The 121896-nt window shown below is 42.2% G+C and overlaps 2 protein-coding genes and 1 pseudogene across 6 annotated transcripts; 1 reads left to right on the top strand and 2 right to left on the bottom strand.

The window, feature by feature from the left end:
- Nucleotides 1–521: 521 nt before the first annotated feature.
- On the top strand, nt 522–14641 carry Plekhb1 (pleckstrin homology domain containing B1). 4 transcript variants are annotated; one of them, XM_041676486.1, is made up of 8 exons: nt 522–668; nt 1902–1977; nt 3284–3436; nt 4069–4171; nt 5802–5841; nt 8743–8847; nt 12995–13094; nt 13589–14641. In XM_041676486.1, exons 2-8 carry the CDS (start codon nt 1941–1943, stop codon nt 13723–13725), a joined length of 675 nt encoding a protein of 224 aa, XP_041532420.1. In that variant the 5' UTR covers nt 522–668; nt 1902–1940; the 3' UTR covers nt 13726–14641. The 4 variants fall into 4 exon arrangements, with proteins under 4 accessions (XP_041532420.1, XP_041532423.1, XP_041532422.1 ...); XM_041676488.1 differs by having other exon boundaries at nt 543–592; XM_041676487.1 differs by having other exon boundaries at nt 543–658.
- A 3419-nt stretch (nt 14642–18060) lies between these two features.
- Rab6a (RAB6A, member RAS oncogene family) lies at nt 18061–58821 on the bottom strand. Of its 2 annotated transcripts, none has more exons than XM_041675984.1 (8): nt 58367–58821; nt 34683–34741; nt 33100–33153; nt 31814–31919; nt 29315–29426; nt 24814–24907; nt 22055–22121; nt 18061–20258 (listed from the first exon to the last, which is right to left on the bottom strand). In XM_041675984.1, exons 1-8 carry the CDS (start codon nt 58434–58436, stop codon nt 20194–20196), a joined length of 627 nt encoding a protein of 208 aa, XP_041531918.1. In that variant the 5' UTR covers nt 58437–58821; the 3' UTR covers nt 18061–20193. The 2 variants fall into 2 exon arrangements, with proteins under 2 accessions (XP_041531918.1, XP_041531917.1); XM_041675983.1 differs by lacking the exon at nt 31814–31919 and adding an exon at nt 31645–31750 and having other exon boundaries at nt 58367–58813.
- On the bottom strand, nt 45552–47461 carry LOC121463967 (annotated as a pseudogene).
- Nucleotides 58822–121896: the final 63075 nt, after the last annotated feature.

Here is a 121896-nt window from a genome sequence, read left to right as displayed (position 1 = left end):
TTGTCCTGGAACTCACTCTGTAGACCAGGCTGGCCTCAGACTCAGAGATCTGCATGCCTCTACCTCCTGAGTGCTGGATTAAGGGCTGCGCCATCACTGCCCGGCCACCCACACATTCTTAAGAGAAAGTACTTTATGTCAAGGACAGAGTGTAGGTCAGTACTTAGCAAGTCCTGGAATACATCTCTAGTACCAAAAGGGGAAACAAATTTTATGAAAAGTAAGCAAATAAATGTGTTAATAGAAAATTAAGTTGGGTGTGGTGGTACACACCTGTAGTCCCAGCTGCCCAGGCAGACCATTTGAAGGGCAGGCCTGGAAATACGGGCAGATCCTTGTTTCAAAACAGAAAAGAAGAAAATAAAAGTATATGTGTAGCCTCTTACCCCTGCTGGGTACTCTAGCCTGTACTGCTCTGCGGAGGACTGCAGACTACAAATCCCAGTTTGTCTAGGTCACTGAATTTTTCCATGCCACGCCCCCTCCCTGGGACTGAGTTGGGGACTAGAGGGCGGGGCCTGAGGGTAGCTGGGCCCCCGGCACAGCCTGGGGAGTGCAAAGCCGCACGCTCTCCGGGGTACGCAAAGCGCAGGTGCGACTGGCTAGGGGAGCAGCTTCATTCAGTAGCGGGCTTTTGTGGCAGCAGTTTCGGCAACAGGTGTGCAGAGGTGGGTGCATCCGGGGAACTTGAGAGGGAGTGTGCTCCTGACTGTAAGGTCTGTGTCAGACCTTGGAGAGGGGAATAAGCTAGAGGAGAAACACAAGAGGCTAAGGCTTCCACTCTCGGTGTGCCAGCCCTAGTTACGCAGCTAGAGGAGAAACACAAGAGGCTACGGTTTCCACTCTCGGTGTGCCAGCCCTAGTTGCGCAGGTGGGGGAAGGGCAGAGGCGCCTCTTTAAAAGGCACCTGGACTCCATCCAATCTAAGCTCCATCACATACAAGGGTGTGCCACTTGCCCTTCCCACTTCAATTCGACCACCTGTAAAATAAAGGTCTCCACTTAACAGGGCTGTCTTGGGAGGTTTGCAGTGGCAGGCAAACCCTTTTGGAATCACCTGCGTGCGCGAGGGCAGGGGTTGTCTTTAAAGACTAAACGTGCATGACCCCTCCCCACACAGTATTGATTCTGAGTAGGCCTGATCCTGCATACAGTGCGGTGGTTTTTTATTTGGTTGGTTTTGGCTTTTTGAGACAGAGTAACTTTGGCTGGCATGGAACTCATTATGTAGACCAAGTTAGCTTATAATTCGCAGAGCTCTGCCTGCCTTTGTCTCCCAGTTGCTAGGATTAAAGGCTATGCCACAACACCTTATTGGCACTGCATCTTCTAAAAGCTCTTGAAGAGAAGCTGAAATGGCTGGGTGTGGATCCTGGCTCCACTGCCAGTCAAGGAGGTCTATGTAGGCTGGACTTCTGCGAGCCCCAGTTTCTCTGTTTCTAAAACAGGAATGAAGGCAGGGATGGTTGGGAAGCTGGATGAAGGCAGAGAAGTGCTCAATGGCACAGCCCCTGTGGGGTTCCAGTGTGAAGGAGGCTCTTCTATCATGGAAATTCATTGCCCTAACTCGGACACTTTGTGCTGGTCCCATTTTCTAACACTTTATGAGCTTTTAGAATTCCTCACTCCATCCTTACTTGTCTCTTTCATAGAGCAGGGACTTAGCAGGGTCTGGCTCTCACCCCCGCCCTGTCCTATTGGGTGGCTGCCCGCTGACCCCAGTGGGACAGTGTGCCCATTCTCTACAGGAGCAGAGCCTTGTGGGGTGGGCGGAAGGTGCCTGGCCTATGTTTGTTGACAAAGACAAGCTTGCATGGTTCTAGGGAGGGTAGGGCTGGGGGGCTTCATTCTCAGGAGCTGCACTGAATCGTGAGGTTTGTGTGTCCTGGCTTTTCTGACAGGTCCCACCCGACTCCACCCTGGAAAGTCCTTTTGAAGAAATGGCCCTGGTGAGGGGCGGCTGGCTGTGGAGACAGAGTGAGTGTTACTGGGTTAAGTCCTTGTCTGCCTTGTGCCTGATTCTGGGGCGCGGTGGGAAGGAGAGACACTGCTCTACACATCATGGCAGACCTTTCTCCCTACACCAAAACCTTCTGGTCTTCTCTTCCCATTCCTGGCTGTCGTTTGAGGAACGCTCTCCGCCCCTGCATCACTAAAGCTGGGTTAGAGGCTCCCTGCATCAGCGCCCACACTGGTAGTACCGCTGTTCCCACCTCCCTGCTCAGTACCCACACTGACTGATAGTACAACTGTTCTCACCTGTCTTATTCCCACCTCCCTTCCCCAGCCCAGACTGGCCTTAGACTCTAAGCTGTGTATTCCTTGGGGTACAAACTAAGCCTTGTGTGTCCATAGCACCCCAACCCAGGTGGGACACAGACCAAGGCCCAGACAAAGTTAGACACACCTCGTTTTCAGAGCCTTAGCTCTAAGAAGCCCTCTTTTGGGGGCGTTGTGAAGCATTGAGGGAATACAAAGTTTCGTGTAGCCCTAGTTGGCCTCAAACTCACTATGTGGTCAAATATACCCTTGACCTCCTGTCTCCACTACCTGAGTGCTGGGATTACAGGCATATATCACCATGCCTAATTCTATTTATCTTCTCTGAGATGGGTCTTACTCAGTAGTCCAGACTAGCCTTGAATTCCCTTCAGTTATCAAGTGCTGGAACTATAGGTGTGAGTCTCCACACCTGGCTAAGAAGCCCTCTAATGTTTTGTACATCCTGTTACCATTTTCGTTGTAAAATGTCTAGAGTCACAGTAGCCCCCCAAGTCACCCCCTCCCCCATTATCCAACCAAAGCTGTAAACTGAAGAAGAGCTGTCTTGGAGATCTTTGGGCTAGGAGCCCCCATGGTCCTTTTTCTTGTCCATTTTTAGTTCATTTGGTTTGGCAGACACCAGTCCTGTTGGGTTTTAGGACCCATGGGGAGATGCAGATCCCCCATGTGGTGCAGGAGATAGAGACAAATGACTGTAACTCAAACCAGAGATGAGAAGCAAAACAGAGGCTTCCAGCAGGGAGAGGATTTTGCCCTTGAAGAGCCTCGGGCTTTTCTTGGAAGCTCTCACAAGTTGGTGTGAGTAGCCTGTCACAGCTGAGCCTCTACTGTGTGTCGGGGCAGTGGCTGGCAGGGATGAGAATACACGAGAGGCCTTGTCCTCATTTTAGAAGTGGTGGTGATGGGGGCAGAGCTGAGGGGATTTGGGAAGCCTATCTGGGAATCTTGCCCCAGTAAGGTCAGAGTTCAGCTTCCCCAGTGGGCCTGGAATATCCTGCAGGCTCCATCCTCCGCCGTTGGAAGAGGAATTGGTTTGCTCTGTGGTTGGACGGCACGCTGGGTTACTACCATGATGAGACGGCACAGGACGAGGAGGATCGTGTGCTTATCCACTTCAATGTCCGAGACATAAAGGTCGGCCAAGAGTGTCATGGTGAGCAGAAACAGTTCTCTGGTGGAACTCTGTCCATGGTCATGGTTTTCCTGTATCTGAGGACTACAATTGGGAGGTTTTTGGTTGCTTCCAGAGAGCTCCCACAAACACCACTTCTGGGCCTTTGCCAACAGCAGGTCAGTTAGCTATGAGTTAAGAAACTGGTCCTTGGTTGAGTTCCTACTTCCAGAGAGCTCCCACAAACACTACTTCTGGGCCTTTGCCAACAGCAGGTCAGTTAGCTATGAGTTAAGAAACTGGTCCTTGGTTGAGTTCCTACCTGGTTAGTCCAGATAAAATACCTGCAGGTACTAGAGAGTGGACGAAGATGAATTAAGGGAGCTCAGAGAAGTGATGTAACTGACCTAGAGTTACACAGTGAATCTAATGCTTTAACCAAGACTGAAGCCATAGTAAAATACAGTAACTGAGAGACGCTCTAGGAAGCCAGTGATGCGAAAAGGTTGGAAGTGTCTGGAGGGTGCAGCAGAGTCGCAAAAAAGTGGGATCAGAAGTTAGCAATGACCAGCAAACAGGACCTCAAGAAGTGAGCCCCTATCACTGGGTGTGGTTTCCTGAGGAGGGACAGCTAGGGCCTATTTCTGGAATCTTCATGTCTATGTGTCTTCCAGATGTGCAGCCCCCAGAGGGCAGGAGCCGAGACGGTCTGCTGACAGTCAACCTACGGGAGGGTTCACGCCTGCACCTGTGTGCAGAGACCCGGGATGATGCCATGTGAGTGGGTTCACAGGATGTGTGGAGTGGGATCTTTGACCTGAAAGGGGATTAAGGCCAGGTAGCAAGGTTTTATCATATGGGCTGAGCAGAGGACAGAGATATAACTCCTGGTAATTGGCACATACACAGAGAACTCAGAAACACAGGCACACCTGTTTCCAGTGCTGGGCCCCTGACCTGATTTTTGGCAGCCTGTGAAGTGATCCCTTACCTGGGCTGACTGAAAGGAGCAGGCATACCCAGTGGCATCTCAAAAGAGCCTCTTCGAAGAGATGCCATGGAACTCTGAGCTGAGGGCTAGGACTAGTCCTACCGTCAGAAAGCAACCGGCAGTGTGCAAGCAAGGCCACCTATCCTCTGGACCATCCATCCTCAGGGTCATCCATCCTCAGGACCATCTATCCTCAGGACCATCCATCCTCAGGGCCATCTATCCTCAGGGCCATCCATCCTCAGGATCATCCATCCTCAGGACCATTCATCCTCAGGATCATCCATCCTCAGGACCATTCATCCTCAGGACCATCCATCCTCAGGACCATCTATCCTCAGGGCCATCTATCCTCAGGGCCATCTATCTTCAGGATCATCTATCCTCAGGACCATCCATCCTCAGGGCCATCTATCCTCAGGGCCATCCATCCTTAGGACCATCCATCCTCAGGACCATCCATCCTTAGGACCATCTATCGTCAGGACCATCCATCCTCAGGGCCATCTATCCTCAGGGCCATCTATCCTCAGGGCCATCTATCCTCAGGGCCATCTATCCTCAGGGCCATCTATCCTCAGGACCATCCATCCTCAGGACCACCTATCCTCAGGACCATCTATCCTCAGGATCATCTATCCTCAGGGCCGTCTATCCTCAGGGCCATCTATCCTCAGGGCCATCTCCATCCCCTTACATTCTTTCTCTTCCCACCCTCAGTCTGAACAGCAGGGCCTCTGCCTAGAGAAGAAGGAAAGAGATGGGTGTGTGTTTGGGGGACAATCAAGATCTGGGCAGATAGCATAGAGCTGCCTTGTCCACCCCAGCCAGATGCCATGACAATCAACAAAGGCCCAATTGTCCGGTATTCACTGGGCATTCTGGAGGCTTGGGTCATGATTTGGGAAACTGTGCAAGTCAGAATGTGGAGATGGGCTGCAGGCAGAGCATCACTCAGACATGCAAGACTCAGAAGGCCACTAAGATGCCCCCCCAGCTCAACTGGGACAAATGAGGGGAAGAGGCTGGACTAAGAGTTATTAGCTCGCCAGGTAGTTGTGGTACACATCTGTAATCCTAGCACTCGGGAAGCAGAGGCAGGCAGATCTATGCACTTGAGGTCAGCATGGTCTACAGAGAGAGTTCCAGGACAGTCAAAGATACAGAGAGAAACCCTGTCTCATAAAAACAAAAACAACAGAAAACAAACAAAAAACCAAACTCAACCAATAACAGTTGTTAGCTTACCTCAGGGCCCATCCATGTGACCAGGGCAGTAGAGCAATTGCTTTTGTCTCCCTGAGAGTTGGGAGAGGTGGGGGCCGGCCGGGTTGGGGGTGAGCATCTACAAGGTGGGAGCCCCATATGTCTACCCTGCAAATCTTTCCTCATGATTCGGTGGGTTTTGCTTTGCAGAGCATGGAAGACAGCACTGCTGGAGGCGAATTCCACCCCGGTGAGCCCCTCTCTTCTCCTCTCCATCCCACATGCCATGGAATCATGGGTCAGTCTCTGCCTGTCAGTTCAGTCTAGGACAGAGAGATTCCTGCAGACTCAGCCCTCTGGAGTACCCTGTGGAGAAGGGAGGAGTCAGCAGGAGGGAGGGAGAGAAGCCTCCAGGAGGACTCACTGGAGGGTTGCATAGAAGCTAGAAAAGAGGGATGCATGTGTTATCATACCTCTCAGAACGGTCCTGTGAGGAGAGAGGAGTTAGTGTTCCCTCTCTGCAGATGGTTAAGGTTGAGGCTCATTCATCTACAACAGATATGCATCTTACGGTGTGTTGGGCACCATGCCAGGGGTCAGGGACTGGAAGTAAACCAAGGGATGTAGGCTCTACCTTCCTGCACTCAGTCTAGAAGGAGCCAGATATAAAACAACTAATTAATTAATGATTCCATTGTGATATTAGCTACCGTTCTGGCAGAGGCATTCAGTATGTGACCCTTTTGGTGGTCTGATCCAGATGTGAATTCATTTGAAGATGAGACTTGAAGGATAAATATAAATCGGGTGAAAGGTGGGGCTATGGTGAAGGAAACAGCTTTCCAAGGGGACCAGTATGTGCAAAGGCCTGAAAGAGTTAATTGTCAGATTGGCTGACGCCCAGAGAATGGTGTGAGGGGGAGGAGAAGGACAGCTGGGGATTCAGGCCTGTGCCTTGTGTTAAGAATATTGGTGGTTATTATTATTATTTTTTTACTTAGAGTATCACTTTGAATCTCAGGCTGGCCTTGAACTCATGCAGCCCAGACTGACCTCAAATTTGTAGTGATTCTTCCGTCTCAGCTTTCCAAGTGCTAGAATTACAGGCATAAATAGCCATGCCTTGTCCTAAGAATACTGGTGTCTCCTAAGAGCACCAGCAAACCATTGACAGTCTTTAAGCAAAAGGAAAGAATGGGCTGACCAGATCACATCTGTCTTTTTGCTAATTTACTTATATGTGTGGTGTGCCCATGTATTTGTGGGTGTGTGCACAGGTGTGTAGAGGCCAGAGGGCAACCTTCCTCAACGCCATCCCTTTATTTTCTTGGTTTTTCATTTTTGGAGACAGGGTTTCTCTGTGTAACAGCCCTAGCTGTCCTGGGACTCCCTCTGTAGACCAGGCTGGCCTTGAACTACATAGATTCACCTGCCTCTGCCTCCCTCAGCCATCACCTTATTTTGTGACAGGGCTTGCTGGGACCTGGGGTTCACCAGTTTACTTAGGCTGGCTAGTCAACAAGCCCCAGGGATCCTCCTGTGTTTGCCATCACATGCCACCATGCCTGCTTTTTACATGGATTCTAGGGGTGAAAGTCAGGTTCTTTGCTAACTTAGCCTTCGCTGCAGTGCCAGATTTGTATTTTCAAAAAGCCGTCCCGGAACTGGTGGAACAGTGTGTGCTTGTGATCCAGCACTTTGGAGGCAGAGACAAGACAACTCCAAAGTTGGGGTCAGCCTGGACCAGAGAGCCAGACTCTGTCTCAAAAACAATCACAAAAAGGCAGGCTGCTAGGGAGGGAGTGAACAGTAGGAGGGGAGAGTAAATACCCAGGGACCAGTTAGCTGGAGCCAGTCTCCCTGCAACAGGCTGCAGATCTGGGTTAAGTCTTGCTGGCTGACAGACTGAGGAATGCAGGTATTTAGGAGAAGCAGGTGAGAGTGCTTAGTGATTGGTGAGAGTTTGAAGGATTGCCCGAGGCTCCCCGTGGGCTTTCTCACCTGGAGGGTGTCCACTGGGAAGTAGCAGAGGAGACAGATAGTTGGAAACCCTCTTGAGTATATCCACCTGCTGAAGCCCTGGCAGGGCTATGCCATTTCATCCTCCAACAAGGACTGGGGTTGGCAGCAGTTGGTATATTAACCCACTTTACAGACAGGGAAACCAAGGTTTAGAAAGGGGAAATGGCTCTTTCAGAGTCTCACAATCTTAAGTCACTGGAGACTTGGTAGGGAAGACAGGTGCATGAGTGCATGTTTGCAAACGTGCATCTAAGGGCTGGAATCTGGCCTGGTTGGAAGGTTTACCATGGAGGGAGTGGCATTACAGAGACGACCTCTGAGCCCATCAGGGTCAGGTTGTGAAGGGTTTGGAAGTCTAGTTGGAGGAATAGCCTTTTCCTGACACTGAGGTCAGCCATTGGGGGCTGCCTTGGGTTTTCAAGTGGGAGGTGGTTGTGAGAAGCTAGAAGGAAGACCAAGAATCATCAGAGGGAAGGAGCCAGGTTGGCTAACCACCCTCTGAGGTCCAAAGTCCCCCCCCCCCCCCCCAAGCAGGGCCAGTCAGTGATACTGAAGACAGCAGGAGGGAGATGAGGCTGACCGCTCTGCATCTTGTGATTCTATGATGCTGTCCTGCTCCTCCTCTGCCTGTCCACCTGCCTGCTGTACCTCCCCCTCACCTCACCTCGTCTTCCATGTCCCCTCTCTTTGCTTCCTGGCTTTTTTAGGGTTGGTGCTTGTGTTTGTTTTTGTATTTCTGTCTGTCTGTATGTTCACATCTGTGTCTGTGGGCTTCTCTGTCCCTGAGGCTATGCAGGAGTAGCCTGTGTTATGTGCCTCCCTCCCCTATTCTTGGAAAAGGCTCAAAAGGATATACTCACAGATGAAGCTAGAACTGTGGGGTAAAGAGACTGGGATCCCATGTGCTTGAAACCAGGTGGTGGGGGAGGGGGAGCTAGAAGGAGGCCATTGCTCCTTTTTTCCTGAGTAACTGATACCCCTTACTCCATCTCTGACCCACTCCCAGCACATGAACAGCTGGCTCAGGACTCCCACAAGGGGCCTGGTAACATCTCCTAGTCTCTTACGATGTAAAGGGCATCTGACATCTCCCTCCCTCTCCCTTCTTGGGTTTCTGTGGCTGGAGCAGGCCCCAGCTGGAGCCACCGTCCCACCCAGGAGCCGTCGGGTTTGTCCTAAGGTCAGGTGTACGACCCTCTCCTGGAACCCCTGTAAGGTTGAGAGGCGGATCTGGGTAAGTGCAAGCTCAGTCATTCTGCCTCCTTTCTGGCCATCAGGATGAGCCTCCAAAGTTACCTGTCTCATCCCTTTCCTGTCCATGGACATCAATGGCTCCCCTTTCCTCACTGGACCACAGCTGCCTTTCAAGGCCTAAGGCATCCTCCCAGCTTTGCTCGCCACACTTCTTCTCCGCTGTGTTTGCTCTGCCCTCTGCTGCAGCTGCTGTAATTCTCACCTCCTACTGATACTCACACTGTCCTCTGTTGCCCAAACCCTTAGCTTCTTCTCATCATTAAAGAACTGCCTCAAAGGCTGCCACCTTCCCAGAGCTTCAGGCACTCAGGGCATAGTCCACTGTCACTGGTTCTTAGCACTGGCTTCATTTTACCTGGCCTCAGAGTCACTTTATTCCTGTTTGTTTCGACCCTCTGAAACGGGAACTTCCTCTAAGAAAAGGACTAAATGGTTCTGCCCAGTGAAACCCAGCACAGGGCTGGGTGTACAGCATGTGCTTACTCAGTGGTCAGTGATGGGAACAGTCTTACGAAGGGAGTGGATCTGTTCTTGGCCTGGAGGTTTCTTGGAATCAGGATGTAGTAGTTTTCTTCCTCCTGCTCCTCTTCCCTCCCCTCCTCTCTCTAAGATTTTATTATGTATGCAGTGTTCTACCTGCACGTCTGCCTGCAGGCCAGAAGAGGGCACCAGATCTCATTACAGATGGTTGTGAGCCACCATGTGGTTGCTGGGAGTTGAACTCAGGACCTCTGGAAGAGCAGCCATTGCTCTTAACTGCTGAGTCATCTCTCCAGCCCATATTTACTTTTCTTATCATGACCAAACACCTCCCAAGAAGCAATTTAAGCAATGAGGGATTTATGCTGGTTCATAGTTTGAGATTACACTCCTTCACCTGTGAATGAGGCTGCTTGCTCACATTCAGCCAGAGAAAGGGAAATAAATACTAGTGTCCAGCTCTTTCATTTCCCTTCTGTTTAGCCTGAAACGCAAACCCATCTTTAATGGGGGGGGGGGTCCCCTCTCGTCCTTAGTTAGGTCTCTGGAAACAGCACAGACACGCCCAGAGGTGTGTCTCCTGAGTTCAGTCAGGCCGGCAATGAAGACCAGCTCACAGGTTCTGGGCCTCAACTCTTTCCGTCCCCAGGGCTTAGCAGAGCACCTGGTCTAGTGCTATGTGACATGGGAGCTTGTGGAAGTATATGGTCAGCTGTACTCTTTTCACTTGGTCTAGTGCTATGTGACATGAAGTATATGGTCAGCTGCACTCTTTTCTTGCTCACTGATGCTGTGTTTTAGAATTGCTTAGGGACTTACATGACAGCAACAAATGTTGGTTTCCTGTATGTGCCTCCTAAGTCTGGGGTGGGGCCTAGGAACTATAATATAAATATAAATGCATATAAATATTTCGTGGTGCCAGGAATTGAACTTGGAGCCTAACACGTTAGGTAAATACTGCTTTTTTGTTTTTTGTTTTTCAAGACAGTAGCTTTGGAGCCTGTCCGGGAACTTGTTCTTTAGACCAGGCTGGTCTCGAACTCACAGAGATCCACCTGTCTCTGCCTCCCAAGTGCTGGAATTAAAGGTGTGCGCCACCTCCATCCAGTGTAAACACTGTTTGTAACACTGAACTATATATACTCCTAGAGTCAGGTTTGTGTCTCAGTGGTGGAGTACATGCTTAGCATGTGTGAGGCTCTGGGTTGGTCCCCAGCTCTGGGGATTGGGTGAGGCTTCTGGTGATTGTGGCATGCGGAACTGAGCCCTGAAGTACCTGACCAATAGATGTAGTTTTTCTGGAGTTTCCCAGGATAATGAGAAACATGCTCCAAGAGGTTACTTAGCTTCATCAATGTTGCTCAGTTTACCAGAGAGGCCCGGAACCGCAAGTACAAGGCCTAAAAACTGGACTGAAAGACCACAAAACTAAGAACACAACAGTTTTAGATGAGGCCAGGAGGTTGTTTACATGTCACTCACTGGTTGGGCAGCACCGTCTCTGCCCACAGAGGTTGTTTCTGGGGTGACCTGCCTGTTGCCAGGTGCTGTTTTCTTTTGGGCATCCCAGAGCTGGAGGGTAGGGACAGGGGCCCTGGAGAGGCATGAGGTTGTATTTTCCACCCACTCTGGATCCTTATAGAGGCCAGCTTACTGAAGCTTCAGGGCAGGCACATGTAATAATGTTGATTGCCCGTCCGTCCACTTTAAGAATCTTTCAGTCTTCTGGAGTCTGACTTTTCTCCCCAACAATTCCTTTGAAAAACACCCCTCCCCACCAAGATCACTCTAGTGTCCAGGTTGTTAAAGCCAATGGCTTACTCTCCCGGCATTGGCCCGCAGGTTGTCAGAAGAGCTATTGAGAAGGTAAAACTCTGAGACCTGGTGTGAAAGGCTAGTATGCAACATCCCGGGAGAGAAAATTCTGTGTTTGGTGGTATATGCCTATAATCCCAATACCCAGGAACCAAAGCAGGAATATTGTGAGTTCAAAGGTAGCTTGGGCTGTGTATCAAACACCCACTCTTCCCAAAGGGCAAAGGTTCTATAGCCAGGCTTAGTGGTGTCTTCCTGTAACTCCAGTACCCGGGAAGTAGAGGTAGGAAGTTCAGAAGGTCATTGTCACCCTCATCTATACAGTGAGTTCAAGGCCAAACTAGGTTGCATTCAAAATCCTGTTTCAAAAATGGAGTGACGCCTCCGTCAGGAAAGTTGTTGCCATGAAAGCATGAGAACCTGAGTTAGATCCCAGCACCCATGTGGAAACAGCAACAGCAATGCTATGTACAATCTCAGTGCCAGGGAGGTTGAGATAGGAGAATGCTGGCCTGGCAGTTCGGTTCGGGTTAACCAGCAAGTTCCAAGTTCCTATCTCAACAATAAAGTGGAAAGTAAGTAAGAAAGGCATCTTGCATCAACCTTTGACTACAGGCACACATGCATCCCCACACACAAAAGGGTAAAAAGGAGAAGGAACCCCTTAATCAAGGTGCCCACATGACTTCTTGGCTCGAGTGCACGGTGCTGGCATTTAGACAAGGGCATTTCCACCAAGAACAGGGCTGTGAGGTGGGGAATAGCACAGTCCATATGTGTTAGTAAAGTTGGACACATACAAACCTTTTCTTCTGTTTTTGTTTTTTGAGACAGGGTTTTTTTGGGTAGCCTTGGCTATCCTCTGGCCTCAAACTCACCTGTTTCTGCCTCCCGTGTGCTGGGATTAAAGGCGTGCACCACCACCACCACCACAGGCTGGAACTTCTAAAGAGAGTTGCCATCCTGGTGTAAAGCCTTCTTGTGTGAGCGACACAAGGGGGCTAAAAGGGAAGGTCCCAGGAGACAAGGCGGCCGTGATCCCCTTCAGGTCTGCTACCCCATAGGTCAGGCTTGGCAGTTACTGCTAATCATGAATATATTTACTGACTCCTGTCAGGCACTATTCCCTGCTGGTGATATAAGCTGAGGGCTTTGTCCTGAAGTGGTACACATCTGAGGAGCAGGCTGGAAAGGCGAAGACAAAGGATAAGGAGGGAACTATCATGACACAGAGAGCCCAGGAAGAAGTACTTCCGAGACCAGGAGGGCTTCCTGGAGAGGGTGACTTTTGAGCTAGGCTCTGGAAGGTTGGTAGAAACCTGAAGGGGCAGGCAGCACTCCCAGCTTCTCTGTGCCTCAGCCCACAGCGCTGGGTACTATGTAGACAGCACTGGCTGTCTCTAAGGACATCTCCCTTGGGACCCACTCTGTAGTAGAAACTGGATGTTACTTCAATTCCTTCTTCTCCCTACTCTTCCTTTCCTTTGCCCCAGTCCTCCTTTAATTCTTGCCTACGGCTTGGGCATAGTTCTCTTCCTGTGACTAGGAGAGTAATCAGGCTTCTCCAAGTGAGAGGAACTGTAGAGTTGTTGGACCTATAAAGGAGATTTGGGAGCCATGGAAAATTTGAGCCATGTAGGAAGCCAGAGTACGTGAAAAGGCGTCACTGGGAGCGAGATGTAAAGGCTGAGTTTAGAGAAGGGTCATGGATTCTATGGGGGAGGTAGTACCTTTTCCTTTAGCTTCCTGGTGCCTGGGGAGGAGGGTGGCTACAGGACCAAACCCAGACCAGGAAGTTCCTGGGCATTTGACCTGACTGGACTTCCCAGGTACGCGTCTACAGCCCGTATCAAGACTACTATGAGGTGGTGCCCCCCAACGCGCATGAGACAACATATGTCCGCAGCTACTATGGGCCTTCTTATGCAGGTAAGTGCTCATTACAGTCCTGCACCAAACCTTGTCCATGACCCACCAGAGAAGACTAAGCTTCACTAGGCTCTTAGGGCACACGTATCTTCCAAATCCCACCAGCAGGACTCTGGATCCCTATTCCCTCTCATCTCCCAGCCTCCCAGGGCCTGCCCCACCCAGCCAGACTTCTCAGCAATGACATTCCTGTGCTGCTGGCGACCCCAGGTGGCTATTGCAGGAATGGCAATAACCTCCTTCCTATTCCCAAGGTCTTGGTTACTAGTGTCCATCCCCAGATACTGCATATAACCCCAGGCGCCTAGGGATCCTGAGGTTTCCTGGAGCACAGCCCCCAGCCCCAGGGTCATTAAACATCAGTGGCGAGTGCACTCAAAGTCTCAGCTCCTCTGACTGGGGAGCAGAATGAGTTTACAGTTCCATACCTTAATGTGGGGTTGGATTAGGGACACAGGGGTTGAACCTAACTAACCCTTTGGCTCTTCTTACAGGCCCTGGTGTGGCACACGTGATAGTGAGGGAGGATCCTTGCTACAGCGCGGGCGCCCCTTTGGCCATGGGCATGCTTGCTGGGGCCGCCACAGGTGCTGCTCTTGGTTCTCTCATGTGGTCGCCTTGCTGGTTCTGAGCCCTGGGGCTCCGACTTCCGGACCTGAACATAGAACACAAAAGATGCTTTTCTTCGTGGACTACCCATTTAAACCCTCATTCTGACCTTTCCCTCTCTGTTAAGCTCTCTACGCCTGGCCCACTCCACCACTTATCCTCCTTCCCTCTCTGAGAAAGCTAACATCTCAGGCAGACTTGGCCGAAATCCTCACCTCTATTACCAGACACCCCCATAAATCACAAACAGATCTATTTCTTCTAGATACAGCAAACATGACTTCATTTAGCTACAAGTGTCTGAGGGATGGCTATCACAAGAAAAAACAACAAAGCTACAGTTATCAGTCTGACTAGGACACATGCAAGGAGCAAGGCTGGGTGCTGCTGGCAGCAAGAAAAAGTAGAGAACATCCTTACGTCCAAAGAATCAACACAGTTGGCTTGGTATTGAGGCAGGATTTGGACTGTAGTGTCCTCCAGGCTAAGGAGCTTGCTTGATAAAGGTGATAGAGCTCTTTATGGAGGAAAGTTTTATGATTTCAACTATCATGAATATCTTGCCTGTTTTGTTAGTACTAGCACATATCCTTACTCCATACACCAAGTTGTTTTCATATTAGGAAATGCCTTTCTGATCCCATGAGCTCAGTTCTATTGCTGTGACTGTTACCATTTGCAGCTTTTTCTCTTCCTTTACTCTGGCCCACTTTGGCACCAGCATGGGGAACTCATGTGCCTGCCTTGTAGGTGGCAAGCCATCTCTCCATTTGTTCCTGGTTCCAGACTCTTCCACTACCCTGTCCCAGTTGCCAATAGAAAAGCTAAATAAAATCCCTGGCCCCAGTGGGCAGAGTATCCACTAAAGTTCCCTGTAGATGAGAAGGGCTCCGTTGGCCCTGCTGCAGATACTAATAAAGACGTGACTGGTCCCAGAACTGGCTCTGCTTGCTTTGTTCCTCCAGGGGAGGTTTCATCAGGACATTTCTGTGACCCACTGATAAAATGGGTCTGATAAAATGTATTATGAAGTTAGATGGAATTGGTAACAGCATGTGAGCTGAACAATTTTGGACAACTCATTTCTAGACCTTGCTTTCCATACCCATAACATGGCAGATGGAAGCTGGCCTTATCTGAAGACTCAAAGGAGAGGCTATGCCAGGGTTTCTGTTCTATGCTCTGAGTTAATGGATAATCCAGAGATGGCACTGAGACCTCTGATGTTAGAATATTTGTGTGTACACACCAGGTCAGAGGTCAACAGCCAGAGAGTCTTTATCAATCTTCACCTTATTTTTGAGATTTCTCATGGGTTTGGCTAAACTGACTGGCCCGTAATCCTCAGGGATCCCCTTGCCTCTGCCTTCCCATGGCTGAGATTAAAGGTTCATGCTGTGGCACTCAGCTTTTTACTTGAGTGCTGGATCCTGATGCTTGTGTGACAAGGACTCTGCTGACTGGGATATCTTCTTAGTTACCAAGCATTAGAACTGTTTCCACAGTAGCTTCCCCACCTAAGTAGAACCAATTAATTCTTGTCATAGAAACCTGGTGGCCACAGACACATAGAACCTGCATTAGGCTTCTGGAAGCTGACAAATAGCAGAAATAGTTGCAAGAACTGATTTAAAGCCATAGAAAGGAAAACACAGGGCAGCCAGGGCTGGATGCTAGATTCCAGAATTGAGAATGATTCTATGTTGTGGGATATCTGTACACTGTATCAAAGTGTATTGTTGTGACCGTTGTAATAAAAACCTGAATGGCTAAAAGTTAGGCAGTTAGTATAGGTGGGCCTTCAGGGCAGAGAGAGAACTCTGGAAAAAAGGCAGAGTTGTCATGACTAAGAGGAGACATGGAAGAAGCAGGATGGGTGGTATGAGACAGAACTAGGTTAATTTAAGTTGTTAAAGCTAGTGGGACAAGCCTAAGCCACGGCCAAGCTTTCATAAGTCTTTGTGTTGTTATTTGGGAGCTGGTGGCCCAAAGAAAAATCCAACTACAACCATCTATCAGGTTGAGAAGAGGGGGCAACTCTTGCCCTGAAGAGTTCCATAAACCACAGGACCTTTCATTGCAGTTCCTTACCTGTGTTCATCCACTCCTCTTTCTCACGGCAACTGTAGTGCACTAATACTAGCTTTGAAGACAGCAGCACTAAGTTCTCTGGCCTGTGGCTTCTATATTTTTGTTAACGGGACAGGAGAGTTAGATGTGGCTGGCCAAAGACAGGGATTTCCTTTGTTCTATAAATGGCCAGAGAGTAAATACTTCAGACTTTGAGGTCCTAAGAAGTGTTTTAGTGTTGTCATCCAGGCAGTGGTAGAATTGGGAGGCAGAGGCAGGCAGATTCTCTGTGAGTTAAAGGCCAGCCTGGTCTACAGAGTGAGTTCCAGGACTGGTTTCATAGCTACTGGGAAACCCTGTCTTGAAAAACAAAAAAGAACTATTTTAAGTGTTCAATTGTATCTTAATGGTTTCAAAGTATTCCTGAGTTCCAGTAAAGCTTATTTATTTTTAGCCCTTTGAGACAGGGTTTCTCTGTGACTCTAGCTGTGCTGAACTCTGTAGACCAGGCTGTCCCTTCAACTCAGGATCAACTTGCTTCTGCCTCCTGAATGCTGAGGTTAAAGGCATGTGCCACCATACCTGGCTAAAGTTTAAATTAAAGTTTAAGCAGTGGGCAGGGCAGTGGTGGCGCACGCCTTTAATCCCAGCACTTGGGAAGCAGAGACCAGAGAATCTCTTTGAGTTCAAGGCCAGGTTGGTCTAGAGAGCAAGTTCCAGGAAAAGCTCCAAAGCTTTGAGAAACCCTGTCCCAAACAAAACAAACTACCGGCTAGATGCAGTTAGAAGCCTTGCTTGCAAGGTTATGTGCCACCCCTGCCCCCAACCTAAGACAAAAGTTTTGCTTTGTAACCCTGCCAGACTTGAACTCCCAACCCTACTGCCCCAGGCTCTAAGTACTGCATCTTGTCAGCTAAAACTACCTTAAAAATAAAAAGTCAGTCCTCACCATGTCAACATTATAAAGGATAAATGACATGACACAAAGCAAGGCTATATAAAGTCTGTGTGTGATACAGTATTCTCCTTGCTGGTAACAGAACACCACAAGCTTAAACACAAAAGAGTATTATGGACATAGTAACCACATATGTATAAGGGTCTGGCTGGTGTAATATTTTGTAATCTTTTTTGATAAGCAGAACTACACTTAAAAATAACAGTTAAATAGCAATATAGGCATTTATTACTACCATCACGAATTATACATAATTGTATGTACTTTTATGTGACTGAAAACACAACAGATTATACTAACATTACCAGACAAGAGATGTTTTCTGCTATCATCTGACATCATATTTTTGCTCAGTTGTAACTGTATCAGACCTTGTTTGATATATGGTCCATCAGTAAGGGCTGTCTCTCAAATTGCAACCCCTCTTTTACACTTTTGAAAAGATTTCCAACTCCCTGTTTCCAACCAACCCATCTGGTCTTGCTCTTCACCTACACACTTATTTTACTTCAAGTGCATTTTTGTAGCTCTAGGAGGGAAGAAGCACGAGTCTTCAGCACACTGGCAGGAATGGGAAACCAAGTCAATAACTGTTTTCTTTTGTGTCTTATTTATATATTTAGCAGCAAAATTGCATTTAAAAAAAAAATCTAGAGGATGAACACACTTTACTGCTTCAGCTCAAGAATCCCAAGCCAAATGAAAAACAGTAATATGAAAAAACAGCACACTGGTTACTTTCAAAGATAACAAAAAGAATCTGGGGGCTGGAGAGATGGCTCAGTGGTTAAGAGCATTGCCTGCTCTTCCAAAGGTCCTGAGTTCAATTCCCAGCAACCACATGGTGGCTCACAACCATCTGTAAAGAGGTCTGGCGCCCTCTTCTGGCCTTCAGGCATACAGACAGAATATTGTATACATAATAAATAAATTAAAAAAAAAAAAGAATCAAATGCAACAGTGTATGAAGACAATCGTGCCCTGTTGGGCCAAAATTACCTCTGGGCCTCGAGGCCTAAAGGACAGAAAAAAACATCTGGCTCGAGTTTGAGTGAGGACGACAGAGCAAAAATTAGGTAGATGTCCCTCCAGCCAGAGGACCCCACATCATACGATGTCACTTAAGCTATATAAGCTGATGTTCACAGTAATAAACTGAGTTTCTGCTTGACTCCCTATCACGGCTGATTGTCTTCCATCGTGGGGCTGCAGAAGGGGAGGTTAGTGCACTCACCCTAGCAACTCCTAGGAGAATATGGAGGTTCAAGAAGCCAGCACCCTCCTTTTCAGGAATCACAGTTCCTTCAAATAAAGAATGTGAACCATCTGTCATATTGAACTGATATTTATTTCAGGACATGCCATGTCAAAATAAAACAGAAGAGTCAATCCTTGCTTTTAACAATAACATGTATTATAAAAGCACTTTACAACTCCATCCCATATTTGAATATACGTTACAGGGTATGTGGGCTAATGATTATCTCAAGGTATTTCTCTATTCAGATCCATAATCCAAGTGCTCTCCAAGTACTACAAGGTGGCAGTAATTGAGAGGAAGAGGAGGAAAGGAAGAGAAGGAGTCAGGTTTTCCAAGTTAAGGATTTTGTTGCAATGAGGAGGTGAGGAAGTATGAAGTTATTTTTGTTGTCTTTCATCTTTATACTGTGTTAAGTAATGCTTACAATATAAACTCAGTAGGCTTCTTTTGAGCTAGAACTCAAAATGTTTTCCCTGCAAACAATGTATTTACAAATGTGTTTATTAACTTACACAGCAATCTCACAATAACTAGTAAAGATTAAAAGGGTGCACTCCTAGTATTATTTGTTTGCAATGTTTCAAGGGAAATGCATATTGGCCATGGTGATGAAGCTCTAAATACTCAACAAAACACCTACAAATTCAAAGTTTAAAAAAAGGCAAAGAAATAAATATCACCAAAGAAAAAAAGATTAATTGTAGCTTAAATACAAAACTAAACTGCTAGTTAACTTATTTATATAGATCTAATAAAAAGCAAAAACAGCTCTAAAGACCCAACATTTTAAAAATCCTAAAAAATAAGGCATCGATTTGCATTACAGTGGCTTTTGTTTTCAGTCTCTCCTTTCCCTCTCACTGCATGCTTTCTCTGGTCTGCCTCTAGAGGCTTGCAGGAGGACCACTTCCATAATCAAATGTGACCTCAAACGTCCAGAGAGGGGTATTTGCTATTCTGTGAGGGTTCTTTTGTTGTTAAACTTTCTACTAGATACAGCAATTTTCCTCAAGTTTTCAATTTATATTTTTCTGTTGGTTCTTAAAGGAAACTGGTTTTTACAATGCCTTGTCTTCATAGCATTTTTATGAAAAGAAACCCAAGTGCTTTAAGAGTTTACCAACAAAAGAACTTTTAAAGAATAGCAAATACCCCTCTCTGGATGTTTGAGGTCACATTTGATGATTATGGAAGTGGTCCTCCTGCAAGCCTCTAGAGGCAGACCAGAGAAAGCATGCAGTGAGAGGGAAAGGAGAGACTGAAAACAAGTCACTATAATGTAAATTTATGCTTTTTTAAGTATTTTTAAAATGTTGGGTCTTTAGAGCTGTTATTGCTTTAAAAGGTGTTGATTTTTTAAGACAATATTTTGACAATTCAAAAATTTGGGGAGAACTGTTTGAACTTTTGTAAATTCTCCATGATGAAATAAATATTGAAAAACAGTTCTGAAGTATTTGGCTACTTTTCTCTCCCAGAGTCTAGTAAAGTTTATGTGAAAGGATCACCTGCTCTGGTCATAAATGTTTTATGCTCCTTTACCTGTAAACACTCAGTAAATTCATTAGAACTCATTCTGAAGACACAACAGAACTCTTCCCTCATTTAAGCACTGCTCATCGTGATAGTAATAGCTGAGTTGTGACCTCAAAGAAGGTCTAAGTACTTTATATCAGTGCTCAAGAATAATTTTGTACATTGTGGCTCATGGCCTGGAGCTAACGGTATCTGTAAAACTAAGGATAATTCCAAAGGGCTTGGCTGGACTGTTGTTTGCCACCTCTCTTGTTTGTTTGGGGAGGGTATGAACAGGGGGTGGGAGAAGGAAGGCAAATTCTGCTGTGAACACACTGCTTCTTCACAAGCCGCACTCACGCTGCTGAGTCTCATCATTTTAAAGCACATTGTCATAACATTAAAAAGGGAAAAAATGTTAAGAAAATGTATCTAATCCTCAGAGTTATCACGAATATGCTGAATTGTTTGGCTTTTAAAAAATATAAATAATGAAGACACTGACTTTTTTTTGTGCTTGTGAAGCTAATAATAGATCATCTCCATGAAACAGGCAGCAATGATGAATTGCAACGTTATTACTGAAGGGAAAAGGTTCAAGCCAATATTCACACCGTAGTCAATGAAAGAATATGGGGGCCAAAGCAGTGAGCTTCCGCAGAAGGGTTGAAGATGCCAGGGGAAGATTAGCAGGAACAGCCTCCTTCACTAACTGGTTGCTCCTGAGGCTTTTCCAGTTTAATGTCAATCACTAAAGCAAAAGTTAAGGAGTCATATACAAGGAAAGTACAATTCTAACTCTGCTGAACACTGACATCCCTGGCAAGCCCCTCATACATCTATTTGACTTCAAAACCTAGTCAATCATTATTTTCTAGATATATGCATCTCTTATATATAACAAGACTCAATGAAACATAAGCCTTATTCATGGGAATCTACTCTAAGAAAATTATTCTATATGAACGAGAAAACTATTATATTGTGTCTGACCATATCCTACAAAATAATTCAAATTAAGGGGAAAATATGTTATTCCAACTTGGTAGAATTTATTAATTACTAAAAGTAATAGAGACTTAAAAAATAGTAAGCATTTAGAAATGAAAATCACTGAATACAGTGTCATGAAGTCTTCAGCTTAATAAACTTGTCTTCATGTAAAAACATCTAATCAAAACTCTTAGAAATAACTGGTGATTAGACGTATTTTGTTATGTCCTGTACCTAAAATAAGAGGCCACAACACAGCTCCCCTCTGAGTTATTTCCTATGCCAACTCTGGAAAAACCCAAAGTCAAAGGGATTCAAAATACAACATCACAAGACTGGGGGTGCTCAGGTTTTTTGCTTATAAAAAGCAAGTGAAAAAGTCTGGAGATATGTTCCAGTAGTTAGGGGTGCTTGATACTCTGAGTTCAGTTCTAAGCACTCACAATGGATGGCTCATAACTATATGTAACTCCAGCTCCAGGAGAATCTGTAGACCTCTTCTGGCAAGCAATCTTTAAAAAAAAAGAGAGAGAGAGAGAGAGAGCAGGAAGCCCTGGTAAAACCCCCAGGACTACATAAAGATATACTTAGCCAGTGCATGCCTATAAACTTTATACTCAAGGGGTTGGAAAAATGGCTCAGAGGTTAAGAATACTGACCATTCTTCCTGCTTTCAATTCCCAGCAAGCACAGCTCACAAAAAATTTAAAAAACTGTTAAAAAAAAACACTCAAAAACTTTATACTCAAAAGGTGAAGGGTCAGATGTTTAGGGCTGGCCTGAAATCAAGACTGTCTTAAGACAAAAAGCAAAAACAAAACCAACAAACAAAAAAACCCAACCAAACAAACCCCAACCAAACAACACTAAACCCACTCCATCCCATCCCCACAGGACAGAAAAAAAGAGCAAGTGAGCAAGCAACAAAATCTGAATTACAGTAAGAAGCCAGGGCCATTTGGATAACCAGGCCTAATTTGCAAAAGAAATCCTCTGAGTTTCTGTGCACCTAAGAAACCAATATGTACACTCAAGGTAACAGCCAACTGCGACAGTTAATCTTGATTGGCAACTTGACCAAATCCTTAACATCCAGAAGATAAACGAGGTCTGAGGGAGAAAGATCCTACTGGCCATGGATGGTATCATTTCACAGGCTGGGGTCCTGAACTAAATAAAGAGGAAAAAGAGCAGAACACCAGCTTTCCCCTCAGCTTCCTGACTGCCTCCCAATCTTGAAAGACTCTGCTGCTGTATCTTCCCCACAACCCTCCATTATCCTTCCTACTTTTGTCAGGTGGCTTGTCCCAGCAACAAGTAAATAATAAACCACCCAAGTGTGGCTCCAAAGAGTAGTAGTAACAGTAAAATTTTTTTTTTTTTGAGAAAGAGTATCTCTATATAAACCTGGTTGTCTTGGAATTCACTGTACAGACCAGGCTGGCCTCAAACTCAGAGACCTACCTGCCTCTGCTTCCCAAGTGCTGGGGTTAAAGGTGTGAGCCACCATGCTCAGCTAGACAGTAGACTGTCTGTAAGAAACAAAAAGGATACTGTCTTCTCTGCTTCTGTCCTGTGTGCTTTCCATCCCAGGCAAAGCTGCAGCAACGCGTCGGAAAAGCTGTAGAAGAAAAGCAAGATGACGGTAGGACGGCAAGTAGAGCACAGAGCTTAGGTTACTCCTTAGACGACAGCAGTAAGAAGGCAAATTAAGACCTTGAGGATAATTACTGTCATATTACAGACACTATACAGTAAAAAAAAGTCAAATTCATCAAGAAAATTTATAAATACATACATACCCAACATTAATACACCAAAATGTTAAATGCTGAATAGATCTGAAACAATGTATACTGACACAGTAATAGGACAAGGGAGACCACGCACCAGGTCTGTAGGACCAGAAGAGGTTCATGTAGGGATGTGAGGGAACTATTTTATTCCCACCTCATTTTTTTTGTTTGTTTTGCTTTTTCAAGACAGGGTTTCTCTGTGTAACAGCTCTGGCTGTCCTTGAACTCACAGAGACCTGCTTGCCTCTGCCTCCCAGGTGCTGGGATTAAAGGCATGAGCCACTACTGCCCTGGCCCATCTCAATTTTTACCCCCAACCCCAAATTGATCTAATATGTAATCCTTATCATTACTCACCCTTTGTCTCTCCCAATCTTACTAACTAAAATCAAAGTCTACGCCATACTACCTGTTAATCCTCAACAGTTACTGACGCCAGTAACTACAAACCATGAACTGGAGAGTGAGACTTCTGCACAGCGCTGTGATCAAACAGCTACAGTTTCTAAGTCAAACTCCTACTTAGGGAAAAAATAGAATTTTTACACCAGGCACCCTGAGCTTGTGAGTTATATACTCTATTCTAGCATATCCAAGTCCATAGGAATAGGGGAGTTTAACTGAAAGAATATAGAAAACAAACAAAGCCAAGAAACAAAATAACACTATTTGTAAAACCCCTAATGAGGTTAAGACTAAAAAATCCTGACAATAGAACTCCTCCAAAAATTATTAACCCTATAATAATGGCATTTAGTAAAATTAGATGAAACCCCAGTGAACTCAGTGTAAGAATACGTTCAACATGAAAACACCCAAACAAAATAGATGAAGCGATGGGTGATATAAAGGAGGGTTTCAACAGAAAGAAATATTGAAGAAAAATCAATCTGAAATGTTAGAAAAATATAGTAAAAGTCAAATAAAAAGCTTTGCGGAAAGTCTCAGTAATAGAACGGATCAAGGAGGGGACAGAATACCCGAGCTTGAAGAAAAGAGCAATAGAAACCATAGAATACACACAAAGTCATGGAGATCAAACAACACAACCGAACAATGAAGAATTCAAACAATAAACAAAAAACATTTCTAGAATCAAATGAAAACACAACACACCAAACCCTTGAGATACAGTAAACGAAGTTCTAAGAAGAAAGTTTATAGCTCTAAGTGCCTACATTAAGAAACCAGAGAGACTCAAATAACTTAATGATGCACCCCTAAGGCTCCAGAGAAAGAACAAGAAAGCCAAACTCTAAATCAGTAGAGGAAAAAAAATCATTAAGATCAGGGCAGAAATTAATGAAATGGGACCAACAACAAACAATCCAAAGAATCAACAAAATAAAAAGTTGGTTTTTTGAAGACACAACAAATGTGTAAGCAACTCTGAATCGACTCAGCAAACTTTATTACGTATTTAGTTGTTTTTATGTGTGATGGTTTGAATGAGAATGCCCATAGGCTCATATATTTGGATGCTTGGTCTGCAGTTGGCAGAACTGTTTGGAAAGAATTAAGGATTATGGCCTTATCCCTTGGTGTGGGCTGTGAGGTTTCAAAAGTCCAGCCATTCCCAATTAGCTATTTCTTTCTGTCTCTGCCTCCTGCTCAAGGATCAGATAAGTAAACTCTGAGCTTCTGCTCCGGCACCATGCCTGCCTGGCTGCTACCATCATGATGGTCATGGGATTAAGGGTGTGTGCCACCATGTCCAGCCTAAATAGTTATATTTAGGTTTCTATCCATACGTTATTTATGCTGCTCTGAGTTTTAGTCACAAAATCTTTTCTGCAATGGCTGATAATACAGAGACTAATAACTGGTCAAACTGCTGCGAATAATTGTGTGAGTGCTCACTAACACACCTCCAGCCTGAAGACCTGGTGAACATCTCAGAAAAGGAACTGAAGGATTATGAGTGCTGGAGAATGGGAGGAGTGCTGTGAAATGCTGTCTTCTTGGCGTGGTATGGCCTTTGCATACATGAACTAGCATCAGCTGTGTTACCTAGACTTGCACAATCTCAGCTCCCACTGAGAGTTGCAGGGATAGAGAACCCCTCAGTTCCCCTGAACCCCATGCTTTGGGGATGTCACCAGTGGCACATTGTTATGCCTCTGCCTCCAGAGTGCTGGGATTAAAGGCATGCACCACCACTACCCAGTTTCCTTTTGTAAAATATAAATACCAGCAATTTATAAAGAATAAAGTAATCAGAATGTACTTTTATAGCAAGTAAATACTAGTTTTCAAATTCTTAAATAAGGAAAGTCTATATTTAAGACAACAGGGATGTAGTGAGACTATGGGAAGTTCAAAACTTTATATTCAGAAATATTCCAACAGTTTGGTATTTTCTCATTTTACAAAAATTATGCAAGTTATTTTTTTTATTACTTTCTGAATTCTAGTTGCTGTTGCTAAGTGAACTAAAACCTTAAAGATTAGCATAATCACAATTATTTCACACTTTCTTGATTTAGGAGCAAACATTCATACTCAGAGAAAACTTACCTGTTTCACATTGTATCCTGCTTTTGCACTGGTTTCAATAAACATAACGTTCAACTCTTTGGCTTTCCTCTCTCCCTCTTCAATTGACACTTGCCTATAGAAAAAAAATTAAAAGACAAATTATTTGTTTTTTTGAGACAGGGTTTCTCTTTGTAGTCCTGGAACTCCCTCAACTTGAACACAAACTCACAGAGACTTGCCTGCCTCTGCCTCCCAAGTGCTAGGATCAAAGGTGTGCATCACCATACATGGCAACAAATTCTTTTTTTTGAAAGAGGAAATCATAAGATTATAAACAAAGTTCTATTGATGTTGGGTCATTAGTTTGAAAACTTAACTGTCTGTAGCACTTAAGAGTTGTACGTGTTTGTGTTTGTATATCTCACCCTGATGTAGGATCCCCCTCTGTATGCTGTGAATACCATTGGTTAATAAAGAAACTCGCTTGGCTTGATAGTGTAAAACAGAGCTATGGGGTGGGGGTGGGGGGAGAAGAACTAAACTGAATGCTGTGAGAAAGAAGGACGGAGTCAGGGAGAAATCATGTAGCCCTGCTGGAGACAGATGCCGGAACTTACTGGGTAAGCCACAGCCTTATGGAGATACACAGAAATGGGTTAAATTAAGATGTAAGAGTTAGCCAACAAGAAGCTAGAGCTAATGGGCCAAGCAGTGATTTAAATAACAGAGTTTCTGTGTGGTTTTCTGGGGCTGGGCAGCAGAAACAAACAAGCGTCTTTCTACAACATCACCCCATACTGGGAACGGAGTCTTAAACACGATAGACAAGAGCCCTACCAATGACTATATACAGCTTAATGGATTTTTCTTTTTTTTAAAAACTGTGTTTCATGTGTTTAGGTGTTCTGCCTATGACTACTCACCACATGCATGATCAGTACCTAATGAAGGTGTTCAGAAGAGAGCAACGGAGCCCTTGGTGCTATAGCTAAAGATGTCATGGGAGTCCTGGGAGTTGAACCCAGGTCCTCTGGAAAGAACAGCCAGTACTTTCAACCTCAGCCATTTCTTCAGCCTCTTAATGACTTAAACCAAACCAAACCAAAACCAAAGACAGAGTTTCAGACCAGGCGTGGTGGCATATGCCTTAATTCCAGAACCTTGTTTTTTTTTTTTTTTGGTTTTTCAAGACAGGGTTTCTCTGTAGCTCTGGAGCCTGTCCTGGAACTAGCTCTTGTAGCCCAGGCTGGTCTCGAATTCACTGAGTGCTGGGATCAAAGGTGTGCTGCAGCACCACCCGGCTTTTTTTTTTTTTTTTTTAAATTACAGCACTTGGGGAATCAAAAGTAGGAGGATCTCTGACATTGAGACCAACCTGGTCTACAGAGTTCCAGGACACCCAAGGCTACAAGTAGAAACCCTATCTCAAAAACAAACAAAAAACTAAAACAAGACAGGGGCTCCTGTAGCCCAGGATGACCTTTGGCTTCTGATCCTCTTGCCTCAACTGGAAACAAGACATTAAGTGGGAATGCCGCCACGCCATTCATTATGCACGGCCTCTGCCAGAGCCAGAGCTTTGTGCATGTCCTAGCTAAGCTGCAGGCCCATATTTCTGTATGGCACAAGAGCCATAAACCCGGTCTGAGGGTCTGAGCTGATCACGTAACTCTGCAGACAAGCTGTCTCTGTTTAACAATAGCCAGGATGTGCTGCTTCTAGTTTCTTTTGTTAGAATGTAGATCACCTGAGAAGAGGTGTTGGCTGAAGCTGATGACTTAAAAGAGTTAAGAGGTTTGGTGCATCCTTCCTTTGTAATTTGGAGGATGTCTTATAGAGATGCTAATTCATGGCTGCTAGCGTGCAGGTAAATGTGGATGTGACTTGAGCCCATTCCTCTGGTTGCCTAGAAGACAGCCTAATGCGTTTTCCCGCTCAATTGATGTGATGATATATAAGGTGTTTGGATCTTCGAGAGATCATGCCCTTCCATGATGACCGTGTAAGCTGTGTCTGATTATTCCTCGCGACTGCGTTCCAGTCCAGTTAGGGAATCTGTGTTGGACCCACATGGGCCCCAACACTAAGTCCCCAGTTTAACAACCCGTGTGTGCAGGTGCTGTGACTACCTAGGTGAACAGGTATGCATCCCTATCCCTTGAACAGGTCTCTCCCTACAGGGCTGGCAGTCCCAGCAATCCTTCTGTCTCTGTGCACCCAGCTCTGGATTAATGAGAAGGTCTGACCACAGATGACTTCTTAAGTGCTAGGAACTGAATTCAGGTCTTCATGCTTGCATAGCATGTGTTCTTTTAAAAAAATATTAATTTTATACCTTGACTACAGTCTCCCCTCCTCTGTATTTGCTCAGAAAGGGGAAGGACTCCCGTGGCATATCAAGCTGCCATAAGACAAAGCACCTCCCCTGACATAGGAAGTCCTGTGTATGTGCTGCCTTTATTGGTTAATGATATGTTAGCCATAAATACACTTAAGCTATTGGTCAAACAGTATTGCAAATAATAGTTTCTGTGTGGTATTTCAGTTCTGGGCAGGTGAGAATGAACAAGCGGCCTAATACAATACCCCCCTTGTACTGAGGCTGGGCAAGCATGAGGAAGATGTTCCCAAGAGCCAAAGTACCAGGGGTAGCCCCTGCTCCATTGTTAGTTATCCTACAAATAGAGCAAGCTACACAACTGTCACATATATGCAGAGGGCCCAAGTTGGTCCCATGCAGGTTCCCTGGTTGATGGTTCAGACACTTCAGTTCCTGTGAACCAGGCTAGCCGTTTCTATGGGTTTTCCTCTGATGTTCCTGATCCTCTCTGGCTCCTACAATCCTTCTTCTCCCTCTTCAGCAGGACTCCCCGAGCTTGGGCCAATGTTTGGCTGTGGGTCTCTGAACCTGTCTCCATCAGTCAATGGATAAAGGCTCTCTGCTGACGACCAGGGTAGTCACCAACCCGACCCCAGCCCGTTCAGGCTATGCATCCACTGCTGCCAGGAGACTTAGATGGGGCCATCAGTGTAGACTAGTGGAAGTTTCCCTATTGCAAGTGCTACAGAACCATCTCCCCAGCTGTATAAAACTAAGATTTATTTTACTGATTTGTTTTTTTTTTTTTTTAAGTTTTTCGAGACAGGGTTTCTCTGTGGTTTTGGAGCCTGTCCTGGAACTAGCTCTTGTAGACCATATGGCTGAACTCATTGGATACTTTTGTTTGGCGGTAGAATCTCATGTATCCTTCCTTGGCTGGCCTAGAATTTACTAGCCCAAGATGTTTTAAATTTCTGATCTTCCTGCCTTCACCTTTCAAATTCTGGAATTACAGGCATAATGAATTAGTCTGATGCCATCTTTTGGTCTGAGTGGGCACCTGAACACATGCAGTGCATATACAGACAAGGAGGCATACACATGGTACACATATACACATAAATAAAAAACACTAAAAATATTAAAACCATATGCATTTAGCCTTGTGACTCTAAGTTTTATGTAAAAACTTTCATGCTAATTTGCTGCTATAATTTTTTTTTTGCTATAATTTTTGTAATGATTTACCAATTATTAAAAATGTAAACCAAAGCAGGTGGTAGTGGCTAATGTCTTTAATCACAGCACTCAGGAGGCAGAAGCAAGCAGATACTTCTAAGTTTGGAGCTAGCCTGGTGGTCTACAAGAGTAAGTTCTAAGACAGCCAAAGCTACACAGAGAAACCCTATCTCAAAAACATTTTCTTTCCAATTATACTACCAATTCTATTTCTGCTACTGGATAGAAGTAGGCTTAACATCAAAATTCTTTATACACAGATTACACTGCAATATTTTAGTTTAATAGCACAAGTTCATCACCCGAATTTCAATATCCAACTCATGAACGAGTAAGTAGTAAACAGTAAAAGTCATAGTAAGTAGTAAATAGTAATAAACAGTAAATAGTAATAAACAGTAAAAGCTTCACTAACTAAAGACTGTGCTCAAGACTAAGCAGAGAGAATGTACAACGGAGCACTGACCAGTGCTGAGGCCACTCACACGGGCTCTGTAGCCAAGGTCAATACACTTGGCCCCTTGTGCCTGGAATGAGCTTTGCTCCTTTGACTAAGGTGCTACAATCAAGCTGTTCATACGCCTGGTACGACCACACAATCAGAACCCCACAAACACATACAGACCACATCACTCAATTATAATAAAATTCTATGTTTATAAGAAGACAAGTACATGCGTGTCTAATTATTATGAATACTTTTTAAAGATAAGTTACTTGGTGTTACTTTTTAACAAATCATTGCTCCACTTACTAAACCTTAAAAAATAGAAAATATTTGCTGTCTTCATGTTTAACAATTCTGTAAAAGTGCTGTTTATGGGTTTAGACAAAACAAATGTAATTTAATCTTTATACTTATATTCAGATTATCTCCCTAAAAAGGAGTAACAAAGTGAAATGTCTCCTTTTCTGGAAAATTTTTTTTAGTAAACAAACATGGTGTTTAACATAGAAACCAAGCATTCAGTAATTTCATACCTTTTATCAGCAAGATCTGTCTTATTTCCTACTAGCATGATGATGACATCACTTCCTCTTTCTGTTCTGACATCATCAATCCATTTTGTAGTTTGCTGGAATGAGTTAACATCTAGCATTGAGAGTGGACAGAAGGATTAGTTACTGAAAATGCCACCCCCAGTGAAGGACAACACTTCCCACAAACACCCTGAAAGAGGGAAGAGGGACAGCACATTAAGACCCCATCTTTAATGTGCCTACAGTGTAACTCCATTTTATCTGATTACAGCTGTCAGTGATGTAAATGAGTCTGAAGAAGAAAAAAAATCCTCAAAGTTCATTTTAGAGAAAAGCTCTTTTGACAATAACCAAACTCCTGCAAAGCACTATATAATTATAAAAACCAGTGTTCTGACATCAAGACAGCTCAGCAGATAATATGGTGTCACACTGCCACAATGCTCTTCTGGATCACTTATTCTAATACATACCACATGACAAAGAAAGCATTTCAGAAGTATGTGAGCCAGAAGTCCCGACACATCCCAGAGAACTCATAAAGGCTTTCAATCCCACTGTGCTTGCATTGCTTACTCAGTTTGTGATCACTTTAACCGTGTTTTTAAAAATCCTTTCCCTTGCCTCTATCTCCCTTCTCCTGGAATTGAAGGTGTGAATCATGGAGCCTGGAGCTTGCACTTTGTTTTGTATTAGAGTCGATGTGAAGTGACCTTAAGTTAATTAGTTTGATGGATCAGGCTCACTTCTAACTGAATTCATTCTTTAAGTATTGGATTCTTGCCAGAATACTTCAATATGTTTTTTAGCAGCTAAAGTAACAAATTTACTACTATTTAAACACATTCGTGGAATTTTAGAAGAAAGGTATAACAAGCTTCGGTTAAAGTAAACACAAATACTTTAAAGCTACAAAACGAGCAAACGCATTATGATGAACATTAACTAGTTTTTAAAAAAACCAGTTACAATCTAAAGTAAAACTTGAAGAGAAGACTACATACAGTACATATCCAAAAGTTAAAAAAAAAAAAAAGGAGAAAGAAGCCGGGCGATGGTGGCGCACGCCTTAAATCCCAGCACTTGGGAGGCAGAGGCAGGTGGATCTCTGTGAATTTGAGGCCAGCCTGGTCTACAGAGCTAGTTCCAGGAGGCTCCAAAACCACAGAGAAACCCTGTCTCGAAAAACCAAAAAAAAAAAAAAAAAAAAAAAGAGAGAGAAAGAAAAATACATTGTGGAATATAGTCTTTTTAATATTGCCACTGTAGTTACTGTTTAGTAACTATGACTTCTGAGTGAATATACAGAAATTTCTAGTAATATGACTAACTCAAATCAGCTCTTAGACATATTTTTACCTAAGTCCAAGATGCTGTAAATAATCTTTTTTTTCCCTATAAATTATGGACTAGTCTATGGAATGATGTTGAATATTGCCTTACATGTATAATAAAACACTTTACAAGGATAGTTTCAACCAGACAGCTGTCGCCAATGCTCCAGGGAAATTTTGTAGTCACTTAAAGACCAAAACACTTCAGGTTTTGAAGAAAAGAAAGGAAAAAAAAAATACTATGGGGCTGGAGAGATGGTTCAGCGGTTAAGAGCAGTAGCAGTGGCTTCTCTTCTAGAGGTCCTAGTTCAATTCCCAGAACCCATATGGTGGCTCACAAGCACCTATAATGAGATCTGGTGCCTTCTTCTGGAGCGCAGAATGTTGTATACATAATAAATAGATCTTTAAAAAATACTGTTTCATTTCCCATTTAAATTTTTTCTTGGAGAGAAATGAAAGCGTAATTTGTTAGCAACAAAGAAAACCAGCCACAGAATCCACATATTCAAACAAAAATGACTAACAGAAAAATATACATTGTGCTTCTCTGTTTTTCTCTATTTAAGAAATTGACTGCAAGAGGGAAGCAGAGAAAACACTAGCAGGCAGACTCTTTTAAAAGGCTCAAAAGAAGCCATACAGAATCTAGAATATTTGGCAAGAGGTTTAAATATAGATTATCTTTGAAATCTGAGATAAATTAATGAGTAATACCTTTAAAGTACAATTACGGGATACTTTATGGATAGGAGGATACCACAGAAACCTTGAAAAAGATTTATAAATAGAGTCAAAAGGCAGTTTCTGAAGGTGGAAACGCTGGCACAGAGACATAAAGCATACTGGCACAAACATGGAGGCAAGTATTTCTGACTTGGCTAGTCTGTGATAAAACACTTTACATGCCAGTAAGGAAAACAAGCACAAGACAAACATGCATGCAGCTAAGCTAAGGGTTGAAGGAGATCAGAAATGCGCAATCCCCCCACTCACTTGTGATATCATAAACAACAACTGCCACAGTGGAGTCTCGAATGTAGCTAGGAATCAAGCTCCTGAACCGCTCTTGACCTGCTGTGTCCCACAATTGCAATCGCACCTAACAACAGAATCAGTCAACAAGCGAGAACAGTAAGAAAGGTCAGCACTGCAGTACACCTACTTGTGATGTCGTAAACTACCACGGCTGCAGCAGAGTCTCGGATGTAGCTGGGAATGAGGCTGCGGAAACGTTCCTGACCCGCAGTATCCCACAGCTGCAGCCTGATCTGTGGGATGGGAAAAAAAATAAAAACAAAAACAAAACAGAACTAAACTAAAAAACTGATACTTAAAAAAACAGGAATGATTTTTGAAACATGAGTGGTAGACAACTCATGTGGAGGTTTAATGCAGAGGAATGAAAACAACGTAAACTCATTTCTGAAAAGTGAGCAGCAGCACAAAGCTGCTTGTTCTGAAGGTACGCTGTGAGAGACTTTACAGGATCAGAAACAGGGCTCCCCCTCCATGAAATTTTGAATCCCGGTATCTTCTAAATGATAAAAAGTAAACTGCTGATGTTCAAATACTGAGAATAAAGAGAGAATGAAGGAACCCCAAGCTACCAGATGACAGAGTAAAGAAAGCAATGCTCATCTGATAGCCTCTCTAAAGCCACGCAATGTTTCCTGGGTCTGTGACTATGTGTGTTTCTTCTATACATTTCTGCCCAGAACACTGTGGATAATAGGGGAGGAGAAAAAAAAAAGAAAATAAAAGGAAAAAAAAAATTTCTGCAATCTATATAAAAAAATAAGTTTTCTTACCCATACAAAGCAGTTTAAGCTCTCAAGTTTTAATAGTTTCATATTATATATAAAAAAATCCAAAAGAAAAAAAAACATAATTCAGAAATAAGAAAAAATATCAGAGATAATGTAATATTTTGGGAACATTAAGTTATTCAATGTTTAAATGATAAGAATCTCTTCAAGGAGTAGGTCAAAACATAAATTTTTAAAAGAACATTTAACAACAAGGAAGATACAAAACCTGATAAATATATATTTTCCTCTATTTAACCCTGTTACATGTTCTAGTCTGACAAAGTCTTTAAGTTCACAATTATGAAACCTTCCCGAATGACCTGAGGGGTGCTCAGAGTCTTTAGTAGCTCTAATTTCTCATGAAAATTCTTTTAGTTCTCTTATAAATCTACGTGTTGTCCTTCTTTCTAAATCAAGATAGCAAAGTAAGTCTAAGGACACCAGAATTTTACAAACAAATTTTGACTTTGGATGTGAAACGGAAATAAGAAATCAGAGTGCCAAAAACAACTTTGTAATAAATTTTTCTCAAGATCCAATTTTGATGATTTTGTTAAGCACTTCTGATGGCGACCACAGCTGTGATCCTGGTTTCCAGCCTGCAGCGTGCGGAAAATTGCACACTGAAAATATTACTCACTGTTCGATCCTCCAAGTACATTGTCTTTGATAAGAAGTCAATGCCAATTGTCGCCTATAAACAAAACAAAAGAGTTAGTAAGGAATAGCAGTCTGGTGGTGGTCAACAGTTTAGGGTAAGATAGGGTTTATGAATTTAAAAGAATAATGAATATACACATAACCACACTTTATTCAAGTGGTGACAAACATGTCCAATGTTAACCTGCTTCCATGTACTAAGCACTCACTCTGTGTTGGAGACTAATTCAGGCCCTTTATGTGATCAACTCTCATCCTCATTCATGAAAGATAATTCATTCTCACACTAATTTTTCTCATTTTAGAGAACAAGGCAATAGGGATTTTTTTTTATGTACCAGAATATTCAAATATCTGAATACAAAGTTTTGTCTGAATATCTTAATGTTCTCAATCAGGATGACTATTATTTACCCCAAAGCAATTTTATGAAATACTGTTGATGTAAAGATAACCATGACTAAACTTCCTATATAATGGCTTGTTCTTATGCCACAGAGACTCAGAAGTATGATTTTCAAAGGGACATGACTCTTCCAATATGTAAGTAATGTATTAAAGTAAGGGAAATAAAATTTTCTCTTTATCATTCAATGCTAAGTATCTCCTGTGGTTCAAACACAGTACACTGTGTACCTGGTTAAATAATCAAGAATTTTAAAAGGCAAAAACTAGAAAAAAAAGTGAACAAGTTAAGAAGTCTAAAATTAAATAGGAAGATAAATTAAAAATAATTGGGACATGGAGTTGAAGTTGACAGCTCAGCAGTTAAGAACAGTTCTCTTGCAGGAAAGCAAGCTCACTTCCCAGCACTCACATAGTGGTTCATGACCATCCATAATGCCAGTTCCAGGGGATCCAATGCTCTCTTCTGATCCCATGGGCACAAAGCATGCTCGTGGTATGCATACATACATGCAGGTAAAACACTCACACATAAAATAAAATGAGCAAATCCAATTTTAAAAGAAAAAGAGGAAAAAGGCATCTGCATGCTGGCATGTCCCTCCCTGCTTCTGATGCACTGACAAGTGAACTGATTAATCCACTGTGACTTTCATGTCAGGATGGCCTGAATCCTCTGACATCATAAACTGAAATCAATTCCTAAAAAGGAACCTCAGACTTGTGATTTCTCTACCAAATAAATAAATAAATAAATAAATAAATATTAGTATCACTTCTAATTCCCTCCAAGATGACATTAAAAATAATTTTTCAATAGGCTGTGGAAGAAGCAAACTGAGTAAGGCTAGGACTACGGACAAGATTTATATAATAATTTACACATTGTGTTGTTTATATAATAGTTTACACATTATTGAAAGCACTTTTCCTTTTTTTTTTTTATTTTTCAAGACAGGGTTTCTCTGTGTAGCTTTTGGTCGTGCTATAATGGAACTCGAGATCCACCTGCTGTGATTAAAGTCGTAAACCACCACTGCCCATGGAAAGCACTTTTATATCTATGACTGCATGTAAATAAAAGAACTTAAAAAAATACCATAACCATTCCTCTTAATATTAAGAAATAAATTTAATAATCTGGAAAAACAAAAATACCTGATAGGTGTTGTCAAAACTGTCATACATGAATCTGGTGATTAAGGATGTCTTTCCAACTGAAATAAAAAAAGATAGAGATTTCCTTAGTAAGTAATATATTAAATACACTAGGTTCCCAGGCACTGCTCAAAGAACTGTAATCAAATGGAAAATACATTAAAAGGTTTTATCAAAAGTTTGCTGACAGGGCTTTCTCAATAACAGATTCCATGACAAAACTAGATTTAAACAATGCCTATTCACAAATCCAGCCCTACAGAAAATATTAGAAGCAAAACCCCAACCCAAGGAAGCTAAGTGCACCCACAGGAACACAGGCAACAGATAACCTCATACCAACAAAACCCCAAGAAGAGAAACACACTACCACTGAAAAAAATAACAGGAATTAACAATCACTGGCCATTAATATCTCTTAATATCAATGGACTCAATTCACCCATAAAAAGACATAGATTAAAAGAACAGATATGAAAGCAGGATCCAGCCTTCTGCTGCATATAAGAAACACACCTCAACCTCAAAGATGGACATTACCTCAGAGTAAAGTGTCGGGAAAAGATTTTCCAATCAAACGGACAAAGTAAGAAATAAGTGGGTGTAGCTGTCTCAATATCTAAAAAAGACTTCAAACTAAAATCAATCAAAAGAGATGGAGAAGAACAATTTATACTCACAGCAGGAACAATCAGGATGTAGTCTCAATCCTGAACATCTATGCCCCAAATACAAGAACACCCCCATATGTAAAAGAAGCACTACTAAAGCTTAAATCGCACATCAAACCCCACACACTAATAGTGGGAGACTTCAACTCTCACCAATGGACAGGTCAACCAGACAGAAACCTAACAGAGAAATAAGAGAACAGATATCATGACTCAAATGGAATTAACAGACATCTACAGAACATTCCACCCAATACAAAAGAATATACCTTCTTCTCAGCACCAAATGGAACCTTCTCTAAAATTGACCACATACTCGGTAACAAGGCAAACCTCATCAGATAGAAAAAATTTGAAGTAATCCTCTGTATTTTATTGGATCACCATGGTTTAAAATTAGAATACAACAGCAACACTAATTTCAGAAAACCCACAAACACATGGAAATTAAACAGTGCTCTATTGAACCACCCCTGGGTCAAAGAAGAAATAAGGAAATAAAAAAGCACACCTGAAAGCTCTAGAACAAAAACAAGCAGACTCACCCAGGAGGAGTAGAAGACAGGAAATAATCAAATTGAGGGCAGAAATCAACAAAAAAGAAACAAAGGAAACAATATAAAGAATCAATGAAACAGAGCTGGTTCTTTGAGAAAAATCAACAAGATAGACAAACCCTTATCCAAACTAATCAAAAGGCAGAGAGAGAGAGAGAGAGAGAGAGAGAGAGAGAGAGAATATCTAAATTAACAAAATAAGAAATGAAAAGGGGGACATAACAACAGACACTGAGGAAATCCAGAGAATCATTAGGTCATACTACAAAAACCCGTACTCCACAAAATTGGAAAACTGAAAAGAAATGGACAATTTTCTGGATAGGCACCACATACCAAAATTAAATCAAGACCAGGAGAGCAATTTAAATAGACCATAACCTGCAAGGAAATAGAAGCTGTCATCAAATGCCTACCAAACAAAAAACAGAGCCCAGGGCTAGATGGTTTCAGTGGAGAATTCTGCCAGAACTTCAAAGAGCTAATACCTATACTCAAAGTGTTCCACAAAATAGAAAGAGAAGGAACATTGCCAAACTCTTTATAAGGCTACAGTTACCCTGATACCAAACCACACAAAGACTCAACCAAGAAAGAGAATTACAGACCAATCTCTCATGAACAAGGATGCAAAAATAATAAAATACTGGCAAACCAAATCCAAGAACACACTAAAAAAAAAAATCATCCACCATGATCAAGTCGGCTTCTTCCCAGAGATGCAGGGACAATTCAACATCTGAAAATCTATCAATGTAATTCACCACATAAATAAACTGAAACAAACAAACAAACAAACCCATAAGGTCATCTCATTAGATGCTGAAAAGCATTTGACAAAATCCAACACCTCTTTATGATAAAGGCCTTGAAGAGATCAGGGACACAAGGAACATAGCATCTACACATAATAAAAACAATAAACAGCAAGCCAACAACCAACATACAAATTAAATGAAGAGAAACTCAAAGTGATCCCACTAAAATCAGGAACAAGAGAAGGTTGTCCACTTTCTCCACATCTATTCAACATAGTTCTTGAAGTTCTGGCTAGAGCAATAAGAGAACAAAAGGAGATCAAGGGGATTCAAATTGGAAAGGAAGAAGTCAAACTTTCATTATTTGCAGATGATATGATAATATACATAAGTGACCCCAAAACCTCCACTAGGGAACTTCTACATTTGATAAATACATTCAGTAATGTGGCAGGTCACAAGAGCAACTAAAAAAAAAAAAATCAGCAGCACTCTTATATACAAAGGATAAAGAAGCTGTTAAGGAAATCAGAGAAACATCACCTTTCACAATAGCCACAAATAACATAAAATATCTTGTGGTAACCCTAACCAAAGAAGTGAAAGACCTGTTCGACAAAAACTTTAAAGTCTTTGAAGAAAAAAATTGAAGATACCAGAAAATGAAAAGATCTCCCTTGCTCTTGGATAGGTAGGATCAACATAATAAAAATGGCAATCCTACCAAAAGCAACCTATAGATCCAATGCAATCCCCATCAAAATCCCAACACAATTCTTCACAGACTCTGAAAGAACAATACTCAATTTCATATGGAAAAACAAAAAACCCAGGACAGTCAAAATAATCCTGTACAATAAAGGAACTTCCGGAGGCTGACTGAGTTCTATTATAGAGCTACAGTAATGAAAACAGCTTGGCATAAAAACAGAGAGGTCGACCAAGGGAATTGAATCGAAGACCCAGATATTAATCCACACACCTATAAACACCTGATTTTTGATAAAGAAGCTAAAATTATACAATAAAAAGAAAGCATCTTCAACAAATGGTGCTGGCATAACTGGATGTCAACATGTAGAAGAATGAAAACAAATCCTTATTTATCCCCATGCACAAATCTCAAGTCCAAATGGATTAAAGACCTCCATATAAATCCGACCATACTGAACCTGATAGAAGAGAAAGTGGGAAGGAGTCTTCAATGCATGGGCACAGGAGACCACTTCCTAAACTATAGCAACAGCAGCACAGACACTGAGAGCAACAATAAATAAATGGGACCTCCTGAAACGGAGAAGCTTCTGTAAAGCAAAGGACATGGTCAGTAAGACAAAGGCAGCCTACTGAATGGGAAAAGATCTTCACCAACTCCACATTAGACAGAGGACTGATCTCCAAAATATATAAAGAACTCAAGAAATTAGACATCAAATTTCCAAATAACTCAATTTAAAAATGGGGAACAGAACTAAACAATGTTCAACAGAAGAATCTCAAATGGCCGAAAGACACTTCAGGAAATGTTCAACATCCTTAGCCATCAGGGAATTGCAAATCAAAACAACTCTGAGAGATACCATCTTACACCAGTCAGAATGGCTAAGATCAAAACCACCAATGATAGCTTATGCTGGAGAGGATGTGGAGTAAGGGTTTTGCTGGTGGGAATGTAAACTTGTACAACCACTTCAGAAATCAGTATGGTGGTTTCTCAGAAAATTGGGAATCAGCCTACTTCAGGACCCAGCAGTATCACTCTTGGGCATATACCCAAAAGATGCTCAATCATACTATAAGGACACTTATTGAACTACGTACATAGCAGCATTATTTGTAATAGTCAAAACCTGGAAACAACCTAGTTGCTCCTCAGCCCAGGAACGGATAAAGAAAATGTTGCATATTTACACATAAGAGTACCACTCAGTGGTTAAAAAAAAAAAAAAGACATCTTGAATTTTGCATGCAAATGAATGGAACTAGAAAACACCATCCTGAGTAAGGTAACCCAGACCCAGAAAGATGAACATGGTATATACTCACTCATAAATGAATACTAGCTGTAAAGCAAAGGATACTGAGCATATAGTTCATGATCCTAGAGAAGTTAAGTAACAAGTTGAACCCTAAGAAAAACATATAGACCCACCTGTAAAGGGGACACGGACAACATCGCCTGACAAAATTGGGAGCGTGGGGGAAGGAGGGAGGATAGAAGGGGAAGATGAGGGGAGGAGGGGGAAAGGGGAGAACTTGAGGGTATGGGATAGTTGAGATGGAGGAAGGACAGAAATGAGAACAAGAAAAGAGGTATTTTGATTGAGGGAGCCATTATGGGGCTAGTAAGTGGCACTAGAGAAATTCCCAGGAATTCACAAGGATGACCCTAGCTAACTCCCTAAGCAATAGAGGAAAGGGGGCCCAAACTGGCCTTGCCCTGTAGTCAGACTGATGATTATCTTAAATATCACCATAGAACTTTCATCCAGCAACTGATGGAAACAGAGGCAGAGACCTGCATTGCAGCACTGGACTGAGCTCCCAAAGTCCAGCTGAAGGGTAGGTAGGAGGAGTGAGAATATGAGCAAAGAGGTCAAGACATGATGGGGACACTCACTGAAACAGTTTACCTGAGTTCACCAACTCCAGCTGGACAGGGAAGGAAACAGCATAGGTCCAAACTAGTCCCTCTGAATGTGGGTGACAGCTGTATGGCTGGGGCAGACTGAGGGGTCACTGGCAGTGGCACCAGGATTTATTCCTATTGCTTGTACTGGATTTTTTGGGAACCCATTCTCTTTGGATGAATAACCTGCTCAGCCTAGATACAGCAGAGAGGACCTTGGACCTTCACCAAAATAATGTGCCTTATACCCTCTCTGAGGAGTGCATGGGGTGTGGGGTGTGTCTGTGGGTTAGGTGGAGGGAAAGGGACCTGGAGAGGAGGGAGTGTGAACTGGGAGTGGTGTGTAAAATGAAAGATTGTTTTCTTTTCAGAACAAATAAACTAAAACAAAAAGGGGTCTTTTCACATTAAGGGCACATGCAAAAAGTATTTAGCTAAAAGTTGAGGAAAATGAGGAGACGATAAGAAAAAACAATCACTGATATTCCAAATTCACAAAAACAAAATCAAGTATTACTTAGACATAATGGGAGGAAGAAACAAACAAAACAAAAACTCATAGCAGCCCATGTTCAAGTTTTTTTTTTTTTTTTTTAAACTTTTTATTTATTTAACTTTATTATGTTCGTTGGTGTGAAGGTGTCAGATCTCATGGAACTGCATTTTCAGACAGTTGTGAGCTGCCATGTGGGTGCTGGGAATCGAACCCGGGTCCTCTGGAAGAGCAGTCAGTGCTCTTAACCGCTGAGCCATCTCTCCAGCCCCCCCATGTTCAAGTTTTATGAATAAAATGTGACCCACAGGAGTGAAAGTGAAAAGCACTGAAGGACAAAGAGTCCTGAGACGTCATCAGGGCCTCAGAGTTAAGACTGTTAAAATGGCCCGTGAAGCTGTTTTGAAACTCATCTCAAGCTCAGATCAGCTATGGTCTGGCATATCCTGTTTCACTGGTATGGAAATTACAAACACATGTAATTTTAAATTTTGCTATTAGCCCAGGCTGACACTGTATTGGCCTCACATTTGTTGTCAGTCTCTGGATTACAAGCGTGTGCCACCGTGTCCTGGGAGTTCCCTTACTAATGAGCGTGTGCTCCAAGAAAAGAATCTCATCACTTTCTATGTCCTCAGTCACTTCACAGACTCTAATATAAAACAAATACAAAAGTCAGGCTCAGCGGCACACACCTTTAATCCCAGGAAGAGGCAGGTAGACCTGTGAGTTCAAGGCCAGTTTAGTCTACAATGTGAATTCCAGACTAGCCAGGCCAGGGCTAGTAGGCTAAGACCCTGTCTCAAAAAAATAACAAAACAAATGTAATAAATTCTGTAAGTTAGAAAGGAACCAGGTAAATAAACTACTCAGATGTTCCCCAAAATGTAAATATTTTTGGCAAGGATTAAAAACCAGTGTCAGTGACATTTTGGTATGATTTTAAATAAGTTTTGTTGTTTTAAAAAAAATACTTATTTTTACCTTAAATCATGTGTGCATGGGTGGGGGGATATACACACAGGTGTGGCTGCCTATAAAGCTCAGAGGTAACAAATCTACCAGGAACTGGAGTTAATGGTAGATGTGAGCGGTCTGTAAAAACAACATGTAATCTTAATCTGAGACAGCTTTCCAGCCCCAAGTTTTTATTTCAATACATTTTTTTGAGACTAGATCTTGACTTATTTATTTAGTTATTTTGGTTTTTAGAGACAGGGTTTCTCTGTTTAATATTCTGTCCATCCTTGAACTTACTCTGTGAACCAGATGGCCTCAAACTCACCAAGATCCACCAGCCCCTGCAGCCTCCTGAGTTTGGGGAGTAAATGCGCGCACGCGCCACCACTGCCCAACCCTTTTTTGGATCTCTCTCTATAGCTCTGGCTGTCTTGGAACGTTCTCTGTAAAACAGGATGGCCTAGAACTCAAAGATGTGCTTGCCTCTGCCTTCTAAGTGCTGGGATTAAAGGCGTGCATCACCATGCCAAGCCAAATAAAGAATCCTTAACAACACTCAATACAACAGAACACTCAGAGAAAAACAAACAAAAATAATCAAGAATATCTAAATAAATGGAAGGATATATGATACAGCGGGTAGGAAGAATCGACTCAATCAAGAGATTGCTGCCCTTGAAGAGGAGGTTCAATTTCCAGCACCTACATGGTTGACTCCAGTCCCAGGGTTCCATTTTTCTCCTCTGGACTCTGTGAGCACCAGTCACATATTTGGTGCACAGATATACGCACAAGCAAAACATATGCACATAATAATAAATAAATAAGACTAAATGCTAAAATGACCCCCCAAATCACATACAAGCCCAATTATAACAGTCTTTTGAAAAGAGTACCAAATCAATGCTAAAGTTTACTTAGAAATACAAATAATTTAGAATAGTTAAAGCAATCCTGGTAGCAATGAACAACTTTAAATCTGACTATAATAAACTATCAAGAGTCCAAACAGTATGATAGCAGATACTGGTTTAAAGACAGAAAAATACAGTAACGGAACACAACCAGGTCCAGAAAATAGATAAAAATCTTTAGGCAGTTGAATAAACATCACTATCCCTCTGAGACCAATTTTATTTTATTTTTTTGGGGGCCAGGCATGTTGGCACATGCCTTCATTCCCAGCACTCCAGGGGCAGAGATAGGTGGATATCTTTGAGTTTGAGGCCACACTGATCTACAGAATAAGTTTTAGGGCGTCAGGGCTATGTAGAGAGACCCTGTCTCAACCCCTCACTCATAACAGTATTTAATTTACAACTATGATAATATTGCACATATTAGATGTTTTAATATTATAAACTTTTATTCTTATTCTTGCTCTACAGAATTAGTGAGGAAAAATTATTTTTTTTTACCAACTTCTATTTAGGGAAAACCTTTGGTCTGTATGGGTGGTGCACATCTGTAACCCTAGAACTCAGAAGGCAGCGGCAAGAGGATTATTGCAAATTCAAAGCCACTATGGTCTTCATAGTAAGTTCTAGGGCTATAGCAAGACGCTGTCTCCATGCATATCCCCCTCCTCCATCTTTCTTTGTCCTCAAAGGAAATTAACAAATGGGCTAGAGAGATAGCTTAGCAGTTAGAACACTTTTGTTCTCACAGAAGGTCTACGTTTAGTTTTCACCACTCACATTGTGGTTCACACTATCCCTAACTCCAAATTCTAAGGGATCCAATAATGAATGCCCTCTTCTAACCACTGCAGGCAGCAGGCATACATGTGATACACATACATACATAATACATGCAGACAGAAACATTCATACACATAAGTATTTTTTAAATTTAAAAAATTAGCAAGTAATTTTATAAGTAAAAGAATAGACAATCTCAAATGTTGAGAAATAAGGTAATATACATCTTTGCCCAAGCTTAGCTTGTACTTCTTATTCACGCGTATAGTGGGTCCATGGAAAGAAGGCACTCTAAGGATGAATCTTACTTAGCCTTTCCAGTTGCAGGGGCATCAGGACAAAGAACTTTTTTTAAATTGTTACCCAATTTACACCTTTAGCAAGTTAATTTTTGTATTCCAAACTCTTTTTATCTAAGCTCCCCAAAGGGACAATGACAAATCGAAATTCTCAGTTAAAGGGCACCCCAGTTTGCCCCAACCAAGCTCTGCATAGGCTTTGAACCCCTAGGAAACTCTGAGACAAGACTTCAAATAGGAGGTACTGGAGACAGGGTAGCAATCGGAAACACAGATCAAAGCCAGGTGCTGTCACTCCAGAATCAAACCAGCTGCAGAAACCTGCACAGAGTCCCCCAACAAATACGCATACAGAATAGAGGTGGTGTCTTCCTCAATCACTTTCTACCTTATTTTCATTTGTTTAATTTAAAGATTATTTATAAGTATATGTGTGTTCTAGAGCAAGCAAGAGGAAGGGAGGAAAAGAAAGAAGTCAAGGGACTTTTCAGAGCCAGTTCTTTCCTGGCTCTTGTGTCTCAGGCTGGGTCTCTCCTGTTATTTCTGTTGCTGCATTATTTAGGTCAGTTTCCTACTGTTCCTCTTCTCTCCATGTCCCACCTGACTGCAGGAACAGGGTGTGTTCATACCATCCAACTTTTATATACATTCTGGAACAATTTCATGGCTAGTGCTTTTATCTGCTAAGCCCCATCACCTTATTTTCTGAGGCAGGATCTACTTTTCATTGACCCTGGAATTTGCTTTTTTGGTTATGTTGGCTAGCCATTAAGGTCCCGGGATCCTCCCATCTCTTCCTCTACCTCCTCAGTGCTGGGACTACATGTGTGCATTACATCCAGATTTTTTTTAACTTAAAAAAAATTAGATTTATTTTATTGTATGAATATGGGTGTTTGAACGCCTGGTGCCAACAGAGGTCAGAACGGATGTTGGCTCCTCTGGAACTGGAGTTACAGATGGCTGTGAACCTTCATGTGGATTCTGCAAACTGAACCCACATCTTCTGCAAGAGTAGCAAATGCTCTTAGCTTGCCCCTGATCCCCAGTCCAGTTTTTATGTGCATCTAGAAACTGAACTCAGATTCTCATATTTGAGCCCTTTAATAGCCGAGCCATCTACCTAGCTGCAGAAAAAATCTGACAAAGTTAAACATGCTTCCATGATGAAATCCTTAAGAAATTAGGAATGAATAGAGAATATTACAAAACAATAATGCATTACAAACCTATAGCAAGTATTATATTGAATGAGAAAAAACAGCAATTCTTCTGAAAATCTCAGGCCAGTCAGGGCTACACAGTAAGACTGTCTCAAAAACAGACCCTGGGCAGGAGAAATGGCTCATCAATTAAGAGCATATACTGCTCTTCCATAGGATCTGAGTTTAATTCCTAGTAACCATATCAGATGGCTCATAACTGCTTGTAAGTCTAGCTCCAGGGAGATCCAACTCCAGTGGCCCGTGTGGGTGCCTGTACTCATATACAATTAAAAACAATTAAAAAAAACTTTAAAAAACTAGACAGCTGGGTGATGATGGCTCACACCTTTAATCCCAGCACTGGGTGGCAGAGGCAGGTGGATCTCTTTGAGTTCGAGGCCAGACAGACCCATATAGAAAAATCCTGTCTTGAAAATCCAAAAACAACCCAAACAAACCCATCCTAGAGCAGTAAGAGAAAAAAGGGATAAAAATAGGAAAGGTAGAAGTTCTCTAACTGATGACACAATTCTATACTTAAAAGACGCTGGACTTTTTGTTTTGTTTTTTGGGGGGACAGGGTTTCCCTGTGGAGTTCTGGTTGTTCTGGAACTCACTATGTAGTGGGATTGAAGGCCTGTGCCAGCACACGTGACTCTTAGACCTGACACTTCCTGTAAAAGTGTAAGATACTAATAACACAGAGATGTGTAGCTTTTCTTCATACCAATAACAAACTTATTGAGAAAGAAACTAGGAAAAATACCTTATATAAATTATTTTTAATTTCTTTAGATTTATTTTAAAAAATTAAAAGAACAAACTTTATGTATACACACACATATATGTACTTATGTATGTATGTATATTTGGGCATTTTAACTGAATATATGAATGTATAACACTTGCATGCCTGGTACCCAGGGAGGCAGGAAGAGGGTGCTGCACCTGTGCTATCACTGGGTAGCTGCTGGGTTGAACCCAGGTTCTCTGGAAGAGCAGTGAATAATCTTACCCCACCCAAAATTTCAAGTACCTAGTAATCAACCTCAGGAAGAAAAGTGAGAGACCATCAATGAAAACTTTATGACACTGAAAAAAAAAATTCAAGGCACCAAAGACTTCTATAGTCCTAGATTAGCAGAATACTGTGAAAATGGACAAATTATCAAAAGCAACCTATAGAACTCAATGCAATCCCAATCAAAATTTAAATGACATTCTTCACAGAATTAGAAAAGACAAAATATCCATTAGAAAACTATCCACAAGGCAAAACAAAAGACCATGAATGGTCAGGCAACTCTAGAGTTATCGTATTACAATCTCAGATTTCTAAAAACAATTATTTATTTTGAGACAGTGTTTTTTGGTGCATAGACCTGGAACCCTCTATACTAAGCTAGTACTGGGATTAAAGGCACACACTACCACACCTGACACAAAATATTGACTGACTGTTTTTTTGAGGCAGGGTTTCTCTATGTAAAAGTTTATTTTCTTCCCATACAAACTGGTCATTTATTAACATGAACCACTGGACACAGCAGTTTCCAGCATACCAACTGAGGGGAGGGAGCTGGCAAACAGCAGGGTCTCACTTCTTCCACTTGTTCTTGTTGTAGTCCCACTTGTCAGAGAAGTCCTGAATGGGGTTGATTTTCATGTCCATCATCTGCTTGGTCTACAAGGCCATCCAGTCTCCATCAGAGGCAGGAGGGATGGGGCCTTACACAATGTTTTCTCCACATCAGAATAAGAGCAATGAAGCTGATGAAGAACATGGCCAAGACCACAACTGTCTTCTACTTGTTTATACTTCTGTTCATCTCCGCAAAGCTCTAGGTAAAACTGGATGTGGTTTAATTGGACTTTGTCATTATCCCTGAACAGGCTGCTCCAATCAGTCTTCTCCTTCAGGGCTTCCTGGCTGGCAGATAGCAGCCTAACACGGGCCATAGCAGGCAAGGAGGGGCAGTCACACTGATCAACAAAAATAGGGAGAGCATAGTCTTCACTCTTCACAATACCCTCATGTGCTCAAACACACACTAAGGTGGAAATGGTTCTCTTACCAATTAGGTTAAGTGCCCTGGTAGTCACCAACACTCTGCCACTGTCAGTCTGGTGACCATCCTCTACACCATGGCTGCTTGTGACTCAGAGATTTTAGATTTTTTTAAAAAATTATCTATTTTATTAGCATTGGTGTTTTGCCTGTATGTATTTCTGTGTGAGGGTGTAAGATCTTGGAGTTACAGACAGTTGTTAGCTGCCAGTCTTAAGAGTTACGGATAGTAATTCCCAACTGAACTTCCTTTGGAAGAACAATTAGTGCTCATAATCACTAAACCATCTCTCCAGCCTGGAGATGTCAGATGTTTAAAATCCCCTATTTGATGTATGTGGGTGTTTTGCCTGTTGAGAACAGAGAATCTGGATGCTCTTAACTGTTGAGCTATCCAGCCCTAGCATTTATGTTCTAAAAACACTCTGGATAGGAATCTAATGCAGTCAGCTTCATCAATGGTATTTGAGAACCATTGCCTTTCATAATAAATCCCAAGTGACCGATCAATTACCTTTAGCTTAAACACTTCTTCCTATGTGAACAAGATGCACATTTAACATGAAATTCTGTAGTATTTTTCTTCCTATCCCACCCCCTACCAATATCATTATAGTAGCTATTGTACCACTGAATCAAGTAAAAATGTGTACTTAAGATATTCTAATAAAAAGGTTATACTGAAGCAAAGAATACCAACTAAAACTAATAAATAGTGAATATTTAACTATAAATGGTGATTCTACTGAGCATTATCTGTTTAATTCTCGTCTACAAAGGGATATTCCTGAATCTGTAGAATCAGCTCTTGAAAAAAGAATTTGTCAAGTTGTGTGATGGTGGTACACGCCTTTAATCCTAACACTCGGGAGGTAGAAGCAGGTGGAGTTTGAGAACAGTCTGGTCTACAGAGTGACTTCCAAGACAGCTAAGGCTACACAGGGAAACCCTGTCTTGAAAAATCCCCTCCCCCAAAGAACTTGTCACCTTGGGAAAATAAAGCCTCCTTTAGATGCTCTCAAACTCAATCTAACGTCTCTACAACTTCAGTCATCGAAGTCTTCCATATATGATGTACTGCAGTGGTTAAATTTATGTAAACATTCTGTTCTCAGACTTCTGTCCACTAATTTTATCTTTCATCAAAGGAACCTTTTCTATAGCCACTACTACTGCAACATTCCAATGGAAATTCTTCTGTTTATTTCTAACTCTACTTATTAATTAAAATTCTTTTTAAATTTTCGTTTACTTTTACGTGTATGGATGTTTTACCTGCAAGTATGCCAGTATACAAAATACACGCAACAACCTCAGAGACCAGAAGAGGGTGTTTAATCTCTGGGACTGGAATTACAGATTGTTGAACCACAGTGTAGGTACTGGGAATCAAACCTTGGTCCTTTGGAAGGGCAGTCAGTACTTTTGACCCGAGTCATCTTGACAGCCCTTAATTAGAAGTCTTTTTTACAAGAATAAAACTTTCCTTTTCCCTTTACTTAAAAATCTGCAATAATATGGACTCATAAATTTTTAATTCTGTAGGTTCAGACCAATATTGTGTCAATATTTTGTTGCCAAAAGCTTTTTCTATTGGAAACTTTTTCAGAATGGCTCTAGTTTTGCTTTGTGATGCTCAGATCAAACCCAAAGCCTTGCACATATTCAGTAAATACTCGATCACTACTCTTCAGCCCTCTCAACATGCTCCCTTCCTCTTTTAAGCATCTCCTTACATTTTGCCATCACCAGAAACTACATGCATATCTTACAATTTCCTTGCTTCAGTCCAAAATCCAATCACTCGGAAAAGCTCTTAGAATTCATTTTAAGGATTAAATGAATTAAAACCATTAGGCATTCATGATAGGACAGATATGAGTAAATAATCAAATGTTAATAGTATTACATATGAAGACAAATACCAACACCTGTAAATAAGAACAAAACTGAATTTTTAAAAAAGGAGGAGTACTTTTGACTACTCAAAAAAAAAAAATGTTAGTAGTGAAGTTGGAGAGATGGCTTAGTGGCTAAGAGCACTGGTTGCTCTTCTAGAGGACCCTGGTTTAATTAGAAGCATCCACATGGTGGCTCAGAATTGACTCTAGTTTGATTTTCAGCCACCCACATGACAACTCATGACTGTAATAACTGCAACCCTATACCCTCTTTCGATTTCCACAAGCACCAGAGACATATATGGTGCACAGACATACATGTAGGCAAAACATCCATACACATAATTTTTTTTAAATGTTAGTAGTTTTATAGTAAATGAAGATAAATATCTACTGTTAGATTTGTAAGTGTTAGATGGATTTTAGGTTTGTTGCAAAATATTACACATTGTAATTTGCTAGAGATGCCATAATGAAGTACAAGTAGCTTAAACAGAAATTCGCAAGTTCTGGAGACTGAAAACCTGAGGTTAAAGTATTAGCAGTGTTGATTCCTTTTGAGGGTGAACCTGCTCTAATCCTTTTCCAGACCTTCTCCTGTTTTTGTTTTTTTTGCCAATCCTTGGCATTCCTTGGTGTACAGAAGCTTCAACATGATCACGACTGTCTATTTTCCCCCTCAGAACAAAGGTGGTTAAATTTCCCCAATATTATCTTAGCTTAACCATTTCTCCAATACTCCTTACATGTTAAGATACTGCAAATTATAACCTTAACATGAATTTAGGGATGCAAAATAATTTTTTTTTTAAAAAGTGTGTTTTGGTCCACTTAGGAGTTCAAGGTATATAGCTTGTAAATCCCTTGTGTTTTCCTTGTGATAGAAGTAATAAAACGGAATGGATCATCTTTTATCATTTGTAATAAACCCTTAAGACCTATCTTAACGCTAATATAACCTGTGGGGCTATGGGTATAGAGTTCAGTAGTATGCTATGTGTTTAGCATGAGCCAGGCCCCAGGGTTCACCCCAAAGCACTAAAATTCAAAGGGGTAGAAAACACACACACACACACACACACACACACACACACACACACCTATAAACTGGCAGAGCTAAGATTTAGCTTCCATTTTTGTTTTTTTTTTTTCTTTTTCTTTTTTTTTTTTGAGACAAGGTCTCTTTATGTAGCTCTGGCTGACCCATCTCTACCTCCCTAGTGCTGAGATTAAAGACATGAGCTATCATGCCTGGCAGAGTTTAGTTTTCTTAAATACAATGATGCTCTGTAGTCTTTGTTTTCTTGTTGCTTTTTGTGGTACTAGAAAACAAAAACAGATCAAGAATTCTATTCTGGGGGCTGGAGAGATGGCTCAGAGGTTAAGAGCACCTGTTGTTCTTCAAGGGGACCTGGGTTTAATTCCCAGCACCCACATGGCAGCTCATGACTGTCTGTAACTCTAGTTTCAGGGGATCTGACACCTTCACACAGACGTATATGCAGGTGAAACACCAACGCACATAAGATAAAAATAACTTATTTAAAAAAAAAGGACTCCAGGGGCTGGAGAGATGGCTCAGCGGTTAAGAGCATTGCCTGCTCTTCCAAAGGTCCTGAGTTCAATTCCCAGCAACCACATGGTGGCTCACAACCATCTGTAATGGTGCCCTCTTCTGGCCTTCAGGCATACACACAGAAAGAATATTGCATAAATAAATAAATAAATATTAAAAAAAAAAAAGGACTCGATTCTGAACTACATCCTTAGCTTCCGGATGTCAGGGTCTGACTGTACATATATCCCAGGCTGACCAGAAATTTGGGGTTTACTCAGGTGATATTTTTGACTTAGTCTCTGAAATGTTGGGATCACATGGGTGTGACACCATTCTCTGCACTTCTGTTACAAAAAAAAAAAAAAAAAAAGAGACAAAGACCAATTTCTCCAGTTTCTTTTTTTTTATTTTTTTTATTTAAATTTATTTATTCCAGTTTCTTAATGATTCGATAGATTCAATAGTTTATATTCAATAGTTTGCATGGTCATTACACTAACACCAAGAATTATTTTTATTTTGTGATTGTTGTTATAGACTTAACTGCTACAGGTCAAACTGTCTTTAAAGAGGAGGTGGCTTAAAAGCCTATCTGAATTTGAATATTCCCCTTTCTTAACTTTGTTCAATTAATCCATCTTGAGTATGAGTTTTCTGTTATTGTTAACGATTTTGGAAAAGCTCACTATGCAGCCAAAGCTGGCACTGAACTTGAAATTCTCATGCCTCAGCCAGAAATGCTGTGGAATTATAAGTGTTATATATGTTGCAAACATTTTAAATATCTATTTATTCACTTATTATTTTATGTGACTGTACTTGTGCCCTCAGAGGCCAGAAGAGGTGTAATATCTCATGGAACCAGAATTAAAGATGGTTGTGAACCACTGTGTGGGCAATGAGAATGAAGCCCAGGCCCTCTGGAAGAGCAACCAGTGCTTGTAACCACTTAGCCACCTCTCAGGCCCCAGAGGAAAATATCTTAAGAATGCAAAAACATATGGCTAAATCACAAATTAACTTTAAAAAAAACAACAACTTAGATTTCACACTGTAGACCAGGCTGGCCTCAAGCTTGTGAATTCAGAAATTAGAGGTATGGGCAGCCAAACCTGCCATAACTTTTCTTTTTTAAAGAAGAAAATATTATTTTATGTGTATTGGTGTGTTGCCTACATATATGTCTGTATACCTGGTGTCGGAAGAATCCAGAGGAGGATGCTGAATCCCCTGGAAAATGGAAATGCCTGTTAGAGGTGGCTGTGAGCTGGTGTGGGTGCTGGACTAAAACCAGGGTATTCTGGAGAACAGTGCTCCTAACCCTGGACCGTCTCTCCAACCTCTGGCTTTAACTTTTCACTGAGTAGGCCTTCATTTTGTTTTTCACTACTTAAAAAAAAGTAATTTGCTTATTAAAGATTTTTGAGTGCTATTCTCTACACAATAAGCTAAAAAGTATGGTTATGAACAAGAAATTCATAACCCAGGTATGGTAGCTCACACTTGCAGTCTAAGGCAAAAATATCCCAAGTTAAAGACCAGCCTGTGCTATATAAAGAGAAAGGGGGATGTGTACATGGGGAGACAGATAAAAACACAGAGACAGATCCATTACTGGGCCAAGAATATAGCACAGAAAAGTGTTTGCTCCAGCTTACCTACCCAAACTGACAAAAACAAATAATAATAGTGGACTGGGGAGAGAGCTCAGTCAGTAAAATGCTTGCACAGGCAAGCAAGAAGATCTGAGTTTAATCCCCAAAAACAAGGTTTAAAGGGGAAGAGGGGTTGGCCATGTAAGCATCTTCTTATAATCTCAGCACTGGGGAAGAAGAGGCAGGTGGTTTCCTGGGGCTCCCTGGCCTGTCAGCCAGACACACACACACACACACACACACACACACACACACACAGTCAACCAGGAGAGAGAGAGAGAACCAGGAGAGAGAGAGATAGAAAGTCAACCAGGATTATTCTGTCCAGAAAGGTAGCAAGTAATTCTAAAGGAAATATGGCCAAGAAGAACTAAATACTAAATACCTAACATTAGAATCTGTACTGAAAAAAAAAAAAAACCTCAAATGGACCTAGAAGTCAAATCTATTATTAAGGTAAAAAAATTAAAATTTTAGTGCTTATTTCTTAAACAGAAGCAGACAGATAAATATCAGTAATTTGTTGTTGTTGTTTCAAGGACTTCAGACAGGACGGAGACAAAGTAAAAGAGAAACGAATTCACAAACCTAAATGCTGGACAGAAGGCTCAGTGTGGTTAAGAGCACTTGCTGCTTTTCTAGAGGATGAAGGTTTGGTCCCTCCTACCCACATGGCAGTTCCCAACTTAGTGCCAGGAGAGCCACACCCTCTTCTGGATTCAGAAGGCACCAGGCGTGCCCATGGTTTACAGGTATACATGCAGACAAAATATTTATACACATAAAAATAAAAGCATGCCTTAAATCTCAGCATTGAAAATGCAGAGGCAGGCAGATCTCTGTAAATTTAAGGACAGCCCAGCATACATAGTAAGTTCTAGCTCAAACAGTGCTATGCAGTCTCAATACTATAGAGGTAACTGCTGCAACCTAAATTTATTATGTAGACAAGGCTGGCCTGGTCCACCTGCCTCAACCTCTTAGATTCTGGGATTATAATAGCATATGCACGCCTGGTTTCTCTGTTCCTGCTTATTTTTTCAAAGAAAATTAGGGACTGAAAAGAACAGCAAGTGTGCTTAATTGTTGAGTCAGCCTCTAATTTTTTTTTTTTTAGGTCATCCAGGTCTACTTGAGTCCTTGGAGAGAGGGAGAGGGAGAGAGAGATTGTAAACTAGGGAGATAGTTCCATTAATAAGGTGCTTGGCATATAAGTTTAGGGATCTGAATTCAGTTTCCAGACTAATGGAAATGGGTAGGTATAGTTCAGGTACCACTCACAAGGTAGCTCAGAACTGTCTCTTAACCTCAGTTCTAAGGGGGGCCCAATGCCCTCTTTGACCTCGGTGGGCCATGCACGCACATGGTACACACATAGATACATACCTTTAATAAAAAAGAATTAAAACAAGTAGAAAGCAATTTCTAAAAACTGTTGTTTTTTTTTTGTTGTTGTTGTTTTTGTCATTCCCTCAAAGGCGCTTGAGAAAAAGTTTAAGTCCCAAGTCATCCCACATGCTAGGCAAGAGCTCTATCAATGAAATGTATCCCCCCCCCCTTTTTTTTCAAAATTTTTTCAGATAGGGTTTTTCTGTAGCTTTGGAGACTTTCCTGGAACTAGCTCTTGTAGACCAGGCTGGCCTCAAACGCACAGAGATCCATCTGCCTCTGCTTCCCGAGTGCTGGGATTAAAGGAGTGCCCCACCACCAAAGGGCTTGTTTTGTTTTTTTGAGATAAGAGTTTTAATATGTAGCCCTGGTTGGCCTAAAACTCTAGACAATACTGGTCTCAAATTCACCAAAATCCACTTGCCCCTGCCTCTTTAAGTGACAGGATTAAAGGAACACACCACCACACCCAGTCCTTTTGGTACCATTTTTAAAAGTAACAATTTTTTAGATATATTTTATGTGTTTCACCATGTGCATGCCTAGTGCCCAGGGGTCAGAGGGCACTGGTTCCCCTGAAACTTCCGTTTATGGATGGTTGTGACCCAGGATAGGAATCAAGCCCAGGTCCTCTGCAAGACAAATGCTCTTAAGTGACATCTCTCCAGGGCCTACCCCCTTTTTGAGACAGTCTCACTATATAGTCCATAACAGCCCTGAATTCATTATATAATCCATGTTTTCCTCAAACTTGCAGCAATCTTGTCTCAGTCTCCCATGCTGGAATTACAGGCATTCATCATTGTTCCTAATTCCAGGAAGTAGCAATCTAGGGACAAGGAAAATGGCTTAGTAAAGCACTTGCGCATTAAGTACCTGAGTTGGACATTAAAAAAAAAAAAAGGCAGGTACATTGGTGTATGCCTGTAATACCAGCACTGTAAATGCATAGACAGCAAGATTCCTGGACCTTGCTGGCCATCCAGTCTAGAGAAATTGGGAAACTTTAGGTTCAGTGGGAAACCTTGACATAAATAAGGTAGGGGCAGCAAGATGGTTCTGTCGATAAAACCTGGAATTCTTGATCCTCTTGCCTCTACCTCCTAAATACTGAGATTATAGGCAAGTACTACCATTTGTGGCTGGATTGGTAGTTCTTAAAAATTGCTGAGGACACTGAAGAATTCTGTTTATGTAGATTGCATTAGTATTTACTGAAATCTAACTATGAAAAATTAAAAGGACTTAGTAAATCTAAAAATAGTAATAAATCTTATTGCATGTTAACATAAATTTTATGAAAACAATCATTTTACAAACAAAAATTTAGTGAGGGTGGCACTGTTTTACACTATTTGCAAAACTCTTTAATGTTTTACCGAAGAGAAGTACAGTTGCTGCTGACACATATCAGGTAGGCGCGCAGAAACCACACTATACACTTAAGGTAATAAGAGTAGAAAAGCACATAATATCTTAATATTCTGGACCCCTATGGGGCTTATAGATTCTCCCCTTGCAGACTCTTGTGAGATCTCTGGGGTCAGTAGATCAGTTTGAGAGCTACTGCATTTGTCATTTTGTCCTTCTTGCAGCTTCATTTTGCAAATTACGAGTCCTAATGGAAATATTTTCTGTATCTTATTTTTAAACCTTAAAACTTGATAGTAGTAATTGAGAGCACAAAGTACAAGTTTCCTATGTTGGTACCGGCCACTGATCTTTGGCAAATTACTCAACATCTTTTTATGTTTCAGTTTCCTTATCTATAGAATAAAAATAGACAGGACTTATTGTATATAGTGTTATTATGAAGATTAATTAAATGTTAACGTTTTTCTGAAAGTCTGGAAAATGCAGTGCTTGGTAAACACTTATGTACTTTACTGAAAAACTTTAAGTGGTTTAACAGATCTTATCCAAAAGGAATTTTCAGAGAAGAATACATAATACCCAACACAACAGGGTGACCTCTATTGTACTATTACAGTGTTCAATGTTACTAGCCTCTGACACTTTTTCCCTATCTAATACATTGTAGTTCAAAAAGATGATGGGGGGGGGGGAGGTGATACAAAGTGAAAAAAAGCAGTATTAGGTATACAAGTCTCCTTGTCATCATTTCCTAATAATCATAACAATTACGTTTGCAGTAAAATCCATCATAAACCACTTACTAAGAATTCTAGAAGTCCATCTGAACCTACAGACAATAGCCTCATAATAAGGAAAGAGTCTCCTGAAGGAAACTTTAGGAATTCTGTAGTTTAACATTCCTTTATCATATACTACTAAGATGAAGAGAAAATTGCCATTAACTAGATCTGTCAAGTACTGAAACAACTCATCTTCATTATTGAGCAGAGTATCTTTCATTTGAAAAGCTAAATAAAAATTACACGACTATAGCATCTGCATATTTGACATACTTCTATATATTATACAAATAGCCAATAAATTAATAGCTTTAACAAAAAAATCCTTTTAACTCAAAAAGAAAAAAAGGTGTAATATGCAGATAGGTGCTTTTTTCAGGGAAATGGTTAAGCCTTTAAATTACTAGTTCCTCTATCCAAACTCCAGCATCTGTAGTATATACTTGTAAATAATCAAATAATGTAAGTATGCAATGTAATTACTAAACTATTAATTTTATGAGGGGAAAATGTAGATTTTTTATCATAACAAAAAATATAGGCAATTAGCTTTGACTGTTATTACATTTAATTATTATTCTGTCACCAAATATTTCTGAGCAGCTACTATGAGACTGGTTCTACACTAAGCAACAGTTCAATGAGCATAAAAAGATAACAATTTGTATCTTACGGAACCTGCATTCTGTTCCGCTTTGGAAAACAGCCAAAACAAACAAAATATTCTAAATGTGGTGAATACTATTACGGAAACAAAGAAGGCTATGCCTCAGAGTATAATCTTTTGTGAATTCTAGCAGACTGAAAAATAAATAATTCACAGCAACACGCCTTTAATCCCAGCACTCGGGAGGCAGAGGCAGGCGGATCTCTGTGAGTTCGAGACCAGCCTGGTCTACAAGAGCTAGTTCCAGGACATTACTTAGCGACATGATGACCTCAAAAGGTCATTAACCTCAGTTCTAAACAGAAAAAAGTATGCAAACATAATCTTAAAGCAAGCAGGTTAAATCTAAGGAGATATAACAATCGAATGTAATGTTGTATCTTGAAAGTTAAAGCAGAAAAGAATATTGAGTTTTTTAAAACTATGGAAACCCAAGTAATTAATGAATTTTAGATAATAATAAAAAAATCAATATTGAGCCAATAATTTTCACAAATGTATTCTGGACATGATGAGGATGCACAGGTATCTTCTGTACTATTTTACCAATTTCCTGTACATCTAAAACTGTGTTGATTATAGAAACACATACACACATAGCTAAATCTAAAAAGGCATTATTTAGTAGTCACCTGGGAAGGCTGGGAATGCATAAAACAGAATAGTTGATAAGTTTATCTAAAGTAAAAAATGACAGAACCTGACTGACAGGCTGATTCAAGAAGATCTCATACCCTCAATGCCAACTTGGGCTACACAGTAAGACTTATCTCTCTCTGTACACACACACACACACACACACACACACACACAAGAATATGAAAAAGCTGTATTGAAACACATTACTTTGCTTGCCAACTTAAAAAAAAATTAATTTACTAATAGCTGAGGATATAGCTCAGTATAGTGCTCATCTGACACCACATAAAACCAACCATGGTGGCAAACACCTACAATTCCAGCCCTTGGGTGGAGGCTGGAGCATCAGATATTCAAGGCAAATCTTGTTACATAGTTTATAGCTAGCGTTATTACATGAGACCGCCTCAAAAAGAAATTAATTTCAAAATAGGAAAAAAAGAAATGAAAATAAAAATGGGTGCAGTAGCTCACCACTGAAATCCCAGCACTCAGAAGCTGAGGCAGGAGGATTCCAAGTTTGAAGATAGTCTGGGCTGCCAGAATATAACTTTACCTTAAAAAGAAAAAGTAATGAAAAAGAAACTACTAGAAGTCATAAAACTAATATTTACAACATAAACACTCAAGAAATTCAAAGGAAACCTATATATAGTTATAAGGTAAGCTCTCTCCTCATGCTAAAAACTTCAATAGAAAGATTAATAGATTTCGTGAAAACTAAGTAGTCCTATACACCATATGAGGCAGTCAACATCTCCCTAGACTGCACAAGAAGTACATTCAAACCTATTTATTAATAATAACCAATGAACTTTTTATGTATTTTCTGTACGGCACTGTCCTGAAACTGCCTTATAACAGTAGCTGATCAGGATCAACTTCACAGACTTCATCAAGTTACTCATCTAAGAAAACATATTTTATTTTAAAGGTTTCACTTTTATATTTATGGGTTTTTTTTATTGTAGGTGGATGCTAATGAAGATCAGAGGACAACTTTTGGGAGTTGGTTCTTCTTTGAATTTAGGTTGTTAAGTGTGGTGAGAACCTGTTTTACTCACTGAGCCATTTTGCTGGCCTGGAAATGTCTACACTTAAATATCCATAAGCAAACAGGAGGGAGACATAACCATTCCACCCTACAAGGTTGTAAGGAAGATAAATCTAAACATGCAACAAGAAAAATTATTTCTCAGGTTCAGCTGAAGACAAAATTACAACCAGTGTTAACTTCCCAATAGGAATAAATAGTTCATGCTAACAATAAAACCTAAGAATATTTTTTCAGTTTCTACTCGAAATAATGTTTTCCATAACCTCATCTAAGATACCTAGGAGGTATTCAATGCTTGATAACTTGGAACTAATCCCACAGTGTCTGAATTTTAATAGTTGTCATGAAAAAATGTGGAGGGAAAAAAAGATTATGCTCTCTGAATTATTGTCCAGGTAAATCTTAATGACAACCATCACAAAATTAGGACCTTGAATCTAATGGGGAGTACAGCGACCGCAGAACCTCGACCAAGTAAATGACATTACAATTTCACTCACAAGACCCTACGAAATAATAGGTATAAAACAATCAGCTCAAGTGGTATTCCAATCTAATTTAGAGAGCTAGATGATGGGTCTTTACTACTACCCTACAAAACAAAGATGGTCATGATTTTAAGTCTTTCTCATATGCATCATAAACACGTAGTTGGAAAATACTGAAGAAAAATAAATAATTAACATTTCACCCGTTAATTCTTGCTTGTATCATATGAAGATACTCAAATGTTGTTTCATGTTGAAACGAGAAAAAAATGGAAGTGAGGGGAGAAAAAATCGAAGTAAACTGATCATGACATAGCATTTGGCAGAGACTGGAAAGGCATCAATAGTGCCAGAAGAATTGTCAATGATGAAAACCAAAAGAAAATTTAGGTTTTCCAACTAGTCCCAACCAAGGGACAAAACCTGTCACTGACAAGGCCACCTCTTTTCAAGTCGCCTCAAGTTGAATATATTAACTCTCTAACCCTAACAAATTCCTCATTTAGGGAAAATTGGGAGGAAATTGCTTATTTTGTACGGCCACCACTTCCCACCTTCCGGGAGACCCGCACGAGCCTCAGGGGAAAACAACGCCCAGATCCCACTCTCTTCCAGCCAAGCTTGAAGAGGGGCCCATTCCCAGAGTGGGGGGCTTCCCGGAGTGGGACCCGGAAAAGGAGCAAGGAAGAAGGGTGGGGCACCAGAAAGCCGGGGAAGAAAGGGACGTCGGACCGGAGGCTGGGCGGGTGAGGGCCGGGTAGGCCGGCGGGGAGCCTCCGTGCTGCGGGGCCGCACCGGGGCGGGGCGGGGCGGTGCGGGGAGCCGCGCACTCACCGCTCTGCTCTCCCAGGAACACCAGCTTGAATTTCCTCAGCGGATTCCCGAAGTCTCCGCCCGCGGACATAATGGAGCCGGAGGAGGAGCCGCCGCCGCCGCGGCACACAGACCTCTCCCAGAGGGTCGAGCGGAAGGGCAGCCGCCGAGTCCTCTCGGCCCCCGCAGGGCCGGGCGGAGGCTGCCGGGGTCCGGCGCCGAGGCCGAGAGGAGGAAGGCGGCGAGCGGGCGCCGCAAACGCGGCGGGGAGTGTAGCGCAGCGCACAGACTCCCACGGCAGCCGCCGCCGCCGCAGCCGAACCCGAGTGCCCGAGCCTCTGGCGCGGCGCGGCGCGGGGCGGGGCGAGACGGGCGCGCGCCTGCCGTCCGCCGGCCGGGCTGCGTGCGTACGTGCGCGCGCGCGCCGCCGCCAGTGTCTTCCTGGTTTCCCAGCTCTCCCGGCTCCTCCCGTGCGGCTTCCACGGGCGTCTGGAGCAGCCAGGAGGAGGCGGACCGAGTTCCGGGTGGGTGACAGGGAGGGGGAGGAGCACGTAAGGAAGGCTTACGTCACTGCCAAGCTGAGCCAATCAGAAGAAGCGGCGAGCAGGCGGACGCTGAGTGAGGTGGCAGCGCGGGAGCGCGCCCGACCTTCGCGCTGGCGGGGGTGGGGAGGGTGGGGGTGGGGACCCAGGCCCGGGCGGCCGCCGGAGGGAGGAGGGGGAAGGACGGTGGGACGGAGGTGGAGCCGGAACCGAGGTGGAAGGGCCGAGCAGGCGTGGGTGGGGTTGGGTTGTGCAAAGGTTTAGCTAGGTACACCTTGGTAGCCCCTAACGTTACTGCGCCTTCCTTAGTTCTGCTCTATCTTTGAGCGCAATTCCTTGCTCGGCATCTTCCTATATACATTCCACTCCATTGCTCCGTGGAGTTTCATAACTACCAGAAACAGGTCTTCTCCATTTTGTGGGTGAGGAAACTGGAGCCCAATCGGAGGAAATGACTTGCAAAATCCACATAGTATGAAATGAATTCCTGGCTTTTTTATTTGAACCCCTGTTACTTCCCTTCTAATTCCCTGGTGCCCAATGGCCCTTGATCTTCTGTTGAGTGCCCTTGTTCTTAGGTGTCCAAACGTTAGGTGACCATTTTCTATGTGATAGAAATGGATTTAGATGTTATATAAACCAAACCCTCATATTACAGATAAGTAACGACTGCTCACATTGCCCCTTTGGAAGATGTCACACACTAGAGTGGAGCCTCAACAAGATTTTAAATCTGCGGAAGGAATCTTTAAAAGATCCATTCGCTTTTAAAAAGCAGGACCTCTGGGTATGCTTGAGTGAACCTCCCTTAAACTAGACATTCTAAGCATTTCCATTTTTCTGCAAATTGCCAACCTGATTCATGGTCCAATAAGAATGTGAATGCCACAAGAAAATATGAACTAAGGATAATGTGGACACAAATGTAAGTTTTCATCTAAATGGGATTTCTGAAAACAAAGATTATCAGACAGAAACATAATAAATTGAGTAAAGCATGAAATTTAGTTAATAATAGTATTTTGATACAGATCCATTTATTTTAACAAGTATATCCTATTAATGTTAGCTGCTAATAGAGGATCCTGCATCTCTAGTAAATCCAGTTATTCTCCTCTAGTGCCTCACAGCTGTAAAATCCCAGTCCTCAGGAAGTCAAGGCAGGAGACTTCTGGCAGGTCCTAGCATGAGCTGCAGCGTGAATTCCAGCTAAGATACAGAGTGAGATCCTGCCTCAAAACAAAGCAAGAGGTGGGGATATGGGTTGACAGTAGAAAGATTTTTCTAGCATACATGTTTCCCTAAATTTTCTCTTTAGGTTCCCTAGAAACTCCTAGGGCCATGCACAGTGGTACACTCCCATTATCGTAGCACTTGGAAGGTAGAGGTAGAAGGATCTAAGTTCAAGGCCAGCTGGAGCTACAAATCAAAGTTAGCCTGCTTATGAAACCTTGTATCAAAGGAGGGACGAGAGTTCTAAATAAAGTCTACTCAGGTGATGAAAGAGTTAAGAACCATTGAATTAGAGAATTTGGCATCTGCATGAATTCAGCCATTCTTCAACATCCTGTGGGAGAAGATCTAAAAAAGATATTTCTGTTCTGCAATAAAGACATCAACCACATTTGTGATTCTACCTGGTGAAAGCGGAAGCAGGAGCTTAAGATCATAGTCAGCTACATAGGTGGGTTTGAGGCCAGCCTGAGCTACATAAGTTCATGTTCAAAACACTTTGAAAAGATTGAAAAGAATTAAGAAAAAACATATCAAAATCTTCTAAGGTTAATAAAAAAAGGTCTATGTATAGTATCTTATACACGTTTAATGACAAGGCCAAACAAGAACTTTTTCAAATACAGGATGACCAAAAATAAATTTGGAGAGAAAAGAAGTTTTGAAAGTGTCATCTATTCTGACCTACCAAGGACACGATTGTATCTTAGAACCTTCTCTACCAAAATGTACTCTTTGGGGTCAGGAATAGCTCAGGGCTATAGAAAGCACTTTAAAAAAAAAAAAAAAAAAAAAAAAAGCATGCTTAAAGTCTTGGGTTCAACCCTAGCACCAAATCAATAATAAAGAAATACAAAATAAAAAATAAGAATTACTTCCCTGCAGTTCCTCTCAACCAAGTGACAGGATTTTTTGTTTTGTTTTTGTTTTTGCTTTTTAGAGACAGGGTTTTTCTTTGTAGCCTCGACTGTCTTGGAACTCACTCTGTAGACCAGGTTGACCTCCAACTCACAGAGATCTGCCTGCCTCTGCCTCTGGAATGCTGGGATTAAAGGCATATGCCACATCACAAGACAAGTGGCAGGATTTTTAATGTATACCTAAAATGAAAAGGTAAATACTGAGTCATAACGTAGATATTTGAGTTTTAAAAATGTTTTGAATCACATGAATGGCCCACGTCTCCAATCCCACCACTCCAGTGGCTGATACTGGATGATGGAGAGTTTGAGACCAGCCTGGACTACCTGGCAAATCCTTATATAAAACAAAACCAGCCAAGTCTGATGGTTCTTACACAATTATTTCAGTTGGGGCTACATTTCATCAGAAGACACTGTCTCTAAAGAAGAGGAAGAGGGAGAAGGAGAAGAAGAGGAGGAAGAGGAACAAGAAGAGGAGGAGGAGTAGGAAGAAGAAAAGGGAGAAATTGAAGTTGTTTTGAAGGAGCTTGTCAGGTTAGATAGAATTCCCCTAAAGTAACCCAGAGTCCTACCACACAAAAACAGTAACAAGAAACTATTTCTCAAATGCTTTTGCAAACAAAAGTGAGAGTGGCTCTTTTTTTTTTCTTTCCTGAAATAGCCTTCAGAGTAACATCTGAGGATTCTAACTACTTTGTATTTCCTCCAGAACTTTATGAATAAATTTCTCCCTGGTGCTTCACCTAGACAGCTGGACTATTAGGAAGAGGGCTAGTATAATATAATTCTGACCTCAGATGTTTTAAAGTTTGGTGCCTCCCCTTTTGCCCCCTTTCTCCTTTCTTCTTCTCTATCTTCCTGGCCAAAGAGAAAGGACTCAGATGTATCCAGTGAAGCTTTCGTTCTACATCAATGTGTGCCTGGCTTCATTCTTCTCTGAAGCTTCTTTCTTATTGATCAAGTTCTTGCGTCATATGTTTGCCTTCAGAGATTCCACTCCCCCAAACATGGGGAATTGAACCTACACTTAAAAGTATTCTCAACTCATTTGCAAAAATCTTTCTTTAAATTTAATTTCCCTTCCTTCTTTTCTTTTTGTTTATGGGACAGGGTCTATCTACGAAGCCCTGGCTGCCCAGGTACTCACAGAGATCTACCTACCTCTGCCTCCTGAGTGCTGAGATTAAGGTATGTGTTGCTATGCCCAGCTAAAAAATTTTCATGAAAGAGGACTGTGATTTCTCTTTTTGAGACAGGGTCCTTCTGTATAGCCCAGGCAAGTCTGGAACTTATGATCCCCTTGCCTCAGCCTACTAAATGCTGGGATTCTCTAATTTACCTCCACAGCCAGTGATCTTGTATTATTCTTTGTGGTAGACACTATTAATTGCCCACCTAAGAATAAACAAAACTTGCACACTTTTCTTCAGCTATGGTACAGGCACATGATACAATCTGAAGCAATCAGAAATGAAGGAGGGAACCTAGAGAGTTTTGAGGAAGCATTTATTCCTCAGTGAGAAGGTGCAGTTGAAGAAAACCTGCTGTTTTTCTGCCTTTGGATGTGACTGTTCAAGAACAGAATTGTTTTATAGGTAATACAGCTGTTGTGGACATTCATATGTAACTCTGAATGTAAACTATCAACCCATTGATGACAGCTAGTCAGGAAGGCCAGAGGCATCGTGAGCCTGAATATCAACTCTGGAGCTTGTCTTTATCTGGATTCCTTTTTAGTAAAATAATAAATGACCTTATATTTAACATTGTCTTTATGATGTATAAATACTTTACATTTCTTTGCATTATGAGAGATGAAATTGCCAACTTTAGATTCTCAAAGTCCTAACACAGTTTCTTGAATATTATGCCCGTGATATTGTATATGTATCTATACCATAGTAGTAGTTATCAAGGTGGAACTGCCTTTTCCTGTTAACTACTCCCTAAAAAGATTTATTGCTCTTATAGAGGCAGGAAATCAATAGAAAGGGAGAACATGGCCTGGTAAAAGGACTGAAACCATATTGCTCATATTTGAAACAAATAATAGCTTTGACAGGAATTCAAATTCCATCAAATGTAATGGCCTTTCAACCCAGTCTGCAGGTTATTATAATCATTCCTGAAAGTAGTAGTGGTTCAATAAACAGCGTAAAAATGAAGGATGCTCAAGGAGGCCGATTAAAAAAGTACAATTAATATATAAAGTGTGTTTAAGTTATCTCATTTCAAAAGGATCATACAAAAAAAAAACCCCAAAGTACATCATATTAAAACCTTTTGTCAGTAATTAGCATGCATGATTTCCTGGGTTCAACCCCAGCATCAAAACAAACAAACAGAGCCCCACGGAGGGAGAACAAACAAACTCCTTTTCAAATATATTGACCTGTAGAGTAACCTATGATTATGGTCCATATATATATATATATATATATATATGGACCATATATATATATATATATATATGCAGGCAAAATGCCTGTAGACATAAAGAAGTTTTTTGTTTTGTTTTTGTCTTTTTTTTTAGATTTTATTTATTTATTGTGTACATAGTGTTCTGCTTGCATGTTTGCCTGCATGCCAGAAGAGGCACCAGATCTCATTACAAATGGTTGTGAGCCACCATGTGGTTGCTGGGAATTGAACTCAGGACCTCTAGAAGAACAGTCAGTGCTCTTAACCTCTGAGCCATCTCTCCAGCCCCCGACATAAAGAAGTTTTAAAAGCATTTTTAAAAGATTGTTTAGTCAAAGTGGAGGACTCAAATGGAATAGCCTTTCCTATAATTATAGCCAACTCACAGCTAAGAAGATATTTTTTGCTACAGATTGATCTACAGAATCTATTTTTGATACTTCTATTTGTTCTGTTCGTGTGAATCACGGCCATGTTATGAATAATGTGGTTTTTCAAGCCTGAGAAGTGGGGTGTTGCTTTCAAGTTTTGCCATTTTGGCAGGAAAAGAAATTGCTCCTCATTATACTCGGGCCAGAATGTGTACAACCTGACACATTGCTAGAGCATTCCTCTCCCTGCACTCTCCTCACAAATAAAATCCTCTAAGACATTCAGGAGGATGAATCAGTCCACCTGCTACCAGGAGATAATCACCTTCACAGTGGAAGAAAACAACTGTTTTCACTGCTGTTTATAGAACGAGCACAGCATCTGAGGACAGGAAAGTAAGAACAGCACTGTTGCATAAGTACCAGCGGTCAAGCTACAGCTTGCTAAGGAGCTGAAAGAACCTGTCTTCTCTGTGCACACTTGAACAGCACAAATTAACTGGGATACTATTATGTTACATAAAAATCGAAAGATAGGCCATGAATGATGTCAGGGACCAGCCCAGATATAAACTGTTTCTCGTGCAGAGTGGAGGTGTGAAAATGAAAACACAACTCACAGGACTGTTTGAGAGGGAGTTTTCAGGGATCCTTCATGAAATCCTGACTCCACAACCTGAAAAATCACCCACGTTTGTTCTCCAAACAGCTTTTATATCAAAGTGTAAACTGAGGGGAAGTTCATTAGCATTCTGTTTGCTAGGTAGCAGGGGAATGACTTGGGTCATGTGCATGCCCTGCTTATTGTGCTACAGAGACCAAAAAACACCTCTTCCCTAGGCGACCGCCTAAATTGCAATAGAAGAAGCAGATCTTGACCACTTGCTTAGGATGACATCAGGTTGTTTGACTATCAAAGGCTAGGTGACCACCTTCTTGTGCAGGTGCAAACTGTGCCTTGCAGGTCTTAGAATTCTGACTGCCATACAGTGTGGGAATATGGGCCTGTATAATCCAGCCCCTAAAGAATGATGGTCAGGCTTTTACAGATCTGTATGAATTAAAGACCACCCTGGTATTTATATAGTGAGATCTAGCTAGGGCTAGACAATGAGACCCTATCATGAAACTAACTAAATAAACAAATAAGGCATCATAATCATATCTCAAACCATCCAACGAGGTAATAAGCAACATCATCTTGAAGAAAAATCTGAACAAAGTTCTAAGTTCTAAGATGAATTAAAAATATTTCCACCTCATTCCTTTTCTGAAACTATTCCAATTTTTTTTTAAAAAAATTCAATTGCAAACTTAGACTCTGACATTTCTATTCAAGGGCCATACTATTTTACACTGAGAAAAAAGACTATTCAGAAGAAACCAACTAGAGAGAGTGTAGAAAGTGTTTACTGAAGGGAAAAATAACAAAATCAGGCCAGTTGGATAAGAGAGCCCCAGAAAGGATCAGGAGTGTGAAACACCAGGTACCACAGTAGAGAATTCTCACTTCAGGCTGAAAATGCAGTCAAAATAAAGTATTTTCATACTCTCTGTCTTACTGACTTCACTTGACTTACTAGCTGCTATTTCTATTGTCCTAATTTGAGACTATCAAAGTCAGTATGAGGCTGGATGTGGTGACACACACCTTTAATCACAGCATCCAGGAAGCAGAGGCAGGTGTATCTCTGTGAGTTTGAGGCCAACCTAGTCTAAATAGCAAGTTCTGAGGACAGCCTGGTCTATATAGGAAGATCTTTTCTCAATGATAATAAAATAATAGTAATTAATAGTAGGTACTATAAAAATGGAGTTTGAGAAATCAAAAGAGAAAATAATTGCTAAGTAAATTTAAATAGCATGGTTATTTGCTTTGTATGCAGCACTGTCTGAGTCCCCACGTGTTCTGGGTGTGTTTGGTTGTCACTTGTGTCCTGTCAGAAAACAGAGAGCTTGCATGGGCTTTTCCATAGACAGAAAGAGGCCTTCTTCTCCTTACACATCATACAGCTCCTCCCTCCCTCCCTCCCTCCCTTTCTTTTTTGAGACAGGGTCTCATTACATAGTCCTGGCTGGCATGGAACTTGCTATTTAGACCAGGTTGGTTTCAAACTTAGAGATCCACCTACCTCTACCTCCTGAGAGCTGGGATTAAGTGTGTGTGTACTATGCCTGACATCCACAGGCTTTTCATGAAGGAAAAAGAACACAGTTCCCCTCTCCCCATACACACATAAAATCCATTCATGAACCTCCTGCTGGGAGCTTTTCATCTTGAAGGATCAGAACATTTTAACTCTGAATGGTCAATCACAAGTCCCTAGCCAGGACAACTCCAGGGGTAGTTAACGAACTGTTAGCCATGTTGATAAGGATCAAGATCTTCTATCTTTCTGTTTTTCTGCTTGCCTTCCTCAGAATTCTGACTTTGATGTTAGGTTCTAGGTAAGATGATTGGCATAGCTCAAGTTGAAACAATAAAGTATTATATAGTTCAGAGAAAGGAGAAGTCTTGATATTTCTAAGTAACATTTTCCCCTAGGAAACTCCCTGTTACATCTGGCTAGATTAGGTCATATATCTATTGATGGAGGAAGGTCATTGGTTAATTAAATAAAGAAACTGCTTGCCCTGATAGGTTAGAACATAGGTGGGTGGAGTAAACAGAACAGAATGCTGGGAGGAAGAGGAAGTGAGCTCAGAGACGCCATGCTCCTCTCTCCCGGGCAGACGCGATAGCTCTGCTCTCTGAGGCAGACGCACGTGATGAAGCAAGCCGCCAGGTCAGACATGCTGAATCTTTCCCGGTAAGACCGGTGCTACACAATTTATTAGAGATGGGTTGATCGGGATATCAGAATTAGCCAGGAAGGGCCAAGCAGTGTTTAAATGAATACAATTTGTGTGTTGTTATTTCGGAGCATAAGCTAGCCAGGCGGCCTGGGTGCTGGGGACGCAGCCCCGCCACTCCTATTACTACAGAATGGCGCCCAATGTGGGGCGCCAAGTGAAGGCATAAGTAGCAAACAATGCCACACCAGTTTGGAATTATGATTAATAGGGTGATATTTATTTAAAAGGGAAAAAACTTACAGATAACCATCCCAGACAACAGCCCTCTGCGCAATTAGGAAGGAGGCTAATCGCCGGAAATGGAGCAGGAAGTGAAAAGGGGCGAGAAGGGAAGTAGCCGCTTTTTTAAAGGGAGAGAGACCACGCCCCAATGGGCTGGTATCTCAGTGGCTATAGGCTGGAGGAGCCGAAGGATCTCCCGCAACAATCTATCCTACAAATGCCACTTCAAGAGAAATGTGTGGAGACTGGAGAAAGATCGGCCGTTGCCACTAACCTGGGACTATGTCATGAGGAAAAGAGAAGAAAAGACCTCTGGGAGCCCAGAACCGGTGTTCACTCTGCTAAATGTATCAGCCTGGTTTGCAACATGATGCTGGGCCCTAAAATATGTAGTCATTTACTTAGTTATTCTACAAACACTTTGATCACTGTCTACTAATGTCATTGGAGGCCATTAATCATTCCCAGCTGCCCAGACCATGAAATAGTCACATAGAAATAATATTATTTGCAATACTCCTTGGCCAATAGCTTAAGCGTATTTCTGGCTTACTCTTATATCCTAAACTAACCAATCTCCATTAATCTGTGCACCACCATGAGGTCATGGCCTACCTGCGAAATTTCTGCAGGCTCCAGTGCATACCGGGACCAGCTCAAAAGGTCCATGGCCCAAAGGTCTGTGGCCCAGAAGTTCTACCACCCTCATTTGTCTGACTTGATTTTACCTACTAAGTGTTTTTTCTTCCAGAACCTCACCACAGCAGAGCTACCACACTTGGGCAATCTCCCAGTCTCATGAACACTCTCCCCGACCTTGCTTTCCCTGCAGCAAGACAACTTGTACAGCTTCCAGTTTGTGTTCCCTGCTTGCAAGCTGTGGGTGTCTAGATATTCTGGCCACCAAAAAGCTCTCTCAGTGTACGGAATCAATTTAATTGCTCTTAATTTGTCAAGCAAAGTATATATGTCAATGTTTAAGCAGGTGCCAATGTTGAACCAAGCTGGATTGTTCATGCTGGCCCATCTCTCTGCTCTGCGGCTGCAACAGTGACACCTTCTGGCCAATAAAGATTATTACACCTACACAATTTACTGAAATTTCATAATGAAGGTAAGCTTATTTGATTAATGCAAATATAAATAAATTTGAAAGTGAAATAATTGCAGCCAATATAACCATCCAGGAATTTAATAACCTTTTGCTTATACTGTGGAAGATATTATGCAACGCTTATATGGTTTTCTGATACATCCATTTATTTGATATTATCTTAGAATGGATTTTTTTTTAACCACAAAAACCAAGTAAAAAATTAAAACCTGATGTAGAAAAGGTTTCTGAATTATTTTTTCCGTTTATTTATTTAATAAAGATTTCTGTCTCTTCTCCGCCACCTCCTCCCATTTCCATCTCCCTCCCTCAATCAAGTTCCCCTGCCTTGTCAGCCCATAGAGCTATCAGGGTTCCCTGCCCAGTGGGAAGTCCAAGGACCACCTACCTCCATCCAGGTCTAGTAAGGTGAGCATCCAAACTGCCTAGGCTCCCACAAAGCCAGTACGTGCAGTAGGATTAAAACCCCGTGCCATTGTTCTTGACTTCTCAGCAGTCCTCATTGTCCTCTATGTTCAGCGAGTCCGGTTTTATCCCAGGTTTTTTCAGACCCAGGCCAGCTGGCCTTGGTGAGTTCCCGATAGAACATCCCCATTGTCTCAGTGTGTGGGTGCACCCCTCGCGGTCCTGAGTTCCTTGCTCGTGCTCTCTCTCCTTCTACTCCTGATTTGGACCTTGAGATTTCTGTCCGGTGCTCCAATGTGGGTCTCTCTGTCTCTGTCTCCTTTCATCGCCTGATGAAGGTTAATATTCAGGAGGATGCCTATATGTTTTTCTTTGGGTTCTCCTTCTTATTTAGCTTCTCTAGGATCACGAATTATAGGTTCAATGTCCTTTGTTTATGGCTAGAAACCAAATATGAGTGAGTACATCCCATGTTCCTCTTTTTGGGTCTGGCTTACCTCACTCAGGATAGTGTTTTCTATTTCCATCCATTTGTATGCAAAATTCAAAAAGTCCTTGTTTTTTACTGCTGAGTAGTATTCTAATATGTATACATTCCATACTTTATTCATCCATTCTTCCATTGAAGGGCATCTAGGTTGTTTCCAGGTTCTGGCTATTACAAAAAATGCTGCTATGAACATAGTAGAGCATATACTTTTGTTGTATGATAAGGCCTCTCTTGGGTATATTCCCAAGAGTGGTATTGCTGGGTCCAGGGGTAGGTTGATCCCGAATTTCCTGAGAAACCGCCACACTGCTTTCCAAAGTGGTTGCACAAGTTTGCATTCCCACAAGCAAAGGATGAGTGTACCCCTTTCTCCACATCCTCTCCAGCAAAGGCTATCATTGGTGTTTTTTATTTTAGCCATTCTGAGAGGTGTCAGATGGAATCTTAAAGTTCAGTGCCCATTTTATAATTGGATTGATTAGCCTTTTACAGTCTAGTTTCTTGAGTTCTTTATATATTTTGGAGATCAGACCTTTGTCTATTGCAGGGTTGGTGAAGATCTTCTCCCAGTCAGTGGGTTGCCTTTCTGTCTTAGTGACAGTGTCCTTTGCTTTACAGAAGCTTCTCAGCCTCAGGAGGTCCCATTTATTCAATGAGGCCCTTAATGTCTGTGCTGCTGGGGTTATACATAAGAAGTGGTCTACTGTGCCCATCTGTTGTAGAGTACTTCCCACTTTCTCTTCTATCAGGTTCAGTGTGTTCGGACTGATATTGAGGTCTTTAATCCATTTGGACTTGAGTTTTGTGCATGGTGATAGATATGGGTCTATTTTCATTCTTCTACAGGTTGACATCCAGTTTTGCCAGCACAATTTGTTGAAGATGCTTTCTTTCTTCCATTGTATACTTTTAGCTCCTTTATCGAAAATGAGGTGTTCATAGGTTTGTGGGTTAAAATCTGGGTCTTCTATATGATTCCATTGGTCAACTTCTCTGTTTTTATGCCAATACCAAGCTGTTTTTTTTAAATACTGTAGCTCTGTAATAGAGTTTGAAGTCAGGGATGGTAATGCCTCCCGAAGTACTTTTATTGTATATGATTGTTTTGGCTATCCTGTTTTTTTTTCTTTTTCAAATAAAGTGATCATTGTTTTCTCAAGGTCTGTGAAGAATTTTGTTGGTTTTTTGATGGGGATTGCATTGAATCTATAGATTGCTTTTGATAGAATTGTCATTTTTACTATGTTGATCCTCCCAATCCAAGAGCAAGGGAGATCCTTCCATTTTCTGGTATCCTCTTCAATTTCTGTCTTCAAAGACTTAAAGTTCTTGTCAAATAGATCTTTCACTTCCCTGGTTAGAGTTACTCCAAGATATTTTATGCTGTTTGTGGCTATCATGAAAGGCGATACTTCTCTGATTTCCCTCTCTGCTTCTTTTTATCCTTTGTGCATAGGAGGGAAACTGAATTTTTGGAGTTGGTCATGTATCCTACCACACCACTAAAGGTTTTTTATCAGCTGTAGGAGTTCTTTGGTAAAGTTTTTGGGGTCGCATATGTACACTATCATATCATCTGCAAATAACGAAAGTTTAACTTCTTCCTTTCCAATTTGAATCCCCTTGATCCCCTTATGTTGTCTTATTGCTATTGATAGAACTTCAAGCACAATATGAAGAGGTATGGAGAGAGTGGACAGCCTTGTCTTGTTCCTGATTTTAGTGGGATTGCTTTGAGTTTCTCTCCATTTAATTTGTTGTTAGCTGTTGGCTTGCTGTATATAACTTTTATTATATTTAGGTATGAACCTTGTATCCCTAATCTCTCCAAGACCTTTATTATAAAAGGGCGTTGAATTTTGTCAAATGCTTTTTCAGCCTCTAATGTAATGATCATATGGTTTTTTCTTTCAGTTTATTTATTTTATTACATTGATAGATTTTCATATGTTGAATCAGCCCTACATCTCTGGGATGAAGCCTACTTGATCATAATGGATAATTTTTTTAATGTATTTTTGGATTCAGTTTGCCAGTATTTTATTGAGATTTTTTGCGCCGATGTTCATGAGTGAGATTGGCCTGTAATTCTCTTTCTTAATTCTTTGTGTGGTTTTGGTATCAGGGTAACTGTAGCTTCATAAAAGGAGTTTGGCAATGACTCTTTTGTTTCTATTTTGTGAAATACATTAAGGAGTAAAGGTATTAGCTCTTCTTGGAAGTTCTGGTAGAATTCTGCTTTTAAACCATCTAGTGCTTCTAATTCTTTGCCACTAACAGGTCTATTTAGATTGTTCACCTGGTCTTGATTTTATTTTGGTATATGGTACTTTTCTAAAAAAAAAGTCCATTTCTTTTACATTTTCCAATTTTGTGGCATACAGGCTTTTGTAGTAAGATCTAATGATTCTCTTAATTTCCACTGTGTCTGTGGTTATGTCCCCCTTTTCATTTCTGATCTTGTTAATTTGTCCGTTCTCTCTCTTCCTTAGTTTGGAAAGGGCTTGTCAATCTTGTTGACTTTCTCAAAGAACCATTTCTTTCTCAAAGTTGTTTTGATTTGCATTTCCCTGATTGCTAAGGAGGTTGAGCATGACCTTAAGTGTCTTTTGGCCGTTTGAACTTCTTCTGCTGAGAATTCTCTGTTCAGTTCAGTGCCCCATTTTTTAATTGGGTTAATTAGCATTTTAAAGTATAGTTTCTTGAGTTCTCTATATATTTTGGAGATCAGACCTTTGTCTGTTGCGGGGTTGGTGAAGATCTTCTCCCAGTCAGTAGATTGCCTTTTTGTCATAGTGACAGTGTCCTTTGCTTTACAGAAGCTTCTCAGCCTCAGGAGGTCCCATTTATTCAATGAGGCCCTTAATGTCTGTGCTGCTGGGGTTATACCTAGGAAGTGATCGCCTGTGCCCATATGTTGTAGGGTACTTCCCACTTTCTCTTCTATCAGGTTCAGTGTGTTCGGGCTGATATTGAGGTCTTTAATCCATTTGGACTTGAGTTTTGTGCATGGTGATAGATATAGGTCTATTTTCATTCTTCTACGGGTTGACATCCAGTTGTGCCAGCACCATTTGTTGAAGATGCTTTCTTTCTTCCATTGTATACTTTTAGCTCCTTTATCGAAACCTGTCAGAATGGCTAAAGTCAAAAACACCAATGATAGCCTTTGCTGGAGAGGCTGTGGAGGAAGGGGTACCCTCATCCATTGCTCGTGGGAATGCAATCTTGTGCAACCACAGTGTTTCGGTTTCTCAGGAAATTTGGGATCAACCTACCCCTGGACCCAGCAATACCACTCTTGGGAATATACCCAAGAGATGCCCGATCATATGACAAAAGCATTTGTTCATCTATGTTCATAGCAGTATTATTTGTAATAGCCAGAACCTGGAAACAACCTAGATGCCCTTCAATGGAAGAATGGATGAAGAAAGTATGGAATATATACACATTAGAGTACTACGCTGCGGTAAAAAATAATAACTTCTCGAATTTTGCATGCAAATGGATGGAAATAGAAAACACTATCCTGAGTGAGGTATCCCAGACCCAAAAAGATGAACATGGGATGTACTCACTCATAATTGGTTTCTAGCCATAAATAAGGGTCACGGAGACTACAATTGGTGAACCTAAAGAAGCTAAATAAGAAGGTGAACCCAAGGAAAAACATATAGTTATCCTCTTGGCTATGGGAAGTAGACAAAATAGCCGGGGAGAAAATTGGGATCTTGGGGGTGGGGTGGGATGAGGGTAAGGGGAGATGGGGAGAGAAAAGTGAGAAGGGAAGGAGGGGGGGAACTTGGGGAAACAGGAGGATTGGGATAAAGGAAGGTTGGACAGGGGAGCACGGAAACACAATTCTTAGTTAAGGGATCCACCTTAGGGTTGACTTGACCCTAGAGTGGCTCCCAGGAGCCCAGGGTGATGTCCCCAGATAGTCCCTTGGGCAGCTGAGGATAGGGAACCTGAAATGACCCTATCCTATAGCAATACTGATGAATATCTTGCATATCACCATAGAACCTTCATCTGGTGATGGATGGAGATAGAGACAGAGACCCACACTGGAGCACTGGACTGAGCTCCCAAGGTCCCAATGAGGAGCGGAAGGAGGGAGAAGATGAGCAAGGAAGTCAGGACCACGAGGGGTGCACCCACCCACTGAGACAATGGGGCTGATTTAATGGGAGCTCACCAAGGCCAGCTGGACTGTGACTGAAAAAGCATGGGATAAAACCGGACTCTCTGAACATGGCGAACAATGAGGGCTGATGAGAAGCCAAGGACAATGGCAAGGGGTTTTGATCCTACTTCATGTACTGGCTTTGTGGGAGCCTAGCCAGTTTGGATGTTCACCTTCCTAGACATGGACGGAGCGGGGCGGACCTAGGACTTTCCACAGGCAGGGAACCCTGACTGCTCTTTGGACTGGAGAGGGAGGGGGAGAGGAGTTTGGGGGAAGGGGGAGAAGGGTGGGAGGAGGGGGAGGGAAATGGGAGGTTGGGAGGAGGCGGATACTTTTTTTTTCCTTTTCACAATAAAAAAAATTTAAAAAAAAGAACCATTTCTTTGTTTTATTGATTCTTTGGATTGTTTTCTGTGTTTCTATTTTGTTGATTTCAGCCCTCAGTTTGATTATTTCCAGTCTTCTACTCCTCCTGGGTGAGTCTGCTTCTTTTCTTTTTAGAGCTTTCAGCTAAGCTGTTATGTCTCTATTGTGAGCTTCCTCAGTTTTTTTTTAATGTGAACAGTTAGTGCTATGAACGAAAGTATGTTCCTCTTAGCACTGCTTTCATAGTGTTGTGTCTTTATTTTCATTGAATTCAAGGAAGACTTTAATTTCTTTCTTTATTTCTTTTCTGACCCAGGGCTGGTTCAGTAGTTGACTGTTCAGTTTCCATGAGTTTTTAGGCTTTCTGGGGGTAGAATTGTTTTTAAATTCTAACTTTATTCCATAGTGATCTGATAAGACACAGGTGGTTATTAATTTTTTTTGTATCTGTGGGTGTTTGCTTTGTTACCGAGTATGTGATCAATTTTTGAGAAGGTTCCATAAGATGCGGAGAAGAAGGTATATTCTTTCCTATTTGGGTAGAATGTTCTATAGATGTCTGTGAATTCCATTTGATTCATTACATCTGTTAGCTCTCTTATTTCTCTGTTAAGTTTCTGTCTTGTTGACCTGTCCATTGGTGAGAGAGGAGTGTTGAAATCTCCTACTATTAGTGTGTGCAGTTTGATGTATGCTTTGAGTTCTAGTAATGTTTCTTTTACATATGTGTGTACTTTTTTTTATATATATATTAGGGGCATAGATATTAAAGATTGAGACTTCATCCTGATGGATTGTTCCTGTTATGAGTATAAAGTGTCCATCTCCATCTCTTCTGATTGATTTTAGATGAAGTCAATTTTGTTAGATATTAGTATAGCCACACCCACTTGTTTCTTAGTTTTGTTTGATTGAAAAACCTTTTTCCAAACCCTTTACTCTGAGATAGTGTCTGTCTTTGAGGTTGAGGTGTGTTTCTTGTAAACAGCAGAATGTTGGATCTTGTTCTTTTATCCAGTCTCTTAACCTGTGCCTTTTTATAGGTGAATTGAAATTTTATAGGTGAGTTGTTAACTCCAGTTATTTTATTTTTTTTGTTGGTACAGTTTGTGTGTTTCCCTTCTTTGTGCTGCTGGAGGGTTGTTAGATGGCTGAATTATTGTGGGTATTGTTGGGTTCTTTGGGTTGTGATTTTCCTTCTATTACTTTCTGTAAGGCTGTATTTGTGGCTATGTATTGTTTAAATTTGTTCTTATCCTGGAATATTTCGTTTTCTCCATTGATAGTGAACGATAGCTTGGCTGGGTATAGTAGTCTGGGCTTGCATCCATGGTCTCTTAATTTCTGCAGCACATCTATCCAGGACCTTCTGGCTTTCATGGTTTCCATAGAGAAGTCAGGTGTAATTCTGATATGTTTACTTTTATATGTTACTTGACCTTTTCCCTTTGCAGCTCTTAATATTCTTTCTTTATTCTGTATGTTTTGTGTTTTGATTATTATATGATGAGGGGGTATTTTCTTTTGATCCAGTCTATTTGGTGTTCTGTATGCTTCTTGTACCTTCATAGGAATATCTTTCTTTAGGTTGGGAAAGTTTTCTTTTATAATTTTGTTGAATATATTTTCTGGGCCTTTGAGCTGTAATTCTCCTTCTTCTACTCCTATTATTCTTCGGTTTGGTCTTTTCATGGTGTTCCAGATTTCCTGGATGTTTTGTGTTAAGAATTTGTTGGATTTGCTATTTTCTTTGATCAATGAGTTTATTTCCTCTATAGTATCTTTGGCATCTGAGATTCTTTCTTCTATGCCTTGTATTCTGTTGCTTATTCTTATCTCTGTAGTCCCTGTTTTTTTTTTTACCCAGATTTTCCATATCTAGCCATCTTTTGGTTTGTGTTTTCTTCATTACCTCCATTTCATTTTTCAAGTCTTGAACTGTTTCCATTACCTGTTTGATTGCTTTTTCTTGGTTTTCTTGGGTATCTTTGAGGGATTTATTCATTTCTTCAAACTTTTTGTTATTGTTCTCATCCATTTCTTTAAGGGAGTTTTTCCACATCCTGTTTAATGGTCTCTATTACTTTCATAATGTTACGTTTAAAGTCTATTTCTTCTACTTCTTCTGGATTTGGGTGTTCAAGTCTTCCTGTTTATGTTCGCTGGATTCTGGTGTTATCATGTTGTGTTTCAGATTGTTGGAGGAATTCTTGCATTGGTGCCTGCCCATCTCTTCCTTCAAATGCTGTTAGGAGAGTCTTGGTGGCTTGGTCCAATCTTTGCTATAGCTACCTGTGTACTTGGGGGTTTTTCTTGGTCTGCCCTCTCTTAGGTCTCCTCAGCACTGGAGTCTCTCAGATCCTCTCCACCCTGGAGTAGGCTGTGGTGATGGATCTAAAGACCCTGCAGATGGAAAGAAGTGTTTGGGGGGCAAGCTAGGATGGGATAAACAGAGAAAGGCAATAGCCAGGGGAGAAGCCCCCTGAATGGTCAGACAGTTTAGGGGATTGAGGGGTGCCTGTGCTCCATTCCCAGGGCATCCTATCAGCTAGTAGGGCACTCACCCCTCCTGAGGGATGGAACTTCTGGTACAGGATCAGATCCACTTGCTGGCCAGGTACCTTGCAGACAAAAGGGAGGGCTTGCTGGGTGCAGGCTCAGTGGGGCAAAGAAACTCCTGCATAGTTGCACTCACCACTTTGTCCCCAGACCCTCAGCCCTGAAGCAGGCTGAGTTGGGGGATCCTATGACCCCATATTTAGAAAGGGGTGCTTGGGGGGCAAGCTGGGATGGGATAAAAAGAGAAAGACAGTAGCTAGGGAGAAGCCTCCACTGAATGGCCAGAAAGTTTAGGGGAATGGAGGGTGCCTATGCTCCCTTTCCAGGGGATCCAGCCGGCTGCCGGTCAGGTACACACTCACCCCCATGGAAGGACCAAAAATACACAATTCTGTTTGTGAGTTGTAACTATTTTACTTCTACCACACAACTTCCTATCATAGCCGAAATATAAACATTATGCAGATGAAGGCATCTGTTTGCCAGCTGAGGACATTGATGAGAACTGATGCAGAACTCACATACTTTAGTTTTCACACCTACAGAATGGAAACCAATACCACTTTTTGGCTTCATTCTTACTCATCTCATTCCCACTCCAAAACAAAAACAAAAACAGGTTCTTTTTATCCTGTTTTCTGTATAAAACTTTACACACATGAGCAAGATGCACATCAATGGAGCAATATGTGAATAATTCTTCCAGCACATACAAGGAGACACACACTCAAACATTCTCCAACACATGATCACACTACATGTGAAATTATACCCATTCTCACAAATACTCATACATAGGTTCACTGCCACTTAAAAACATGACATATAGTTATCTCTGCTTTTCTGGGAAATTGCCCATTTTGAATTTTAAATTATTTTTTATCCCAGTAGGAATAATACATACAGCACACTCTTTTATAACATGTGTTGCTTTTGAAGCTTGGCTTCCTCTATAGGGACTAATGAAGAATTCAGGCTCCCTCGTCTTTTCATATACTTTAGGAGCAAGTCCCTTATTATGGATTATAGTTAGGCCTGTGCAAACCTTACTTCTACCTATGAATAAAGACCATCTTCCCAAAGAGGGCTGACTTGTTATGAAGATGATCCCTAGAAGTCTTTCAAACCTGATCATGGCAGATCTCCTGGGAATCCTGTGCCACCATCATAAAATTGAGACCTCTATTGCAGGACATAGGTTTTCTAGGTAAGCCTCACAGGCACCAAACATACACACATGAATCTTTTTCCAGTTTGCTGCTTTTAAATAGCATTCTATTTGTACGTGGAAGTCCCTGCTCTTCCTTTCCACCATGAGGAAAGATGTAAACTTCTAATTATTGCTGCACATCCACTTGCTACACAAGAAGGTTAAACTGTACCACAGCACTCCCAACACTGTGTGCTTGTGATATGAATGTTTTTCCCTTGCCCAAAGTTTTTCCTTGAACTCAAATTGCAATAATCTTACAAGAAGCCACTTTAAAATGAAAATAGAAATAAAGAAAATAGAAGAAAAATAAAGTAAGTCAAAGAAACAGAAGAAAGGCAGAAAGGAAAACAAGTGGAATGGGATAAAAATATGAAGGATAGGAAATAGGAAGAGAGGCACGCAGGAAAGAATTGAGGAAGAAAAGACTAAAGGGAGTGCTTTGGGAACTCCTTCAGCCAATGGCCTCTACGATACCAGCCCAAATGCAGCCGTAAAGCTTGAATTCTCTCTTTCAGCTGCTGGATCTCATTCTTTTACCCCGTTCATGCAGAGGACTATGATCTGTGAGTCTACCTCTAAATAAAGAACCCTTTATTACACTCCATTCTGAGCTAGTGTGACTGACTACTTTATAGTGTTCATCAACATCTGCAGCCCACATGAATCCCAACTCTGTACCTACTGGGACCAGCCCCCAAGACCCCAAAGGGGCGTGGCCCAGAAATTCTCCCACCCCTGCCTGCCTGGCTTGATTTCATCTGCCGCAGCAGAGCTACTGCGTGGAGACTTGGCAATTTCCCAGGCTAGTGCGTACTTCCCCCGCTACCACTTTCCCTGCCACGTGGTGACTCGTGCAGCTTCCGGTTTGTGTTCCCTCACTGCAAACCCGGTTCCTTGATATTCTGGCCACCAAAAAACTCCATGTACAGAATTGATTTAATTGCTCTTGATTTGTCAAGCAAAGCGTATTTGTTAGTATTTAAGTAGTCGCCGATGTGGAACCAAGCGGTACTCATTGCCACCGGTCATCTCCACCACCAGTCATGTCAGTCCACCACATTGCTGCAACCATGACACCTGCTGGCTAATAAGAATTATTACACCTATAACAATTTACTGATCTCATATCGAAGGTAACTTTATTTGATTAATAAATAAATATATTTGAAAGTTATATAATGGCAGAAAATATCACCATCCAGGAATTTGATAACCTTTTCCCCTACACTATGGAGGGTATTCTGCAAGGCTTATATGGTTTTTCTGATATATCTGTTTATTGGATATTGGGACTTAGCTTTGTTTGAATTGTATCCTTAAGAAAATGGTTTGGTAACAGTGCCAAGAATCAGGCATTTTTAGAAATGATACAGTCTTTACAGACTAATAATGAACAGCTAACTGACAGAGTTAATACCATCGAAAATCAAAAGTTAGCTGAAAAAATTAATACCATTGAAAAAGATAACATTAATTTTGCAGACAAAATTCAATCTATGTCAAAGGGTACTGAGAAATTATCTGAAAGAATTCATACTGTTGAATTTGACAATCAAAATATGCTAAAGAGTTATAAATTAGCAGATAGAGTATCTCTCCAGGAAGGCAATCTGCATGCCATCCAAATTATATCCAAGGGTAAGAAGTTATCTTTAATGGAAAATATTTCATACCTTGGAATCATATGTGCAGAATGAGGACCAGAGACTTAAGTGACTCAAATCATTAGAAATACTCACAGGTCAAGAGAGTCAGGCTTTTTAAAAGACAATGGCAAAAAATTTGAAATGATTGAGGATATTATTGGACTTGATGAGCAGGAAGAGAACATACAAGGAAAGAATTTAACATCACTAGTACCTGTTAGAGTCAGAGATGACCTACCAAGAGTTTTAGCTTCCCACCCTGTAATCACCCCTGATAAACCATCAAGTTCTAAATGCCCAAAAAGATCCAAAGAATGTATATGGAAACATATAGGTATGAATGATCTAAAAGAAATTAAGCGGGGGCTGGAGAGATGGCTCAGAGGTTAAGAGCATTGCCTGCTCTTCCAAAGGTCCTGAGTTCAATTCCCAGCAACCACATGGTGGCTGACAACCATCTGTAATGGGGTCTGGTGCCCTCTTCTGGCCTTCAGGTATATACACAGACAGAATATTGTATACATAATAAATAAATATTAGAAAAAAAAGAAATTAAGCAAGCAGTAGTATCTTATGGCTTGCACTCACTATATAGGGAGATGGTAAGGACATGGACTTCCAGAAATAAGATTACCCCATATGATTGATTTTAATTAGTCTCAGTGGTCCTGGAAGACAGGCCACAACTACTGTGGAAATACTGTTTGTGAGAAGAGACAAAAATTTAGAACAACAGGGAAAAGCAAAAGGATTTGAGGCTTCCCAAGACCAAGTTCTTGGTGAGGGCACTTATACTGACCCACAGGACCAAGCTCTTTATGATGAACACACCTTGTCCCTATGTCACACAGCAGACTAAAATGCTTGGGACAGGATTCAAGAACGAGGAAAAAATAGTTGGATCATACATTAGAGTTAAACAAGGCCAAAGATAACCCTTTAGTGACTTTTTATAAAGATTAACAAATAGGAGTAACGGACCGAGAAGCTAGATGAGTACTTATTGAATCTCTGGCTTTTGAAAATGCCAACTTAGAATGCAAAAAGATACTTGGGCCTTTAAAGGTTAGATCAGCACCTATGGATGAATGGATTCTGTATACAATGAACACTGAGACATTTGACTATAATACTGAATGTTGGGTAGGAGAAGCAATTTCCAAAGATATGAGGAGACATCAAGATGCCAAATGTTTTAATTGTGGTATTGTAGGACATCTGAGAAGGGATTGTAGACAAGGCATTACCAGAAATAATGTCTCCTCTGAGAATGGCAAAAACAGAAGGTCTCAAACTTCTGGATTATGTAGAAGATGAGGCAAAGGCTGACATTAAACTAATGAGATGCAGAGCAACAAAAGACAGACAAGGCAACATAATATCAGGAAACTCACTGGGGAGACCTCTTGCAGGCCTCCAGGCCAAACATGGTCCAGTCATTACCAGTCACTGTGGAGGACACGTCTCACCAGGAACATTAAAAGTCCAGTGCCTCCTGTAAAACACCACACTGTTCTGAATTATGGATTAAACATGGAGGAAGAATCAAAAATTTCAATAGACATAGGAAACATGTATTCTGGCAGACTTCTATAAATGATCAAAGCTAAGAGTGCGTATAAATGACACTGTAATTGAGGAATTACTGGACATGGGGTGGATGTTACTATAACTACTCCAGAATCTTGGCATCTGGATTGACCTCTTCAAGAGGCAGATGTTCATTTAATTCCTAGGAATTGGAACCCTATCTCAAGTGAATCAAAGCATGAGATAGGCTGAATGCACAGGGCCAGAAGGACAGAGGAAGACTGAGGCCATATGTGGCTAATATCACAGTGAACTTATGGGGTCATGACCTGATGCAGCAATGAAATACCCAGATTAACATTCCTGCGGTCCCAGAAACTTGTTTCTGGGAAGGATATAGGTTACTATAAAAATGATCACCAGCCATTCAGGCTATACAAGTAAAAAAAACTACTAATAAACCTTCAGAGATGCCAACAGCTCTACCTTTAATATGGTTAACTGAGATACCTAAATGGGTTAAGCAATGGCCTTTAACAGAAGAGAAACTAAAGGCTTTAGATCAGCTGGTACAGGAGCAACTAGATGCTCACCATATTGAAGAATCAACCAGCCCTTGGAATTCTGCTCTATTTGTTGTTAAAAAGAAATCTTGAAAATGGAGAATGGTGACAGAGCTAAGAACTGCCAACAAGGTATTCAACCTATGGAACCACTACAATCTGGAATTCCTTTGACTTCCCTGTTGCTTAAAGGATAGCCTCTTATAGTTATTGATTTAAAAGATTGTTTCTTCACTATTCCCTTACAAAAACAGGACAGAAAAACTGTCTTCACAGTGCCTACTTATAATATTCTCACCACTAGGAGATATCAATGGACCGTCTTCCCTGTGAAGACACTGTAAACTGGAAATAATGCACACGATTCCCTAACTATAATTCACCATCACATGGGTGACATTTTGCTATCTGATTCAAATGCAGATACATTAGAAAGAATGTTTGAAGAAGAAAGTTTTGCCTATATGGGGATTACAAATTGCTCCTGAAAAAATACGAAGAGGAGATTCAAAATGTAGAATTAGAACACAAAAAAGCTCAGATTAGGAGAGATCAATTACAGACTCTTAATGATTTTTAAAGATTTATAGGAGACATTTCCAATCTACAACCCACTGTTGGGATAACACCTGATCTAACAGTTCATTTAAACCAAACCTTAGATGGTGACCAAGACTTAAATAGTCCCAGGGAATTAACAGCTGAAGCAGAGAAAGAATTAACTTTTGTTGAAGAAAATTACAGAAGGCGCATGTGGAACAGGTGGATCCAAATCTTAACTGCATTCTAGACGTATTGCCTTCCAGAATTCCCCCTACAGAAAATTAATGCATAGGGAAGATATTATCTTTGAATGTATCTTTTCACCACATAAACTGAGTAGAAAATTAAAAACTGTACGCACAGACACTATGGTCAGCACTGATGGGGCTGTCACTATACTGACCCATGTCTACCCTCAGACAGTACAATCAGCACGAAAGTGGGCTGTTATTGTCCTTCTCATCTCTACCCACAGACTCTATGGTCAGCACTCCTCTGTAGAAGAGAGAACAGAGCTTGCCTAGCAAGGCTTCCCAGGGACTGTCCAGACCTGCAGTGGCCATAAAAGGGCGTCACAGCATCCGTGGCCTGGGTCCCCATGGCCTTTCCAGACCTTCAGAGGCCAGACATTGAAGAAGGGTGGCGCAGCTCCCCCAGCCTAGCTCACGAGGGCCTGACTCTCCCTGAGGAGTCCAGCCATGTAAGAATGGTGCAGGTTCACAGACTGATTCCCCAGGGCCTATTGGGCCATGTGAAGGACAGCTGTGGAAGAGAGTTGTACAACCTACTTGTCCTAACTCTGCAGTGCCCATCCTATCTTGGAGAGGCCAGCTATGGTAGAGGAGGGTACAGATTCGCTGGCCTGGATCCCCAGGGCCTGTCCTGTCCTGGGAGTTTAGTCGTTAAAGTGGGGACACAGATTGCCTTGCCTGGTAGTCCTTGGGAATACTACATGATGAAGAGGGTCACAGCTTACCCAGTCTTTCAGGTCTTGGGGATGCCAGTACTGGAAGAGGGAGGACAGGACAGCCATGGAAGAAGGGGTGATATTTCCATGTCTTGGCTTCCCAGGAATTGTCTGACCTATGGAGGCCAGAAGTGAAATTGGGGATGCGACTTTTTCCAACAGACTACCCATGGCCTGTCTGGACCTGCAGAGGCCGACCTTGGAAGAGGTGGGCACAGTGTTCCCACTCTGGGACCCCCAGGTTTGTATGGCACTGTGGAGCTCAGCCATGGAAAAGGGGTCTGCAGCTCCCCCTGCCTGTCTCCCCAGTGCGTGTTTGAACCTTCAGAGGCCAGCCTTGGCAGAGGTGGATGCAACTTTCTGGCCTGGCTACGCAGGACCCTCCAGCCCTGTAGAATCCAGCCACAGAAGAGGGAAGTGCTCCTGCCCCAGCATGGCTCCCCAGACCACGTATGGCAAGTCATAGGCCATCTGTGGAAGAGGGGACATAGATCCCCTGCCAGGTTCCCCATTCCTGTTTGCACCTGAAGAGGCCAGCTCTGTAAGAGGGGGGCACAGCTTTCCAAGACAGGTTTCCTAAGGCCTGTCTCAGTCTGCAAGGATCAGTTGTTGGCTTCTCTGAACTGGCTTCCCAGGTCCTGTTAGGAAGAGAGGAGCACACAGTCATGGAAGTAGTGGCTATATGGTCCTTGACATGGCAGGCTCTGGGGAGACCATTTGTTGAAGATGGGGCAGAGGACAGTACAAAGCTCCCCTGGCTTTGTACCCTACGGCCTAGGCTGTCTTTGGGAGGAAAGTCATAAAATTGGGGGGTACAGCTTCTCCAGCATGGCTTTAGGGAGTGTCCAGATCTGTGGTGACAGCCACAGACGAGGCTGACACTTCAGCATCCTCAGTCTGGCTCCCCGGGGCCTCCCAGCACTGCCTAGGCCAGTTATTGAAGGTGGGGTGCGGATTCTCCAGCTAGACTCTCCATTGCTGTCCGCACCTGAGGGGGACAGTCACAGAAGTGATATACACAGCTTCTCGGGCATGCTCACCAGAGACTGCCAATCACTGCAGAAGACAGCTGTGGTAAAGGAAGCACAATTTTCCTGGTCAGGCTTCCCAGGGCCTGCCAGCCCCATGAAGGACAGTCGTGGAAGAGAGGCAGAGATTTCCCCAGCCTGGCTTCCCAGGGCCTGTCTGGCACTGAAGAAGCCAACGATGGAAGAGGAGACACACCTTACACAACTGTCTCCCCAGCATCTATCTAGAGGCCATCTGCAGAAGAAGATGGTGCAACTTCCCCCATTTGTTTCCCATGGCCTGTCTGGCCCAACAGAGGCCAGTCATGGAAGACGAGGTCGCAGCATCCACTGACTGACTACCCATGGCCTGTCCAGCACCGCATAGTGCAGAAATGAAAGAGGGTTGTGCAGATTCCCTGGCCTGACTCCCCAGGGAATGACCAGCCCTGGGAATGACAGCCTTGGAAGAGGGGGTTGCAGCTTACATGGCTTGACACCCCAGGGTTTGGCTGGCCCTGGTGAGGCCAGATAAGGAATAGTGTGTGCACCTTCCCTGGCCTGTCCAGCTCTGCAGAGGCCAAATGTGGAAGAGAGGAAAACAACTTGCCTGGACAGACTCCCCAGGTCCTGTCCTGTCCTGGGGACGCCAGCCATGGAAGAGGTGGATGGGGAGCCTAGCCATAGAAGACGGTGCAGCTTCCTTGGTTTTATAGGTCCTTCAGGATGCCGGTTGTGGAAGGGGGAGTGTGTGAACCCTCAGGACCAATGCAGTCCTATGGAAGAGGGAGGTGCAATTGCCCCATCATGAATCCCCAGGAACTGTCCAGCCCCGGTGAGGCCTATCGTGGAAAGGGGGTATACCTTACCTGACTTGGCCTGTCCTGATGAGTCCAGCTGTGTAACAGAGGGCACAGCTTCCAGGGGTTTGCCTGCCCTATGGAGAGGAGTAGTGGAAGAGGGGCTGCAGCATCCATGACCTTGCACCCAAAGGCGTAACTAGTCCAGGGAATTCCAGAAAGGAAAAGGTGTGCGGCTTACCCCACCTGGCTTCCCAGAGCCTGTCCTGTCTTGGGGAGTCAAGCTGCAGAAGATGGGGCACACCTTCTCTGGCTTGGCAGGCCCTGAGGAGGCTAGCTATGGAAGAGAGAGTGCAGCTTCCATGAGCTTGCAGGCTGTGGGGAGGTTAGTAGTGGAAGAGGGGGCTCAGGCCATTCACGGAAGAAGGGACGCAGATTCCATGGCATTGCCAGCATAGGTGATGCCAGCCATGGAAAAGGTGGGAACAGCCGACCAAGCTTGGCTCCCAAGGTTTGTGTGACCCTGTGAAGGTCAACCGTGGAAGAGGGAAACACAGCTCCCCACTTGGTTCCAAAGGTCTTTCCAGCCCTGCAGTGGCCATCTGTGAAAGAACTGGGTGGACCTTTCCCCACTTGGCTCCCCAGGGCCTGTTTGGCTCTGCAGAGGACAGCCATGGAAGACGGGGGTGCAGCATCCACATTCAGGTTCTCCAGGGAATGCCTGGCCCAGCATTGGTCAGCTGTGGAAGAGGGGGTACAGCTGCTCTGGCCTGATCCCACAGGACATGACTGCCACTGGGGAGGCAAGACATGGAAGAGTCGGGTGCACATTACATGGGTTGGCACCCCAGGTCGTGGTGACCCTGATGACTCCAGCTGGAGAAGAGCAGGCTCAGCTTCCCCAGTCTGCAAGACGCTGAGGACGCTGGATGTGGAGGAGGAGGCAGCTTCCACAGGCAGTTGTGGAAGTGGGAGGCACAGCTTTCCGCACCTGGTCCCCTAGTCCATTGTTGGCCCTGGGGAACCCAGCAGAAGAAGAGGGGTCACAGCTTAACTGGCCTGAAACCCCAGGGCACAGCTTCCCTGACCGGGTTCTCCAGAGCCTGTCTTGCTCCACAGAGGACAGCCATGGAAGAGTGGGGTGCAGCTTCCTTTGCCTGGCTCCCCAGTCACTGGCTTGTCCTGGGAGGTTAGCCATCAAAGAGGGGGCACAGTTTCTCGGGCTTGCTAGGAGGCTAGCTGTGGATGGAGAGGCACAGCTTCCACAATTTTGAAGTTCCTGGTGATGCTAGTAATGGAAGAGGGGGTATAGGCCTGTCACGGAAGAGGGGCACAGCTGCCACGGCCTAGCTCCCCAGGGCTTGTCCAACCCTGCGGAGGTGAGCTGAGCAAGAGGGGGTGCATCTTCACTGGCCTAAATCCCCAGAGTCTGTGTGGCTCTGTGCAGCTCAGCTATGGAAGACAGGTCATGGATTTTCCAGCCTGACTCACTAGGGACTGTCCAGTCCTGGGGAAGCCATAGGGTGTGGTTCAGCTGATATGGCATGGTATCCCCGGGGTTGGTCAAGCCCGGTAAGGCCAGCTGTGAAAGAGGTGACACAGTTTCCCGTGTCTCACTCTCCAGGGCATGTCTTGGGGAGGCCCACCATGGAAGAGGGTATGCACCTTCCCCAGCTTGGCAGGCCCTCTGGAGGCAAGCATTGGAAGACGGGGTGCAGTATCCCTGGTCTGGCTCCCCAGGACCCGTCTGGCCCTGCTGACCCCAGACATAGTAGAGGGGGGTGCAGGTGTCCTAGCATGGCTCCTCAGGGACTATAAGGCATGACAGAGGTGATCTGTGGAAAAGGGGGGCACAGTTTCCCCAGCCAGGCTCCCCATTGCTGTCTGCTTTTGAGGAGGGCAGCTGTGGAAGAGGGTGGTGCTGCTTCCCTGGCTGGACTCCCTACAGTCTGTTCAGTGTTACACAGGCTATCTATGGTAGATCGGGCTGCAGCCTCCCTGGCCTGGCTCCCCTGTGGCCTGTCCTGACCTGTCTATGCCAGGCATGGTAGTGGGGGCACAGCCACCTCAGCTTTGCTGCCCAGTGCCTGTCCAGCCTTCCAGAGGTGATCCATGGGTGAGGTGTTGCGGCTTCCCCTGACTGGCTCCCCAAGGCCTGTCTGGACCTGCAGATGCCAGCCAGGAAAGATGGAGGTCAAGCTACCCTGCCCTGTATGGCCCTGAGGGGACCCATTGTGGAAGGGAAGAGGAGAGCACAGCATCCCTGTCCTGGCATCCCAGGGCCTGTCCTTTCCTGTGGAGGCCATCTGTAGAGGAGGTGAGCCCAACGTCCCCAGCCTGGTTCCCCAGAGCCTGACTAATCCTGAGGAGGCCAGCCAAGGACAAGCAGGGTAGAGCTTTCCCTGCTTGCCTCCCCAGAGCTTGTCCAGGCCTGCAGATGCCAGGCATGAAAGAGGGGCATGAATCATTCCCAGCCTGGCTTTACAGGCACAGTCAAGCCCTTTGGAGGCCATAAATGGAAGTGGGGGGCACAGCTCGTGTGGCCTGACTCCTGAGGATGTTTCCAGTCCGGCAGAGATCATCTATGGAACAGGGGAGCTCGGCATGCCAGGCCTGGCCCTCCAAGCCTGTCAGGCCCTGTAGAGGCCAGACACGAAAGAGAGGTTTGCACTTTCCATAGCCTGACATAGTCTGTTGAGTTCAGTCATGGACGAGTGGGCTCAGCTTCCCAGGCCTGTTCTGGAGAGGACAGCCATGGACGAGGGGGTACAAATCCCCAGCCTGGCAGGCACTATGGAGGATAGACAGGGACAGGTGGATGCAGATTTACCAAGCTTGTGGCCAATTGTGGAAGAGTGGGCATAGGTCAGCCATTGAAAATGGGGTACAGCTTACACAGCCTGGCAGCACAGGGCCCAGCCTGTCCTGGGGAGGCCAAGACACAGCTTCCTCGGCATAGATCCCCAGGCCTCGACAGGCTTTTAGGGGCCAGCTATGGAAGACGGTGGTACAGCTTTCCCCACCTGGCTCCCCATATTCTGTGTGCCACTGCAGAAGCCAGCTGTGGAAGATGTGCACAGCATCTGGATCCCCAGGGCCAACCCTGCCCTGAGAGGGCCGACTGAGGAAGAGGGGAACACAGCCTCTCTGGCCTGGCTCCCCAGGGCCTGCGCTTTCCTGGAGAGGCCAGTCATGGAAGAGGCTGGCACGGGGATGTCTCCCCAGGAACTGTTCTGCCCTGGGAGGCAAGCCTTTGAAGAGGGGGCCCAGCTTCCGGGTCTTACAGGTCCTGGCAATGCAAGTCATAAAGGAGGGGGTATATGCCAGCCATGGAATAGGGGGCTCAGCTTCCCTAGCCTTGCTCCCCAGGACCTATACGGCCATGCAAAGCCCAGTCACGGAAGAGTGAGGTGCTCCCTAGGCCTTTCCCTCCCAGCAGAGGCCATCTGTGGACACTCCCGGATTGACTCCCCAGGGTCTGCCCTCCCCCGCTTTGCTTCCCAGGAGCTGTCTGAACCTGCTGTGGTCCACTGTGGAGGAGGGGCACACAGTGTTCCAGGCATGTCCGGTCCTACAGAGGCCAGTTGTGAAAGAAAGGGGGTGCGGTTTCTCCAGCCTTACTGTCTGTCCCCGCAGAAGCTAGCCATGCTTGCGCAAACCGTGGCACACCTGGCTTTACCCCAAAGGCATGTTTGGCCCTGCTTAGGCCAGCTGTGAAAGAGGGGGCTGCAGCTTCGTTGGCCTGGCTCCCGGGGTCTAACTGGCACTGCAGAGACCAGCTGAGAAAGAGGGGGCTGCACCTTCACTTGCTTGGCTCCCCAGGGACATAGAGGCCCGGCAGAGGCCAGCCATGGGACAGAGGAGCACGGCATCCCAAGCCTGGCTCTCAGGGCCTATGTGGCCCTGAATGGGCTGGCCAAAGAACGAGGGGTGCAGCTTTCCTAGGCTAGCTCCCTAGTTCATGGCTGGCCCCGATGTGGCCCGTGGGAGGATAGTTTGACACATCTTCTGTGGACTGTCTCCCTACAGCTTGGCTGGGCCTGGAGAAGTCAACCTTGGGAGGGGAGGGTGCAGCTTACTTGTCCTGGCACCCCAGGGCATGGCCAGTTTTGGTGAGCCAGCCATGGAAGACGCGGGCACAGCTTCTCCAGCCAGGCTCATAGGGCCTGTACTGTCCTGGGGGATCTAAATGTGGAAGAGGTGGGTGCAGCTTACCTGAGCTGGCAGACTCTGGAGGTCAGTCATGGAGACGGGGCACACGCCAGCCATGGCAACCCAGGGACTGCTGAAGCCAGCCAGAGAAGAGGGGAGCACAGCATCCCCTGCATGGCTCCCCAGGGCCTGACTGGCTCAGCAGAGGTCATATGTGAAAGAGGGGAGAGCAGTGTCCCTAGTCTGGCTCTCCAGAGCCTATCCAGCCCTGGGCAGGGCAGCTATGGAAGAGGGATCACACCTTCCCCAGCCTGACTACTCAGTGCATGTCCAGCCCTAGGGATTCCAGCCAGGGAAGAGTGGAGCACAGCATCCCAGCAAGGCTCCCAGGTCCTGTCTGGGGCTGAAGTGGCCAATCATACAAGGGGAGACATAGCATCTGCAGCCTGGCTCCCCAGGGCCTGACTGGACTTGGGTAGTGAAGTCATGGGGGAGGGGGTGCAGCATCCCCAGCCTGACTACTTAGCACATGGCCAGCCTTGGGGAAGCCAGCCAGGGAAAAGTGGGCTGCAGGATCCTCCACCTGGCTCCCAAGGGCATTGCTGGCCCTTGGGAGGTTAGTCATAGAAAGGCCAGTCAGAGAGTATGGGAGAGAAACTTCCACAGCTAGCCTCCCCAGTTCCTGTCTGGACCTATAGAGGCCACCACAGAGGAGGAGAGTACATCTTCCCCTGCATGGTGCTCTGGACCCTGTCCCTCCCGGGGATACAGACCATGGAAGCAGGGCACCTCTTCACCATCCTGACAGGCCCTCAGGAAGCTAGCCATGGAAGAGTGGGCACAGCTTCCCCAGCAGTCACCCCAGGGGCTGTCTAGGCCTGCTAATGTCAACAATTGAAGAGGGGGGCACAGCATCTCAGGCCTGGCTCCATCGGGTCTGTCTTGTCCTGTGAAGGCCAGCCATGGAAGAAGGGGCAAAGCCTCACCGACCTGACTCCACAGGACCTGTCAACACATGTGGACGCCAGCAAAGGAAAAGGAGGGGTGCAGCTTCCCAGGGTCTGTCTGACCCTGTAGAGATCAGCCACAGAAGAGAGAAATGCAGCTTCCAAGGGCTTGGCCAGTCATCGAAGAGGAATTGCAGATTCCCTGAGCTTACTGGACTTTGGGAGGACAGTCTCAGAAGAGGGGTTGCAGGCCAGTCATGGAAGAGGAGGCACAGCTTCAAAGGCCTGAAACCCCAAGGCATGTCTAGCCCAGCAAAGGCCAGTTGTGGAAGAGTATGTCCCAACTCCCTGCTCAGGCTCCAGAAGGAATAGCCTGCCAAATGGAGGCCAGGCAGGGAAGAGGGGGGTGCAACTTCCCTGGCCTGCTCCCCAGGGACTGTCCTGTCCAGGGGAGTCCAGTCACAGGGCACAGATTTCCTGGCCTGGAAGGTGCTAGTGAGGCTATCTGTGGAAGAAAAGGCACAGTGTCCCTGGCCTTTCAGGCCATGGAGAGGCTAGAGGTAGAAGAGGGGATGCAGATTCCACAGGTTTGCAGGCCCTGAGAGGCCAGCCATGGAAGAGGGTGCTCAGGAGAGCCATGGAAGAGGTGGCACAATTTCCACAACCTGGACTCCAGAGTATGGCCGGCCGTGGGGAGGTCATCTGTGGACGAGGTTTTGCAGTTTATATGGCCTGGCTTCTCAGGTCATGGTCACCTCTGGTAAGGAAATATGTGGAAGAGAGGTGTGCAGTTACCTGACACAGATCCCCAGGCACTCTCTGGCCATGTGTTGGCCAACAATGGAAGGGGGTGTGTGTGTCACATCTTCTCTAGCCTGGCTCAACAGGGCTTGTCCTGCCAATGGGAGTCAAGCCATAGAAGAACATGCAACTTCTCTGCCCTGGAGGGCCCTGGGGAGTCTAGATGTGGAAGAATAGTGACAGGTCAGGGATGGAAGAGGGAAAACAGCTGGACTGGAGCCCAAGACCTGTCCTCTTTTGAGGAGAGCAAACATGCAAGAGGAAGATGCTTTACATGGGGAAGAATCCCCAGGGACTCGCCATGACTGTGGTGTCCAGCTGGGAAATAGGGGACTCAGGTTCCCCAGGCCTGGCTCCACATGAACTTTGCCGGACTATGGAGACTAGGTGTAGAAATGGGGGCACAGCATCCCTGGCCCTGCTCCCCAGGGCCTGTCTGTCCCAGGTGAGGCCACCCATGGAAGAGATAGCTCTTCTTCACAGGTCTGGCTTTTCATGGGCTGTCCAGCCCTGCAGAGACCCGCTGTGTTAGAGTGGGCTGCAGCATCCCGGACCTGACTCTCCAGGGCTTGTCCAGTCCTGTGGAGACCAGCCACAGTAGCCAGTCTAGCAACTGTAAATTCCAAGCTAATGAGAGAACTGTCTACAAATAAATAAACAGCAGCTGGAGAGAGAGCTCAGCAGTGGAGAGTACTGGCTCCTTTTCCAGAGGACCCCGGGTCAGTTCAGTACTCACATGGCACCTCGTAACCATCCGTAACTCCTGCTTCAGTGAGTCTGACACCTTCTAGCTCTTCAGGCACCAGGCATGCATATGGTGCACAGACACACATGCAGATGATATCCATACACATAAAAGTAAGAAAAATAACAAAAATAAGGGGAGCCAGAGAGGAAGGCACTTCACTCCGGCCTCCAAACCACATGAACACACACTATCACACAAACACTGCACAAATACCTTCCAACATATGGAAAAAGAAACCAATAGTCTTAATCTTCAACAAAATCTCAGCCAGGGAACCAATCACATACAGGGCTCCATCTTTCTTCCTAGGGTCAAAGTTTAGGCCTGTTTGTATTTGATACCAGGACACCATTGTAGGAGGTCCTTCTGTATTTGTGTTGCTTTTATTGGTTATTAAAGAAACTGCCTTGGCCTTTTGATAGGGCAGCAGCTTAGGTAGGCAGAGCAGACAGAACTGAATGCTGGGAAGAAGGGCAGAGTGGCAAGACGCCATGGTTCTCCTGCTCAAGACAGATGCTGGTTAGACTCCTGCTGGTAAGCCACAGTCAAGTGGTAATATAGATTATTAGAAATGGGTTAAATCAAGATGTAAAAGTTAGCCAATAAGAGGCTAGAGATAATGGGTCAGGCAGTAATTTAATTAACACAATTTCTGTGTGGTTATTTCGGGGGTTAAGCTAGCTGGGTGGTGGGCCCATTATTCTTATCTATGTTAGCCTTTTTCCATGGGGTGGGTCACGTCCTGCTTCTTCGGTGGTCTGGGCAAGATTTGGGAAAGAGCTTCCTTCTTCCCAGAATACTCCTGTTCTCATTGCCCCACCTCTACTTCCTGTCTGGTTGTCTTGTCTATACTCCCTGCCTGAATTAATGTGATTGACAAAATACAGACAATTCTCCCACACCACTTCCCCCTCTTTTTTATTAAACAAAGTCCATTTTTTGGGAAAGTGGGCATAGTATTCCAGGCTACTTCCGGCTGGTTGGGGGCACTGATCATCTTATGGGGACTTAAAGAAAATTTAGAGTTATGATCAAGTCCTGACTGGAGTATCCTGTGAGGCTTGATCATCTCAGGCAGCAGTCTTGAACCTGTTCTGGATGAAGAACTCAGACATCCAGGCCATCTGTTCTTACCGGAGATGTCTCAGGTGGTCTTCCTTGATCAAACCTGATTTTTCTTAGCTCAGAATTAATCCACAGCCTCTCATTTCCTGTGGAAACAAAAGCAAAACTCTTCTCCAAAGTAACATATCTTTTGACTACACTTTTGAAGTCAAGGTATTTTCAAAATACCCATCTTGGATTAATAAAGCAGCATTTATAAACAAATATCTCTTAGCAGCTGTTGCTCCTTCCTCAGCATTCAAACAATTTGAAGAAAGCATAATAACATACAGTATCCAGATTCTCTGTGTGTTTTCCATCTTTATGTAGCTTTATTTTAACATCTATTTCTTTTACCTTTACTTTTAACTTTTGACTTTTTAAGACAAGTTCTCTGTGTGTCTTTGTCCTGGAACTCCCTTTGTAAACCAGGCTATCCTTGAACTCACAGAGATCCACTTGCCTCTGCTTCTCAAGTGCTGAGATTAAAGGTGTCTGCCACCACACCTTAAATTCACAGAGGTCTGTCTGCCTCTGCCTCCCAAGCTTTGAGATTAAAGGTGTGTGCTACCACACCTTGAACTCACAGAGGTCCATCTACCTCTTTCTCCCAAGTGTTGGGATTAAAGGTGTATGCTACTACACCCAACTACTCTCTTTCTTTTTTGTTTTAAGGTCTTTAACCTTTTTAGTTTCAAGCCTGCATATATTTTTAACACACTGTAAATCATTTAGAGGTTTTCTTCATCTTTGAATCTCTCTCTCTCTCTCTCTCTTTTTTTTTTTTGATCACAGGAGTCTTTAATTTACCAAGCAATATGGGTAGGATTAAAGCCTTGGCTTTGATGACTGGATCCAGCCCATTTCTTAGCTTTCTGAGATTTCAGCCCCATGGTGGAGGTACCAGCTGTAGCTACGTTTATTGCCACAACTCTATGGCATTTCAAGGTCCTTGCCAGCAAGCAAGCTGCAACAGTCTGCTCACAAACCACACTCAAATGATCCATAATCAGACCGCCTGCCTGAAAGAGTCAGAGTTTGCCCTGGCAGGATGGCCCAAAAGCCGGAATTTAAAACAGCTCAACTTTTTTCCTGCTTCAGCTGAAAACCAAAAAAGCATGCATTTGGCTTTTCATTAACATCATTTAAGTGTTTCTTGGCAGGACCTCTTAAAAGAGCTGCAAGGTTTTGCAGCTAAAGCTGAGTAAGGAAGCCTCTCTTAAAAAGAGCACTTGCTTGTCTCTAGCATGCAGAGCAGAACCGAGAAATTGCTGCTACCAAGAAGCCATGCTTTTACTCTATTCTTTTCTGCCCAGAATTACTTTCCAAGCTCTATCAGGCTTTATGTGGATGCAGTTGTCCATGTGGGCCCCATTCTGTAACATGAAGGCCAGGCTTGTTGGGGTTTCTGTCCTGCCCAGTTCCCATAGCCCTTTAGCCCCAAAGAAAATCACACAGAAATCTCCATAAGATTGTAAACTGATTGGCCCATTAGCTGAGGCTTTGTATTTGCTTTTATAACATATATTAACCCATTATTCTTATCTATATTAGCCACATGGCTCAGAACCTTTTTCAGCGGGGTAGGTCACATCCTGCTTCTTTGGTGGTCTGAGCAGGACTTGGGAAAAGGGCTTCCTTCTTCCCAAAATACTCCTGTTCTCATTGCCTTGCCTATACTCCCTGCCTGGCTATTGGCTAATTGGCATTTATTTAAAACATGATTGCAAAATACAGACAATTCTCCCATACCACATCATCATTTTTGGCATCACGGAAAGAAATAGAAGAATCCATTTCAATCTGCATGAATCTCATCTTATCACCACCATGTTAAATATATTGTGCATTTTCAAATTTAATTTTCAAAATTAAAACCATCTTATTGTGTTTTATTCATCAACTATAAGCTCAAGAACAAAGGTGTCAAAGATAGTTCAATCTTTTACTTAAAAAAACTATTTAAAGTGATACGATGTAAGTAATAATGATTTAAATTGATAAATATTGACATATTAGAACATCGAATAATACAAGTTACTTTATAGTTAAGAACAATTGTATGCCTCTTTCCCCTTTTGCACAGCTCTGTCCAAGAGGGTTTGGGCTGCGATGGTGGGAGATGCACAATCTTCAAAAATATCTAAAATGTCAAAGCAAATCATGTTAATAAAAATACAGTTCTTTATTATACAGACTTTAAACCTGTCCAGTGGATTACAGAGTAAAGATGCTAAGGCTGCAGTCTCAGGGTTTTGATGCATAATCTAATTTATGATTTAGCATGTTTAGCAAACACCATGTGCTCATCCTTTCAAGAGATAAGACTAAGGAAAGCAGTTATGTCTCGGGTATCTATTTTCCTGAACACAGGGAATGTACTTCACCTCTATCAAAATGCAACAGAAACTTATTCAGAGTGTTCTATGCCAGGCACTGCTCTAGACTCTAGGGATAAAGGATCGAACACAGAAGCTTACACGGAAAGAATTAAGAGACAGAGATTACGTGGATGGACTACAGCAGGCAGGCAGAGGGGACAGCAGGGAACAATTCTAGGAGGGCCTGGCCCTTTACAGCATCCAACAGAGTCTGTGTTGAATGGGGAAGTCCTTAAATACTACGCAATACCATGGAAACTTCCACAGTTTCACAACAGGCTGTGTCATTAAGAATTTGGAAACTTGCTGTTGTTGGTGGTGGTGGTGCATGCCTTTACTCCCAGCATTCAGGAGGCAGAGGCAGGAGAATCCCTGTGACTTCAAGGCCAGCCTGGTCTACAGAGCTAGTTCAAAGACAGGGCTAAACAAAGAAACCCTGTCTCCAAAGCTCCTCCCACACCTCCCCACTCAGTACCACTCCATGCTGAGTACTGTACTACAACTTTACACTAGGATTCCAGTTCCCTAATCTGTCTTCACAGTACTGTCTCTGTATCCTGCTCACAGGTGAAAACACTGCCTCTCACAAAGGCTGAGCCACAGGAACACAGGGATGCAAGCTTGTGGTGCTCACCTCACACCTCCACAGCATCAAAGCCTGAGCTCAGGTCAGCTTCTACCAAATCTAAAACCATTGTTCTTGGGAATGGACAAATATGACTACAGAATATGGTAAAACCATCAGTTTTAAGATTAATCAACACTTTTAGACAGGAATGTAGTGATTTCTTCCCTGTCGTCATTTGAAAACACAGTGCCTGGGTCAAATGACTGGCAGGACCTCTCGATCATCCCAGGAGAGAATAACCAAGGGGAAAGCTCCTCGGTGACCTTTTTCAGTTACCAATACTCTTCTAACCAACTTGCAATTAAAAGATAAATTATATGTGTATGAGATTTTGTCTTCATACATGTCATGATACCTCTCATGCCTGTTGTCCAGGGAGGCATTAAGAATGTAAGAGGGTGTCAGACCCCCTGAAACTGGAGTTACAGATAGTTGTGAGCCACCTTGTATGTGCTGGAAATTAAATCTGGATTGTCTGGAATAGCATCCAGTCCTCTTAACTGCTGAGCCATTTCTCCATTCCCAGTTGGTGACATTTGTAATTACCCACTATAGCAAGCAGACTGAGAGCATACATGGAAGAGTTTTCTTTTTATCGTATTATAGCATAAAGACACTAGAACTATTAGTTGTTATATTTTAAAAAAACAAAAACAAAACAAAAAGATACCATTTTACCAAAACAAAGAATAAATTAAATAATGTTAATTCTAAAAGTTAAGTAAATACACTATACATTACAAAACCAAATGGGCTGGAGGAAAAGGTAAGACGTTGGGCACAGTGGCACACACATATAATCCAGTGGTGGGGAGGCCGTGCCTAGACTGCTGCAAGTTCCAGGTAAGCCTGAGAACAGAGAGAGACTCTCATTCACAAAGTCAAAAGAAAAGAAGGGCTGGAGGGACGGCTGAGCAGTTAACATGGGTTGGAAGGACAGCTGAGCAGTTAACATGGGATGGAGGGACGGCTGAGCAGTTAACATGGGATGGAGGGACGGCTGAGCAGTTAACATGGGAATAGAGGGACAACTGAGCAGTTAACATGGGGAGGAGGGACAACTGACCAGTTAACATGGAGTGGAGGGACAGCTGAGCAGTAAAGTTGGGGCTGGAGAGTTGCCACAGTGGTTTAGAACACTTGCTGCTCTTCCAGAGGATCCGAGTTCAGTTCCCCAGCACCCACATCAGGCAGCTCACGGTGACCTCTCACCACAGCTCTAAGGAATAATACGACACTGTCTTCTGACCTTCTCGGGCATCCACACATTCATAGATAAAAATGTCTTAAAAATAAAATAGGAAATGGTAACCATCTGAAGAAAGCTCTAGGGCTGGAGGTTAGCTCAGTGTAGACTTAGCACACACAGAGCCCTAGACTCAATCCCAGCACACCTCTCCAGGCAAGATGGCATACACCTACAAATGCAGCACTCAGAGATCTGAGCCCAGCCTACACAGTAAGTTCTGGGCCTGACTGGACAAGTGAGTGAGAACCTATCTATCTCACAAAGCCTTAAACAGAAGGAAGAATGACTTCATTATGCTGTCAAAGCAAACAAGGAAAGGGCGGACACGAGGAAGCGAAGGAAACAAATCCTGCACAGGACAAGGACGTTTCAAAGGAAACGGCAGAATGGAGAGAGAATGGAGACGGCCAGTGCTGCCCCTTCCCTTGCTCCCCTGGAGTCAGCATGCTGAGCTCTGTCGTTTGAGGTCCCACAAGGGGGGCCCTGGCAGGAGTTTAAACTGAAATATGGAACTCTACGCACCTGACTCAAACAGTAAAACAACTTTCCCACAGCACCGTCAACATACCTTAGTTGTGCAGATCAAGACCAGGAGAATATAGACATGAGAAAGGAAAGAAGAATATAAAATAGAGGAAATAAACACGGCAGCCTTCCTGCTCTGACGTACCTAAGCGATGGGATACAGATTTACATATAACAACATCTGCACAGGGCTTTACCCAGAGAAAGCGGGAGTCATTACCAGGCAACCTACTCAGTACTACAGCTTCCAGAAAGATGCAAGCCGTGTGAGGCTGATGAAGGAAATCCTATTCCTGGTGGAATATGTAGTCCAAAGGAGGGGGAGCAAATCAAGCTGAGGTTTTGAAAACAGCATGAACCACAATTATCCCAGAATGAGCGCTATGTGGTAACACAGCACAGAAAACTGGTCCCTCCATTTCACTCACACAGTCTAGGTAACAAACCACTCAGCAAGGGCCTTAGCTCTGATAGAAGAGATGAATAAGGATTCTTTCATCTCCTGCACTCAAAAGCATCAAGCTTTATTATGTGCAAAATAACATCAAACTTTTCTGAATTTTGGAGTCCATCATACAGAGCAGACTGCTTGGGAATATGAATTTAGTCATATTTATAGATCCAGAACTGTGAGGGAGAACTCATCTCAATTACCAAATTTCATCCTTATGACCTCATATGGGTCTTCCTGCCACAGCTCTTCATCCTCGTCTTTGAAAATCACATAAGTACAGTCATTCCAGCAAGACTCATGACATTAGATTTTCCACAGTTACAGTAATCCTTCTCAGCCTGCATTCACATCAGCGAGGACAGCAATAGCTGAAGACTCAGACAGACTGAACACGTAGAAGCAGGAGGCTAGGAGCAGAGAAAAACAGTGATGTTCCTTGAAGTAGGGACAGGAACAACAGAACTTTACTAACAGACCAACATTAAAAAAACCTTGATTTCTTGTGGAAGAAAAATGTTAGCAGGGTTATATTTACTATTGCTATAGTTCTCATTTTGAAAATGCTTCATGTACCCATGTTGGTCCTAGGCATCAATACAAGAACATCTGTGCCTTTTCTGCTCCATCTCCAAAGCACCAGTGCTCTACTGCACAGCCGTGTGTTCCAGAGAGGAAGTTCCCTAAGCAGTCCCTCTGTATTCTAGTAACTACTCACATAAAAACATGGCCTGGGCTAGAAGGGTGGCCTGGCAATCTTCCAGAGAACCTGGGTTCTATTCCCAGCACCCACATGAAGGTTCATAACCACCTCTAACTCCAGTTCTAGGGGATCCAAAGACTTTCTGGCCTCTTTGGACACCAGGCATGCACACAGTTCACAGACAAAAATACAGCAAAACATCCATACATACAAAATAAAAATAAATACATCTTTTAAAAAAAGGACCATTTCTTATCACTTAGTTGAAATTCAGCCTAAAGGTCAGGATTTTCCTGGAACGTTCTTTTCTTTTCTCTCCCCCCCCCCTCTCTCTTTTTTTTTTAGAAACACACATGTGTTTGTCTCTAAAAAGAAGACAGTTTCCTTAAACTGTTCAAAGCATTGTTAGACATATAAGGAGTGTTCCTCAAGTAACTATATGCTGTAATTTGAAAGAATCACCACATTTATGGAGAGTGCATTTACCTTCTTAATAGAATCATGAGTCAAAGAAATGCCGGAGGCTTCTGTGAAAGACGTAGGTTTCTTCTAACATTTCTATGCACTGATAGCCCATTTATAAGATTTCTTGAGAAACACACATAGATTTATCTCTAAAAAGAAGACCGTTTCCTTAAACTGTTCAAAGCATTGTTAGATGTTTAAGGAGTGCTACCGGAGTAACTATATGCTCTATATGCTCTAATTTGAGAGAATCACCACATTTAATGAGAGTGTATTAGCTTCTCAATAAAATCGTTTCTCTCAAAGAAACACATGAAGATTTCTGTGGATAGTTTTTTTTCTTTCTTTCTTTTTTTCTACAAGTGGAGAGATGTATTTTATTTTTTGCTGTATGTATATGTATATGTATATATATATATATTTTCCATTCAAAAATTTCCACTTCCTCCCCTCTTCCCATTCCCCTTCCACTCCCCCACTCCCCCACATTGCTCCCCCTCCAGTCTTAAGAGATGGCAGAGTACCCTGCCCTGTGGGAAGTCCAAGGCCTAGGAAGATGTGCATCCAGATAGACTAGGGACACAAAAGTCAGTACATGCAGTAGAAACAAGTCCCAGTGCCATTATCAATGGCTTCTCAGTCAGCCCCCATTGTCAGCCACATTCAGAGAGTCCAGTTTGATCACATGCTCATTCAGTCTGAGTCCAGCTGGATTTGGTGAGCTCCCATTAGCTCAGGCACACTGTCTCCATGGGTGGACCAACCCCTCGCAGTCCTAACTTCCTTGCTCATCTTCTCCCTTCTTCTGCTCTTCATTTGGACCTTGGGAGCTCTGTAGTATGATTGGACATCTCTTGGGTATATTCCCAAGAGTGGTATTGCTGGGTCCTGAGGTAGGTTTCCTGAGAAACCGCCACACTGATTTCCAAAGTGGTTGCACAAGTTTGCATTCCCACCAGCAATGGATGAGTGTACCCTTTGCTCCACATGCTCTCCAGCATAGGTTATCATTGTTTTGGTTTTTTTGATTTTAGCTATTCTGACAGGTGTAAGATGGTATCTCAAAGTTGTTTTGATTTGCATTTCCCTGATTGCTAAGGAGGTTGAACATGATCTTAAGTGGTTTTTGGCCATTTGAAGTTCTTCTGTTGAGAATTCTCTGTTCAGTTCAGTACCCCATTTTTTAATTGAGTTAAGTAGAGTTTTAATGTCTAGTTTCTTGAGTCCTTTATATATTTTGGAGATCAGACCTTTGTCTGATGCGGGGTTGGTGAAGATCTTCTCTCATTCAGTAGGATGCCTTTTTGTCGTAATGACTGTGTCCTTTGCATTACAGAAGCTTCTCAGTTTTAGGAGGTCCTATTTATTCACTTTTTTGTTGTCTGTGCTACTGGGGTTATATGTAGGAAGTGGTCTCCTGTGCCAATGTTTTGTAGACTACTTCCCACTTTCTCTTCTATCAGGTTCAGTGTGGTCAGATTTATATTGAGGTCTTTAATCCATTTGGACTTGAGTTTCGTGCATGGTGATAGATATGGATCTATTTTCATTCTTCTACAGGTTGATATCCATTTCTGCCAGCACCATTTGTTAAAGATGCTTTTCCTACTTCCATTGTATAATTTTAGCTCCTTTGTCAAAAATCAGGTGTTCATAGGTTTGTGGGTTAATATCCGGGTCTCCTATTCAATTGCATTGGTCAAAGTCTCTGTTTTTATGCCAATACCAAGATGTTTTCATTACTGTAGCTCTGTAATAGAGTTTGAAGTCAGGGATGGTAATGCCTTCGGAGGTACCTTTATTTTATAGGATTGTTTTGGCTATCCTGTTTTTTTTCCATATTATGTTGATTATTGTTCTCTCAAGGTCTGTGAAGAATTTTGTTAGGATTTTGATGGGATTGCATTGAATCTATAGATTGCTTTTGCTACACTTGCCAATTTTACTATGTTGATCCTCCCGATCCAAGACCATGGGAGATCCTTCCATTTTCTGGTATCCTCTTCAATTTCTTTCTTCAAACACTTAAAGTTCTCGTCAAACAGATCTTTCACTTCCTTGGTTAGAGTTACCCCAAGATACCTTATGCTATTTGTGGCTATTGTGAAACGTGAAGTTTCTCTGATTTCCCTCTCTGCTTCTGTATCCTTTGTGTATAGAAGGGCTAATGATTTTTTTTTGAGTTGATCTTGTATCCTGCCATATCACTGAAGATATTTATCAGCTGTAAGAGTTCTTTGGTAGAGTTTTTGAGGTCGCTTATGTACACTATCATATCATCTGCAAATAACAAAAGTTTGACTTCTTCCTTTTCAATTCGAATCCCCTTGATCCCCTTATGTTGTCTTATTGCTATTGCTAGAACTTCAAGCACTATATTGAATAGGTATGGAGAGAGTGGACAGCCTTGTCGTGTTCCTGATTTTAGTGGAATGGCTTTGAGTTTCTCTCCGTTTAAGTTGATGTTAGCTGTCGGCTTGCTGTAAATAGCTTTTATTATATTTAGGTATGACCCTTGTATCACTAATCTCTCCAAGACCTTTATTATAAATGGATGTTGAATTTTGTCAAATGCTTTTTCAGCATCTAATGAAATGATCATATGGTTTTTTCCTTCAGTTTATTTATATGATGGATTACATTGATAGATTTTCATATGTTGAACCAGCCCTGCATCTCTGGGATGAAACCTACTTGATCATAATGTATATTTTTTCGGATGTGTTCTTGGGTTCGGGTTGCCAGCATTTTTTTGAGTATTTTTGCATCGATGTTCATGAGTGAGATTGGTCTGTAATTCTCTTTATTGGTTGATTCTTTGTGTGGTTTTGGTATCACAGTAACGGCAACTTCGTAAAAAGAGTTTGGCAATGACTCTTCTGTTTTTATTATGTGAAACACATTACAGAGTATAAGTATTAGGTCTTCTTGGAAGTTTTGGTAGAATTCTGCATTAAAACCATCTGGTCCTGGGCTTTTTTGGTTGAGAGGTTTTTGATAACAGCTTCTAATTCTTTGCCACTAACAGGTCTATTTATATTGTTCACCTGGTCTTGGTTTAACTTTTGTATATGGTACTTATCTAAAAAGTGTCCATTTCTTTCACATTTTCCAATTTTGTGGCATATAGGCTTTTGTAGTAAGATCTAATGATTCTCTGAATTTCCTCTGTGTCTGTGGTTATGTCCCCCTTTTCATTTCTGATCTTGTTAATTTGTGTGTTCTCTCTCTGCCATTGATTAGTTTGGATAGGGATTTGTCAATCTTGTTGATTTTCTCCAGGAAACAGCTTTCTGTTTCATTGATTCTTGGACTGTTTTCTGTGTTTCTATTTTGTTGATTTCAGCCCTCAGTTTGATTATTTCCAGTCTTCTACTCCTCCTGGGTGAATCTGCTTCTTTCTTTTTCCTAGAGCTTTCAGCTGTGCTGTTAAGTCTCTAATGTGTGCTTTCTCTGTTTTCTTTAAGTGGGCACTTAGTGCAATGAACTTTCCTCTTAGCACTGCTTTCATAGTGTCCCATAGGTTTGGGTATGTTGTATCTTTATTTTCATTGAATTCAAGGAAGACTTTAATTTCTTTCTTTATTTCTTCCTTGACCCAGGGGTGGTTCAGTAGTTGACTGTTCAGTTTCCATGAGTTTGTAGGCTTTCTGGGGTTAGAATTATTGTTAAATTCTAACTTTATTCCATGGTGATCCAATAGTGCAGAAGTGGTTACTACAATTTCTTTGTATCTATGTATGTTTGCTTTGTTATCGAGTATGTGATCAATTTTTGAGAAGGTTCCATAAGATGCTGAGAAGAAGGGTTTATTCTTTTCTGTTTGGGTGGAATGTTCTATAGATGTCTGTTAAGTCCATTTGGTTCATTACATCTGTTAGTTGTCTTATTTCTCTGTTAAATTTCTGTCTCGTTGACCTGTCCATTGGTGAGAGAGGAGTGTTGAAATCTCCTACTATTAGTGTGTGGGGTTTGATATGTGCCTTGAGTTCTAGTAATGTTTCTTTTACATAAGTGGGTGCTTTTATATTAGGGGCATAGATATTCAGGATTGAGACTTCATCCTGATGAATTGTTCCTGTTATGAGTATAAAGTATCCATCTCCATCTCTCCTGATTGATTTTAGTTTGAAATCAATTTGTTAGATGGCCACACCTGCTTGTTTCTTAGTTTTGTTTGATTGAAAAACCTTTTCCCGCCGGGCGGTGGTGGCGCACGCCTTTAATCCCAGCACTCGGGAGGCAGAGGCAGGCAGATCTCTGTGAGTTTGAGACCAGCCTGGTCTACAGAGCTAGTTCCAGGACAGGCTCCAAAGCCACAGAGAAACCCTGTCTCGTAAAACCCAAAAAAAAAAAAAAAAAAAAAAAAAAAACTTTTCCCAACCCTTTACTCTGAGGTAGTGTCTGTCTTTGAGTTTGAGGTGTATTTCTTGTAAACAGCAGAATGTTGGATCCTGATTTCATATCCATTCTCTTAACCTATGCCTTTTTATCGGCGAATTGAGTCCATTGATATTAAGTAATATTAATGACCAGTGGTTGTTAACTTCAGTTATTTTTCTGGTGGTAGTGTTTGTGTGTTTCCCTTCTTTGAGTTGTGCTGGTGGAGGGTTGTCAGATGCTTGCTTATTATGGGTTTTGTTGGCTTCCGTGGTTTGTGATTTTCATTCTAATATTTTCTGTAAGGCTGGATTTGAAGCAACATATTGTTTAAATCTATTTTTGTCCTGGAATATCTTGTTTTCTCCATCGATGGTGAATGCAAGCTTTGCTGGGTATAGTAGTCTGCATCCATGGCCTCTTAGTGTGGGCAGCACATCTATCCAAGACCTTCTGGCTTTCATGGTTTCCATAGAGAAGTCAGGTGTAATTCTGATAGGTTTCCCTTTATATGTTACTTGACCTTTTTCTTTTGCAGCTCTTAATATTCTTTTTTTTATCTGTATGTTTTGTGTTCTGATTATTATATGACGAGGGGATGTTTTCTTTTGATCCAGTCTATTTGGTGTTCTGTATATTTCTTGTACCTTCATAGGCATATCCTTCTTTAGGTTGGGAAAATTTTCTTCTATAATTTTGTTGAATATATTTTTTGGGCCTTTGAGTTGTAATTCTTTTCCTTCTTCTACCCCTGTTATTCTTAGGTTTGGTCTTTTCACGGTGTCCCAGATTTCCTGGATGTTTTGTGTTAAGAATTTGTTGGATTTGTTTTGTTCTTTAATCAGTGAGTTTATTTCCTCTATAGTGTCTTCTGTGTCTGAGTTTCTTTTTTCTATCTCTTATATTCTGTTGGTTATGCTTGTTTCTGTAGTCTTTGTTCATTTACCTAGATTTTCCATATCCAGCCTTCCCTTGGATTGTGTTTTCTTCATTACCTCCATTTCATTTTTAAAGTCTTGAACAGTTTCCCTTACCTGTTTGATTGCTTTTTCTTGTTTTTCGTGGGTATCTTACGAGATTTATTCATTTCCTCTACCTTTTTGTTTGTTATGCCATAAAGAAATAGAGATAACAACTCCTCAGCACTGAAACAAGGATACCTAGGAGCCCAAGGACATCACAGACAAAAGGGAGAACATGGGGCAGGGCAGTGTCGAGTGCATACATATGCTTTCTTGAATAATGCACATGTGTTTTTTTCCGAAGGGAAGCAATTTCTTTAATCTGTTCAAAGCATTGTCAGTATTATAAGGAATGTTCCCCTAGTGAATATATGCTGTGCTTTTTAGAAGCAGCACATTCTTCTGAAAGTGTATTTAGATTCTTGAAAGAAATGCATGAAGATTTCTGTGAAAGAACATTTTGGCTAACATTCTATGCATGGTAAGCACATTTATAAGCTTTCTTGAAAAACATTCATGTTTCTTTCTGAAGAGAAGCAATTTATTTGATCTGTTCCAAGCATTTTTAGTAGTATAAAGAGTGTTCCTCTAGTATCTATATGCTGTACTTTGAAATAATTGGCACATTTTTATGAAATTTATTTATCTTGTTAATAAAGTCACAAGTATCCCTCCAAGAAATGAACAGAGATTTCTGTGGAAAACCATGATTCTTTTAAGTTTTCTATGCACTTTTAGAACAGGTGTACTATTTCTTGAAAAACCTATATGCATTTTTCTCTAAGGTGAAGCAAGTTTCTTTAAATTGTTTAAAGCATTATTAGTAGTAAAAGTAGTGTTCCCCTAATAACAACATGTTGCATTTTCGAGAACCAGCATATTTTTTGGAGATTTCTTTATCTTCTTAATAGAATGGTGAGCTTCTCTCAAAAAAACGCACAAAGCTTTCTGTGAGAGAAACACATTTCTTTTAACTTTTCTAGCACCAAATGCTTTAATTTGAAAGAATCAGCACATTTTCATGAAAGTATATTTAGCTTCTTCTTAATAAAACCATGAGTTTTCCTCAAAGAAACACACGAAGGTTTCTATGGAAGAAGCATGTTTGTTTTAAGTTTTCTATTGAATATCAGCACATTTATAAGATTTTTGAGAAACACACATGCGTTTCTCTCCAAAGAGAAGAAAGTTTCTTTAAACTGTTGAAATCATTGTTAGTAGTTTGAGGCCTGTTCCCCTTGTAACTATATGTTGTGCTTTGAAAGAATCAGCACATTTTTATTGCTTTTTTATTGACTTTTATTGATCTCTACATTTTTCTTTGTTGTCCTCCCTGCCTCTCCCTTCCTGCCTTCAACCCTCCCCCAAGGTCCCCATGCTTCCAATTTACTCAGGAGATCTTGTCTTTTTATACTTTCTACTTACCATGTAGATTAGATCTATGTAAGTCTCCCTTAGTATCCTCATTGTTGTCTAAGTTCTCTGGGATTGTGGTTTGTAGGCTGGTTTTGTTTGCTTTATTTTTAAAAACCACCTACGAGTGAGTACATATGATAATTGTCTTTCTGTGTCTGGGTTATCTCACTCAAAGTAGTGTTTTCTAGCTCTATCCATTTGCAAATTTCAAGATGTCATTATTTTTTTTCTGCTGTGTAGTACTCCACTGTGTAAATGAACCACATTTTCCTCATCCATTCTTCGGCTGAGGGGCATTTAGGTTGTTTCCAGGTTCTGGCTATGACAAACAAAGCTGCTATGAACATAGTGGAGCACATGTCTTTGTGGCATGGTTGAGCATCCTTTGGATATATACCCAAAAGTGGTATTGCTGGGTCTTGAGGAAGGTTGTTTCCTAATTTTCTGAGAAATCACCACATTGACATCAAAGGGGCTGTGCCAGCTTGCATTCCCTTCAGCAATGCAGAAGTGTTCCTTTTTCCCCACAACCTCTCCAGCATAAGTTGTCATCAGTGGTTTTGATCTTGGCCATTCTTACAGGTGTAAGATGGAATTTCATAGTTGTTTTTAATTTGCATTTCTCTGATGACTAAGGATGTTGAACATTTCCTTAAGTGTCTTTCAGCCATTTTAGAGTACATTGTTTAGAATTCTCTGTTTAGGTCTGTACTCCATTTTTTTTATTGGATTATGTGTTCTTTTGGTGTCCAATTTCTTGAGTTCTTTGTATATTTTGAAGATCAGACCTCTGTCTGATGTGGGGTTAGTGAAGATCTTTTCCCATTCTGTAGGCTGTTATTTTGTCTTGTTGACCGTGTCCTTTGCTTTACAGAAGTTTTTCAGTTTCAGGAGGTCCCATTTATTAATTGTTTCTCTCAGTGTCTGTGCTGCTGGGGTTATATTTAGGAAGTGGTCTCCTGTACCAATGCATTCAAGTGTACTTCTCACTTTCTCTTCTATAAGGTTTGGTGTGGCTGGCTTTGTGTTGAGGTCTTTGATCCATTTGGACTTGAGTTTTGTGCATGGCGATAGATATGGGTCTGTTCTCAATTTTCTATATGTTGAAATCCAGCACCACTTGTTAAATATGCTTTCTTTTTTCCATTTGATATTTTTTGCTTCTTTATCAAAAATAAGTTGTTCGGAGATGTGAGAATTGATATCTGGGTCGTCTATTCAGTTCCATTGGTCCTCCTGTCTGTTCTTATGCCAATACCAGGCTGTTTTCAGTACTGTAGCTCTGTAGTAGAGTTTGAAGTCAAGGATTCTGATGCCTCCAGAAGTTCTTTTATTGTACAGGATTATTTTGGCTATCCTGGGTGTTTTGCTTTTTCATATGAAGTTGAGTAGCGTTCTTTTGAGGTCTTTGAAGAATTTTGCTGGGATTTTAGTTGGCATTGCATTGAATCTGTAGATTGATTTTGGTAAGATTGCCATTTTTACTATGTTAGTTCTGCCTACCTAAGAGCATGGGAGATCTTTCCACTTTCTGGTGTCTTCTTCAATTTCTTTCTTCAAATATTCAAAGTTCTTGTCATACAAGTCTTCCACTTGTTTGGTTTGAATAACTCCAAGATATTTTATGCTATTTATGGCTATTGTGAAGGGTGTTGTTTCTCTGATTTCTTCCCCCGCCCTTTTATCGTCTGTGTACAGCAGGGCTACTGATTTTTTTTTTTTTAGTTAATCTTGTATCCTGCTACATTACTGAAAGTGTTTATGAGTTGTAGATGTTCCTTGGTAGAATTTTTGGGATCACTTATGTAAACTATCATATCATCAGCAAACAGTGAGAGTTTGACTTCTTTTCCAATTCGTGTTCCCTTGATCTCCTTTTGGTGTCTTATTGCTCTAGCTAGGACTTCAAGAACTGTATTGAATAGATATGGAGAGAGTGGACAACCTTGTTTTGTTCCTGATTTCAGTGGGATTGCTGGGAGTTTCTCTCCATTTAGTTTAATGTTGGCTGTTGGCTTGCAGTACATTAACTTCATTATGTTTAGGTATGTTCCTTGTATCCCTGCTCTCTCCAAGATCTTTATCATGAAGGGATGTTGTATTTTGTCAAAAGCTTTTTCAGCATCTAAAGAGATGATCATGTGGTTTTTATTTTTCAGCTTGTTTATATGATGGGTTACGTTGACAGATTTTTGTATGTTGAACCATCCCTGCATCTGTGGGATGAAGCTGACTTGGTCATGGTGGATGATGGTTTTGATGTGTTCTTGGATTCGATTTGCCAGTATTTTATTTAGTATTTTTGCATCAATGTTTCATGAGTGAGATTGGTCTGTAATTCTCTTCCTTAGTAATGTCTTTCTGTGGTTTGGGTATCAGGGTAATTGTAGCCTCATAAAAAGAGTTTGGCAATATTCCTTCTGTTTCCATTGTGTGGAATAATTTGAGGAGTATTTGTATTAGTTCTTCTTTAAAAGTCTTGTAGAATTCTGAGCTGAAACCATCTGGCCCTGGACCTTTTTTGGTTGGGACACTTTTGATGACTGTTTCTATTTCTTCAGCAGTTATAGGTCTGTTTAATTTGCTTATCTGGTCTTGATTTAATTTTGGTAAATGATATTTATACAGAAAATGGTCAATTTCCTTAAGTTTTCCAATTTTGTGGTTTTTGATAATTCTGTTTTTCCTCTGTGTCTGTTGTTATGTCCCCCTTTTCTTTTTTTTTTATGTCCCCCTTTTCATTTCTGATTTAGTTAATTTGGATATTCTCATTCTGCCTTTTGTTTAGTTTAGAAAAAGCATTGTCTATTTTGTTAATTTTCTGGAAGAACTAGCTCTTTGTCTTATTGATTCTTTGTATTGTTTTCTTTGTTTCTGTTTTGTTGATTTGAGCTCTCATTTTGATTATTTCCTGCTGTCTAGTTCTCTTAGGTGAATTTGCTTCTTTTTGTTTAAAATTATCAAATGTGCTGTTAATTCATTAGTGTGACATTTTTCCAGCTTCTTTATGTAAATGTTAAGTGCTATGAACTTTTCTCTTAACACAGCTTTCATTGTGTCCCATAAATTTGGGTAGGTTGTGTGGTCATTTTCATTGAGTTTTAGGAAGTCTTTAATTTCTCCTTTATTTCTCCCTTGACCCATTGATGATTCTGTGAGCACTGTTTAATTTCCATGTGTTTGTGAGTTTTTTGGAATTAGTATTGCTGTTGACTTCTAATTTTAAACCACGGTGATCTGATAAGGTACAATTTTTGTATTTGTTGTAGTCAACTTTTGAGAAAGTTCCATGAGGTGTTGAGAAGAAGTTATGTTCTTTTCTGTCTGCATGAAATATTAATTCCATTTGAGTCATAACATCTGTTAGTTCTCTTATTTTTCTGTTCATTTTTCATCTGATTGACCTGTCCAGTGGTGAGAGGGGAGTGTTGAAGTCTCCCACTATTAGTATGTGGGGTTTAATGTATGATTTAAGCTTTAAAAGTGTTTCTTTGACATATGAGGGTGCCCTTGTATTTGGGGCATAGATGTTCAGTATTGAGATTTCCTCTTGATGAATTTTTTTCTGTGACTAATATGAAAGTACTTTGTCTCTTTTGACTGATTTTTAGCTTGCAGTCAATTTTGTTAGGTATTAGAGTAGCTACACCAGCTTGTTTCTTAGGTCGATTTGATTGGTATATTATTTTCCACCCCTTTACTCTGAGATGATATCTGTCTTTGAGGTTGAGATATGTTTCTTGTATGAAGAAGAAGGAGGGATTCTGTTTTCATATCCAATCTGTTAACCTGTGCCTTTTTATAGGTGAGTTGAATCCATTTACATTAAGGGATATTAATGACCAGTGATTTCTATCTCCTGTTAATTTAGTTTTCATTGTTGATGATGTTAATTTGTGTGTTTCCCCCTTCTTTGGGATTTACTGCTATGAGACCATCAATCGTCTGTGTTTTTGTTAGTGTAGCCAACTTCCTTGGGTTGGAGTTTTCCTTCTAGTATTTTGTGTAGGGATGGGTTTGTGACTCAGTATTGGTGAAATCTAGATTTGTCAGGAATATCTTGTTTTGTCCTTCTATGGTGATTGATAGTTTTTCTGGGTATAGTATTCTGTGCTGACATCCGTGGTCTCTTAATGTCTGCATAATGCTTGACCACGACCTTCTGGCTTTCATCATCTCCAATGAGAAGTCAGGTGTAATTCTGATAGGTCTACCTTTATATGGTACTTGGCCTTTTTCCTTTGCAGCTCTTAATATTCTTTCTTTACTCTGTATGTTTAGTGTTTTGATTATTATGTGGCAAGTGGACTTTTTATTTTTATTTTATTTGGTGTTCTGTAAGCTTCTTGTGTCTTCTTAGGCATATCTTTTCTTAGGTTGGAAGAGTTTTCTTCTATGATTTTGTTAAATATATTTTCTGTGCTTTTGAGTTGAACTTCTTCTCCTACTTCTGTACCTATTATTCTTAGATTTGGCCATTTCATGGTGTCCCATATTTCCTGGATGTTTTGGGTTAAGCTCTTGTTAAATTTAATGTTTTCTTTAATGATGAGTCTATTTCCTCTATGGTATCATCAGCACTTGAGATTCACTCTTCCATCTCCTTTATTCTGCTGTTCAAGTTTTCATTTGTCATTCCTGATTGTTTTATCATGATTTCTGTTTCTATAATTCCCTCAGTTTGTATTTTCTTTATTGCCTCTCTTTCAGTTTTCAAGTCTTGAATAGTTTCTTTCATATGTTTGATATTTTTTTCTTGGTTTTCTTTAAGTGATTTGATGATGTATTCCAATTTTTTGTTTGTCTTTTCCTCCATTTCTTTAAGGAAATTTCCTCTTTTAGAGTTTCAAATAGTCTCTTGAAGTTTTTTAAGGTTGTTTTCTTCTGCTTCATCCATATTTGCTTGTTCAGGTCTTGCTGTTGTAGTCTTTAGGTTTTACTGGTGTTGTATTGCTCTTTGTGGTGTTGCATGTGATCTTACCTTGTCTACTCATTTTTTCCTCTATAGGTGTGGTTGTGGCTGTCTGAGATTCTGTTGAATAACCTTCTAGGTGCCAGTGAATCCAAAGCTCAGATGGCTGCTCCTCGTGGTACAGTCAGTGTCACAGTTCTAGTTACGCCATTGGTTACCCCATGTTCCTAGAGATAGCTCAGTGCTCCTGTGCTTTGCTCTACTCCCTTAGAATTTGCTGTCTCAGGCCTACTTTGGCCTAGGTTGCCATCTTTGCCCTGTTTCTGTAAATCCTGGTCTACAACCCCTTCTGCAGAAGTTCCTGGGTCGGAGTTGGACCTGGAAAGGTTTTTGGCTCCCGTCTACTGCCTCAGAGGTTCCAGGCCCGGGTGAGCCCAGAATCACAGAGGAGCTGTTTACTCCCTCAGAGGTGCCAGACCCTCAGAGGTTCCAGGTTCCTGCCTATTCCCTTTGATGTCCAAACCAATGTCCAGACCCACAGAGATCCTGACTTAGGCTTACTCCCTCTGAGGCCCATACTCACGCCTGGTCCCACCAACATTTCTGGTTCCTGACTATTCCCTCAGAGGTCCCAGGTTCACTCATGCCCAGACTGGCAGAGGTCTTGGCCTAGACCCACCTGGGTCCTGCCTTAGGTCTACTCCCTTGAAGGTCTCAGATTCATGTCAGGACCCTCAGTGGTCTCTGGCTCTGACTCACTTACTCAGCGGTTACTCCCCTGTACCTATTCCAGTAGAGATCACTGACTCTGGATCTGGTCACCAACTCAATCCTGATCCACCAGTGTCCCAGGGCTGGGTTGGCTTCTGGGGCTGAATTTGCTCCTGGTTACCTGAGCAATCACTCAAAGTCACATTTTGCAGCATTGAAGCAACCAACTTTGGCTAAGGCCTAGTGTAACTGACAGACCATTTTCAGAGGCAGGAAAATTTTCAGAACTATTTTACCCTGTCTTTGCAAAATTTGACAGTCCTGCTTATCCATTTCTGGAAACTATGTAACTTGTCAGTGCTTGAGGCATGTCAGATCCTTGCCCAAAGTCCAAGATCCTCACCATCCTCATCAATCCAGCTGACTGAGCTTACTCCTGGTACCAACACCAGTGAGCCTACCATGACCCAGTGGCCATAAAGTATATAATCCATGAGGTGATTACAGCTGGCCCTGATACATCCACAAAGCTGCATGCCCTCCAGAACTGTTGCCTGGTCCCCGACTGGTATTCAACACTTATTGAATGCAGGCCCAGCACCTTCCAGGTCAACCAAAAGAAATCCATTGGGGTTTCCCTGTGCAGGCCATGGCCTGCTGACGGAGCACTTGCTCCAAGCCAGGTGCAGTCCAAGCTGGCAGTGGGCAGCAGAGCCACGGAATTGTCCACGGAATTATAAAAACCAAAACGTTGGGCTCCAATTAAAGCTGTAACAATCCCACACCAGTTCAGAAGAATGAATAACAAAAAGGTTTTTTATTTAAGAGGAAAAACTTACAGATCACTGTCCTAAACAATGGTCCTCAGAGCACAAACAGGAACAAAGACTAGTAGCCAGAACAGGAGCCAAAAGTAAGAGAGTGGGCACACGGTTCCTGCTGCTTTTTAAAGTATAAGAGACCATGACCCACTGGGCTAATATCTTAAGGGCTATTTTAGAAAAACTTCCCGCTCTCATGGGAGTGATGATCTTTCTATGGGATCCTGTGAAGTAAAATGATGGTTAAATTCCAAGATTATTGTCTAGTATAACTGCAAATAGTCTCCGAGTATTTGGTCTGGTTTTTCTGAGATACCTATTTGTAGTTTGGGCCAGAACATTGTAAAAGATGTGCACCATTTCACCTAACACATTTGGAACCATCTTGAGCAGCTGGTTATAGTAGTGCTATCAGAATCATGGCATTATATCAACTAAGTGGAGTTGTTCCTGGAAACTTCAAAGATTACTGCAGGAAAATTCATTGTTCACTGTGGAAAAATCAAACATTTATATAGAAATATACAGACATATATATTCAATGAAAAGTATGATAGAGACAAAAATAGGGATGAAGAGAAGTAAAACATTTTCTAAACTTTTTTTCTTTATGTCCCATATCATGGCTCCAGACACGAGATAGAAACTTTAAATTTTTATTTTAAAAACATTCTTGGATTTAGAGAGAGGGTCTGACTCCATATCATCTGTCCTTACAATTCATATTCCTGTTTCTTGATCATCCTTATTGGATAGTTATTTTTCCTTCTGTCAGCATCCAAACATCCAGGGCCTCTTGAATTTTTCAAGATGTGTATTTTTGTGTAAAGATAAGAACAGAACCATGTCCCAACCCTTATGAGGTTTCCTTACCATCTGTATGGTTTTCACCATTGTGGATGACCTGTCATTTCTGTTTTTCAAGAGCTTTCTTCTTTTCAAGTTGAATCTTTACAAATTTTGATGGTATCCATAGTTTTTCTTCTGTGGAAACAAGAACAAAACCCCTTCCCCAATGCAACACATCTCCTGGCTTCCATTGTGAGACCAGCACATCCTTGAAACAAGCCAGCTGTTTTAATTCAGAAAAGTTTTCTAATTTCCAGTGAGTCTCTGCCACTGTTGTCCCTTTCTCATTAGCATTAAGGAAATTCACAGTTGATAAGGCATTATGTCATCCATTTCTGTGGGTATTTTTATCCCTATCTGTTTGTTTAACATATCCTTTATAGTTATTTTGATCTTTCTACAACTTACTGACTTGTAGGATTGTGTGATATACCTGTAATAGTCTTAATATTATAATAAGCAAAACACCATTTCATTTTCCTAGAGACTCATGCTGGACCATTATCTGTCTGTATTGCACAGGTATACCCATGATGGCCATAACTTCTAATAAATGTGTGATTCCTTAATCAGCCTTTTCTGAGTTTAAATCAGTCATCCATTGAATACCTGAATAAGTGTCAATGGTGTGGTGTACATATTTTAATTTTCCAAATTCTGCAAAGTAGAACACATCCATCTGTCAGATTTTATTCCTTTGAGTAGCCTTCGGGTTAGTCCCTGCAGGCAGTGGTGTTTGGTTAAAGAAAAAGTAAGTAGAGTATGTCTTTATAATCTCCTTAGCTTGTTGCCATGCAATAGAAAACTCTTTCTTTAAACCTTTGCTATTGACATGATGTTTTTTTTTTATGAAATTCTGAGGCCTGCAACACACTTATAAACAATAATTGATCAATTTCTGCATTACCTTCTGCTAGAGGACTGGCAGACCCGTGTGGGATTGGATGTGTTAAATACATAGGACAAAGCCTATTCCTGATTATGTCTTGCACCTGGATGAATAATGAAGTCAATTCTGTATCATCTGATATAAATTCAGTGGTTAAAATGTGCAGGACAACTCTTTCTGCATATTGTGAATCAGTGACTATACTAAGAAGTTCTTTCAAATCCCTTAGCACCATGAGAATAGCATATAATTCTAGACAGAATTATAAGGGCTTTTTGCCACCTTAGTCAATTCTTCTGATTTGTAACCTGCATTTCCTGATTTATTTGAATCAGTATAAAATATATGGACTCTAGTTATTGGAGCATCACGTATAATTGGGGGAAGAATCCAAGAAGTTCTCTTTATGAGGTTAAGCTTTTAAAATAATTGCTATTAATTTCTCAAAAAAAATAGCACAAACTCTTTACCATGGTTCATTGTCTTCTCATAATGTTTTTATTTCAACAGTAGTGAAAGGCACTATAATTTCTGCTGGGTCTATACATGCTAATTGATGAAGTCACAATTTACCTTTTATATTTAATTCAGAGATTTTTTCCACACAAGTTTTTAATTTTCCTTGGTTTATGTGGTAAAAAGATCCATTCTAAGATAATATCATTCCTCTGTATTAAAATTCTTGTAGGGGAAATTCTGAAAGGCAATATGACTAGAATAAAATTAAGATTTGGATTTACCCTATCCACATGTGCCTCCTGTAATTTTTCCTCAACAATCATCAATTCCTTTTCTGCTTTAGCTGTTAATTCTCTGGGACTATTCAAGTCTTTATCACCATCTAAGGTTTTGTTTAAATGAATTATTAGATCAGGTGTTATCCCAAAAGCTGGTTGTAGACTGGAAATGTCTCCTAACAATCTTTGAAAGTCATTAAGAGTCCGTAATTGGTCTCTCTTAATTTGTGCCTTTTGTGTTCTATTTTTTTTTTGCAAACCTATTTTATAATCTAGGTGATTGACAGATTTTCCTTTATTTTTTTCAGGAACAATTTGTAATTCCCATTTTGGAAAAACTTTCTTTACTTCTCCAAACATTCTTTCTAAAGTACCTACATTTGAATCAGATACCAAAATGCCATTCATGTAATGGTAGATTATAGACTTAGGAAATTGCTTACATATCATTTCCAAAGGCTGACTTACAAAATATTGGTACAGACTGTGGCAATTGAGCATTCCTTGTGGGAGGACAGTCCATTGATATTTCCAAGTAGGCTGAGAATTATTATAAGTAGGTATTGTGGATACAAATTTTTCTCCATCCTTTTCTTGTAAAGGTATAGTGAAGAAACAATCTTTCAGATAAATAACTATAAGAGGCCATCATTTTAGTAACAGAGAAGGCAGAGGAATTCTAGACTGTAGAGGGTTCATAGGTTGAATTACCTTGTTGACAGCTCTTAAATCTGTCACCATTCTCCATTTACCAGATTTCTTTTTTACAGCAATTTCAGGAGAATTCCAAGGGCTGGTTGATTCTTCAATATGGTGAGCATCTAGTTGCTCCTGTACCAGCTGTTCTAAAGCCTGCAACTTTCCTTCAGCTAGAGGCCAGGACTTAACCCATATTGGCTTTTCAGTTAACCATTTTAAAGGTAGGACTGTTGTTACCTCTAAAGGTTTATTAGTTCCTTTATGGCTTGTACAGCCTGAATGACTGGTGACCTTTGTGTACAGTACCTTATAATATCCTGCCCACAATTTTGAGTTCCTGGGACTGCAAGAATGTTAATCTGGTGTTCCATAAATTTACTGCAATATTAGCCACATATGGCCTCAGAGTCCTTCTCTGACCTTCTGGCCCTATGCAATCAACCCATCTCGTGCTATGTTTAACTTGAGATATGATTCCAATTCCTAGTAATTGAACATCTGCCTCTTGAAGAGGCCAGTTTGGATGCCAAGATTCTGGAGCAATGATATTCACATATACATCTGCGTCTATCAAACCAACAATCACAATGCCATTTATACGTACTCTTAACTTGGGCTTTTGATCATTTAGAGAAGTCTTCCAGAACATACATTTCCTACTTCCTATTGGAATTTTTGACTTATCCTCCATGCTTATGCCATCATCTAAAACAGTATGGTCTTTTACAGAAGGCTCTGGATTTTTAAATTTTTCTGGTGAGACATGTCCTCAACAGTGACTGGAAATGACTGGGCCTCTTTTGGCTTGGGGGCCTGCAAGGGGCCCGTCAAGGAGTTTCCCAAAGGTATCAAGTTACCTTGTCTGTCTTTTCTTGATTTGCATTCATTGGTCTAATGACGGTCTTGCCACACCTTCTATATATACTTGAAGGCTGAGTCCTCCTATTCTTGCCATTCCCAAAGGAGATATTATTCCTAGGAATTCCTTGTCTACAATCCCTTCTCAGATGTCCTATTCTACCACAATTAAAACATTTGGCATTTTGATGTCTCCTCATTCCTTTGGAAATTGCTTCTCCCATCCAAGATTCAGTATTATAGTCAAATGTCTCATGTTCATTGTATGCAGAATCCATTCATCCATAGGTGCTGATCTAACCTTAAAAGGCCAAAGTATCTTTTTGCATTCTAAGTTGACATTTTCAAAAGCCAGAGATTCAGAAAGTACTCATCTAGCATCTGGGTCTGCTACTCCTATTTGTACAGCCTTAGTTAATCTTTGTAAAAAGTCATTAAAGAGTTTTCTCTGGCCCTGTTTAACCCTGGAATATGATTCAATTAATTTTCCTGATTCTTGAATCCTCTCTCAAGCATTTAAAGCTGCTTTGTGGCATAGGGAGAAGATTTGTTCATCATATAGAGCTGAATCCAGTGGGTCAGCGTAAGTGTCCTCTCCAAGAATTTGATCTTGGGAAGTCTCAAGTCCTTTTGATTTTCCCTGTTGTTCTAAAACTTCAGCTTTTCCCCTGAAACATCTTAACATCAACTGGGGCCCATCATCCAGGACTGCTGAAAAGAATTCTGTGGTGTTGCTTTGATGCTAGAAGGCCAAGTCTTTATCATCTCCTTAACAAATGCAGAATGCAAGCCATAAGTTACGACAGCTTGCTTAATCTATTTTAGATCATTCATTCCTATAGTTACCCATCTACCTTCTTTGGATGTAGGGATAAGTCCTGCCCCACGTTGGGCGCCAAAATGTAACAGCGTAAACAAATACAGGCAGATTGTAAAAAAATATATATATCTATAGCTTTAATGTAGAAATAGACTTACAGAACCACCGTTCCCGCGGAGACCAGGAAAGCAGAAGCGACGGCTGGGAGCACGTTCGCCAAATTTATAGGCAGACATTAGCCTGAGGCGAACACATAACATGTAAATGTATAGCTTTACATTAAAGCTATAGATATATATATTTTTACAATCTGTCTGCATTCGTTTACACTGTTACATTTGGATCCTTTTGGGCCTTTAGAACTTGATGCTTTGTCAGAGTAGATTACAGGGTCGGAAGAACAAACCCTGGGTAAGTCATCTCTGACAGCTACTGGTGATCTGGTGATGTTGAAGCCTGTCCTTGTGCCTTCTTTCCCTGCTCATCAGCTCCAACAAGTTCCTCAATCATTTCAAATTTTTTACTGCTGTCTTTTGTAAAGCCTGAATCTCCTGGTCTGTATATATTTATAGTGATTTCATTGAGGTACCTGGCCTCTGGTTTCCATTTTGCCATGTGATTCCAGGGTCTGAAGTTTCTCCTTTAAAGATAACATCTCATCCTAGGACATTATTTAGATGGCGTGCAGATTGCCTTCTTGGAGAGATATTCTATCTGCTAACCTATCACAACTTTTTAACAAATTTTGATTGTCAAATTCAACAGTATGAATTCTTTCAGATAATTTCTTAGTACCCTTAGATATGGATTCAATTTTGTTTGTCAAATTAATGTTACCCTTTCTAATAGTATTAATTTTTTCAGGTAACTTTGATTTTCAATGGTATTAATCCTGTCAACAATTGTTCATTATTAGTCTGTAAAGATTGTATCATGCCTAAAAGGGCCGCATTCTTTCTTAATGATATAATATGAAGCAAAAAACAGAGTCCCAATATCCAATAAATTGAAGTATCACCATAACCATAAGAGCCTTGCAGAATATAATTCATAGTATTAACAAAAAAGTTACTAAAATTTTCAATACAGTCTGCCATATTGATTTATTAATTACCTGTTATGAGATCCGTTCAATTGTTTTAGGTGTAATAATCTCTATTGTCCAGCAGGTGTCGTGGTTGTAGAGTCACCACTAGCAGCAATGGAACTGGTGGCGACAGGAATGGTCCTGAACCGCTTTAGTTTCCCACCCTGGTACTTGTTAAATACCGAGAAATATGCTTTATTTGACAAATTAAAAGCAATTAAATCAATTCCATATGTGGAGAAAGAATCCCAGAACTTGTGGGCAGTTAAAGCAAATTAATGTAAAACATTTAAATGACCAGTTTAAGGGAAATAGACAAGCTTATTAAGAAATAAAATTTAGAACCAGACATTGGCTTGTAGTATTGACAGGGGCCCTCCTGGGGCCCCTAGAATCTGTGCAGACATCAGTGTGTTCTGTCATTATGTCAAGCGTCGGCTCTTCTCAGGGTAGCAGGACCAGGAGACAGCAGCTTAGGAACTTCCCAGTCTCTTCCAGTTGTTTTTGAAGAGGGCAGAGTCAAGCAAATTTCTGTCATTGTGTTCCTGTGATTTACCTCACAGGAGAACCAGACTTTGCAAAAAGTGCAGGCACTGTGTCAATACTGAGATAGAGGATTTGGTTTAGGATAACAAAATTCGTAAACCTGAATAAGGCAGCTGGAGTTTTGCGTGGCATGAACACTGTAGATTTCTCTATTGTGGCTAACAGCACAAATAACAATTCTGAGAAATAGGTTGTAAAACAAAAGTAAAGACTAACATTTTCTATTTTCAAATAAATCAAAAAATAAAAATAAAAAGAGGAAAAGATGCAAATTTCCCCACTTGTACAAGAAAAACTGAATAACCCCAAATAAAAGCCCATAGCACTTCATCTTCAGCAAACTCAGAGCACATGTGGAAGGGAATGACATGTTAGCTGGCGTACCTCACCTCACCTCACCTCACCACACCTCACCTCACCTCACCTCACCACACCACACCTCACCACACCTCACCACACCTCACCTCACCTCACCTCACCTCACCTCACCTCACCACACCACACCTCACCACACCACACCACACCTCAACTCACCACACCACACCTCACCACACCTCACCACACCTCACCTCACCTCACCTCACCACACCACATCACCACACCACACCACACCACACCTCACCTCACCTCACCACACCTCACCTCACCTCACCTCACCTCACCTCACCACACCTCACCACACCTCACCTCACCACACCACACCTCACCTCACCACACCACACCTCACCACACCTCACCACACCTCACCTCACCACACCTCACCACACCTCACCTCACCTCACCACACCTCACCTCACCACACCACACCTCACCACACCACACCTCACCTCACCACACCTCACCACACCACACCTCACCACACCACACCTCACCTCACCACACCTCACTACACCTCACCACACCTCACCTCACCACACCACACCTCACCACACCACACCTCACCTCACCACACCTCACTACACCTCACCACACCTCACCACACCACACCTCACCTCACCACACCACACCTCACCACACCTCACCACACCTCACCACACCACACCTCACCTCACCACACCTCACCACACCTCACCTCACCACACCTCACCTCACCTCACACCACACCTCACCTCACCTCACCACACCTCACCACACCTCACCTCACCTCACCTCACCACACCTCACCACACCTCACCTCACCTCACCTCACCACACCACACCTCACCACACCTCACCTCACCACACCTCACCTCACCTCACGACACCTCACCACACCTCACCTCACCTCACCACACCTCACCACACCTCACCACACCTCACCTCACCACACCACACCTCACCTCACCACACCTCACCACACCACACCTCACCACACCTCACCTCACCACACCACACCTCACCACACCTCACCTCACCACACCTCACTACACCTCACCTCACACCTCACCACACCTCACCACACCACACCTCACCACACCTCACCACACCTCACCTCACCTCACCACACCTCACCACACCACACCTCACCACACCACACCTCACCTCACCACACCTCACCACACCACACCTCACCACACCTCACCTCACCACACCACACCTCACCACACCTCACCTCACCACACCTCACTACACCTCACCTCACACCTCACCACACCTCACCACACCACACCTCACCACACCTCACCACACCTCACCTCACCTCACCACACCTCACCTCACCACACCACACCTCACCACACCTCACCACACCTCACCTCACCACACCACACCTCAACTCACCACACCACCGCTGTTACTCTGCAGGAGACCTCGTTTGCTCTGGTTTACAGTGACAGTGAATAGGTGGAGAAGCTGCTTTACCTGGAAACGGGCAGCCAGAGAGCAGCTGCTCAGTGCTTCTCTCTGAGGCCCAGGAAAGGCTGGGTGAATCGAATGGAGGCATCAGCCGGCCATCTGGGGGAGAAGATGTTCACTAGCTAGCAGCCTATTTCCCAGACTGCAGCGGCCAGCTCCTAGATGAGTCTGTATACCCATCCATATGTGCAGACAGAACTGTGGCTCTGGCCCCTGCGACCACTCCTGTGCTCCAAAGGACATGATCTTGAATATACCATACATAGGGAACTCGCTCCCCTAAGAGGCATCACTTTCAGATGCAGTTTGATTTTCACAGTCTCTAGAGTGACAAATGATGATAGATTTGTGTAACTTTTGATAATATACCTGAGCTACAAATAGATATGTATTTGATCTGTCCTACACATCTTCAGTTCATTCAACGTGTCTTCTGTGTGCAAAGCCTGTTTGAGAGTATTGATAGTAGTTCCTTACCAGGAACTGGAGTCCACCTGTCTGAACTAATTAGGAAATCTGAAGAATAGGCACCCTTTAAGGCTGCGGCTCTTTGCCCCCAGCTGGACTGCCTGCCTGCAGACGGGCTGGGCAACTCGCTGCTAGAGTCCTTGGACCACAGACAAGACCGAGCAACAGCTCCCCTCGCCCAGTTTCAGAAATACATGTGTGACTGAGCAGCCCATAAGCAGTGGAAGCAAAGAAAAGCCAGAAAGGGATGAAGCTTGAATAGATGAACTAGTTAGACGAGAATTTAGTAAAGTGTAAAGCGATAGCTGTGGATTCAGATCTGTCATGTATATATTAGTGTTTGTATTACAGCTCTTAAATTCCTATAGCAAAGAACTAGGGATTGCTGAATAAGTAGTCAGCTACAGGTTATTTCAGTATTAAGTCATAGGAGGCCAGTAAAGACTGTGGCAACTGTAATCTACTTCTGTAAAGGACTGGTCACATGTGGATCTGATTTCTGAATGCATTAGGGATGATTTTATCAGAGTACCTTTTCAGAAACTTAGATATTGTGAATACCAAAAGAGGCATTTTCTCAGCAAAAAATGATGGCTACTTCTGTTTTTTAATGATGAGAAAATAAAGTTGATTTTTTTCCCAAAATAGAAAATTATTAATATTACTATAGTTACTGACAGTATCTCTAACAAATTTACTAATTTCTAGGTGCAGTACTTACATTTTTTTTCAGAAGGTGTCAGCATTATTTGTAATTGTTAAATTAGCTCGTTTGTCTTGAATCCACTCCTTTCACACCACGACTAGTTCTAATGGCATCAAAATCCCTTCGCAAATTTTAGCAAATAATATCCAGCAACATTTAAAATACAAGATAATATAAAATAATCAAGTTAACCTTACACCAAAAGTACAAGGCTGACTGAACACCTGAAGACATTGATACTTTCCACTCATCATATCTGCATCTGAAAGGGAAAACGGCTATGTAATAAATGTAGAAACTCCAGTTACATAAAGTCAACAGCCAACATCACCCACAATGATCGGAAATCCAGTGTTCTCCCTATAAGAGCAAATGCGATGATGTAAGAGAAAGAGTTGACACAGGGCTTTAGCTCTGAATAGAAAACCTGGGGATAGACACCCAGACAAAACCCTGGAGATAGATAGACACCCAGGTGAAACTCTGGGGATGGATAGACACCCAGATGAAACCCTGGGGATAGACACCCAGGTGAAACCCTGGGGATGGATAGATACCCAGATGAAACCTTGGGGATAGACACCAAGGTGAAACCCTGGGGATAGACACCAAGGTGAAACCCTGGGGATAGACACCCAGACAAAACCCTGGGGATAGACACCAAGGTGAAACCCTGGGGATAGACACCCAGATGAAACCCTGAAGATGGATAGACACCCAGGTGAAACCCTGGGGATGGA

The sequence above is a fragment of the Microtus oregoni genome, unplaced genomic scaffold, assembly GCF_018167655.1.
Source record: "Microtus oregoni isolate MIOR12 unplaced genomic scaffold, Mior012 000027F_ref0000203, whole genome shotgun sequence".
Classification (NCBI taxonomy): Eukaryota; Metazoa; Chordata; class Mammalia; order Rodentia; family Cricetidae; genus Microtus; species Microtus oregoni.
This window is presented reverse-complemented; position numbering and strand designations above follow the sequence as displayed.

Bases quoted from the DNA above. Each gene is read 5' to 3' on its own strand.
- Rab6a (XM_041675984.1), bottom strand. From the start codon at position 58,436: ATGTCCGCGGGCGGAGACTTCGGGAATCCGCTGAGGAAATTCAAGCTG. The intron at 33,154-34,682 runs GTATTTTTGTTT...TTTTGTTTATAG, and splicing joins GTTTTGACAACACCTATCAG to GCGACAATTGGCATTGACTT. The intron at 20,259-22,054 runs GTATCCTTTTTG...CTTTTGCTTTAG, and splicing joins GGACAGAAGCAGAGAAGACA to TGATTGACATTAAACTGGAA.
- Plekhb1 (XM_041676486.1), top strand. From the start codon at position 1,941: ATGGCCCTGGTGAGGGGCGGCTGGCTGTGGAGACAGA. The intron at 1,978-3,283 runs GTGAGTGTTACT...AATATCCTGCAG, and splicing joins CGGCTGGCTGTGGAGACAGA to GCTCCATCCTCCGCCGTTGG. The intron at 13,095-13,588 runs GTAAGTGCTCAT...CTCTTCTTACAG, and splicing joins CTATGGGCCTTCTTATGCAG to GCCCTGGTGTGGCACACGTG.